Below are 144179 nucleotides of genomic sequence, written 5' to 3' on the forward strand. Positions count from 1 at the left end.
AAAGTATTCATGGGGGCCAGTTGAACAGGCTATAGTATCAGACCAATGGGGGTTTCCAGGAGGTAATGGGAGAACAGCAGCACAGTGGGGAAGGGAGTACCCATCTATGTACTCCGTGCTGTAGAATAGAAGAGTAATTTACTTAATTTTACATCATTAAGGCGAAGAGTATGATGTCGAATTCTGATGGACCAACTTCATTTCCATAATGTAGTCTTTCACTGCACAATTCGAGCCTGGGCAGCGCATGTTAAGCTCTGCAAGGCATGCTGTATTCGGGTATGGACTTGAATCTCCGCCCATTTCCCACCTATCTTTTCAATTGGCTCCTGTTACTGTCCTTTCTAAATTGTTGCTTTTCATCTGTGAATAGTCTTTTAGTCCCTCCTTGGCAATGCCATGTCTGCATTTGTAACCTCCCTTGTGGACTGCACTTTTTACTTGTCTTGTTACACGATATGCTTTATCTAGTCTGGGGGCACTATTTTCTTCAATGATTTGCCCCTATTCCACCCACTATGTGCTTACTTATAAGTAGTACACTGTGTGCTTTTATTTTAATTGGTAATGGCGGTCGGCTTCAAAAATATAGTGGCCGCATTTATTTAATTTGTCAGCGCGGTCCGGCCCCATGCCATGCTTTCAAGTACATAGTGGCCGTTCCCCTTACTTTAGATGCTGCTGCTGTATTCAGGTCCTTCTTCACTAGACGGACAGCTTGAACAGATTCAATCGTTCATTGGTCTAAATATATTCAAGTACGTCGGACTTTCAATTAGGAGGTTACAGATCAACCTTTAGCGGATGTGGAGTTGAAACCCAAGTATCGCTGCAGGATGAGGCCCCAGAGCCCATCTTTGTCCTAAAATTGTTTTCGATTCAAGTTTACATTTTACAATCTACGCCCTTATTTTTCATGCTGCCATTATAGGTTCTCCCCCCACCCCTTCATAATCTTTGGTCCTGATGAAGACCCCAGGATAAGGATCCAATTACCTTTACTGCAATTACGGGTTGAAACATTGACAGCTTTTCACTATTTCTCAAGCTGGGACGACAGAGATTAATCATCTGAGTCTACAACTTGTAATGTTTGTTGTGATTAATTTGAAATCATTAGGCTGGATAGGTGTCAGCTGTGTCTGATGTATATATTGCACATTGCCTCTCCTTTCCTATTACCCTCACTAGCACACAATCCTTCCCGAGCACTCTGTCCCTCCCTCTCTGAGCACCATTTTTAATTCAATGTACTGACAATCTTGTTATCATTGATTACCATATGATGACGAAGAAATTAAACACACATTCATGTGAATCGTACATATGATGTTTGGATAATCTAATATTGTACTTTGTTAAGTTGGTTTCCACTGTGACCACTTTATACTGTACTGTATTCAGGTTACAGCGAGCCACGTCTAAAGAAAGGGGTGTGGCCACCATTAAAGTGAATGCACAGCAAGGGGTGCTTTTACAAAAAGACATATATTTTTATATGCTTTTTGGTAAAAGTGTCCCATGCATACTTTCACTTTAATGGTGATCACACCCCTTTCTTTAGATGTGGCTCCCTGTAACCTGAATAAGGAGAGCAGCGTCTAAATAAAGGGGTTTGGCCACTAAAAAAGTGCCCACATTTGCGAGAGTTTGAACTATTGGCATTAGAAATAACAAAGCCTTTTATATACGAGTTGGTTTTGAAAACACATAAATATAGGCATGGTCATTCACAATGCTAATAGCTTAAACGCTCACGAATGTGAGACCTATTGCATTGAAAATGATTGGGGGCAGATTTACAAGCGCCTTGTGCCACCTTTGCGTCGATTTTCCCATGTTAAAAGTGACACAAAAGTGGCGCAAGGGGTTTGTAAATCTGCCCCTTGGTTTTTAAGACTAGGCAGTGGTCCATAGGACACTGCCTGCTTTAAAAAATATTTGTTTTCTATTCAAAGGGAATAGGTCCGCTAGGTCCTTGTAAATAAGGCTACACCCCTATCGCCACTACAACGTCAGTAAAAGCGACGTTGTGGTGGCGATAGCGGCTTGTACATATGCCCATAAGAGTCCTAGTATACGAAGAACAGGTATCAGTCTTTCCACCACAAACACTTGAGAAAGTTCATACACTTACATGTGTCTGCTGATTTATGTTTATGAGTTAAAGAAGAATACAATGATTTCTTCAGCCTTTGCAAGGAAGAAAATGAAGTTTAATATTATATTAGGACTTTTTCATCCTTGAATTTCACAGAGTCATTGATTCAACTTTTTAGCACAAGATACTATAATCTAAATACGTTAGCAGTGCCAGGAGGGGAAGAAAACCTTCTAGCCTGCATCACTATCATGACAGGATCGATGTCCTATGGAACTGGCGACAGCTGTGCTACAAAAATAGCCATACTTTATATTCACATGTGATGTTATGTGTGATGTTTGACTGTCTTTGCATCTGCACATAACACCATTAGAAACACGTGGAAACAAACGGTTTCAAAATGCATATTTTTTTACATTTTTTTTCAGATGTATTGGACATCGCAACATTAATTGTAAGAGGAAAACAGAAAAGGTGTTAAACTTTGATCTATAGAAAAATGCATATAACATTTAATCACTCTAGCCTTACATCATTCCCAAGACTTTCAATCACAAGAGGCACCACAGAAATAAGTAAGAGCTGTTTATTGACGATCCAGAAAGAGACCGCAGCCCTTGAGGTAATGATTCGAACCCAGCAGAACACCACACCCGATCTCGAATGTCCCAGGAATTAAGTGGTGAACAATCCAGCCAGTGTTCCAGCCATGTTTAGGTCCGAGAGAGGAGTCCCGCGTGATTTCCTCTGTCGCAGTCGGGGTCTTTCCAGCAGCTCTCCCAGTGGCTCAGCAGAGTGAATGTTTAGTCTGCTCTCAGGTGTCACCGACAATGCACATTTCATGTGTCTATCCTTGAGCCTTGAGCAGTGGACATTTCCGGTGACTGTGGACATTTCCGGTGACTGTGGACATTTCCGGTGACTGTACGTGTCTCGGACTGTGACGCTGCAGGTGTCTCGAGCAATGAGTGTTTTATGTGACTCGAAGTCTCTCAGACAGTAAGTATTTCATGTGAATCTACAGGGGTCTCAGAAAAGGACAATTCATGTTTCTCTCCAGGAGCCTTTTACAGAGATGATTTCACCTGACAGTGGCAATGTCATGTGTGTCTGCAAGTGTCTAAAACAAAGGGCATTTCATGTGACTCAATCTAGCTAGGAAGAAGGGGGATCGTTTTCGGCAGAGATGATGGGAGATGTACATGAAAATTATGGATTTGAAGTGCCGCGGGAATACGATTTTGTTGAAAGAAAGTATTCATTGATCAGGATGTTGAGTGAATTTCTGCATGAAGGAAGACGTTCTCTTGCGGCAGTGTCTTCTAGTCGAAGCTGTGTGTTTTTTTCTGGCTGAGATTTTTAGCAGCGTGGGTAAAGATGTTTATTAGCATGGATTGTCTAGGCAGTTTTTTGCTTTCAAGGGCTGTTTTTGGCAGGTATTTGTAGGGAGTATATTGTTTAAGGATGATGATTTTTGGTGGGGATTACAGTATCAGATCTATTTGTTAAAAGGGCTCGTGGAATTTCTGTCTGAATTTTTTTAAAATGTTTTTTGATAGGGGATGTACAGGAAGATGCTTGTCAATGGAAGATGTTTTTGACCTGGATTATACGGTATCTGTTGAAGAAAAAATATTGCTGGTGGGTGTCGTGGATCTATTGTTTTTGATGATGGAAGTTGATTTGTGACAGGAGTTTCTTCTTGATGGAACGTTTTTGTTGATAGGGAACATGTAGAATCAGAGGGTTTCATGCAGACGAACTGCGTTTTTGTTGGAACGGACTTTAACAGGGATTTATTTTTGATGGAATCAGTTTCCCACTGAGTTTTAAAGACGGGGGTTAACTGGCCCTTTCTTGTTAATGAGATGCATGGGTGGTGGCTACTATGAGAGGAGGCTTGTCACAGGAATGTTGGATATGTGTCTATCTTGAGCTTACTTCTTGTGTGATATGTACAGAAGGGTGTGGCTCCCTACATATTGATTGACAGAGGTAAATATGGGTCAGCAGCACTGTGGCTGAAGCCAAGGGAACTAACAAAGGTCCCTCAAACCGGTACATTGCTTACCCTTTTGGACATTTACTTCACAGTCAGCAGTCCTTGATTCAGCAGTCAGCGGACTGAATTTGGTTGGGTACTCTTTAATGGCACGCTAGTGGGCAGCACTAGATATGTTTTATTGTAAGGGGGACACACGCACATCAGCTGAACGGAGTAGCTGTGCACTTTTTGTTTTGTTTTGGCTCCTGGAGAATAGCATAAAAACATGGTCTGTGTGATGTAGTTTTACATATTGGTCTAAGGAATTGAAGTAAATTTAGGCTTTCAATTTATTTAAAAAATCACTTAGTTGAAAAGGGGTCTGTTGTTGTGGACTCAGAGTATGGAGAGTCTGGATAGGTCACTAGTGTTTGTGATTGCTTAGTGACTGTGGTAGTTGTTGTCATTGTCTTTGTGCCATCCTCTAATGGAACTGTGGTTGTCTCTGTAATTGTACTTGATGTGACTGGCGTTTGAACAATAGGTAAAGCAGGCAGGTCCCATCTCTCAACTTTATCATGTAGTGTCTTATTCGACAAATGTGACTGGTCTGATGAATTTCGGGTGTCTACAGTCACAGATGTGTCTATGTTTATGATTGTGGTGAAACAGGACCTGGAGCTGACAGTCGTTGTTCTTGTGACCTGCCTAGTCATTATTGTTATGATGTTGGTAGTTGTAGTGGTCTCCTGTATGGTGATTATAGTGATCAGCTTCCCATTCACATTTCTTGTTTCAGTTGTTGTTATGGTTTTAGTTTCTGTTTCAGTTTGGATTTTTGTAACAGTGGGTCCTGGTATCGTTGTGGTACTTGTGTCTATAGGTGAGTATGTGCCTAACGTTGTTGACCCAGGTGGCTCAGATTTTGGAACTTCAGAAGTTCTTGGCAAGGGAGTTTTAGTCTTGTGTGTGGGAGTCTCTGGTGTTAGAGTCCCAGGGGTGGGAGTCTCCGGTGTGGAAGTCTCTGGTGTGGAAGTCTCGGGTGTGGAAGTCTCGGGTGTTGAAATCTCCGATGTTGTAGTCTGTGGTGTGGGAGCCTCCGGTGTGGAAGTCTCTGGTGTGGTAGTCTTGGGTGTGAAAGTCCCTGGGGTGGAAGTCTGGGGAGTGGTAGTCTCTGGTGTGGAAGTCTCCAGTGTGGTTGTCTCCTGTGTGGTAGTCTCCGGTGTGGTAGTCTCTGGTGTTGGAGTCTTGGATGTAGAAGTCACTGGTGTGGAAGTTTCGGGTGTGGAAGTCCCAGGTGTTGGAGCCTCCGGTGTGGTAGGTTCTGGTGTGGGAGTCTCGGGTGTAGAAGTCTCGGGTGTGGAGGTCTCGGGTGTGGAAATATTGGGTGTGGTAGTCTCTTGTGTGGTAGTCCTATCTGTTGGAGTCCCAGGTGTAGGAGTCTCGGTTGTGAGAGTTGTGGGTGTTGGAGGCTCAGGTGTTGGAGTCTCTGATGTGGGAGACTCTGGTGTTACAGTCTCAGGTGTGGAAGTCTCCAGTGTGGGAGTGTCCGGTGTAGGAGTCTCTGGTGTGGAAGTCTCGGGTGTGGAAGTCTCGGGTGTTGAAATCTCCGATGTTGTAGTCTGTGGTGTGGGAGCCTCCGGTGTGGAAGTCTCTGGTGTGGTAGTCTTGGGTGTGAAAGTCCCTGGGGTGGAAGTCTGGGGAGTGGTAGTCTCTGGTGTGGAAGTCTCCAGTGTGGTTGTCTCCTGTGTGGTAGTCTCCGGTGTGGTAGTCTCTGGTGTTGGAGTCTTGGATGTAGAAGTCACTGGTGTGGAAGTTTTGGGTGTGGAAGTCCCAGGTGTTGGAGCCTCCGGTGTGGTAGGTTCTGGTGTGGGAGTCTCGGGTGTAGAAGTCTCGGGTGTGGAGGTCTCGGGTGTGGAAATATTGGGTGTGGTAGTCTCTTGTGTGGTAGTCCTATCTGTTGGAGTCCCAGGTGTAGGAGTCTCGGTTGTGAGAGTTGTGGGTGTTGGAGGCTCAGGTGTTGGAGTCTCTGATGTGGGAGACTCTGGTGTTACAGTCTCAGGTGTGGAAGTCTCCAGTGTGGGAGTGTCCGGTGTAGGAGTCTCTGGTGTGGAAGTCTCGGGTGTGGAAGTCTCGGGTGTTGAAATCTCCGATGTTGTAGTCTGTGGTGTGGGAGCCTCCGGTGTGGAAGTCTCTGGTGTGGTAGTCTTGGGTGTGAAAGTCCCTGGGGTGGAAGTCTGGGGAGTGGTAGTCTCTGGTGTGGAAGTCTCCAGTGTGGTTGTCTCCTGTGTGGTAGTCTCCGGTGTGGTAGTCTCTGGTGTTGGAGTCTTGGATGTAGAAGTCACTGGTGTGGAAGTTTTGGGTGTGGAAGTCCCAGGTGTTGGAGCCTCCGGTGTGGTAGGTTCTGGTGTGGGAGTCTCGGGTGTAGAAGTCTCGGGTGTGGAGGTCTCGGGTGTGGAAATATTGGGTGTGGTAGTCTCTTGTGTGGTAGTCCTATCTGTTGGAGTCCCAGGTGTAGGAGTCTCGGTTGTGAGAGTTGTGGGTGTTGGAGGCTCAGGTGTTGGAGTCTCTGATGTGGGAGACTCTGGTGTTACAGTCTCAGGTGTGGAAGTCTCCAGTGTGGGAGTGTCCGGTGTAGGAGTCTTGGGTGTAGAAGTCTCTGGTGTGGACGTTTCGGGTGTGGAAGACCCAGGTGTTGGAGCCTCCGGTGTGGTAGTTTCTGGTGTGGGAGTCTCCGGTGTGGAAGTCTCTGGTGTGGAGGTCTCAGGTGTGGAAGTCTTGGGTGTGGTAGTCTCTGGTGTGGGAGTCTCCGGTGTGGTAGTCTCCGGTGTTGGAGTCTCTTGTGTGGTAGTCCTATCTCTTGGAGTCCCAGGTGTAGGAGTCTCGGTTGTGAGAGTTTTGGGTGTTGAAGGCTCAGGTGTTGGAGTCTCCGATGTGGGAGACTCGGGTGTTACAGACTCTGGTGTGGAAGTCTCTGGTGTGGTAGTCTCAGGTGTGGGAAAATCCAGTGAGGAAGTATCGGGTGTGGAAGTCTCAGGTGACAGAGTCTTGGGTGTAGGAGTCTCTGGTGTGGAAGTTTCGGGTGTGGAAGTCCCAGGTGTTGGAGCCTCCGGTGTGGTAGTGTCTTGTGTGGGAGTCTCCAGTGTGGAAGCCTCCGGTGTGGAGGTCTCGTGTGTGGAAGACTTGGGTGTGGTAGTCTCTGGTGTGGGAGTCTCTGATGTGGGAGACTCTGATGTGATAGGCTCTGGTATGGGAGGTTCTGGTGTGGTATTCTTAGGTGTGGGAGTCCCTTGTGTTGTAGTCCTATCTGTTGAAGTCCCAGGTGTAGGAGTCTCGGTTGTGAGAGTTTTGGGTGTTGGAGTCTCCGTTGTGGGAGTCACGCTTATAGGTGTCTCGGATGTGGGAGTCTTAGTTGTGAGAGACTTAAGTGTGGGAGAGGGAGTCTCGGGAGTGGAAGGCTTATGTGTTGATGTTGCTGGTCTATTTGTTGTTGGCGTTTGTATGGTTGTAGTTAGTGGTTTAATGGTTGTTGATAGGGATGTTGGCCTTGTGGTATCTGCTACAGTGGTTGTTTTCGTTTCTGTTGTTGGTATGGTTGGTGATAGTGGTGTAGAGGCAATTATTTTTGTGGTATGTTGTGAAGTGGTCATTGTTGAAGTTGTTGTTATTGGTGTAATGGTAGTTGATGTTGGTGCTAGTGGTGTTGTTGTTGTGGCAGTTGTCATTATGGGTGTGGTTGTTGTCGGTGTGGTAGTTGTTATTGGTGTTGTGGTGCTTGTTGTTGCTGGTGTGGTGATGGTCGTTGTTGGTGTGGTGGTTGTTGTTGCTGGTGTGGTGGTTGTCGTTGTTGTTGGTGTGGTGGTGGTTGTTGGTGTGGTGGTGGTTGTTGTTGGTGTGGTGGTGGTTGTTGTTGGTGCGGTGGTGGTGGTTGTTGTTGTGGTGGTGGTTGTTGTTGTTGTGGTGGTTGTCGGAGTCAGTATTGGAGTTTGTGGAGTAATATCAGGATCTAAAAGAAAAACAGAAGATGAATCATAAACTAATGATGACTGTCCAGCATTTCAGGTAATAAACACATTTAATTTCTCTGCATTCCTCATCATAATCTGGATCAAAAACAATTTTAGATTTTTCTATTTTTTTAAACTATTAACAACACTTCAGTATGAAAATATCAATGACTGTGAGGAACTATAAGACAAAATAAATTTGGAGCAGTGCCTTTAACAGTAAGGGCACTGACCTGCGCCCACTTTTGAGACTGTAATATTGTGGCCACTGACAAACATAGTGAACCAAGTTTTTAAAATTGTGATTAACAATAGCATATGGATAACAGCCTCTACAATTGTGGGCACTGACACATAACTACACAATAGTCTTTAACATACTGTCATTGAACAATGTCTGCATCAGAAGCCTACATTTTCTTGGCACTGAATAACATATTGAACTGGATATTTCATTCCATGAGCATTGATTTCCAAACGGATCAGTTATTGCTATGCCGGGCACAGATGACATACGGAATCAAGACTTTTATATTCTTAACACTGGTAATGTGTAGTCTAGAATCTGTATTGAAATGGGTACAGATGTGCTACTTTATTGTAATCAGTAATATTCTTAAACATGGTTCACATCTATATTACAGTCTGTAATACCTTAAGGTCCGGTTCAAGGCCTGAGGTATTTTGGCACAGGCCCACATCTGAAAGTTTTTGTTGCTCACCAGGCCAGCTTCAATGTTTATTTATGTATTCAGAACTCTGAGAAGATGCAATTACTTGCTAAGTGTACGTTTTCACTATATAATTCAATAGGTCCTTTATTTTGGAATGTCTTCCTTTTCAGGCCCACAAAGATTTGGAATGGAAATGTAGAGAGAAGGGTGGCTGGCAGGCCCAGATTTTCAGATATATGCGTGGGCGTTCCAACTTTCGCACGCCCGAATGCTTCTAAAAAGGCCTACGGATGAGGGTATTGGGAGTATGTTTGTGCTCTATTGAAGGGTGAAGGAATTGGGCAATCTGGCTTTTTGTTTAAATTTGGTGACCCCAAATCTTTTCAAAAGGTGAAATTGAAGGTCCTACAGGGCCTGGCAAGAACTTGGGCTAAGTTGAGCTTTTCAACAAAACTGGGGTATTACTCTAGTTAGTAGATCATCAATATGGGATCTTCCCGCGGCTCCAGGCTGGGTGGGTGACACACTAACAATCCCACTTAGAGAGGCTGGTATAGCAACATGGGGAGATCTGTTTGTAGATGGGACCCTGCTTCCTTGGGAAGATCTATTAAGTAAAGTGGGGCCCAATCTCTCGAGATTTAAATATCTACAAATATCAAGTTGGGCTCAGGCACTAACCACCCAAATTACACGCTGGAATAACTTGCGAATAGGGGGAGGTAGTCATCTTGAGTCTCTTTTGGTAGATAAACCACCTGTAAAAAAAGAGATCTCCCTTTGGTACAACCTAATAATGGATGAAATAGATGGGGAATTTCATCTCCCTGAGCAATTGTAGGGTTCATTGATGCCTGGCCTGAATGTGAACGACCTGTGGCTTATGTCCTGCAAAGTACTATGGGACTTAGTTAAACCTGCCTGGCTTCGAAGGAACCACCTCTTTACTCTGCATAGAGCATATTATTCCCCACAGAGGTTGTCCAAGTTTTCCCCGGGGAGCCTAGTGGCTTGTGCACGGTGCGGTTTTAAAGAGGCCCCGGACTCACATATGTTCTTTGATTGTCCTTGCCTGACACCTTTTTGGGACTCAATAAGCAGCAAGCTCTCGACCTCTTTGGGGTTTTCAATAGTGATTGACCTACGCCTTGTAATCTTTGGAATAGTGGACCAGACTCGTAGTCCTGCCAAAAATCTCTTGTTCTATTCCAGGGGTACTCAAAGTATGGCCCGCGGGCCAGTGGCGGCCCGCCTGGCCTTCCTTGGCGGCCCGCGGACCTTCTTTCCATTATACCGACTTTTTCCCAGTAAGTTAGTAAACCGAGAAAATGGCCGCAGGAGCATACGTAGTGAATACGTATACAATACCTATTCACTACGTTTGCGACTGCGGCCATCGTCTCTGCTTACTGCTTTTCTCTAATTGGCCTGCCTCTGTGACGTCACATGCGGCACCCGGCCTAATTGGCCTGCCTCTGTGACGTCACATGCGGCACCCGGCCGGCGCGAAGCACAGGTCCTTTAAAAGTCAGCTGTAACTAGTGCTTTACAGCTGACTTTTAAAGGACCTTTGGGAAGCTTCCAGTATCCTCGGTGACAACGTCCTTGCAGCCCGCAGCCCCGGAGAATCTTTGCCACTTCACTTGCAGCCCGCAGCCCCGGAGAATCTTTACAGCAGCCTTTTACGCCAGAGTGGTACTTTACCCGCAGGTATGTTCTCCGAGTCTTGCCGCCCTTCTGACCCCGCATCATCTGTCTCCCTCGTCGGTCCCCTTGTTTCCACCTCCACACCCACTGTCATTAGCGGTGTGCTCTGGGTCAGAGGCGTGTTGTGATGGTGCTTGCAGTGCAGCTTTCTGCTTCCGCACAAAGATGGTGGGCTCTGGCTGGTGGAGACCAGCTTTACTTCGGGCCGGTAGTTTACTGTGGCTGGGTTGTAAACGGAGCGGGCGGAGAAGGCTGCACAGCTCTTTGGCGGGTCCTCGGGGAGCTGGAGGCGGTGGTGTGCAAACCTGATTCCGAGTTGGACAAGGCTGATGCGTGGCTGCTGAAGAAGGCCCATGAGACCGGATTTCTTTCCTGGTTTCGAAATGGTTTGCTCACCACCGGAATTGGGGTGATTTCTTTCGTTCAGACTCAGAATGATGTGGGGCAAGAAGCAGCTTATGGATTCTAGGTGGAGTGTGTGTCTCGTATGGAAGTGCTTCCTACCTTGCCAATCTCGTGATGCTACGCCGCACCATGATGCTTTCTGTTTCTGCAGCCATGTTGAGTGGAGCTGCAGTGTTATCTTTGGGGCTGTTTTGGGTCTGTGCCATTAGGGGTTAAGAAAACAAATTGTGAGTATGGAGGCGTCTGTATTGAGGCCCGAGCCAGCCCTCGCCTGTGTGCAAGGTCTTTCTACAGAGGTCGCGAGGGCCTGGCTCGTGCCTCAAAACAGACCCCTCCATGCTCACAATTTGTTTTCCTAACCTGCATGTCTTGCCACCTACATCAGAGAGCAGCCATACCCTACTATTCAAATTATATTTGATGGTTGTAACGTGAATATTAAAATGTTTAATCCAAAACATATGACTGCAGTGTAAATATAGCAGCACACATGCACGATTTATATTGAAAGTTACAAGAGTTTCCATACTCCTAAGTACACCTCTATGTCAGAAAGCAGCCATACCCTACTATTAACATTATATGTGATGGTTATAAATGTAATATTAAAACGTTTAATCCCAAACATATGACTGCATTGTAAATGTAACAGCACACATGCACATATATTGAGATTAACATTTCCCTTCGCACCTCAAGCCTCGCTGGTGCCTCCTACATCCTAGCACAGACATGCTTCAGTTCAAAAGGTCCCTTAGGGCACTAGCTCTTTGGGGAGACAGGCAGACCCTTTTAGGGATTGTTAACCCTTCGTCTGTTTTGAGGCACGAGCCAGCCCTCACCTGTGTGCAAGGTCTTTCTACAGAGGTCACGAGGGCCTGGCTCGTGCCTCAAAATAGACACCTCCATGCTCTCCACACATCTTCAGTATTTCCCTCCTCGGTCCCCTTGTTTTCACCCTACTCACAAGATTTGAAGGAAAAAAAGATCTTTATTTTACCTAGATATAGTTGTTTTTTGTTACATTCTTGCGCTGGAACTGCGTGTATACAATGGGCTCACTAGAATTTGTAGCTCAGTAAATGCCAAATGTTTAGTGCATGTTACACCTTCTGTAAACAATGCAGTCTGTCGAAGGCTGCAACCATTGCCCAACCTGCAACTTTTACTGTTTGTCCTCTGATGAAATGCTATCCAGTTACTATGGGTTGACAACTGATTTCATCAGGGAAACTGTGCAAATTATTTCTATCTCTCATCCCTACCTCTCTCATTTCTCCCTCTGTGGGAGGTGGGTTCTTTTGGCTACAGATGGCTGTTTTTTGGTTACTTTACCCATCTGGGAAAAAGATACTGCACCCTGGACACATGCCTCCTGCACAGGAGGGGGATGTGTTGCTCTGTTTTCCACACGGTCCCGTTGTATTCGTGCTTGCATGAAATTCCGATTGCATTAATGCCTGGCAGTACATTTGTTGTAATGTGTTCCATTGTCAGGCTGTGTTTGGTGACCAGTTGCAGCTTGTTATTTAACATCTCCTCCCTCCCTCTCCCCCTCTCCCTCTTTCCTCCCTCCCTCTCTCCCCCCCAACCCTGTCTCTCCCCCTCTCCCTCCCCAACCCTCTGTCTCTCCATATCCCCCCCTCTTCCTCTCTCTCTCTCTCCTCTCTCCATATCCCTCTCCTCTCTCCTCTCTCCATATTCCTCCCTCTCGCACATCTCTCTCTCTCTCTCCCCCTCTCTCCATATCCCTCTCTCCTCTCTCTATATCCCTCCCTCTCACACATCTCTCTCCCCCTCCCCTCTCTCCATACCCCTCTCCCCTCTCTCACCTCACACCTCTCTCCCCCTCTCTCCATATCCCTCCCTCTCTCACACCTCTCTCTCTCTCTCCTCTCTCCTCTCTCCATATCCCTCCCTCACACCTCTCTCTCACTATATATATATATTTATTTATTTAACATGTCATGTTGGAGAAAAATAAAATTGCACTTTAAAGAACTTACCTTTTGTGCGGTCCGTTCCTGTTTGAGAAGCGCCGGGTGGAGTTTTGCCCTACGTCGTGCTCTCTAAGGACTTGGTTGTTATATATATATATATATATATATATGTGTGTATATATATATATATATATATATATATATATATATATATATATATATATATATATATATATATATATATATATATATATATATATATATATATATATATATACATATATATATATATATATATATATATATATGTGTGTGTGTGTATATATGTGTGTGTGTATATATGTATATATATATGTGTGTGTATATATGTATGTGTGTGTATATATGTATATATATATGTGTGTGTGTATATATGTATATACATATGTGTATGTGTGTGTATATATATATATATATACACACGCACTAAGGTTTCTTATCGCATACCTGTCAGTGATTTCAAAGACAAGAGGTCTAACTCTGTATTATTATTATTTCCCATAATTCACATTAAGCAGCAGATGATGTATTATGTGTCTCACCCATCCCCTCTCTACAGCCTTGACCATGCTATCTGAGCCTTTCAGATTCCTTTAGCTCCTCCCACATGTTTCTACTCTGTATCCTTGTACTGTGTGCACACGGGGTCTGGTGGTTCAGTGGAAAAATGCGTCCACCGCAGGGCCCTGGGTTCTAGCTCATGGTCACAGGTTCAAATCCCGGCAGGTCCTGCCTTTCATCCATCTGAGGTCGATAAAATGAGTTGGGTAGCAATAAAAATCTGTTATTCAGCACTAAGATATCTATGGGTTAACACGCGCTATTGAGTGACACATTTCCTGCATTCCTTTGGTGTTGCTCACAGATCTGTTGCAAGAAGTGTTGTCGGTCCAGCGGTCGTGACGCAGTGTCGGTCCAGCGGTCGTGACGCAGTGTCGGTCCAGCGGTCGTGGTGCGCATCGGTCGTGGGGTGACGTTGGGTGGAAAATCGGATTCCTGGTCCTTGTTACTGATTGCATAGTAACAAACTAGCTGGAGAGCTCCGCAATGGCCAACAGTCCAGTTTCTAAGGCTTGCAAACGACCCAGATCAATACAGAGTGAACACAGAACCTTCCGGGAAGCGTGGGAAGAAGAGTACTTGTTTGTGGAATGCCCAAAAGAAAAAGCCACCTGTTTGCCTTGGAAAGAGAAAGTAAAAGAGGTATAACCTTGAACGGCACTACAGAACACGGCACTCTGGATTCACTGCGAACTTCCCACTGAACTCAAAACTGCGTTCTGCAAAAGTGGCATCATTAAAGCAAGCACTTCTTTCCCAGCAGAAGATCTTCCTTTGCCAGATGAAAGAATCTGAGGCTGTTACAGAAGCGTTTTTCAAAATATGCTACTTGCTTGCCAAACATAAAAAACCTTTCACAGATGCAGAGCTGATGAAGCAATGTTTCCTTTCAGCAGCAGAAATTGTATTCGACAGCTACACTAATAAAGCCAGCATTTTAAAGGAAATTGGTGCATTGCAGCTATCAGATTCAACATGTGCACGCAGAATAGAGGCAATGGGACAAAACATCAAGGAGCAGGTGATTCAATCAGTCAGAGAGTCACCGTTCTCCAGCATTGCCATGGATGAGTCAACAGACATAGGCGATGTGGCCCAGTTATTAGTTTGGGTGAGGTATCTGGACCAATCGCTTCATCCCAAAGAAGAGCTCCTCTGCCTTCTACCACTGCAAGGGCACACAAGAGGAGAAGATGTACTGGACAGTATGTGCAACTACTTCAAAACAAATGACATACCACTGAACACTCTTGTCAGCATAACAACGGATGGGGCTCCTGCCATGGTAGGCCATGACAGAGGCTTCGTATCTATGCTTAAAAAGAAGCTCATAGGACAGACTGTGATAGACTACCACTGCATTATTCACCAGGAAGTGTTGTGTGCAAAATTAAAGCATGGAGAACTGAATAATGTCCTAAAAGGTGCAGTGAAAATTGTTAATTTTATCCGTGCCAAAGCTCTGAACCATAGACTTTTTAAAGCAATGCTGCAGGAATCTGAAGCGGAAAAAACCGACGTCTTGATGCACACCGACGTGCGTTGGCTAAGCAAAGGGAAGGTTCTGGAGCGGTTCATCGCATTGCTTCCTGAAATTGTACTCTTTGTGAACAGTAGAGGCCAATTGTTCCCAGAACTAACAAATGTGAAATGGCTTGTTATGCTCCATTTTCTTTCAGATCTTTTTACACATTTTAATACTCTCAATTTGACCCTGCAAGGTAAACAACAGCTTGTGTGCTCTCTCATGAATGGTATTTATGCGTTTGAAAGTAAGCTTGTGCTATTCAAAGAACAACTGGATGATAGTGACTTCACTCACTTTCCAAAATTGTTGGCTGTAATGCAGAGGTTTCCAGAGGCACAAGAAATTCTGGCAAACCTTGACCCTGGTGCATGTCTTGAGGAAATTTCTGGGGAGATTAAAAGACGATTTTCGCAATTCAGAACCCTCATCCCTCTGTTCAGGCTGGTTGAAAACCCCTGGATGGTGAGTGCACGGAATCTTGATGTTGTTGCCCTTATTGGCATGGAAAGGGCTCAAGCAGAACTAGAGCTCATTGACATGCAGCACAATTCAGCCCTTGAAGCATCTTTTTTGGGGCAAGCACCAGAAGAATTCTGGAAAATTGTGCCCCCTGACAAGTTTCCTCTTCTTGTTACAGTGGCCCAGAAGGTACTTTGTATGTTTGGGTCAACCTATGCTTGCAAATGTTCATTTTCCACAATGGGACTGTTGAAGAGCAAACTTAGAAATAAACTTACAGACATACATCTGGAGCAGCTCTTAAGGCTTGCAGTTTCCAACTTGGTACCAGATTACAGAAAACTAATTGGTGACATGAAATGTAAAATAAGTTCATAGTGTTTGTGTTTAACATATCTATTTTTTGGCTCTGAAGCCTGTGCTGCACTGGACATGTGCTGAATATCCGGTTGCTGCAAATTGCCATTCAATACCACTTAAGATTGCCCTTGTCTGCTAATAAAAAAAATATTATAAACATGTGCTGCATGTAGTTACATCTGCTTTGGAAATACAGCATTGACTAGTAATGTTTTGAAACAGGACCATTTTTTTTACCCCCTCTAGCCCCGCACCCAATGACCCTGCCCCCAAATGACCCCGCCCCCACCGGTGCGGCCCTCGGCCACAAACCACACTGTAAATTCGGCCCCCGAGAGAAAGTTTGTGAGTACCCATGTTCTATTCCATCCTGGCGGCCCGCAGAGAAATTTGTAAGCGATGGAAAGAGGCTACTATTCCTTCCCTTCACGAATGGTTTACATCACTCCTGCAGATTTCAAAACTAGATCTCGTCAGGGCAGGGAAACAAGATAAGAGAGCCTTTTGGCACTTACTTGACTGGTCCTACTGATTGAACTGTTTTTTTTTTCCCAGGTCCGATGATTACGTTGCCATGGTCAATCTCCCTGCTACGCCACTTTGCCAATCTCTCTCTTCTTGTCGGCATATTGGTCGGTGATAGCAATGGGGGCAACCGGCTATTGGTTAGCATCTGCCAACTAGGCAACAAGGTTTTGGATTAGGGTGGATGCAGCCGCTGTTGTTGGGAACAAGTTGCCACGCACTATCCGATTTTCCTGCCAGTCTTGACTGAGGCAGCATGGCTGAACCATCCTACACCTCTTTTTCCTTGTTCAAGTAGTTCAGCAGTTCGAAACCATGGCGGTAAATGAGGATACACAAAAAAAAGGAAATGTTACCTGCTTGATATGTGTTCGTTCTGGCCATCTCTGCAGTGTCACCCCAGATTTTCGCCTTCCGTTGCTGAAACCATCTTTATTGGTTTTTAGGACTGTGCACTTTTTCTCTACTAATCAGTGCTAAAGTGCTTTTGATCTCACTTTAAAAGGATAACATTGGCCTACACCTTAATAATACATTTAATTTACTTGGCTGTGGTACTTATTGTTCCTCAGACTAAAGTAGCTTGTAAAACATCTCAGACCTGCCACTGCAGACTGTAGTGCAGTTTTTGATTGTCATTTCAACCTGGCAAAAACATACCTTCTGCTAGGACCAAACCTTCCTTTTTAATTCTTATAACTCACTTTAAAAAAGTCCCTAAAGGTTCATAGGCTTGAGTACATGGTATTTAAACAGTAGGCCATGTGTATTTGAGTTTTACATGTCCTGTCATTTTTCACTGTTGTCAGGATATCCGTCCCATAGACTAACACAGGTTTGCCTTATTACAATCAATAAATGATATCTTAAGTTTGCGACCAGATAGAGAAATGCTGTTTACACTAAAAATTAATTGTAATTCAAAATAGTCATTAATGGTAAAGTCGAAGTTTAATTTACTATTCTGAAAATTACAATTTTAGAAAGTTGGCATTTTTCTAAGTAAACCAAATGTGCCTTTTTGTGGCACATTTGACTGATGCATCGAATACAGTACTAATGATATAACATTTTCCTTCACAGAATTCACAGTAACCATTGTGAATCGGAGGGTTAATGTCCATGGTTGTTACAGGTTGTACCGTTTCTAACCAGTTTTACTACAATTTGTTTTGGTGATGTTGGTGAATTCTATACTTCACTATTAGGAGTGCAACTATTATACGAGCAGAGGCCCTGACGAATGCCAAGGGATTAAATACCCGTTAGGCAGAAACATGTTGGCCCATATGTAGACAGATAATTGTCACTGTCTTCTTTTGCACTGTTCTATTTTTTAATTAGGAGGCGTGTCCAGTCCGCAGAATAAAGTATTTAGAAGGAGGACATTCCATCCTATTTTAAATCACTTTCTTGTTTGTTGCACTATTTCTTCTTACTTTACCATCAAAAGATCAGTCATCATGGACGGTTTGTGTATTTGGTGGACCAAATCCTGATACAACAATAAGGTGCGGAGCTGAGTGTCCCACTGATCAGGGGACCAGCCTCATTTGCACATGGGTTTGGCCAAATGATAGGACTGATCATTGAGTCTAATTTGATGGAAACCCTTTACAATCTGTTGTGGATTAATCAGCCATTTTACGAATAATCGATCATGTACAGGTCTCCTCTATGCATGTAGTGTTAGCCTTTTTCCTCTTTTTTCCTTGTTAATACGTTATGTGTGTGCGATAAAGATATTTTGAGATCTTGTTGACTCAGTATCGACAGTGTAGCCTCTCAATTTGGCTGTTAGACCCCCTGTGTTTCGTATGTTATACATTCAGTTGGTGCTGGGGATAAAATCAGGTGTGGGTCTTTAAAATACATATCCCTTGGACCCTATTTTAAATGGTTTTGTTTAATCATCCTTTTTGTGAGTGTCCAGAGGTCACATGACTGTGAATGGCTCTCCTGTGGTGTTTTGTGTATTCCTTCCACACATGAGAGCAAGAGGGTCTTGGGTGTGGGGCAAGGTGTTCACCTCCTGAGCTGGATGTAGTGGTGGGTTGTACCCAGCGCTTCTTGCACTTTGAGGATAGCTGCATGGATTGCCCACCCATTCCTGACTTTTAGAGGCTGTCTGTGCTACCACTGACAAATGCAAGTCACACATTGGGCTGCCTATCCTTTGGTGCCCTAGATAGATTGTAGCCAAACCCAGGAAAGGGGGAAGTTTAAACAAAGGGTGCATCCTCTACCCACAGACTGGTACTACGTATAAGAATATCACCTTGGTTACCGCTCATCAGAACACTCCTGAACCTTCGGAAGATTCAGAAGATGAACTGCCCTGCTGTCTGAAGAAGGAAAATAGGACCTACTTGACTTGAACTCAAAGTGTCGGCTGGCTGACCTATTTTAGCTACAGGGACACAACACACTTCGACAGGCCTCCCTGCAACTGCCCAGCTGACCAGCACAAAGTGGACCTGCCTGAGCCCTGCTGCTGGCCTCTGCTGGAGTGAGTGCTGACACCAAGAGATGCCCCCCAGGTCCCGGTCCCTTCACTGACATCAGAGGGTACTCTTTCTGACCACTAGATGAAGACACAGGCCCTTGTCAGCAGGAGGCTGGACTACGGCAACGCACTCTATGCAGGAATCCCGGTCGAACTCCTGAGACAACTACAACGCATTCAAAACGCCTCCGCCTGACTGATCCTCAACATCCCTCGCCACAGCCAAATCACCCCCATCTGAAAGACCTTCACTGGCTTCCCGCCGTCAAGAGGATAACCTTCAAGATCCGCACCCACGCACACAAAGCACTCCACAACACCGGACCAGCCTACCTGAACAGCAGACTCAACTTCTACACCCCAGCCGCCAGCTCGGCTCCGCCGGCCTCGCCCTCGCCGCTGTCTCCCGCATCCTTTGTGCAACTTCCGGAGGTAGATCCCCCTGCTTCCTCGCCGCCAGGACCTAGAACACCCTCCCTACCCATCTACTGTAGACCCAAGACCTGCTCACCTTCAGAAGACTCCTCAAGACCTGGCTCTTCGATCAGTAGCAGCACCCCCTGCCCCCAGCGCCTTGAGACCCTCACGGGTATGTAGTGCGCTTTACAAGTGATTGATTGATTGATTGATATTGATGTTTTGGGATCCCCGTGATTATGAAGTGGCCTCTTCAAACAGAGAAATGACTCCCCGCGAACACCACCAGAGGTGTCAACGGCGACTGTCCGTGATAACCACCAATGAGGTGGTTTCAACAAGACCTGCATGAACCTGGTTCATGTATCTGACCTGCACTGCATCATGGTTGGCCTGAACTTGTGACTTTATCCGGGTCTAGATAACCGCAAGTGTCGCTATGTTCTCCATAGCAGTATTTTCAACAACATTTTTAAAAACTCATATCTCTGGTTCTACTGATTAGATGTTTGTCATTCTGGTGTTATTTTATTCTCTATATGTATTCTATATTTCTAAGTCGGCTTTGGACTTCTCGTGTATTTTCACAATAAATACTTCACACATTGCCTCTGCTAAGCCGGACTACTTTTGTACAGAGGGTTAAGCGCATGTCTATTTAGTGACGATTGTGGTGCACCCTGACATGGATTGTGGTTATTATTTAAATAGGGCTCTGACTCCTCTTAACTGATAACCAAATGTCTTCCAGTATGCAGGATGCACTACTGCCTGAGTGCCTATGCGTGTAATGTGTGTATCCACCACTCCGAGTTTTATTTTGGCCCAGGTACGCTACCATGTGCTCACATGTCCAGGTCTGCCTCGGCTACGTGCAGTCCAGAACCCATTCTAATACTTGGAGTGATGCATCAAGCATACCTTCGTTGTGGACCGAGGACTAGTTTCCCTCTCCTAGGTTCAGTATTTAACACCTTCCATGCTCATGACGAGCTCAGCTCGTCATGCAGTACACTGCTCGTGTGCTCATGGCGAGCTGAGCTCGTCATGAACAATGGAATTCAAGGGAGTGCAGCATCCGGGATGAATTGCTGTAGCATTGAAGGTGTTAAGGTGGAGGTGGCAGCATACTTTTATTTTATAATATCATATAGTGGAAAAGACTTTTTTAATCGATGTCAGGAACAGTATGGCCTAATAGACCCTTGTTAGAACTGGGGTTTCTAGTTGGCAGAGGTATGCACCCTGTCCAAGCAGGAACCACCACTATAGTCAAGGCAAGCTAGAAACACAATGAAACATAACCTGTGGTAGCTTGGCACAGAGCAGGCAAGTTTTTCTAAAGAGGTAATATCTAAAGTATTTGTGCAACTCACACACGGTAACACAGCATAAACACTGCAAAAAGATTCCACACGGGGTTAGAATAGAGAATATTTATCCGAGTAAAGTAAGGCCAAAACAACAAAAATCCAATAAGTAGAAGTCAACATATGAATTTGTAAAGAATAAATCAAAAATAGTGCTTGAAAGTCAATAGCTCTAAAAGGTTACTTGAGGTCGAGCTAGATGGGGTAAATGCAAAATTCAGGCTGCCCACGATGGAGGGCAGACCTGCTACAGGACTCAAACAGGTCCTGCTGACAAAGTGCCATGGATGGAGCAAAGAGCCGTCATCGAGAGTGTGATGCATCGGTTAAGATTCACGAAGTCAGGTCAATGTGTCGAAGTCAAGCCTCCCAGTCAGGACCTCAGATTGGTGCTGAATCGATGTTGAACCTCGCATTCAGGTTCCCCGACTTCATCAAGCCGCTCATGTATGTCTTCGGATCTTCAATGCATAGGCATCGAAGGGCACTGGGCCGGTTCTAATTGGACCAGTAGTGACGATGCATCAATTTTGCAACAAAGCAGCTGCAGAACCCCCTGTTGAGGCCCAGGACTGGAGGGGCACCTCAGGCAAGGGTAGGACTCACAGATGGCAGAGTCCAGCAGCACCAGGAGAATTATAGGAAGTATTTGAAAAAGCAGTCACTAGACCCTCTTTGCCCAGGGAACTATCGGTCCATTTCCGTTCTCCCTACCTTGGCTAAGGTGTGTGAGATTGTTGTAAATAATCAACTTACTTATTTCGTGGAGAGGGAAGCGGTTTTACATCCAGTGCAATCCGGATTTCGCTCATCACACAGCACTGAAACAGTACTGTTTGAGGTGGCAGAGGCTATACGGGACTGTCTGGGCGTAGGCAGGAGGGCGACGCTAATTTTGCTCGACCTCTTGTCCGCGTTTGACACGGTGCCGCACCCATTGCTTCTGTCTCGGCTGGCAGCATTGGTGTATCGGATATGTGTGGGTTTGGATTTGGACTTTTTTAGAAGGGCGATCCAAGCAGATCTGGATTCCACCATCCTCATCCCTTCCTCAACCGGTTACAACGGGCGTCCCGCAGGGTTCCTCCCTTAGTCCCCTCCTTTTTAACATCTATATGACTCCTCTGATATATTTAGCAGAGCAGTTTGGGGCTAAGGTGATATCCAATGCGGAAGATACACAGCTGCTTTTTACCTGGGCCAAAGGGGCGGACTCTGTATCTCAGGCCCAACATTGTCTCATATCAACTTTTAAATGGCTGGCGGATGCACAACTTAAGTGCAATGAAGGGAAATCAAAGATTCTGCTGTTTGGTACATTTCCCTCAAACTTCAGAGAGCAGCTTTGGCCTCCCGAGCACCCCTCCTCAACCTCTATTGGGAAACCAGCTAAAAACCTTGGGGTCTGCTTTGACGAAGAACTCTCCTTTGCAGTACATATCAAAAAGCTGGCCGGCTGCTGCTTTGGCCTGCTCAAATCTTTTAGAAGATTCTTTCCCCTTCGCCCAGCTGCGGCTAGACAAACTATCATATGTGCCCTGATCCTGTCACGGCTGGATTATGGTAATGCCCTCTTTGCTGGCATCCCGGGCTACCTGTTAAGGAAGTTACAGGTGGTCCAGAACACTGCAGACTGTTATCAGGATTGTCCGCCAGATACAGTGTTCATAACCAGCTGAGTTTATATCATTGGCTGCCTTGTAGCCACCAGAGTGAAATTTAAACTACTGATCATGGCACATTGCGCGCTTCATGGAGGTGGCCCACTCTATCTGCAGAGGTGTGTTGTCTCCTATGTTCCTGCACGTCCTCTGCGCTCCTCGTCCTTTTACCTTGCCCAAGTCCCATGTTTCAAGCGTCAGAGGATAGGGGGCAGCTCCTTCTCAGTCAAAGCAAGGGTTGCATGGAATGCTCTTCTTTTGGTCCTGCGTACTTTCAGTATCTAGCGGCTTTAAAAAAAAAAGCTAAAAACATATCTATTCATCTGACTCAAATTGCTATACCCTGATGGTTTCGCGCCGGGACACTCATGAGTAGCCGTGCGTGTAATAAATTCATATAACATAGTATAACATTTGATGATCCTGAGACTTCAGGAAACAGGAGACAAGCCAGCAAGCCCTTGGAGTCACTCTGGGTAAAAGTGAGATGGAGTCAGTCCTTTGTCTTTAGCAGGACAGACATCAATAGACAGCAGGGGCAGCTCAACACTGCAGATGAGCAGTTGCTTAGAACAGTCAGTCAAGCAGAGTGGCAATCCTTGTAACACAGCAGTCCTTACTCCTGTCAGAGTTCTTCACAGGTCCACTAGTGTACTGATTTGGTGGGGTTAGAGCCCCAGTACTTGTACTTATATCCAAATGCAACTTTGAAGTGGGGGTATCTTCAAAGCAGCTCCTTTGCACAGGTCCTCTCTTACCTCAGCCCTGTCTGCCAGTCTATCTGTGTGTTTGTGGGTGTGGAGGGTAATCAGCTCTTTGTGTGGCACACAATACCCTGCCTATTCAGATGTAAGTGGCAGTTCCCAAAGTCCCTCCCTGCCCAGGAAGGCTATCCAATTGCATAGGAATGCAGAAGAGTCATTTTTCACACCCACCCTTCCTGTGTTTGCAGCTGTCTAGAGGAAATGCACAAAGTGTAGCTGTCACCCAGCACAGACATGTATTGGAGACAGGCTGTCACCACACACAACAAAGTTAAGGACAGAGAAATGTCCACTTTCTAAAAGTGAATGTAGAGGGGATGAGATGCACACCCTTTATCCAATTTCTCCAGTAGTTTAAACCAAGATTTGTACTTCAGCCGATTTTGGCGTGCAATACTTTCTACTCGCTTCGTCTCGTTGCGCAGCAACTATAACTCAATCACGAGGGGAACCAATTTTGAAACAACGAGTTTACTTTGTTTCAGTTTACTGCGGGGAAAGTCAGTATTAGGAACGGTTACGCACCGGGTATAAATATTCATGAAAGTGCATTCTGGGATATTGAGTAGCTCTTGTTAAATCACTCAGTACATTGGTTTCTATAGCTTTAACAAATGTGGGTTTACGTCACTTATAGAGAGAACGAAGCACCTGTAGACACTTATTAAGGGTCGTGGTAGATTTAAAACACGGTGTTTAGGAAAGCAGATTACGCTTACAGGCAAACGAAATCAGCATGCGAGGGCATGCGAGGCATGTCATGCAATGGAAACAAGAGGGTACTGTCTTTTTAAAATGACCGAGGGTACGCGGAAAGCGATTTACTGATGCATACGAGTACGCCATGGTAAGTTTAAGATATTCTAGAAGTGGTGGCTTATGTAACTTTTGTTGAAGAATAGCGGTACTCGTAACACAGTTAAGGGATGCCCCCAATTTTTGTAATGGGGAGTTATTCAGTATCATTCGAGAATGTATTAATATAAATGATGGTAAAACACAGGAACGTTAATAGTCATCAGTTTCGAATGTTTGATATATAGATTGTTTACCCTGGTTCTTTCCGATATTCGTGCTATATTATGTGATTATAATACATTCTGTTGGCATAGTTGTACTAAATGAAACACTTTATTTGTACTTTGCAGATGCCCCTGATGAAGGGAGTGATGTTTCCTGAAATGCATTGGGCTTTTTGAAAATAAACCATGGCATGAAATTCACCCCATGTTCTCGAGTTTTTTGAAAATGGATGCCAAAACGGATTGAATAAAATGAATTGAACTGAGAAGAGAATTAGAGAAAACGCATGGATAAAATGGTGAATAAGGATGAAAAAATACATGAACTTAATTCATTTGATTCAAGCTTCTAAGGGCTGTGCAGCTTTGTGGAACCAAAATTGATTCCCCTCATGATTCACTTTCTAAAAGTGGCATTTCTAAAATAGTAATGTTAAATCCAACTTTACCATTAAAGAGGATTTATCATTACCATTCCAAAGATAGGAAACATGATGTAGCTACTCCTTTTTAATCAGGGATTACAGATTAAATGTTTTTAGGAATTCCTAATGCAAGCCAGTGAGAGGAGTAGGTTTCACAGTAGTAAAACATGTGTTGCTTGTAACTATCAGGACATGTAAAACTTAAAAAGTACATGTCCTACCATTTACATACACCGCATCCCGCCCTTAGGACCTTATGGGTGACCTATGTGTAATAAAAGGGGAGTTTAAGGTTTGGCAAGTGGTTTTAAATGTCAAGTCGAAGTGACAGTAGGCTGCCCACACAGTCCCTGCAATGGCAGACCTGAGACAGGTTTGAAAGGCTACTTGTGTGGGAGGCTCAATGAGTGGTGCAGGCCCACTAGTAGCATTTACATTACATGCCCTGGGTATATGGTATACCACTTTACAAGGGACTTAAAAGTAAACTAAATATGCCAAAACAGGTTTAAACCAATTACATCATGTTTAGAGAAGACAGCATGTGCACTTTAGCACTGGTTAGCAGTGGTAAAGTGCTCAGAGTCCTAACACCAACAAAAAGAAAGACAGAAAAATAGGAGGAGGGAGGCAAACAGCTTGGAGTGACCCTTCATAGGGGTATGTTTTCCAAAACCCCTGTTCTATAAAGTTCTACTGTTATTTGAAAAGCAGGACCTTAGGCTGACATCCTATTTCTGTGTCGAGTAAATATTATGTGTATTATGTGTGTAGTTTGGGTTTAGTAGAAGGTCTCTCTGTGGCCTCCCTGTCTATGAGTCGGTGTGCTGAAGTCAGTGGGATCCATTTTGGATGCCCCTGGTTTAGTATAACACAAGATAAAGGATGATACTAGCTTACCCAGAAAGTGGACGCATATTGTTTGCATTTGTGTGTTCGGAGGGTGGAGATACAGACACTGAAGCTTGGAGGGTGGAGACAGGGCTACCATTTGAAACTGCATTAAGATTATATTAGTAAGGTGTTGCTGATTGGTTCTTCCTGAGTACATTTGATTGCAGTTTCTGTTTTTCAAGGTGAGAAAGTTTCTAGACCCAACCTGCTCTTTGCCTGTCACTGATTACTACTTCAGAGAGGCCGAAATAAAGTTATCAAAGTAAGTTTAAAACTTCAGAGAGGCTGATAACAGCCAGGTATGGAAATATCACATTTCATTGTGCTAATATTATCAGACGCTTTAGACACAGCCCAAATGCCTACATCACTTTGCGTGAAAGCGTTGTCTGGAGGGCAGCCTGAAGATACTTTTGAGAAAACAACCCCAAATCATTTCTGAAGCTTCAACGAGTGGATCTCCATACCCAAACTAGAACATGACTATAAAAGTGGGACCCTAACAATCCTACTTTGCTCCAGTTCCCTGTTTTTCATTCCCACAAAAGTGAGTGTTCCACAAGGTACTAAAAGACTGCTGAGTGACCAGGGCTGGTGTCCTGCCCAACAGCTATTCTTCCAGAGGTGAGGTGCCATCACTTGAAGCCTGCACTTTCAGCTGGGGGAGCAGCGATTCTGCCTATTACCTCGAAGCTGCCTGACGTTTGAAAGAGGGAAATAATCTGCCTGCCCTTACAGGTGGAGAGACTTTGTAGGAGAAGCCCATCATGTTTTGGCCTGAGGAACACCCAGAGAAATCATACAGTCTGAAAGAGTGAAACCTGAGGTGAACATTGCTGCAGGTGGGCTTTTGCCTGAGGAACACCCAGACAAATCAGACTGCCTGAAAGAGTGAAGCCTGAAGTGAAAAGAGCTGCAAAGGGGCTTGCAATCCCTCTCTTTAATTCCTGGTAAGAACCACAAAAGACAACATCAATTAGTCCATAGCAGGCTGCATCTGCCTTGCAATGTGTATTGGCACAGTTATGAGTTGCAACTGCCCTGTGTATTGGCTCAGGGAATAGAGGGAGTCTGCAATTGTCTGACTATGTGTACTGCTCCAGAAAGGGCTGCAACTGCCTTGCTGTGTGCATCAGTACAGGTCGGGTAAAAAATGCTTTCCAATATGTCTCTGTGAGCCTGCAAGTAGACTATGACTACCAAGGACACCCACTCAACAGTAGCTGAGCCCACCCGCAAACATCCGATAGTCCAGGACGCCCACGCTTAGTGAAGATGTGAGAAGTGCCCAACCTCACTGCTGAAGCTGTATGTGTTTACATACATACAGGCGATGAAAATGAGCTGAGGTGAGTATGAGGACAGTAGACTGTCTTTCTGCCCACCATGACAACAGTGAGTAAAAAAAGAATGAACAGTACAAGGACTACATATTTGATTTGTTGGGAACCTGAGCCTTAATTATTCATTGCTAGGGGACAAACTTACAAAGGAACATCCAGGTGGGACAAAGGACAGAGAGGAGGGATGGGTTATTGCACCCACTAAGTGCTCATGATCTGGGGTACCACCATTTATTTGCAACTTAACTGTGCAGTGTTGAGTACTAATGTGTAATTAAAAGTACTTTGTTTCATAAACACTTATTCAGGGAGCTTGACATTAAAGTTACTGTATCTGTTGGCCAACTGTTGAGCCTGGAGCCGTGCCACCCACAATACTTCCATATAAAGCTCAGGATTGCACACCGTGCCTCCTTTGACAGTCAAGTGAAGAAAGGGTTGTATCTGTCCCAGTTTGCACAAACAAAGTAGGATGGATCTCAGGACCCCAGTGGCAAACAACCTAAAATGCCACATTTGGGTCTCAGTAGCTCGGTTTGTGCTATGGTTCCTCTAACAGGGTCTGACACATGGTTAGGAGTAGCCCTTTTGGCACTACAACACATTGTTATACCTCTTAAATGAACAGAAAATCTTTAAAGGGCAAGCCCTACTAGGCTGTAGCCTCATGGCTCCTCTGGTTCACATTCCTTAACAGGGAGGGTCAGAACAGGCACAAATTTCATGTCCGATAAATAGTCTGACTAAAAATGTCTCTTACCGAACCTTTGAGAACACCAAAAAGTGATGAGTGGAATGCTTGAACTAATCTCAGCTACTGGTAGTTATTCTGGGCATCATTCCAGTCCACTGTCTTTTTGCACAATGTGCCACATAGACAGTGACCACCCATAAAAGAACAGTCTTAGTCATAGCAAAAACTGGAGAGTTCAGCTAGAACTGCTAGACCATTGTCTGGAGCACAAAGAATCCCAAACATTTTTTGGCTTTGTTGGTCTTCATGAGTGAGAATAGTGAGATGTTGCTTGAGTTCTAAGGCACAAGAAGTATCACAGACAAAATGTCATGGTAAACAATATCGTTCACAAAACTATTGTGGTAAAAATATTATTTGTCACAATATCATGCTCCTATACTTAAAATAGTAAGTACAAAAACTATGTCATTTGAGATACCATCAGTGATGTCATAGAACATGTCATGAGCAATGTCATATGTGAGATCCTAAGCAGTGCATGGCAATGTACAAGTTATATTTAGTGCTGCTAACTGGTGAATTTATGTGTTTTTTTAGTTCAAAGCATTAATGTTGTCAATGAAAAATTCAACTAACTATAGTGTCACTTCAACCAAGTACACCCACCAATAGTAATACAGCTAAAGAGGGGGATGTTAAAGCCCTATGGCGAAAGCTTGAAAAATGTATGAAATCTGAAATTACTAAATGATGGGAACAGAAATCTTTGTCCAAATATATGGAGGCAGGATGAGTGCCACGTGGCTTTGAGGATTTTATCGGCTCTGAGCTATGGAAGCCCCAACCCAAGCATACTAAGGGAATGGGGAGAAAGTAATTTATTGGTGAATTTGGTCAAAATTTTGGTCAAATAGCCGGATATAGATCGGGAAGCTCTGATGTTGGAAATGAACAAATCAATGAAAGCCTAAATAGGCTGGAACCTAACGACTTTATTTCTAAAACAAGAGCAGAAATAAAAGATTGTTTGAGTAAACAGAAAGACAAGATCAAGGCTCGTAAAGCTTACAAATTCGGAAGGGATAAAGCCGAATACGAGCAAGGCCGTATTTTTACATTTGCCCATAAATTTGAAACAGCAAAAAAAGTCAAGTTTAACAGCAAAGGGAAGAAAGTGCAAGAACAAAGTGCACGATATAATTCCAACACTGAAACCAGCGATTTTCCAAGCACTTCAGAGGTGGACTCACTGGCTAGTGAGGTCTTATCAGACGGAGGAAGTGTGGGTAGCCTTGGAGATCAGGCACATGGCAGAGTGTTAGATCTGGGAGAGGAGGTAGATGTTTTAGCGTCAGACCGCCGCCAGACCCTAAGACCAAGATAATCGAAAAAGAAAGAAGGAGGAGAAAACATACGAGAAGAAGGGAGAGGTGCAAAAGGCGGAAATGTGAAAGCACCGAAAAAAACGTACTGGCGCAGAAAGTGAACATGGATGAAAATACCATTTTCAACATGTCCACAATCACTCTCACAGAGGCGGACAAACAGCTATTAGCTTTAGGCTATCATTCTGCCCTATTAGTGATTTTAATTACACTCGCTCCAGAGTTGACATTTTTTACTTCAGTTAAAATTGAAAAAGTTCTTTTCCATCAAGGAAGGGTTGAAAGGATCGCAAACCAATGATAATATCAGCAATGCAAGTGCGGAACTCCAAGCTAAAGATGTTTCCGCACTTCTGACTCTGTACAATCTGAATGAAGAGACTCCCACAAAGTGAAGCGGGCATGAGTCCCTTCAAGCCAAAGTCACACTTTATTCTGATGATGCCCAAGGATGCCATCAACATCTTTCATGAGGTTGTCACTGAGGAGATCAAAAAATTGCATCATCAAATGAAACCTAGAAGATGCAAAAAAGGTAATCAGAAATTGCAGCACTCTAAGTTTATGAAAAAATTTAGTGACAATCATGAAATTGTAATTACCAAATCGGACAAAGGAGGCAACATTGTCATCAGGCCTCAAAAAGAATATAAAGTAGAAGAATGAAGGCATCTCCAGTACCAGTCTGCTATGGAAAAACAGATATGAAAAAATACAACACAGCTGAAAACAACTTAAAAGTCAAGCTGTCACAATGGAAGAGAGATGGATGCATATCATCGGAGGAATACAATTTCCTACGTGTAGAACATCCAATATTGCCCAGGCTTTACTTAATTCCTAAAGTCCACAAATAAACTACCCCAGTCCCTGGCAGACCGATCATCGCAGCCATTGGAAGTGTAGGGGTCTAGGGGAACATGTAACGCAGTACGTGGACTATTTTTTGTGGGACTTGGTAAAACAACTACCTTCTTTCATAAAGGAAACCGGGGATCTATTGGACAAACTGACGGATATACAATAGGCGGAGGATTTGCACTTTATTACGCTAGACATCGAATCCCTGTATACCGGTATAGAACATCAAAACCTGAGCAAAAAAGAAAGACTAGCCGTAGCAGAACTAAGAGACAATGACAACATAGTCATTAAACCAGCGGACAAGGGCGGTGGGGTAGTTATCCTAACCAAAGAAGGATACAATCAGCAATGTCTGGCCTTACTGTCAGATGAGACCTTCTATAAAAAACTGGACAACGACCCCACCGAGAGATTAACCAACACTATCGCAATCATGACACATGAAGCAGAGGTCAATGGTTGGATCTCAAAGAAAGAGGCCGACTTCTTAACACCAAAAGGACCCAAAGTACCCTTTCTCTACTCATTGCCAAAAACCCACAAAAACAAGTCCCCCCTCCGGGATGCCCGATAGTCTCGGGCATTGGATCATTATTAGAGCCACTATCCAAATTTGCCGATGAGTATCTAAAACCTTTAGTCCAGAGCACACCGACCTATTTGAAAGACACTAGAGATCTCCTGATCCAGATTGCGGATCGTGAATTCAATCCCAACACGATGCTAATGGTGGGTCTTGATGTTGAGTCCCTTTACACCAGCCTACCCCAAGAAGACACCCTTAAGATGCTGGAAGACCTGTTTTTCATGAAAGAATGGACACACAAGACTCCACGGCATTTCATCCTTGAATGTTGCCGATTAGCTCTTAAAGAGAACTACTTTGAATATAACAGCCAACTCTTTATACAGTGTCATGGTACCTCCATGGGCAGCGCCTTTGCGCCTTCGGTAGCTGGACTCTACGTGAGCCAGTTTGAACAAGAATTGTCCTCAACAATAACAATCCCTACGTTTCCAGTATAATACACTGGAAACGTTATATTGACGACATTCTACTGATCTGGGACATCAAACTAGATCTCACCACCTTCATGGAATGGCTCAATGGGAGAGACAGGTGGCTAAAATTCACCTTCACCTCGAGTAACCAGCACATTGATTTCTTGGACCTTACGATTTTTTGTGAAAATGGGAAATTGGAGACCAAAACCTTCACCAAACCCACAGCCAAGAACAGCGTACTCTCATATCAGAGCTACCACCCCCGACCTTTGCGGGATAATCTCCCTTACAGTCAGTTTTTAAGACACAAACGTAACTGCAGTAAAGAGAGTGACTACAGAAAACAGGCGCAGGAACTCAGCCGAAAGTTACAATCTAGAGATTATACCCCAGCAGTAATCTCCAAGTGTAAAAAACGGGCAAAACACCAGCCCCGTGAATGCCTTATACAGAACAACCATAAAGAACCCATTAAGGATTTAGTCACATGTGTCACTACCTACTGCCCTGCGACCTATGACGTCCAAAAATTGATAAGGAAAAACTGGCAGATTGTCACTTCAGGCAAATTCAATTAGCCCAAACCAAGATTCGCCAACAGAAGAACCAAGAACATCAAAGATGTCCTCATACATACTAGGCCAAAAAAGAAACCAGTGCAATCAACAATCAGAGACATCACCATGGCCCCAATTACAGGCCACTACCCATGTGGCACCTGTGGAGTCTGCAAGTTCACCAAGACCACGAAGAGCCTACAACTGACAGACACCTTATTGTGGACCCAGAGACAACATACAAATTGTAACTCCACACATGTAATCTATTTAGTGACCTGCCCCTGCCAACGACAATACGTGGGCATGACCTGTAGCAAAATCAAAATCCGCATAGGAGAGCACAGAAGCAATGTAAGACTCAAGAAAAATACCACCAAACTGTGTACTCACTTCGTTGAAGCAGGACATTCATGCGACGACTTGAGATGGACGGTTCTTGAAATGCTACTAGATAAAAACAACAACACCGAGCAGGTCCTATTTGAAAAAGAACAAAGGTGGGTGGACCGTCTCAGAACAGACATTGTGGGGATGAACGATAACATCCCGTGGCACCAATTCTACTGAGTCAAAGTACTACTACAAGTCCCAGTCTCAGTGATAACTATTTTTGTGACGGAATTACCCTCTGTACATACACTACGTTCGTTGTGAACTCTTTTCCACACAACGTCAATCATTTGATCCTGTATCAATACCTAATGGGTACCTTCCTTTTTTACACCGGGAAGCAACCATCTTACATGGAGCTCCTGTGCCCGAATGTAGTCCACTCTTTATGTCTAAGCCCCTTTTTTAAAAAGAAGGGGTAAACAAGACACACCCATAGCCAGGGGCAGAGTCAGCACAGGGGACACAGCGCCGAACCTCGTGGGTAAGAATGGCAGCAGGACCTTCTCTCTACTATCTGGTAAGACTCTTAACCGTTTTAATAACCCAGTGGGCCCGTTTGTACCACAACAGCAAAGACCACAAGCGACTCTCCGACCCCTGTTGAAGCTACCATTGAACTGAATACAGGTAATTATATCGCACCCTGTTGTAGTGTTTTGTAATTATATCTCCAGACTAAGGGTTCTTAAAACTCCGTCCACAATTAGTTCTACCCCCACGGACCTCTGACTCCAGTAGGTCTTGTACATAAAAATAACATCGCACACGTTGCAATCCTGAATGAACTTCCTGTATAAGCCCTTGTTTTTAATCCTTTCCTTTCTCGACACGGTATTAATGCCACTAGCATGGCGTCCGCTCCTAATGAAGAGTTTTGTGCCCCACATGTAACCTCAACATGTCTGCTTGCTCATCCCATGTTTGAAGCCACATATATAATGGATATTGTTGGCTTTTTGTTTCCACAGCACAGGGAATCTAAGTATAAGCTATCTATACTTATCTTCAAAACTACACAAGTGGTGTGAGTGAATATCCTTTTTTACGTTTGTGTTTTGTCCTGACGAAAGCTCTGTAGACCCGGCTGGGCCAAGAGAGCTGAAACATGTTGACACATTTTTCAAGACATGCAGTAATCCAGTAACACGATTACCATCATATCGCAGTTTATTTTAACAATAGTGCCTACCCCTCTTCTTTTAATAAATAAATCCTTAGGTGAGACACTATTTTTATCCAATGTTTTCCTCTTCCAGTATCTCTGGACACTTCTACCTATACCGGAGGTAGCCTCGGGTGAGGCAGGCATCCAGCACGTTAATCGACTACCCTATGAATACGCCATGACTACTGAGGGGGCGGATAAAAGATACACCGCAACGATAAAACCAGGATGTCTATGAGGGTTTTCGAATACAAACCAAAGGTTTTGTAGATACCAGTGTCCATTCTATTTTTGATTATCGTAGAACATGAAACAGACCTGAATGCCTTAAAACAATTTCTGGATACAAGACCTCTGCATTGTTATATCCATAACAAGATGCTTTTAGATTTACCATCATGGTGTCTTTTTAATAACTACTTTTTGCTTGGTAACAAAGTGTAGCAAACGAGGGGTGTGGCGATGGGGACCTTTTTCTCCCCCAGCTATGCATGCTTGCATGCAGGCGGGCAACTAGAGCCAAATTTCGGGGGCTGTAAAATATTTCGGGGGGGCTAATTCTTCCAACCATAGACAGAGTGGCTGTAAGAAGGGGGTAAACATGCAACAAAAGTCTCATTTACAAGTAAATTGTCTTTTAAAGGCCTGTTAAGTACTCGGGTGCGGCTGCAATTAGATGCTCGCCAGCCCGCGAAGCTGTCTCCGCCCGGGCTGACACAACCGACTGGGGGGCTGAAGCCCCGTGAGCCCAATGGGTGTTGCGTGCCTGCTTGCATGTTGGCTGGTGGGAGTAACAGGTCCTGAGGCTCACATTCTATTCTGATTACTGTAACCATGTATTACAATGGTGGCGTTACATTGATGATGTTTTTATCATTTGGAGGGGTGATAAGAAGAGTGCAGTTGATTTCATCAATAGAATTAACATCAATACTGCAAATTTAAGATTTACTTCACAGATCAGCAAGCAACAGGTGGAATTCCTAAATGTTAAAATACACATCAAAATGGGAGCATAGCAACAACTCTCCTTAGGAAGGCCACAGTTGGCAACACAAATCTACATTCCATCAGTGCGCATCCCAAGCATACAATAAAAAGTATCCTGTTTGGGGAGTTAATACGCCGTAAGCGGATCTGTAGCACAGATGAGGACTTCACTATATGCAAACAGGAGGCCCTACAAAGATTTAGAGCAAGGGGATATAGTGAGTTCGTACTAACTGAGGCAGTCAAAAAAATTGATATGAAATCAAGGGATACACTCTTATCCAAAGTGAACCACACAGAAAATCTTGAAAGCACTATGAGTGGACCAAGATTAATTACTGTCATCAGCAAACAGGAGAGGAGAATCAGGTCTATTAATAAGCGTAATTGACCTATTAATATTACAGATGGAGTCTTGGCTCCTATTCTACCTTCTCAACCCACGATCACATACAGGAAGGGCCCTTCCATGACAACACAGATTGTGAAGACTTTCCCCGAACTAGCGGCAGCCAAAAAGTGGTTACAGCTAAGGGAAGGGTTCACTAAGTGCTCCTCTTGCAGAGCATGTAGGTTCGGGACCAATACTACCTCCTACTTGACTCCTTTAAGTCCTTTAGCAGTAGTTTCAATTGCAAAAACGGAGTTTGCAGTTTATGTTCTAACGTGCACCTGTGGCCTTAGATATGTGGGTAGCACCAAGCTACTGGTGCAAGTCAGAATACTGCAGCATTTACTGGCCATTGTAAACAACGATTCTACATACCCGGTGGCCTGGCATTTTAAACTAATGCATAATAATGATCTCAGTTGTTTGCAATATTTTGTCGCGGCAGCCATTCCCAAACCCCGGAGGGAAGATAACAGGGAGAAGATGTTGAGAAATTTACAATCAAAAAGGATTTTAGAGCTGGACAGTAAAACACCCAATGGCCTGAACAACACGGAACACCTGTACCACACTCTGTAATGATTTTTATTCAGCTTTGGACTTATGTATGAATTAGTACTGTCGTTTATGACCTCTTAAATTATGTTTGATTTGAATGCTGCAGGTTTTTAAGGTTTTATCCCTTTTTTTATTTACTTTGTTAAGTAGGGTCACTACCAAATTACCCAGTGGTTTTAGTTGTGATACGTTTAATGAAAAATCATTAACACTAGCACTTTATGAGGGGCTATTTGGATCTTTCAGCACTTTATAGAAATCATGGCACTTTCTTTTGCAATCTCAGCCTTAGAGTCATAATGGGTGCTTCCTAGCATTTAAGCAGGAATTGGAAACAGAATGGGACTTTGAAATATATACACATGAGCAATAATTGAAAATTGTTTACAAAGAATTATTGCGATTTGCACAGCCATCGTTTTTATTATTACAAATATTTCCATGATTTTATCAACTTATTTGATAAATGTAACATGAATTTAATATGTAGTCCATCATGTATAGAATGTGAATTTGGAACGTTTTTTATGGCTAAGGTTTTTAGGAATTCTAATTATTTATTTATAATGTAGAGTTATTACATTTGAATTTAAATGCAATTTCGTTGTTTTACTATTTATGCATGTATGCAGGAATATTACGATTCATGTCAGCAATGGGGACCCATTGAGGGCTGGGACTCGAAATGTTTGGAAAACAGACTCGTTAGTGCAGTTGCATAAGTGTTCCAGTGTGTTTTCTATGTTGTTTGTCACGTGGTGACAGCACTTTACCACAGCAATGTATTTAAAAATGGCGACCAACATTTCTTACTTGACTTTGTGAGCAAGGGTATTAGGTACCAGAAATGCATCAGGTTCCAGGTTCTTTGAATAAAATAACATCTGGCCTCACATCGCTGGGTTCGTGTCTCTGTTTGCCAGGTAAATGTAAGAAGTGCAGAGCTTCAAGAAAATGTATATATATATATATATATATATATATATATATATATATATATATATATATATATATATATATATATATTTATTTATCTATTTACATATCACCAAAAACCCTCCATTTAGGGACCCTCTGACCCTGCAGGGCGGCCTCTTCAAACCGGGCTTGGAGGTTCCCGGCAAATTCCACAACATGAAGCACCAAACAAGAGGCCCATTTCCGTTGTCAGAGAGCATTTAATCGAGCATAAGGCACAGCAATCCTGTAGTCCCAACTAGTTTCAGCACAATTAGCCTTGATCACGGGCAGGAGATAACAGCCATAGTGCCTGTGCCTACAGTTTTATAACGTTTTTTGGTCACCTGACAGATAAGGCATCCAGTTCCCAGAATGCATCATGACATGCAGTTAAGTATTGGAAAGTGCGTCATGTTTGCTGTTGGTAAAATGCACTATTCAGCACCCTGATGCATACGTAGTAATGGGAAATGTTAATCCAAGTGGTAATCATGCAGGGATCCTAATAAAAAGCAAAATGCTGAAATAACGTCCTGCTCGGTTTCTATGCCTCTGTCGTTTGAACGATTGGAAGGGGACTCATCCCCAACGAAATTCCTTCCAGCGCTGCCGTTCATTTTGCACATTGGCTTTTTCTCAGTAGGTCTGGTGGCAGCATGTGGGTCATGCCCCCTTATTTAAATATCACCAAAACACCTCTGTTTCGGGAGCCCCCGACACTGCAGGGTGGCCTAATCAAACCGGGCTTGGAGATTCCAAGCTAATTCCACAACGTGAAGCACCAAAACAATTTGATGTAGGTATTAAGGTTCCCTGGCATCTAGCGAATAATTGAGGTTTTAATTTCTGATTTCTGGATTAGTAATAGAGTGCCTGTATTCTCTCCTCTCCACCAGCATGACGCGTTTCGGCTGTATCACAACAGCCTTGATCACATCATATATATATATATATATATATATCACCAAATAAACTTCAGTTTAGGGAGCCTCCGACCCTGCATGGTGGCCTCTTCAAACTGGGCTTGGAGATTCCCGGCAAATTCCACAACGTGAAGCACCAAACAAGAGGCCCATTTCCGTTGTCAGAGAGTGTTAGAATTGGGGGTCTCTGGTTGGCACAGGTATGTACTTGTGACAAGCAGGGACCCTCTCCTCTAAGTCAGGGCAAAGGACTTACTCTCAGAAATAATCCCTGCTCACCCTTTAGGCGGCATGGCGCGAGCAGACAAGGCTAAACTCCAGAGTACGCGCGGTTAAGCATTTAGTACAACACACACAATAGACCATCAACCCACCACACAGGGACACAAAGCTGGTTGTTTTGTAAAAATATATGCTTTATATATAAACTCTCAAGCAGGCTTGTAAATACAGTCCTTAGGTTTCAAAAACGGTTTCAATTACTTTTAAAAGGATGCCACAGTTGTTAAATGTCAGTTGTCGTATTAAAAACAGTGTCCCTGGTCCTAAAAACGACTTTGCAGTACTTAAAATTGGCCCCACAATAATCAGGGCAATGTATGCAGTGTGCCGACTCAGTTAGTTGGAGCTGGTACTCCTCGTAGCGCTTTAGTAAGTCCCGTATTGCAAGTGGCAGAAGGGCCTCGCTAACCCTCACGCGTCTCACATATCACGCATACGGCGCGGGTGAGGGAACAAGGCGTACGGAGCGTCAAGTGGCTGTGCGGCTCGTACTGCTGCCGTTTGACAGGTTTGAGGAGTCTCACTGGTACCGCGGGCACAGCGTTAGGGCAACAGCAGACACAATGGGTGCGCGCCTTACGGACTCCGTGTCCAGAGCGCGGCGCACCTAACACGCACACAGTACCTTTTTCCTTGTGGGGAGTGTGAGGCGAACAGCTTTGGGGGTCGATCCTCTGACGTCACGGTGCCTTCCCGGGGCGATGAGAGCTGCGGCTCGGGCTCCTGGGTTGGCGATGCGTTGTGGGGGGGTCGATAAGCACGCGGCGCACGCTTCTACCCTGGAGGGGGAGCGGCCAGCTGTGTTACGGAGGTAAAAGCAGTACGCTGATCAGGAGACTTGAGAAAACACAGGCGGAGTCCAACGTTTCTGTGCGAACTACGGCGCGGGCCAGTAGATCGCGGTGCTTAGAGAGACAGGTCTCTGCCGACGTTGCGAGCTACGGCTCGGGTACTGCCACAGACACGGCGCTCGGGCCGGTGGGGGGCTGGTCCTTACGGTGCGAGTGCCACAGAGCTGGGCAGAAGTTGCGCTGTTCAGCGGGAACAGAGGGGCACAGGTTCTCAGTGTGCTCGGTGCAAATTCACTACGGACTTCTCTCCTTGTTGATTAGGGCTGCAGGGATAAGCAGCACAGCTAGCAGTTCTTCCTTCAGGGGGGTTAGCGCCCACTGTACCTGGGGCGCAGTTCAGGGGACAAGTTCACAAGCAAGCCCTTGGAGATTGTCAAGATGCACAAGTTGAATTAAAAGTCTTTCAGTCTTTTCTTCCTCTCTCCTCCTTGCAGCAAGGTACCCACCACAGGCCAGTCTCTCAGGATTAGAGACAGTAGTCCTCCATGCAGCTTTCCCAGGTGCTTCTCTACAGGCAGAGTTTCTTCTTGTCAAAAACAGGATCTAATTTCTTAGGGGCAGGGCTCTTCTTTTATACACCAATTCTTTTGTCTTTACAGGCCAGGGGGCCTGAGCCTGGTTCAGCCCAGTTTTGGAGCACTCTGTTTACAGGAAGCTGCCTTCTTCTTTCAGGGTGCAGGGCAAGGAAATCAGACGCTCCGCAGGAGGTGAAGCCAGCATTGTGGTGGCAGAGCACAACCCTATTCAGAGTCAAGGGGCACTCCTCCCACCTAGCCTGGGGGTAATCCCTCCTTTCACCACCTGGAAGCCCAGACTGTCCCCTGGAATTCCCCAGCCCTGTCACTCACACAAACCAGACAGCAGATACACATCCTGGCAGGGGCGGGCTGAAATGGTCAGGCAAGCAAATGCTAACTTTCTAAAAGTAGCATTTGCAAACACAGGGTATTAAAATAAACTTTACTAAAGGAAGTATTTTATTATTCTGAGTTCAGGCATACTAAACTTGACTTTTTACCATGTTCCCTGAGCCTGCTGGGATTATAGGGTGTAATAATTCCAGCAGCCCATTCTGGCCTATGAGAACAGATAGCCTTACAATAGTGAAAACCGAAAATGGCTGTAATTCACTATTAAGACATGCCACTCACATCAGGGCGTGTCCTACCTTATGCTTACAATGCACCCTGCCCTTGGGCCTACCATAGGGGTGACTAATATGAAGTTAAGGGAAGGTTTAGGGACAGGCAAGTAGGTGTACTTGCGCAGTCAGCATGACAGTACCAGACTGCATGCAGGTTCTGCAATGGCAGACCGTAGACATATTTTAAAAGGCTGCTTCTGTGGGTGGTGCAACCAGCGCTGCCGGCCCACTAGCAGTATTGGTTTTTACAAGCCCTGGCACTCCTGGTGCACTTTACTGGGGACTGACAGTAAATCCAATGAGCCAATCATGGAAATCAATTACAGGTACACTTTACATTGGGAGCACTTGCACTGTGGCACGGATTGGCTGTGGCACAGTGCCCTGAGCAGCAAACACCAGCAAAACATCTGAGGCACATCAGCAAAAAGTGGAAGGGAGACTCACACCAAGGTGCCAGGTCTAACACGTGTCCCCTCCAGCTAAAATGTGGGGAGAACTACCCTACCCCAGGCAGTTCCTCATCACTCAGGCGGAAAAACCTGGATAGACCGTCAGCATTGGCGTGATTTATGCCAGGGCGATGTTCCACCGCGAAGTCCATACCCTGTAGGGAAATGGACCACCTCAACAGTTTTGGGTTCTCTCCCCTCATTTGCATCAACCATCTGAGGGGCCTGTGGTCTGTCTGAACCCAGAAGTGAGACCCAAACAAGTAGGGTCTTAGCTTCTTCAATGCCCAGACCACAGCAAAATCTTCTCGCTCTATTGCACTCAACCTCTGTTCCAGTGGAAGTAACTTCCTACTGATGAAAGCTACAGGTTGGTCCCAGCCTTCCTCAGTCATCTGTGATAGAACAGCCCCTACACCATGTTCTAAAGCGTCTGTTTACACTAGAAAATCCTTGGAGAAATCAGGAGCCAGGAGCACGGGCGCCATACACATAGCAGTTTTCAGGGTGTCAAAAGCCTTCTGACAGGTGCAGTCCAGATCACATTCCTGGGCTGCTTCTTAGAAGTCAGCTCTGTCAAGGGTGCAACAATGCTGCCATGCCCCTTGACTAACCTCCTGTAGTACCCTGTGGGACCCAGGAAGGCTCTCACTGCAGTTTGGGTCTTGGGGGTTTCCCAAGCCAGGATGGTTTCAATCTTGGGTTGTAGGGGCGCCACCTTGCCGCTCCCCACTTGGTGTCCCAAGCACACCACTGAGCCCTGTCCGATCTGACACTTGCTTGCCTTGATCGTGAGGCCTGCCTTGCGCAGTGCCATCAACACTTCCCAGAGGTGTTGCAAGTGTTCTTCCCATGTGCTACTGAACACTGCAATGTCATCCAGGTAGGCGGAGCTGAACTCAGCCAGTCCAGCCAACACCTGGTTGACCAATCTCTGGAAGGTGGCAGGGGCATTCTTCATCCCAAATGGCATAACCCTGAACTGGAAATGCCCATCTGGTATGGAGAATGCTGACCTCTCTTTGGCTCCATCAGTCAAGGCGGTCTGCCAGTACCCAGACATCAAATCAAACGTGCTAAGGAACCAGGGCAGCCACTAACTGATCAATGAGCTCTTCAGCTCTGGGAATGGGGTGCGCGTCAGTCTTGGTGACTGAATTGAGTCCTCTGTAGTCCACACAGAACCGGAGTTCAGGTGTGGCTTCCGGCGCTGCAGCCTTTGGGACCAAGACCACTGGGCTGGCACAAGGACTGCTGGAGGAATCAACCACCCCAAGAGCAAGCATCTTGGAGACCTCCTCTTTGATGCAAGCCCTAACCCTGTCAGTTACTCTGTAAGCTTTGTGCTTTACAGGCAAGCTGTCTCCTGTGTCCACATCATGGATGCACCAATCTGTGACACCAGGAACCAGGGAGAACAGATCAGGAAACTGCCCAGCAAGTGGCGGCAGTCCTCCTGTTGCTCAGGGGTCAGTGTGGGTGAGAGGTTAGCTCCATCCACTGACCCATCTTTCTCTGAGGCCACCAGTAGGTCAGGAAGAGGGTCAGTCTTCTCCTCCATCCCATCATCTGTGGCCAACAGCATGCCCACTTCGGACCTCTCCAAGTGGGGCTTAAGGCGGTTAACATGTAGGACCCTCAAAGGGTTCCTGGGATACTGCATGCCCACCAAGTAGGTGACATCACTCTTGCGCTCCACAACCTCAAATGGACCTGTCCACTTATCCTGAAGTGCACTAGACTCTACTGGGGCCAAGACCCCCACCTTTTGTCCAGGTTGAAGCTCTACCAGAGTGGCATTCTGGTCGTACCGCCGCTTTATCTCTTCCTGGCTGGCTTCCAGGTTTGCCTCAGCAAGTTTCCTGAATCGCCTGGTCTGGTTTCTGAAGGCCAGCATGTAACTGTATACATTCTGGGGAGGTTTCCTGGGGGATTGCTCCCAGCCTTCCTTAACCAGACTCAGAGGTCCTCTCACTGGGTGGCCATACAGAAGCTCAAAGGGGCTGAACCCTAGGGACATCTGTGGCACCTCACGGTATGCAAAAAGAAGGCATGGCAAGAGGACGTCTCACTTACGCCTCATGGGTTCTTCCAGACCCATAATCATACCCTTCAGAGTTCGGTTGAATCTCTCAACCAACCCATTTCCTTGGGGGTGGTAAGGTATGGTAAACTTGTAGGTTACACCACACTCTTGCCAAAAGGATTTCATATACTTGGATATGAAATTGGTGCCCCTGTCAGACACCACCTCTAGAGGGAATCCCACTCTGGAGAAAATTCCCGTCAGTGCTCGTCCCACGACGGGGGCCGTCACTGTCCTCAGAGGGATGGCTTCAGGGTACCGGGTGGCATGGTCCACCAAGACCAGGATGCACCTGTTGCCAATGGCTGTCTTGGGGTCCAGAGGCCCAACAATGTCAATGTCCACTTGTTGGAATTGGGTACTGCCCACAGGGAAGGGCTGGAGAGGAGCGTTCTACTTCCTCCCACTCTTCCTACTTGCCTGGCAAGTCTTACCTGACCTACAATGAGCGTCTGAGCTCCTGTGCATTTGGGGTCAATAAAAGTGGGTGATAAGCCTGTCATAGGTCTTGTCCATCCATAAATGTCCTGCTAAGGGCACATCATGAGCCAGCCCCAGTAGGAAGGCTCTGAACTTCTGGGGTACCACAGTGCACGGGCTGACCCAGGTTCAGCAACCTTAGGCTCTGAATACAGGAGGTCATTGTCCCAGTAGACAAAATGTGCTCCTGACTGAACACCATTGGCCTGGTCTACAGCCTGTTGCCGCATACCCATGAGAGAAGGGCATTCTTTCTGCTCCCTGCAGAATTCCTCCCTGGAGGGGCCTCCTTCCTGCTGCCAATGGGTCCGCTCAGGCAGGTCCCCCAGTTCAGCAATCTGTTCCCCGGTAGGCTCCAGGGCATCCCCCTCAAGGTCTGCTTCTTCCTGGGCCGTGGGAACTTCAGAGGCCGGTTTCCCGCGCCCCCTGCGCCTTCTCACTAAGGCCGGTTCCTGGGCCTCTCCCTCAGGCTCCAGGACCTCTTGAGCACCCCTACTGGCTGCCTTTGACCGGGTGATCATGCACACCCAGTCAGGTAAACCCACCATCCTCAGGTGAGTTGCCTTCGCCACCTTTTCCCAAGGGGAGCTCTCCATGTCATTCCCTAGCAAACAGTCTACAGGCATGGCAGTTCTCACAGCAACCTGAAGAGTACCAGAGACACCCCCACTCAAAGGGAACTTGAGCCATTGGACAACAACTCTCTGTGTTGTCAGCATTTACAACACGGCAATACGCATGGGGTACAACCTGCTCTTGAGACACCAGGTGCAGTCACACTGGCTCCTGTGTCTCTAAGAGCCTCACCTTCTTCCCATTGACGGTCACTACTTGCCCATATTTCTTAGTGTTAGAGGGTAAGTAGTTCTCAGGGACCATCTCACTGTCTCCTAGTGAGACTAGGGTCATCTGAACTGGGTCCTACCCACCTTGGACTTCTCCCTCCTCCCCAAAGGCTACACTAGCCATCTGCCGGGGCGGAGCACCAGTGGGTGCTGGTTCCACATACTGGCAACACTTGGGAACAATGACAAAATGACCCACTTCACCACACTTGTAACATGTTGGGGGCCCCTTTGGAACAGGTTTACCTGTCGGGCCCCGGTCTGCTTCGGGGGTGGGGGAGGCTGAGAACCTTTCCCTTGGTTACCTTGGGGATTACTTTGGGGGCCTTTTTGGAACCCTTTCTGTTTTCCCTTGTCCCCCACTCTTCTGCTGGGGACCCTGCCCACCCTTGGCTGAGTCTCCCACTGGACCCTTGTGGACCTTGGTGCTGAGCTAGCGGTCCGCCTCCTCAGCAAGCTTCCTAGGGTTAGTCAGCTTGCTATCAATCAGGTGTTGGCGTAGCTCAGGAAAACAATTACTGGTGCGCCCATGCAATTAAATCAAAGAGACCTTGAAAATCATCAACTTTGCTACCCTTCACCCAACCATCCAGTGCTCTGCAGAAAAAGATTACATAGTCAACATACGTACTCCCAGGAATCTTTGTACACCCCCTGAACCTCTGCCTATACAATTCAGGAGTTAACCCATATCAGGTCATTAAAGCTTCCTTCATATGGGGATAAGAGTTATAGACTTCAGAGGGCAAATCTAAGAGTGTGTCCCGCCCCTCGCTAAGGAACCGCCCCCACAACCCCAGTCCCCAAACTCTCAGGGACCCTGTGGGAGGACATGGCAACCTCATAGGCCTTGAACCACTGCCCTATGTCATAATTTTTAAAATACTCTTTTACTACATCCTTTGGCATGTACACCCTTGACTCTACCTGCACCGGCGTTGTGCTGCCACCAGAGGGAGGATGCTCCAAACTTTTCTATTTGTAATCCATCTCCCACAATTTCATCTCATGTTACATTTGGATTCTTTGCTCTTCCAGAACCATTCTCTTGCTCTCTAGCTCCAATTCGCCCTTTAACTTCAGCTCTGCCAACTTCATTTCATGATCCCTTGTTGCCTGTCTGTCTGCCAGCTCCTCTGGCGACAGGCCTTTGCCAAAGCTATGTACGCTTTCTGCTCTCTCAACTACAATAAGATCTTCAGGTGACTTCCTTGATTCTATCCAGGCTTTCAGTGCCCTGTGCAGATCTGGCTTGATATTGCATCCCACATGTGTAACCTTGAATTTCTTGCAGAAGAACCTCAGTTTAGGTTTCTTGTAGCTGTCCAGCTTTGCCTCATCCCATTCTCCCTCCAACACTTCAGAATTTTCAGATGCTGCTCTCTCTACTCTGTATGAGCCAGACATGGCTTTAAAAACAAAGGATCTCTCTTTAGCAAAGCAAAGAAATTGAAAAAAATGTCTGTGGGTAAGTTACTGGACTGTAATCACTGTGCAATGGTCAACAATCACTGTATATATAACACCAATGCAAATTCATGATCCTCACCGCTGCCTCAAAATGTTAGAATTGGGGGTCTCTGGTTGGCACAGGTATGTACTTGTGACAAGCTAGGACCCTCTCCTCTAAGTCAGGGCAAAGGAGTTACTCTCAGAAATAACCCCTGGTCACCCTTTAGGCGGCGTGGCGCGAGCAGACAAGGCTAAACTCCAGAGTACGCACGGTTAAGCATTTAGTACAACACACACAATAGACCATCAACCCACCACACAGGGACACAAAGCTGGTTGTTTTGTAAAAATATATGCTTTATATATAAACTCTCAAGCAGGCTTATAAATACAGTCCTTAGGTTTCAAAAACGGTTCCAGTTACTTTTAAAAGGATGCCACAGTTGTTAAATGTCAGTTGTCATATTAAAAACAGTGTCCCTGGTCCTAAAAATGACTTTGCAGTACTTAAAATTGGCCCCACAGTAATCCGGGCAATGTATGCAGCGTGCCGACTCCGTTCGTTGGAGCTGGTACGCCTCGTAGCGCTTTAGTACATCCCGTATTGCAAGTGGCAGAAGGGCCTCACTAACCCTCAGGCGTCGCGCGTATCACGCGTACGGCGCGGGTGAGGGAACGAGGCGTACTGAGCGTCGGGTGGCTGTGCGGCTCCTACTGCAGCCGTTAGACAGGTTTGAGGAGTCTCACTGGTATGGCGCGCACAGCATTAGGGCAACAGCGGACACAATTGGTGCGCGCCTAATGGACTCCGTATCCAGAGCGCGGCGCACCTAAAACGCACACAGTGCCTTTTTCCTTGTGGGGAGTGCGAGGCAAACAGCTGCATGGGTCTATACTCTGACGTCACTGTGCCTTCCTGAGGGCGATGCGAGCTGCGGCTCGGGCTCCTGGGATGGCGGTGCGTTGTGGGAGGGTGGATAAGCATGCGGCGTACGCTTCTACCCTGGAGGGGGAGCGGCCAGCTGTGTTACGGCGGTACAAGCAGTACGCTGATCAGGAGGTTTTAGCGAACACAGGCGGAGTTCAACGTTGCTGTGTGAGCTACAGCGCGGGCCAGTAGATCGCGGTGCTTGGAGGGACAGGTCTCTGCTGATGTTGCGAGCTACGGCTCGGGTCCTGCCACAGACACGGTGCTCGGGCCGGCGTGGGGCTGGTCCTTACAGTGCGAGTGCGGCAGAGCTGGGCAGAAGTTGCGCTGTTCAGCGGGAACAGAGGGGCACAGGTTCCCAGTGTGCGCGGTGCAGATTCACTACGCACTTCACTCCTTGTTGATCAGGGCTGCAGGGATAAGCAGCACAGCTAGCAGTCCTTCCTTCAGGATGGTTAGCGCCCACTGTTCCTGTGGCGCAGTTCAGGGGGCAAGTTCACAAGCAAGCCCTTGGAGATTGTCAAGATGCACAAGTTGAATTAAAAGTATTTCAGTCTTTTCTTTCTCTCTCCTTCTTGCTGCAAGGCACCCACCACAGGCCAGTCTCTCAGGATTAGAGACAGTAGTCCTTCATGCAGCTTTCCCAGGTCCTTCTCTTCAGGCAGAGTTTCTTCTTGGCAAAAACAGGATCTAATTTCTTAGGAGCATGGCTCCTTCTTTTATACACCAATTCTTTTGTCTTTACCGGCCAGGGGGCCTGAGCCTGGTTCAGCCCAGTTTTGGAGCACTCTGTTTACAGTAAGCTGCCTTCTGCAGGGCAGGGCAGGGACATCAGACGCTCCGCAGGAGGTGGAGCCAGCATTGTGGTGGCAGAGCACAACCCTATTCAGAGTCAAGGGGCACTCCTCCCACCTAGCCTGGGGTAATCCCTCCATTCACCACCTGGCAGCCCAGATTGTCCCCTGGAATTCCCCAGCCCTGTCACTCACACAAACCAGACAGCAGATACACATCCTGGCAGGGGCGGGCTGAAATGGTCAGGCAAGCAAATGCTAACTTTCTAAAAGTAGCATTTGCAAACACAGGGTATTCAAATAAACTTTACTAAAAGAAGTATTTTATTATTCTGAGTTCAGGCATACTAAACGTGACTTTCTACCATGTTCCCTGAGCCTGCTGTGATTACAGGGTGTAATAATTCCAGCAGCCCATTCTGGCCTATGAGAACTGGTAGCCTTACAATAGTGAAAAAAGAAAATGGCTGTAATTCACTATTAGGACATGCCACACACATCAGGGCTTGTCCCACCTTATGCTTACAATGCACCCTGCCCTTGGGCCTACCATAGGGGTGACTAATATGAAGTTAAGGGAAGGTTTAGGAACTGGCAAGTAGGTGTACTTGCGCAGTCAGCATGACAGTACCAGACAGCACACAGGTTCTGCAATGGCAGACCCTAGACATATTTTAAAAGGCTGCTTCTGTTGGTGGTGCAATCAGCGCTGCAGGCCCACTAGCAGAATTGGTATTCACAAGCCCTGGCACTCCTGATGCACTTTATTGGGGACTGACAGTAAATCCAATGAGACAATCATGGAAATCAATTACAGGTACACTTTACATTGGGAGCACTTGCACTGTGGCACGGATTGGCCGTGGCGCAGTGCCCTGAGCAGTGAACACCAGCAAAACATCTGAGGGATATCAGCAAAAAGTGGAAGGAAGATTCATGCCAAGGTGCCAGGTCTAACAGAGAGCATTTATTCGAGCATAAGGCACAGCAATCCTGTAGTCCCAACTAGTTTCAACACAATTAGCCTTGATCACGGACAGGAGATAACAGCCATAGTGCCTGTGCCTACAGTTTTTTAACGTTTTTTGGTCACCTGACAGATAAGGCATCCAGCTTCCAGAATGCATCATGACCTGCGGGTAAGTATTGGAAAGTTCGTCATGTTTGCTGTTGGTAAAATGCACTATTCAGCACCCTGATGCATATGGGAAATGTTAATCCAAGTGGTAATCATGCAGGATTCCTAATAAAAAGCAAAATGCTGAAATAACGTCCTGCTCGGTTTCCATGCCTTCATCGTCTGAAAGATTGGAAGGGGACTCATCCCCAACGAAATTCCTTCCAGCGCTGCCGTTCATTTTGCACATTGTCTTTTTCTCAGTAGGTCTGGCGGCATATTGTGGGTCATGCCCCCTTATTTAAACATCACCAAAACACCTCCGTTTAGGGAGCCCCCAACCCTGCAGGGCGGCCTCTTCAAACCGGGCTTGGAGATTCCCGGCAAATTTCACAACGTGAAGCACCAAACAAGAGGCCCATTTTCAGTTGTCAGAGAGCATTTAATTGAGCATAAGGCACAGAAGTCCTGTAGTCCCAAGTAGTTTCGGCAGAATTAGCCTTGATCACGGGCAGGAGATAACAGCCATAGTGCCTGTGCCTACAGTTTTATAAAGTTTTTTGGTCACCTGACAGATAAGGCATCCAGCTTCCAGAATGCATCATGACATGGGGGTAGGTATTGGAAAGTTCGTCATGTTTGCTGTTGGTAAAATGCACTATTCAGCACCCTGATGCATACGTAGTAATGGGAAATGTTAATCCAAGTGGTAATCATGCAGGATTCCTAATAAAAAGCAAAATGCTGAAATAACGTCCTGCTCGGTTTCCATGCCTCCGTCGTCTGAACGATTGGCAGGGGAATCATCCCCAACAAATCCCTTCCAGCGCTGCCGTTCGTTTTGCACATTGGCGTTTCTTCAGTAGGTCTGACGGCAGCGTGTGGTTCATGCTCCCTTATTTAAACATCACCAAAATACCTCCATTTATGGACCACCGACCCTGCAGGACAGCCTGGCGCAGTGCCCTGAGTGCTTCCACAACGTGAAGCACCAAACAAGAGGCCCATTTCAGTTGTCAGAGAGCAATTAATCGAGCATAAGGCACAGCAATCCTGTAGTCCCAACTAGTTTTGACACAATTAGCCTTGATCATGGGCAGGAGATAACAGCCATAGTGTCTGTGCCTACAGTTTTATAACTTTTTTGGTCACCTGACAGATAAGGCATCCAGCTCCCAGAATGCATCATGACCTGCGGGTAAGTATTGGAAAGTTTGTCATGTTTGCTGTTGGTAAAATGCACTATTCAGCACCCTGATGCATACGCAGTAATGGGAAATGTTAATCCAAGTGGTAATCATGCAGGATTCCTAATAAAAAGCAAAATGCTGAAATAACGTCCTGCTCGGTTTCCATGCCTCCGTCATCTGAACGATTGGAAGGGGAATCAACCCCAACCAAATCCCTTTCAGCGCTGCCGTTCGTTTTGCACATTGGCTTTTCCTCAGTAGCGTGTGGGTCATTGTATGCCTGAAAAAAAAAAAATATATATATATATATATATATATATATATATATATATATATATATATATATATATATATATATATATATATATATATACATATTACCTACTGGCGGTCGCCAGTAGGTATATATGGTTAGGACCTAGTTACCATTGGAAATTCCGAACATTCTATTGGGAATAACTTTAGCGCCGATTGAGGGATCAACCTGTAATTTTCCTTAAATTTGCCTCGCTGCACTCCGCTCCTTCCCTGAAAGTTTTGGGGGGATTCATAAAGCGGGGGCCGAGAAAAAAGGGGGGTCCCAAAACGTGTTTTCCTCATGTTAATTTCCATAGGGACATTCTGACAAGGCTACAGCTCGAACGGCTGAACGGAAATACACCAGATATGGCAAAATGGTAGGGACTGGTATGTAGCAGTGCCTTTTGTATGTTTGGTGTGAATCCCTCCAGTCGTTTTTGAGAAAATTGAATTTGAAATTTTTCAAATGACATTTTCTATGGGACCTTTAGACACGGCTACAGCCCGAACGGCTGAACGGAATTACACCAAACTTGGCAAAATGGTAGGGACAGGTATGCAGTTGTGTCTTTTCTATATTTGGTGAAAATCCGTCCAGTAGTTGTTGAGAAAATTGAATTTGAGCAAATTATATATCTATATGCGCTTAACATTCTATTGGGAATAAATTTGGCGCCGATTGAGGAATCTGTGTGTAATTTTCCAGAATTTTGTCCAGCCCCGCTCTGCTCCTTCCCTGAAAGTTTAGGGGGGATTTGTCAAGCGGGGGCCGAAACGGGGTCCCAAAACATGTTTTCCCCATGTTAATTTCCGTAGGGACCTTTAAACACGGCTACAGCCCGAACGGCTGAATGGAATTACACCAAACTTGGCAAAATGGTAGGGCCTGGTATGCAGATGTGCCTTTGCTATGTTTGGTGAAAATCCCTCCAGTAGTTCTTGAGAAAATTGAATTTGAAATTTTTCCAATGGCATTTTCTATGGGACCTTTAGACACGGCTACAGCCCGAACGGCTGAACGGAATTACACCAAACTTGGCAAAATGGTAGGGACACGAATGCAGTAGTGCCTTTTCTATATTTGGTAAAAATCCCTCCAGTAGTTGTTGAGAAAATTGAATTTGAGCTAATTATATATCTACATGTGCTTACCGTCCGCGCACCGTACCCGTGCGGTACGCGTACCGTACGCGCGCAGGGTAGAGACCCCCCAACCCTCTAGCCCTTTTCAGGGGGTCCCAAAAGGACCCCCAAGGGCAAAAAAAAGAAAAGAAATTCCAACAAATCGCGGGGTACGCGCACCGTACGCGTACGGTACGCGTACCGTGCGTATACCCCGCAATTTAACAAAAAAAACTTGCACTTGGTGGTCCTTTTGGGACCCCCTGAGAAGGGCTAGGGGGTCAGGGGGTCTCAACCCTGCCCCCTTTTCGCGTTTTCCACTCTTCTTTTGTGCTCTCTTGTGCCTCACTTCTCCTGAGAAACAAGATGGCTGCTCAGGTGGTCCCAGAAGGATAATTACATATATAAACGTTATCCGCTAATAGAATTATCATTTACAAAACCTTTGAAATTTATTGAAAAAATATATAGGTTTCACGCCTGATATAGTAAGGAATTAGCGTTTAAAAAACCTTGCAAATTCACTTAAAAACCATAGGTTTCAGGCCTTATATAGTTAGGAATTAGCATTTTAAAAACCTTGCAAATTCACTTAAAAAAACCATAGGTTACAGGCCTTATATAGTTAGGAATTAGCATTTAAAAACCTTGCAAACTCAAACCATAGGTTTCAGGCCTTATATAGTTAGGAATTAGCATTTTAAAAACCTTGCAAATTCACTTAAAAAACCATTGGTTTCAGGCCTTATATAGTTAGGAATTAGCATTTAAAAAATCATTGAAATTGCTCCTATACAGTTAGTTGTACTAACTATATTTCGCGCACCCGCAAACCACTGCTGATGATGTCACATATTACATCATTCATGACATGGTCAGTGACATCACTGATGACATCACTGATGACATCTCAAATGACATCACTGATGACATCACTGATGACATCTCATTTGACATCACTGATCACATCACTGATGATATCATTCATGTGATAATACGATGCACCTCCTCACACTCTAATATAACCTTTGATACACTCAGTGTTAAATACAGACTACCATTCTTGAAACCATTGACACACCAATACCAGTTACTACATACGCACTCACTGATTCCTAGGTCTACACACACATTCACTCATTCACCCATAGAATCACTCATACACACAGTCACTCATCAATACAACACTATCATATGCACTCATACACCTATACAGACACTCACACACTGCCACTCATCCATGGAGTTACTCACATACCTAGTAAGTCATGCAAAGACTCAATCACACTTCCATTTTCTCAACTATACAGTTATACACACAACACCTTACTTATTCAAACATATACTAACACATACTTACTCTCTTATACAATCACTGATACAAGTACACAATGATCCATACAGCCACTCGCACATTCACTGGCTCTCATGTATAGTCATTTATATATGCCAACTCTCACATGCACTGTGTTTCACATATGTACTTACTTGGACATGTAGCACTGAGATATGCATTAACTCACCAACACACCCATGCACACAGTCAATCGCCCATATAGCTATTTCCACATGCACTCTTGAACTCATACACCTAGTGAATCAACTGCTCAAACATCTATGCACAGAGTCACACACCTCCCACACACCCACGCACACACTCAGTCTCCCATTCAAATACTTGGGCAACCAATCAATAACCCAAATAGCCACTCATATAGTTACTGATCAACACATGCAGCAGCTTACACAACAACAGACATACCGATGCACACATTCAGACAGCTTATTCACTAACCCATGCATTTAGTAAGACACATTTAATCACTCACTCATACAGTCAGTCACACACCTAATAAATCCTTCATCCAGACACTTATACATCCACTCATTCTTCAATATGTAAAACATATTTAAACTTTACAGAAACACACAGTCACTGGATGATGTCATCAGTGATGTCATCATTTATGTCATTTGAGATGTCATCAGTGATGTCACTGACCATGTCATGAATGATGTAATATGTGACATCCTCAGCAGTGGATTGCGGGTGCGCGAAATATAGTTAGTACAACTAATTATATAAGAGCAATTTCAAATTTCAATGGTTTTTTAAATGCTAATTCCTAACTCTATAAGGCCTGAAACCTATGTTTTTAAGTGAATATATATATATATATATATATATATATATATATATATATATATATATATATATATATATATATATATATATATATATATATATATATTGTTTTTTTTCAGGCATACAGTGACGCATAAATATGCAAAAAAAGAATCAGAGAACTCTGGGTAGTTCTCAAGTGTAGGCGGAAAACAGCTCCAGCATAACTGGGAGAGAAGCTGGCCCCCATGGCAACTCCTCTGGTCTGTTGATACAACTGGTTATTGTACATAAAAATGTTACTGTGCAAACAAAAGCTTATCATATATATGATCATTTGGCTGTGTTGTTTATCTTCATCTGGTCTTTTTGACTAGTAAAATTTGATTGCCTTAATTCCGTCAGAATGTTCAACACTCGTGTAAAGCGATGTTACATCTAATGCCATGAATAAGTATGAATAAGTATTTTGAAGGTTTTATGTAGCACGAACAAGACTTTTATGAGTATCAGAGCGCTTTACAGGCAAGTGTAAGAAAGAAACCAAAACATTTTATAAAAACAAGGGATAGGTTGCAACATGGTACAAAACTTAAACATGCAAAGTCAGTTATCTTGACAGAGCAAATGTCAGCTAGTTGAGGATAAATACATAAATAGGAACAGTAAAACAAAAGGTAGCAGACCGGACAGGATCACGCGAATTGAGCCAAGAGGATTGCTTTCACTTCTTTTTTGAAGGAGGCAGCTGACGGATTCGTTCTTGTTTCCATGGGTAAAGTTTTCCAAATCCTGTGAGCCATACCAGAGAATGAGCGAGAGTACGTTTTTTTTATGGTAAATTGTTGTGGTTTTAGAAGAAGTGTCTTTGCACTCCTGGAGGATCTGCTGGCAGCAGAGAGCTCCAGTTTCTGAGCTAATTAAAGCAGGGAATTGTGGTGAAGGGCTTTGTGAGTCATACAGGTGATTTTAAGATGAATTCTAGCTTCAAATGGTACCCAGTTGAGTGTTCTAAGGTCAGGCGATATGTGCGAGTTTCTCTTTGAGCCAGTGATGAGTCTTGCTGCAGAGTTGATAGTGGCTCTTAATGGGGCTGTCGACTATCTTGGGTGGCCGCATAGGGTTACACCACTGTATCCCACTCTAGGTATTACAAGGGATTGAACAGTTTGTTTGAAATCAGAGGCTGGTGGAATGGGTTTCAATTTTCGCAGGGTCTTCAGGTGGAAGTTGGTTCCTTTAGTGGAGGCACTAATGTGCTTCTGCATCTTTAGATTACTGTCAAGAATTATCCCAAGTGATTTAGCTGAATCAACAATGAGTGGTTGACATTTGAGAGCTGTTAGGTGCTTTAGCCAGTCAAGGATAGTGGGAGATTTGTTAGGGGGGGTGGGGGAGGCAATTAGAAGGAATTCTGTTTTGAGTGAGTTTAGTTTCAAATAATTATCGGCCAGTCAAATTTGGGTTTATTGTAAGGTGGATTTGAGAGATTTGATATCCTCGAGTGAGTGGATCTTGATATAGATTTGGGTGTCGTCAGCATACATATGGAAATGAGTCTTGGTGGAGCTGAGAAGATCAGTAAGAGGTTCCATAAAAAGATTGAAAAGGGTTGGTGAGAGAGAAGAGCCTTGTGGAACACCAAGAGTTACAGGCAAAGAATTGGACAGGGCTTGGTTGACCTTGAATCTTTGGGATCTGTTTTGAAGGAAGGAGGCAAACCAATTATATACAATGTCAGACAGACCCATTCTTTGTTTAAGGAGTTCAAGCAGGTTGTCGTGTTTGATGGTGTCAAAAGAAGACAATAGGTCTAGTAGGATAAGTAGGCAAGCTTTATTTTGGTCCAGGATTTTTAGAGCGTCGTCAATCATGTGAGTCATGGCCGATTCTGTACTGTTACCAGCTCGGAAAATAGATTGAAATTGGTTAAGCAAGTTGAAATTATCAATGTGTTTGTTCAGCTATAGGTTAACACATTTTTCCAAGAGTTTGGCTAACGTAGGAATGTTGGAAATCGGCCGATAGTTATTTAAGTCCAAGGGGTCAGCTGTTATCTTCTTTAGGGTCGGCGAAACCTGACCAGTTTTCAGGATGTCTGGAATGATTCTTTGAAGGAGGGGCGTATTTACTATCTTGGTCCAGAGAGGTAGTAGCAGGGGAATGAAATCTTTTAAGTAGTTAGCCATGAGCGGGTCTGTGAAATGGTTGGAAGGGTTCAGAGAGGTTAGTGTCTTTGGTATAGAGTCTTCACTGTACGTGTTGAAGTGGGACCAATTTGCGTTGTTTTTGAGTTTGAATTTAGGGAGGGTGTTAGTTTGCCTATCAGCTGGGTCGGCATATAGATTCTTATCCGTGTCTGAGATGGATAAGAGGTCCTTGCGTAAATCTGATTTTATGGATTCTGTTTTGGAAGAAAAAAAGGATGCAAATTCTTCACAATTTGGAAGTTTGGGAGAGATGGCACTCTGGAGAATGGGTATGACCTTAGTTTCGGATTTAATAAGGTCGAAGAAGCTTTTTAGGTCTATTCTTAGCTTGGTCAAGTTGCGACCTGAGGAAGTCAGTTTTAGACTCTCTGATTTTCCTTAAATAGGAGTTTCTGGAGAGTCTAAGGAGCTTAAGGTGCTCAGCTGAGGGAGCAGCTCTCCATCGTCGTTCAATTAATCTGAGAGAGCGTCTATCGTCATTTAACCTCCCATCGTACCAGGGTTTTGAGTCTTTTGTGGAGGCTCTTTTCAATAGGAGTGGGGCAATGTTGCCAAGAGGATTAGTCATGGAGGGGAAGAAGTGATTGGTTAGAACTTGGGCATCGTTTAGGTCATACGGGGGGCAAAGAGGGTTAGCGTTAGTTAAGGCTATAGGGATAGAATCGAGGTTTTTCAAGTTTCTCGTCCAGATCTTAGATCTCAGGGGTTGTGTATGGAGATGTTTAACTCCTTCTAAGATTTGGAAAGTGATGATGTGGTGGTCAGACCAATCGCAAGGGATGATCAAGTCAAGTGATGTGAAGTCCGCATTTGAAATTACGAGGTCGAGAACTGCACCTTTGTCGTGAGTAGGGATATTACATATTTGTTTAAGATTGAGGTCAGCAAGAAAGGCTTTGAGACTTTTTACTCCAGTGACGTTCTGATCATCCTAATGGAGGTTGAAGTTTCCCAGGAATATTTGCTTATGTTGATGGTTATTATTTGACGCCAGAATATCCCTGAGTTGCTCAATGAATGTGAGGTTATCTCCTGGAGGGTGATAGAAATTGTGAAAGGAGCAGATTTGTTTGCTATTACGGGCGATGTTTAGGCAGAGGTATTCACAGGAGGACAGTTTGGGGCATTGGAATTGGACACTGTAAGGCTGCTCAGATGTATGCAGGCTATCCCACCACCAGGTCTGTCGGTTCTGTCAAGTCTAGTGATGTCATAATTAGGAGGTAACCAAATGTCCATGATGGGAGTGGAGGTATCATTTAACCAAGTTTCAGTTAGGATCAGAATGTCAGGTTTGTTAGTGAGTAATAAGTCTGCTATCTCGGCTGTATGTCTGGAAGCAGATCTGCAGTTAAGGAGAATACAGTTTAGTCTTGTCTGATGGGTTCTGTTATAGGATCGTAGGTGAGGGGGATTCTAGTGAGAATATTCTCAACTATACCTCTAGGAATGAGTCTGGGGGCTCTGTGTGTGTGGATAGAGATAGGTTGAATTTGTGATTCTGTGAGAACGATGGCAGAGGGAGAAGGAGGAAGCTTGTATGAGTGAAGGAGGGCATCTATCTTTATGATAGAGAGAGGGTTTAGCATTCTGTTGGGACAGGATGAGGCATTGGAGTGTGGGACTGTGCTTCAATGAGGAGAGCCCTGAGCCTGGGAACTTGCAGGTGGATGTTGACTGTGACCATAATTCTTGGATCGGGGTCAAGATCTGTATTCCTGTTTATTGCAAGAGAATTTGGGTTGTTGTAAGATCAGATTGTGTGGGGATCGGATTCCGATTTGATTTGCTGTAGGGCTGATAATATCTGGCCGAGATTGTGGTCCGGCGCGAGAGTTACCACCTTGGAAAGATGGGCTGAGGAGATATGAGGAGTACTAGTATTGTTGGGATCAATTGATGGGTTATCTTGGTCGAGGATAGAACAGGGTGCTCTATCGGGTATTATGTCTATGGAGGGGGGCTGAGAAGGTTAGGGGGAGGGGGATATGAGCAACTGCTGTGTCAAGATCAGATTTGCATATAGCCAGGTTCTGAGCTGGGATGGGGCAGTGAGATAAATAACGGTGATGGATCAAGCCCTGATCTTTGGACTGGGTTAGAGTGGTCTGCTCAATTCAGACACTCTGTTCATCACCACCCCCTTTTGTAAATCGATTTTGGCCACTATAGGTGTGGCAGGGTATACTCAGACATGAGTCCCTTTCTCACTGCTCCATCGGGATTCAAGCAAGCCGGGCCGAAGACGGCTGAAATGCCAGAAACCGGTCCCCGGTAGCTTGTCTCCTTTCTGGTAAAGAATTGGCTTGGTAGTTTAGTCTGCCCTGTTCCCATGATGCACTGGGCCAGGGACAGACTGATTTGCATATAGCCAGGTTCTGAGCTGGGATGGGGCAGTGAGATAAATAACGGTGATGGATCAAGCCCTGATCTTTGGACTGGGTTAGAGTGGTCTGCTCAATTCAGACACTCTGTTCATCACCACCCCCTTTTGTAAATCGATTTTGGCCACTATAGGTGTGGCAGGGTATACTCAGACATGAGTCCCTTTCTCACTGCTCCATCGGGATTCAAGCAAGCCGGGCCGAAGACGGCTGAAATGCCAGAAACCGGTCCCCGGTAGCTTGTCTCCTTTCTGGTAAAGAATTGGCTTGGTAGTTTAGTCTGCCCTGTTCCCATGATGCACTGGGCCAGGGACAGACTGATTTGCATATAGCCAGGTTCTGAGCTGGGATGGGGCAGTGAGATAAATAACGGTGATGGATCAAGCCCTGATCTTTGGACTGGGTTAGAGTGGTCTGCTCAATTCAGACACTCTGTTCATCACCACCCCCTTTTGTAAATCGATTTTGGCCACTATAGGTGTGGCAGGGTATACTCAGACATGAGTCCCTTTCTCACTGCTCCATCGGGATTCAAGCAAGCCGGGCCGAAGACGGCTGAAATGCCAGAAACCGGTCCCCGGTAGCTTGTCTCCTTTCTGGTAAAGAATTGGCTTGGTAGTTTAGTCTGCCCTGTTCCCATGATGCACTGGGCCAGGGACAGACTGATTTGCATATAGCCAGGTTCTGAGCTGGGATGGGGCAGTGAGATAAATAACGGTGATGGATCAAGCCCTGATCTTTGGACTGGGTTAGAGTGGTCTGCTCAATTCAGACACTCTGTTCATCACCACCCCCTTTTGTAAATCGATTTTGGCCACTATAGGTGTGGCAGGGTATACTCAGACATGAGTCCCTTTCTCACTGCTCCATCGGGATTCAAGCAAGCCGGGCCAAAGACGGCTGAAATGCCAGAAACCGGTCCCCGGTAGCTTGTCTCCTTTCTGGTAAAGAATTGGCTTGATAGTTTAGTCTGCCCTGTTCCCATGATGCACTGGGCCAGGGACAGACTGATTTGCATATAGCCAGGTTCTGAGCTGGGATGGGGCAGTGAGATAAATAACGGTGATGGATCAAGCCCTGATCTTTGGACTGGGTTAGAGTGGTCTGCTCAATTCAGACACTCTGTTCATCACCACCCCCTTTTGTAAATCGATTTTGGCCACTATAGGTGTGGCAGGGTATACTCAGACATGAGTCCCTTTCTCACTGCTCCATCGGGATTCAAGCAAGCCGGGCCGAAGACGGCTGAAATGCCAGAAACCGGTCCCCGGTAGCTTGTCTCCTTTCTGGTAAAGAATTGGCTTGGTAGTTTAGTCTGCCCTGTTCCCATGATGCACTGGGCCAGGGACAGACTGATTTGCATATAGCCAGGTTCTGAGCTGGGATGGGGCAGTGAGATAAATAACGGTGATGGATCAAGCCCTGATCTTTGGACTGGGTTAGAGTGGTCTGCTCAATTCAGACACTCTGTTCATCACCACCCCCTTTTGTAAATCGATTTTGGCCACTATAGGTGTGGCAGGGTATACTCAGACATGAGTCCCTTTCTCACTGCTCCATCGGGATTCAAGCAAGCCGGGCCGAAGACGGCTGAAATGCCAGAAACCGGTCCCCGGTAGCTTGTCTCCTTTCTGGTAAAGAATTGGCTTGGTAGTTTAGTCTGCCCTGTTCCCATGATGCACTGGGCCAGGGACAGACTGATTTGCATATAGCCAGGTTCTGAGCTGGGATGGGGCAGTGAGATAAATAACGGTGATGGATCAAGCCCTGATCTTTGGACTGGGTTAGAGTGGTCTGCTCAATTCAGACACTCTGTTCATCACCACCCCCTTTTGTAAATCGAAGATCAGAGGGGTAGCGGTGCTGTTGCTAGTCAGATGGTGGGAGCTAGGGGTAGTCATGGAAGGGGAAGGGAGGGGATCAGTAGGTGTAGGGAGAGATGGCATATAGACGATTAAGTTGGGGACAATAGGGGTAGAGGTGGGGTTAACTGGGTAGAGAGGGGGTAAAGGGACGACTAAGATGGGAACATTAGGAGTGGTGGTGGGGGTAGCAGTGGAGACGGTGGGGTGGAGGGAGGTGCTAGGAGAGACTGTGAGGTGGGAGATTTGGGTAGGGCGGGTAGGGTGGGGAGGTATGAAGAGGATTGTGCTAGGATCTTTGGTGTTGAAGGGGAAGTTAAGGGGCTGAAAGGTGGTGTTAGGTGTAATGGTGTGGGGTGGGTTGGGGGGGAGGCAGGAGTGTAGGGTTAGGTGCCTGAGAGACGTTAGTGGGCTGAAACGAGGTGTAGGGAGAGGTTGTAAGGAGGAAGTGTGGGGGAGGACGAGTAGGGTGGAGGGGCTGGAAGATGTCAATGCTAGGATCTACAGGGGTGAGGTTGAGGGATAGCAAGGAGGTGTTGGGAATAATGTTGTGTGGCGGGGTAGAGGGTGGTAGGGGCTGGAGGATGTCCATGCTATGATCTATGGTGGTGAGGTTGAGATTCTGGGGTTGAAAGGTGGTGTTGGGAGTAGTGGTGGGGGGCGGGGTGGGAGGTGGTAGTGTAGGGTGAGGTGTCTGAGAGACGGATAATCCGTACTTTGAAGGGGTGTAGGTGGAATAGATGTGCTGCAGGGGGTGCATGGAGGGATGGAGGGGGGAGAGAGGGGGAGGAGATAGAGGGAGAGGAGGAGAGAGTGAGTTGGTGGGGTGACGTATGTAAGGTAGGATGGGTTCTTCGGTTGGGAATCGATGAGGACAATCGGTTATAGCCTAGCAGATGGGGATAACTGGGGGTCCTGAGCTGTGCTTGGAAGAGGATGGGAATTGAGAGTTTCAGAATGGTTTGAAGGAGAAGAGGGGTGGCATGACGAGACGTTCTCCAGGATGAGTGGAAATATGTGGTCTTGCATATTAAGGTTACGGTCAGAAGATTGTATGAGGAGGATTCCATTGTGATAGATATTAATGATGGCTGCAGCATTGAAAAATGTGGAAGGTAGGGTAGATAGCGTGAATCCGTGAGCTGTTTAATTCATGGAAGAGACTTTAAATAGGGCAAGAAAGGCTTTTCTCATTTGAGCTATTCTTCTGGTGAAGAAGATGATGTCTTTCTTGATGGGCCCTTTGTTCATAGAGAAGTATGGGTCAGAGACAGGGGTTTCAGGATGGGATTTTAATAAATTATGTTTGTAGCATTTTGCTGCTTTTTTGTGAGACCTGGAGGGTAGGTGATGGAGAAAGTGGCGTTTCTGGTGCGTTCCATAATGTGGGTAAGTATTCGCAAAAAAAAAATGGAAAGAGTAAAGTAAAAAAGCGAATATGCAGTATGCTGCTTACCTTAGGGGTAAAGGGTAGCAGTGTTCTGCATGTAGACTGTCCAAGATGGCTGCAAAGTTAGATAACCATTGCTGTTAGAGTCCTCTTTCCATTCAAAATCGGCAATCTGTCTAAAACAATCACTTGTGTCACGCACATAAATTGGTAACCTTTGGACATATTCTTGAAGGAAATAGTCAATGTAAACAGTGGTATGTTTCAGTAACCCATCCCTGGCAAAGCTGATAGGTCTGCCGGGGGAATTAGTCAGACATTTATGTACCTTCGGGAGGAAATACAGTGAAGGAGTGGTGGGATTTTCTTTCTTTAGATATTTATATTCATCGTCACTGATCAATTTGGCTTGTCTCCAAGTGTGTAGTTTGCCATAATAGTCCTTGTATGAAGCATTGAGGTTAGCCTGACTGCTCCGATTGTAGCAGCTTCTATCATTTAGCTGGCTATATGCTTCTTTGTCATACAATTTCTGCAGCAAGAGGACAATATTATCACCTTTGTCACTATGTCGAATTACGATGCCATTACTGTCTTTAAATTTCTTGATCAAATTGATGTATTGTTGAACCTTGTTTTTAATGGGTTTTTTTCATTGCCACCACTTTGTTGAGCTTTTTTATTTGCATTGTAGTAGACTCATGAAATAGGTCAATGGCATCTCTAATCATGATAAACGTAGACTTAGGTTTGAATGGTTTTTGATGTGTAGTCTTTACGATATCATCCATTTGTCCTCTATCACTTCCAATCTCACTTGTTTTCCCATTCCATAGTTCTTCCATGGTTTGGAGCAATGTTAAATCTCCTTGTGATGTAGATACTCCACTGGGCAAACTTGTGGGATGCTTATCCTTTGGGGCATTGTTATGTTGTTCTTTATTCGTCTTCATTTGTATATGGTATTTTTTTAGTTTCAATTTTCTGACTCCTCTATGGATAACTAATCTAGTTGTTGCATAGTCAACATTGACTTCAGGAGCATATGATAAACCTAAGTCGAGTATGTTAGTTTCTTGTTTCAATAAAGTTACATTGGTCAAATTGATTATTGTATTGTTTGTCGAGGCGGTGGTTTGTTCAGTTTGTTCAGATTGAATTATCATCCCCGTCTGCCTCTTCTCCTGATCCCCCTTGAAATGCCTCTTATTTACCCTGCAACTCTCTCGGGGTTTGTAGTTGACATACCTTCTGTGTTACTCCTTTGTTGTGGTAAACTCAGGCGTAAGGTTTGTCTTCTTTCGTAACTGATAAAATGTAGTTCTTCCCCAGGTGATGGTTTGGGTGTTTGTCTTTCATCCATTGAAATACGCATCTCAGATTCGGACTCACTCTCTCCCATTGAACTTATTGCTGATTGGGATTATCAGTTTGTCCTTTACGCCCTCTGACAGTCTTTGTCTGCCCCTCCACATTTCTGAACTGTTCTAATGGCGTCATAACGCTTCGCAAAAGTAACAATTTGCCCTAATTCATAGTCTTGTTTGTCCCGTATGAATTTGAAAGCTTTACGCTCTTTGATTTTAACCTCATCTTTTTTTATTCTGACCATCATTTCCTTATGCAGCTGCTTTGCTCCTCTTTTGATTCCATTTTATGTAATTCTTTATTTATATCATCAATTTCCTTTAATAATTTAGTTCCGTCTATGTTCGCATATTTGATCAGAATAAGGGTGCGTTTTCTGGACGAATTGAGATTACACTCCTCCCACTCCCTCATGAGGTCTGGATTGGGGTCCTCATAACTGGGGGCTGTGAGAATCCTGAGTCCCCTCTGTATCCTCCCCACATCAATGTACCTCTGTAGGGATCGTGACTCCCACCATTTATGCTGTTCCGCTTTCATTTTTTTCTCCACCAGTCTGTATTTGTCTTTAATACTGTCATTTGTGCTTGTGTTTGCTGTTTTTTTAGCATCTGCTCCCTGAGCCCTGGGAGCCGTGTCGGAAAACATTTCCATTGCAGCCTAACTTTGGTCATAGAAGCGCATGGAGATGTTATGAAGTATAGAATTTCGCAGATTGTTTAACCGGTTAACCAATATTTTAAGAGTTTTGTTAATGTTGATGAGATGAGATGAAATCTTAATACTGCCAGGTTCATTGTTAATAATTGATATTTTATGGAAGAATACGTTTAATACTCTTTTAAAGTGTAAATTGTAACGATTTTAAGTATTTATATACAATAAACTTTGACGAAACATTGCAGCCTTCTCACGTGCGCCTACCATGTCAGCCGACATGTTGGGGTGTCACTATTGCTGATTGAAAGTGGCAGCATCTTTAATATACTGTTCTTCCTGCCGCCCACTCGACTCGAACACCTCTCCTCCCCCCAATAGCCTCTTTTCCTACCTCGGATTCACCGCTGCCACTGGGTCCTCCGACTCAACGCTCACCTGGCAGTGCTTAATTTGTAAAATATGAAGTGCAGGTGCTCAAATCTTTGTCGGAGGCCACACCCACTTTTTTCTGCCCCCACCCACTTCCTTCATTGGCTCCACCCACTTTTTCTATTAGCTCCACCCACTTCCTCAACTGGCACTGCAAAAAGACAGATGAATTTCAGCAAGGGAGCCTTATTCATAGTAAGGTTTGATAGGAGGTTCCCCTATTACTTCTACTTCTAGGTACATCCAGGTTAGTGTCCGGCACTCAATATTTTATCAGCCTCAAATCACACATGCAGTCTGTCTCAAAAAAACATTACTGTCTAGCTGCAGGCAGGTTAGACAAGCACAATGTTCTGATAATACAGCGCTCTAAATGGGATTTATCAGCCACAAGAAACTCACTAAAAGAGATATCACAGAAGTATTCCTCCTTAGTCCTGAAGCAGCACCCAGGCGGTGTAAAATGCACTGAGTGCATTTGGCTCAAGTAATTAACTCTACATCATGAGAAACTGCAGTTAAACATACCTAATGAAGAATTTGCACAAGTCATCCACAGCCACAGCCTGTGCCTGTCCCTCCCTGAGCTGAAGATTCTTAAGATAAGAACCTCTCTCCCAGTACTGCTCTCTCCACAAGCCCAGGCTGTCCCTGAATATTCCTGGCATAGGAGCATCTTTCCATAGCCCCAGTCTGTCGCCTGCTGTCCCTGTTCTAGGAACCTCTCTCCACAGTCCCATGCTGCCTCTTTTGTTGAAGCATTGTCTGCTAAGAGCCTCTCTTCTACTTTAGACCCTCTGGAGCCTTCTGCACCCCTCCGAGGACCCTCCTGCTCGCTGCCAGAAGTTTGAGGCAAACCTCTATGGCCAGGGCCGGTGCCAGCACTTTTTCCCTTGGCCTGCTGCCTGAGTTACCACCAGCTGGGCCACGGGGCTCAGCCTGGTAAGGGCTGGCCTCAGCCGCCATGAATCTTTCAACAGGAGCCTGGGAAGTGGGAACAGACACTGCTGCAGGGAGCGCGTTCTCTCCAACTACCGCTCTCTGACCCCGGAGTCTCTTACTGTCTGTGACTGTGACCTAAGACCCCTCTGTGGCACCTTAGCTGCCCTCACCCACACACTGTGGCTTGGGCGGTCCGGCCGGCCGGCAGGAACACACACCGGCTGGACTGGCTAGCTGTACTGTCTTTGCTCAGTGAACTGGTTTTATAAGATTAGGCAGCCTGGTGCACTGCTGCTGTTTGCTACCACACTCATTGCTGCCAATGTTTCAGATTGATATGTGTGACATTTTCGTAATTTCTGTGCAAATATGAGTGACATTTCAAGGACTATGAGTGACACTTTCTCATGAGCAAAATCAAGCAATGAAGACGAGGGAATCATATAGATAGCAGAAATTACACCCATTTGAGTATAGCTGGTAATGTTTCAGATTGCTTATGTGTGACATTTTCATACATTCATTGGATTTATGAGTCATTCAATGACTAAATGTGTGGCACTTTCTTGCGACCAAGATCATGCAATGAAGTCAATAGAAATAAACAAATATCAGAAATCCCACTCATTTGAGCAACAAGAAATTCGAACTCTGCAGCAGGTGCTTTTAAAACGATTATTTAATTTCTAAAAATCAGCACCCTCCACCACAAACTCTGCTTTAGTTGCGGCTGAACCACATGTAACAAAGGGATCTCTGTGACAAAAGCTGCAACCCACTGAGCTATCCACATATAATACAGTTCAATACAATATGCTAGTAGACTTTCTTTGCAGTAAGCATATTAACCCTCTGTGCTACCTAATGGTTAAAGTAAAAACTGAAACTGCCACTAGATAAAACTCTGACCTCTCTCCAGCAGGAACAACATTAATCACCAGTCTGCCTCATCTCTGACATAGCAAGTCTCTCTGCACTGGGAAAATAAAGGTTGTACCATATGTCATCAGTAGCAGATTACTGTCTCTGCAGTGCAAAGAGCAATTATAGATGAGCTTGCAGCGTTCTCAATAGTATTGTCCGGACACCGATCCTCCTGCAAGGAGAAAGTACTAACTGAAAGTATGAATCCACTACCCTTGCTTGCCCCTGACAACATTTCGATAATGAAAGCAATACATACCATACGCTGCGCACTATAGCAGGCACAATTAATCTCACCAGAAGAGCAGTAATAAGGATCACTATTTTTGAATAGTAGCTGGCTGCTCACTAGTCACGGCATGATGATGCTACTTATTTATGTTGCAGAGCGTGAATTTCTGTAACACTTTAACAGCTTATAGCTGCAGACTCGCTCTAATCGTGCCTGAAGCAAGTCAGTCAGTGAAAAATAATTATTCACACTCTGGCCTGGGCCTTTGCTCCCCACAGGTCTGGCAACGTGAATGAGGCCCTGCTCACCACAGACAGTCAGTAGTGCACCCGAGGACTAGTCGACACAGACTGAGTCCCACGCCGCTTCTGCCTCACCTTCTCTTCTCCGGACGTGACAGCAGCACTAACGATCCGGATTATCCCAGGCCCCCATGGTGTGCTACAAACAGTACTGCTGATGATTGATGCCTATGCCTGCCTGCAGTGCACACAGCGGCAGCTTCAGGGCAGGGCAGGGCACACAGCGCTAGCGACGCGCCTGCGGCTGGCCTCCAGCTTCATCTCCCGCCTGGGCTCCCACCTATCATTCCCAGGCCAATGTTCATGATAACCAACCAATCAACAATGAATTAATTTTTAAAAAACGTAATCCTGTGCCTGCGGCCCCCGCCGCCCCCAGCCAGGCCCTGCCCAGTGCCAGCCCTGCCTGCCTCGCCTCACCTGCCTGCGGAAGCGCAGCTCTTCATGAGGATTATTTATTTCGGCCGGCGCCGGCCTACCCCCAGGGCAGGCCATCTTGTCCAGGCGCTGCTCGTAGCAGTGGTAGGTAGACCAATCAGGATGATTTTAAAAACCTGACTGGCCACCACCAGTAAATTAATTAATCACTGTAAGTCGCGCCTCGCCCTCACCTGCTCCCAACTCCGAGTCCAGCAACTTTGGGCGGCGAATACCAGATACTGGGCGAGGGTCAGGGAGAGGTGCGGGTATGCTGGGGCGGGCAGAGAAAATGCGCGTGCAATGCATTCAATTGCATGCAATCTGCGCACGCGTCGCTTCCTCTGGCGCGCACAGCCCCAACCCCCGCAGCAAAGCCCTGCCCAGTGCCCTGCCCTGGCCCCTGCAACAACACTCAACAGTGTCCCGCCCACTGGGGCCCTGATCCGCGCCGCGGCCGGGAACTCTTGAAGAGAGACATTGAGAGTAAACTGGGAGCAGCAGGCATGTGACGTCACCGACACAGCAGTAAGTACTGCCAGTGCATGCATCATCGAAGTGAATCAACAAGTTTGGCACAACACTGACAGCAGTAGCACAGCAGCGCCACGCTCTCTGTGTGTGCTAGAATCACCAGTAAGTGCGCAGTGACACGCACGAGTCACGACTTTAAAAAAATTAAATTCTAAAGCAGGAGGACAGGTGCACTTAATGCCGTGTGATAGACCCGGCCCCCATAATTAAGTGCCGGTGCTGAGCACCGGCAGGCTCCGGCTCAAATTAAGCCTTAAGGCTTCGAATTTTCAGGCGTGCAGGGGTCTGACGCTTCAATCCTTTACTCTGTTCCATTGTACTTCCTGGCTCCCCTGGAAGCAAAGCTCTCACATTTGCGTCGACCTTCACGAAGACACGATCCACGGATGGCCGGCTGAGAACTGCCGACCAATTCAATCAAAAGAACTCCGCAAACTGGAAATCTATCTTTCACAATGACGGACACGGACCCAGTTCTGTGCTTGAGGTATTTTTATTTCCCTGTCACCATTACGCGTTTCGGCTCCATGGTGCCTTGATCACATGACATAGGTACTAAAGTGAACAGTGAATTTAAAGTGAACAGTGAACACATTCTGGGATACCAGGTGATGATAGAAATAGAATACATTTCATACGTTATTGTCTATTCATAAATGCATCAAAGAAAGTTCAGTTTTGCCATAAACTACAATATCTAGTTTAAAAATAGCAGCAAGGTAACAGTTTGCGACTAAATATCGGTGAAATACCTAAACTGTTTGTAATATCTCTGAGATTACAGAAGCCAATTTTTAGTTGCACCACCAAATATATTTCACACTGTAGTGGCTGCATTTTCAAAATCCTTTCTATCCTGACGTGTTTTTGTGATGAAATGTTGGCGGTGCCTACCAGGCACTGGCGTAGCTAGTACGATGTTCCATCCCCACCAGCCTTTTCATGGTACTTAAGCCGTTTCTTTTGGGGGTGCAACATTTCACTGCACCATTTTGCTGGCACAGCAGCTCCTGACGCAATGTAAAATGTGGCAAGTGCGACTGCCACGGTGGCGGTTGCATACTAATACCCCCTATGGGACCACCGCTTTGTAGGCAGGCGGTCCCACTCCCCAAGACGATGACGGATGGACTGGAGTCCGTCAACCATCATAATCAGCCCTTTAAGGTGGTGGTTGGGTGGTTGGAATGTACCAATTAATTTAAGCCACTGGCAAATGCCCCAGCCATATTCTATTACATTGTTTTCTTGTTCACTGTGAAACTTAAGTACCATTCAGAATCTTGGAATTCAGCTGAGGAGAAGAGCACAGCCTAGTGTTGATTGGGCTGGCAACAGCAAAAAGAACAAACAGTGATAGATGAAATTAAATTGGCCCAAAAAGTTGAACTAGCAAAAACATTGTTGAAATTAAATCAGAAGCTAACTTCCAAGTGGTAACTTTGACGTTGATGGCTTCTGGCTGATTCAATAGTATTAAATAGGTTTAAAAATAATTAGGCAACAAGCATTCCAACAAGCCACACATGCAATCAGTGAATTGTTAAACCGGATCAGCATCACGCTCTAATCCACGAGTCGGAGTATTAATACTCATGACTCTCCACCAAAACTTTGACATTTTACTATCACTTTGGCGGGCAAACTCATGGTCAACTGATCCTGGGCTATATTTACCTCTACCTGGCCATGTATGGCCACCTAATCACTACCCACATCTGGCACTTCTAGGCTAATCCAAAGCCACAGAACCCGCTTTGATTTGCAGACCCAGACCTATGTCAATAACAGATATTGCAGCTGTGAGAGCTGTATGTCCTAGACCCCTCCCTTACCATCCTAGAATCTAGCATATGTTATTTTCAACTCTACCGTTTACAACAAGATCGTAGTGAGGTTCATATTTCAATGTCATAACTGATCTTCATACATGCAATGTTTACCTTCATTCTTCCTTACCTAACTCTGGGGCATATTAACAACGGCCAGCGATAATTATCGCTGGCCGTGCTTACCGATAATTATATTATCGCAGGCTATCTCTGGTATTTATCGCCCTGGTAGCGCGTAATTAACAACGCGTTTCTCCAGGACAATAAAAATTCCTGAGATAGTGAGGTTTTCACCCTTTTGCAGGGAATCTCGCTAGTTTTCCAGCGATGTTCCCTGCAAAAGGGCGATAACCTTGCTGATACAACCCACAGGGTCATATCAGCATAATCCACTCCCTATGTTAGGGATGGCTAAATCAGGATTTAAGCAGATGTTAGATTTTGGCGAAAACAGCAGTTTTCACCAAAATCTAAAGTGTGCTAAAATCATGTGGGCTACCTTGTAAATATTGCGATGTAAACATCAGCGATATTTGCAAGGTAGTCCATCTGGGGTCCGCCCAGTAATGCCCACTTTCCATCTCATTGGAGATGCAAAGGGAGGCGTTGGGAAAAATAGGCTGCTGGTTTTATCTGTGCTTTTTTGGCTTTTTAAGCGGAGATAAAGCCCTTGTAAATATGCCCCTTGTGGTAATCTATCTTATGTAATATATATAGAATTGTATTATGTCATATAGAATGTTGGGGGATGGATTGGGAGAAGGAGGAAGAGTTCAGAGAGATCGGATGTGTCTCGCATTTGTGGTTGTCAAGCTGTTCTTCAATTGAATAAATCCTTATCAGAAACCTACTTCCTCGCAAAGTCGTTTCTACACCCCTCTCATCTTCATTTTCTTCCTCTCCCTCTATGACTCCTCTTTTCCGCTGATTGTTCTCCTCCTCCTTTATGTACACGCCACCATTATCCCCTGTCCACTTACCTATTTATACAGTAACTTTCCCCCTCGTTCTCCTCTTCCACCTCGTTTACCAACTCCAAATCGATGAAAGACATTCAGCCAGATTCATGAACGAAAAATCGGCTCGCAAAGGGCCAGATACTCAGAATCTGGCCCTTTGCGAGCGCAATTTTTGCATTTGGGATTCATCATCCCAAATGCAAAAATCGCTATTTGCGAAATCGCATATTTGCGAGAAATTGCATTTAAGGAATCTCTATTAGAGATTCCTTAAATGCAATTCATTAACCAATTTTAAATTGCGAATTTGCAATATTTGGCCGCTATTTACCACGAACTCTGACTTCGTGGTAAATAGCAAAAAAATAGAAAAAAGCACTTTAGTGCATTTTTCTCAGTTGCATGTTACACACACACATGTCCTTTGGACATGTGTGTGCGCAACACCTGTGGATATTTGCATTTCAGGGGTGCTACAGGGTGTCCTTTGGACACCCCTGGCACCCTTGAAATCGCTATCTTATTTGGGATTAGCAATTTGCTAATCGCAAATAAGGAATGTGTAGGAATCGCAATTTATTTAGCGATTCCTACATGAATCCCGTTTTGCAAGTCCTTAATAGCGATTCCTTAATATTCGCTATTAAGGACTCGCAAAACGGCTCTTTCATGAATCTAGCTGATTGTGTCGCATTATTGTTAATATGTAAAGTTCATTTATGCTTTTGGTGACCACGTGCTATATAAATCAGTTAAATAAATACTCAAATAGCCCACCTGCCTAGGAGGAATGTCTGTTGGCCGCCTGCCTCCGGGTAACTGTGCTATGAACAAAGCTACAGCTGATGCTGCTGCCTGAAAGTTCACTGAGATTGTGCTATGTTTAAAAAACTCATTCAGCAAACGTTTTGGGTTCAAAGCTTCGCTGGTACTGACTAGGCTAAGGCACATTTTTAATTATGCCAGGGTAAACAGCAATTCCGGTAATTCCGTGTTACTCTTGTGGCACAAAATTATTAAAAATTACACACCTATTGATGTTTCCGTAATTTTGAGTAATTTGGGGCAAAATGCTTACCTAAGAGCACTGGAACTGAGAGCGAGTGGCTGCGGCTATTCTTGTTCTATTGCATTAAGCACTATTTTTTTGCGCAAAATGGATCCTGGAGTACATTTTGGATGCAAGGGTGAATTTTGGGCTATGAAAATAACGCTAAAGGCAGGTTGAATTCCTACACTAATTCCTGGTAATTTTGCTCCAATTTCACGCTGCAGCAAATGACGCGAGTGATGCCCATCCCTGGCTCTTGATTCAATTGCACAATGATGAATGTGCTCGCTTTCTCTTCACATTGACACGCATTGCAGGATCAGAGCCAAAGTAATGGATCTGTAAACGTGAACCGCTCTCAAAACCCTCAAGGCGCTCTCTCGCGAAGTAGTATAACTGACTTGCGGATGCCTTGATCGTAAAGTAAACATCTCATCCATTCAGTCTGCTTCACTCGCTCACTAATGGATAAACTAGTCCGTCCATTCTGCACCCCTCTTACCCGTGCAGTAAACCTCAAAGGACAGGAATCGCGAGAACTTGTAGACGTAGAACCCGTTGCTTGAGCTCGTATCCCCGGCTGGCTTCGGGCAGGCCTTGATCAGGATGGAGCTGGCCTCTTTGCAGGTCTTATCGATTTGGTTTGACAGGAGGTTTGCGGTTTTGATCCCAGATCCCAGGAGCGGGTGGCTTCCTTCTTGGAGGGTGAAGGGCTGGCCAGAGCCACACGTCACAGGTGCAGTGCAGCCCTCCTGCAGCCTGACTCCGGCATTTCCGATGTACCGGAACCAGCCGGATAAATACCGGTCAGTGGGGAACGCGCCTCTGGAGTCAGCATTGGAGAGCCGAGCGACTCCAGACAAATTCTGGTAGTTCTGGCAGGGGTCGGCGCACTTGATTTCTGCACCGATCTTCATACAGTCGGTGTAGTCGTCACAGGGAGCTGTAGGACACTGGAGCGCACGGTTCAGGGAGCACAAGTGGTTGGTGGGAACATTTGTGCAGGCTTGAGGGGCGCAACTGTTCAGTGCGGAATCAGCGCATTCATTGACGTCGGAGCACTTCTTCAGTGAGGAGCTCCAGGTGGTGCTTCCCGTGACACAACAACTGGCCGTGGTGCATTTAGAGACAGCGGTGCAGCCGCTGCCTGTGCCACTCCCGGCGAAGCCAGTTTTGCATATGCAGCGCACGAATGTCGGGCCGGGCGTTGTCCCGACAGTGGTAGGCGGTGATGCGTTCGGGGAACAGTCCGTAGAATATCTGGCATCTGTGGAACAAAGAAGCATTGGGAGTATTATTAATATATCGGTCCAGGGTTGACATCTGGGCCTGGCCCGTATTTTATTTTAAGGACATGCAAGTACAAAAACGACAACAAGCTTTGGCAATTGCAATAGGTCTGGTTTATAATAATTGAAGTGCCTTTTCAGTCATTGAACAGCTCAGGCAATTAATAAATGATAAGACATGCACTCCCTCACACATCCATGAAGTCTGACTTCCATTGACTTTCACAATAAAGCCGCACACAAACACAACAAGCATATGCTAGATTATTTATTATTACAATTCAATTCAATTCAAAAAATCTTTATTTCAGTAAATTTTTTTACCATAAAAGACATTTAAAACATACATTTTAAAAACTGTTGTTATATTAAAAAATATACAATATAAAATCAGACTCTAGCACAGTCCCATATTACACTGCCATGTCTTTGATACAATAGGGTCAGTTACCGTCCCTAAGACATTTCCTTCTAATGCTCCAGATAGCACCCAGATATTTGGCCACCGCAAACACAATATAATCAGTCAAATTGGTTTTCAGGACTCTCAGAGCAATCAGGCACTTCACAAATCCCAATTTTTAGCATAGAGGGACTATCCATTGTTTGCGAATCTTTCGATAAGTGGGACAGAAAAAGAAAATGTGAAGTTCAGATTCGTCGGAGGTTCTACATGCTGGACAGGTACTGGTTACATCTTTGCTCCATTTACTTGTAAACGATCGGATAGGGAGCGACCCATGTCTCCACTGCAGGTATAATTTCCTGAGCAAGGGAGGATGCACTTTGTCTAGGGTTGGTTCAAAGTTATAAGTGTCCTTGAAAGATGTAAAGGAATCTGTCAGTGAACCAGGTTTTGATTGGTTGAAAAGTGCCAGTAATTTCCTGTCGTGGTATGCCTTGGCTAGTTCCTTTTTGGGAATGAGTTGGCAGGTAGCCAAAGGATCAGACCACATCTTAGAAAGTCCCAAACCCTCCAGTTCTAGTTTAATGTGTTTGAGCCATTTGATTTTTCCAGCATCCGGCATGGCAAGCACCTCCTGTAGTCCCTGTCTGTAGCTAGCCAGTTCTGGGGTTGCCCACAGTCTACGCCAGAAAGCCAGCGGGCGAAAAGCCAATTCTTCGTCTAGCGGACGCAGCCCCAGGTCCAACCTGAGGGGGACTAAGGGTGTACTAGGAGGGAGTCCTACAAGCCTTTGGATGAATTTATTCTCCTCTTTCAGGAGGTCTGATGTGCCTACATGACCCCAAAGTTCAGATCCATACATTATTACAAAGTTTAATACACTTCGCATCCATAACATAGGCAGTGTCTAACATTGAATACAATTAAAAAACTTGCACAATTCTTACTAAAACCATTAGCTAAAGTCTAAGGGCCATATGTATCAAGCAAATTCGCATTCGCAAAGGCCGAAATTAGCAGAATTTCGGCCTATGCGAATTTGCTAAATGGTATGTATAAAGCAAAATCTGGTGCAAAACAAGGAATCGCAAAATTTACGATTCCTTATTTTGCAATTGCATTTAAGGAATCGCAAATTTTGAGATTCCTTAAATGCAATGTATGAAGCAAAAAAAATTTGCAAAATGTGCAAAATGTCCTTAAGGAATTGCGGATTCCTTGAAAAATTCACATTTTTGCATTTTTCAAAGTGCCATGTGAAGCACATACATGCCCTTAGGGCATGTATGTGCGCAACAAGTGCACCCAGGCATATTTCAGGGGTGCAACAGTATTCCTCTGGACACCCCTGCACCCTTGAAATTATTCTCAATTTGCGATTAGCAAATTGCAGATCGCAAATAGAGAATAACTTCCCATTCATTCCTATGGGCCTCCTGGCCCATAGAAATGAATGGGAAAGTATTCCTTAATTGCGATTCGCAATTTGCTAATCGCAATTAAGGAATTTTAAGAAATCGCAAAAAAATGTGATCTTGTACATACATACCTATTTGCGATTCTCAAATAGCGATTTCTTAAAAATCGCTATTTGAGAATCGCAAATTAGTTTGATGATTCATATGGCCCTAAGTTATAATTCAAATCGCAATTAGTTAACTTAATTACCAAGTTGAATTCAAAATGAAAGCTACAGCTAATTCTATTACAGGACCGGAGGCTTCAGATTATGCTACTTTACTGCATCAACACAGCAGCCAATGAAAATATATTATTTTCACAACAAACAATAAATTACTACATTTCCCATGAACACCATGGTTATAGGCACGCCCCCATAGTCCATAAGAACCCTCTGCGTGCGTTACACATCCTCTTTCTTTGCTGCTCAAGCCAGAGTTAAGTGCACTCTCCTGGGTCCCCTCACTCTGCTTGTGTTTGGGTTGTTCCTTTGGGGTTCATTTGTATTGATTTAATATGTGTTGTATGATTGAGCCTTAGCTCCGTATTGAATTATTTGGTTATTTCTGTTGAAATTATTGTTGCACTTTCTCTGTCAGGTTACGAACCACTTCAGAGCCGTTGACTTTGGACGTCAGTCTTTCGGTCCTCGCGCTTCTAGCGCTCAGGACAACGGTCTTTAACCGGCAAGGGGGCCGCCGCGCTAACGCATACGAGCCCGATACCGGCAGCCGCAAGGCGCGCAGAGGCTTCCCTCGTACGCCCTGACGCTTCTCCGGGTGGCTCTCGGCCGACGCGCGCTACCTTCACGCTTACCAATTTGGGCTAATTGGGCGGTTTTGGTAGCGTTTGGGCGGCGCGCCTCGTTCTGGTCCCTCGGCTTTCTGCGAACGCATTGCACACGCGTTCCACACACCGGCGGGTCCCCTTGTGTGATCGCCAGCGCTCTTGAGCCTGCTGGTTGGAAAATCTGCGAGGCCCAGAGTGCGCACACGCTCCCAGAATCAAGGGCCCAGGTCTTTGACCTTTGACTACAGCTCTGCTGAGGGGGTTTGGGAAAAGTTACCGTCGAACTTGTTCAAGTGTGCCCGGGCTGACCCCCCCCCGTTACCTCCCCTTTGTGCCGGCAGTAGGCCGACGTTCCTTCACGATGGAAGGCTGGGTTCGCTACCCAGATGAGGAACATCAGGATGAGGAGGAGATTGTGGATGGGCAGCGGGAAGCTGTTCTAGAAGACAATATCGTAGAAGCCCTGGATGCCTCGGTCCAGGCTTCGGTTTCGGAAGCTATGGAGACGCAAGTCCCCCAGACGGTGCATCAGGCGCTGGCAGAGGCTCTGCGCCCTATTCGGAAACAGCTCAAGGGTTTTGCCAAACGACATGGCTATGGGAAGAAGAAGAAGCAGAAATCAAAACACGCAGCCACTTCTTCCGAGACGTGCTCAGCGGGTCAGCAGTGGCTGCATGCTCAGTCTCTGGCTTCCCTGCCGGCGAAAGGGCCATCGGACCAAAACTACGTGGGCGGAAAGGCCAAGTCCAAACGCCCGATACCTGTGGATACGGACACGGATGACACGAATACGGACACGGGTGCCGACACCGACACCTCGGAGGAGCGCCCTCCTCCCTTTAAGAAGGCCAGAACCGAACCGAATCCGGCGGAGGAGAAGATCGGGACATTCAATTTTGACCCGGCGGATATCATCCACCCCCGGTCCTCGGATTGGGTCCCTCCCCCGGCGGTCGCTGAATATCTGCACGAGAACCTCCGCAAGCCTTTCAGCAGGGAGGTCCAGAACCGTTTAAGGTCGGAGTGTCCCCGACCTGAGATTCAAGATGGCGTAGCGGACACTCCGGAGATAGACGCGAGCATGCTCACGTTCTTGCGCAAGTTCTCCAAGGACCCGAAGAGGGGGTTGGATAGGGCCTGGCGAGGCTGCCAGGATAAGATGTTGGATGTCGTGGGGCCCCTAGCGAAGATTCTGGAAATGGCACTAAAGGCCAAGGAGGGTCCGGACGCAGTGGACCCGGACATTCTGGCGGGCTGGGCCCAGCGCGCCATTTGCCTCATGGGCAACGCGAACTGCGCCATCTCTTCCGAGAGGCGGAAATCCCTACTCCTTCGGATAGACAGCAACCTCACCGAGCTTGCGGAAGCGGAACCCGGGCCCCTGGCGGGGGGGTTCCTCTTTGGCGACAAGTTCGTAAAGGACGTTACTAAATATGTCGGCACCTTCACCGCTCTTGACAAAGCCCAGAGCGGTATCAAGCGAGCCCTAAGCCAGGGGGTTTTCAACAGGGCCGGATGAGGCGGGGGCCGCTCGTCAGGCCGAGGATTCCAGCAAGGCTCCCAGCGTGGAGACTTTGGCCGTGGCCGTGGAGAGTGGGACTCCACCCGCGGTGGGACTTTCTATCCTTCCAAGCGAAGATTCTCGAAAGGCCGTTTCCAGTCGGGAAACACCAGGGCCAACTTCAAGTACAGCCAGAACTCCGGTGAGTGTTCTAGATATTTCTTTTCTTCCGTTGGGGGACGAACGCAGCATTGCATGGCGCAGTGGCGAGCTTTGACACAGGATGCATGGGTGCTGCAGACGATTCAGGGTTTTCACCTGGAATTTTATTCCCGCCCAGAGCAGGGTTCTCCCCCTCCGCCTCTCCATTTTTCCCTACAAGATCACAATTTTATAAACAAAGAGGTGGAAGAATTGCTGAAGAAAGGGGCGATCGCAAGGGTTCAGAGGGGCCCTCGGTCCTTCTTCAGCAACGTCTTCCTTGTCCAAAAGAAAGGAGGCGGCAACAGGTTGGTTCTCAATCTCAGGGATTTCAACCAATACCTTACCTACAACCATTTCAAAATGGAGGGGATCCACCTCCTGGCAGATTTGCTGCAGGAAAGGGATTGGTTTGTCCGCCTGGACCTCAAGGACGCTTATCTGTCTATTCCGATTTTCCCACCGCATCGCAGGTTTCTGCAATTCATTTGGGGCGGCCAGTGTTACGAATACTTGGCACTTCCCTTCGGTCTCTCCTCTGCTCCATGGTGCTTCACAAAAGTGATGAAACCGGTGGTCGCCTTCCTCAGGGAAAGAGGGGTAAGACTGATGATCTATCTAGACGATATATTAATTATGGCACAGGATCGAACTTGTCTCCTGCGGCATCTGAACATGACCATGTCTTTACTCCAAAGCTTGGGTTTTGTAGTCAACTCAAAGAAATCAGTACTGGTTCCGACGCAGTCGGTGGATTTTCTGGGTTTCACGATAGATTCTCTGTTGGCTCAACTATTCCTCCCGCAAGCCAAATTGCGGGATTTGAAATCAGAGATACGGAAGTTGCTGGACAGTCAGGTAGTGACTCTCAGGACGCTGGCCAGAGTTGTAGGCATTCTGGCATCGTCCATTCAAGCGATCTTTCCAGGGCCCTTACATTACAGAGCCCTTCAAAGACTCAAGATACAACATCTACGGAAGGGCCTCTCCTACACAGACTCGGTACCTCTCTCGGAGGAAGTACGGACGGAATTACAGTGGTGGTTAAGTCACGTGGACGCCTGGAATGGCAGGGCGATTTTCGGGTCACAACCGGAGGTGGTGATCGAGTCCGACGCCAGCAGATGGGGCTGGGGCGCGCGCTGTGGAGAAGTTTCTACAGGCGGCAGATGGTCGGCTCAGGAATTGGAGATGCACATAAATTGTCTGGAACTGTTAGCGGGGTTGTTTGCGATTCGCACTTTGTCCCTGAAACACACGTCTTGTTGCATCCTCCTCCGCTTGGACAATGTGTCGGCGGTGAGGTATATCAACAAGTTGGGCGGCACAAGGTCGTCAATGCTTGTTCAAATAGCCAAAGATTTTTGGCATTATTGTCTCCAGAACCAGATTTCGGTGGTGGCGGAATATATTCCGGGCCAGGCCAATCAGGTAGCGGATTGGAATTCCAGACATCTCAGGGATTACAGCGAGTGGAAGCTGCTCCCGCGTGTCTTTCGGTGGCTTCAGGCCACCTGGGGTCCGTTTCAGACGGACCTGTTTGCCTCCAGGCTCTCGTTTCAGATTCACCGGTTCTTCAGCTGGAGACCGGACCCAATGGCGGCGGCGACGGACGCCTTTCTCCAGGACTGGTCTCAGGGGACGCAGTATGCGTTTCCTCCTTTCCTCATGATTCCCAGGGTGATGACACAGGTAATCAGACAGAAAGCGGAGATAGTCATGGTGACCCCGTGGTGGACGTCCCAGGCTTGGTTCCCCAAGCTCTTGCAGTGGAGCTGCGATTGCCCACGGATGCTTCCGGACTCGAAATGGTTGCTGAAGGGCCCTCAGCGGGAACAGCACCCGTTGCTTCTGGAGGGCAAGCTGTCGCTGATGGCATGGAGGCTTTCCGGGAACAGTGGCAGTTGCCGGGAATTTCGGACGAAACTGCTGAGTTTATCAGACAGGCACGGGCGCCTTCCACCAGGAAACGTTATTCCTCAGCCTGGAAAAACTGGGTGGATTGGTGCGTGGGACGACGTGTGGATCCCGTGGGGGCGGAGTTGTCCCAGGTTCTGAATTTCCTGACGGAGAAGGCCGGATCAGGTTTGGCGTACCGGTCGGTTAATAATTTTCGGTCGACTATTTCAGCGGGGCATGCCCAGATAGACGGGAAACTGGTGGGCATGCACCCGATGGTATGCAAGCTGTTAAAGGGCATCAGGGCTGCCAAGCCGCCCACGCCCAAGCATACAGGTTTGTGGGATGTATCCTTAGTGCTTTCTTTATTCAATACATGGCCGAGTGACGCTCTTCTGTCCAGAAACAGCTATCGGCAAAACTGGATATGTTATTGTGTTTATCGTCTTGCAGACGGACTTCGGATGTGAGAGCGCTCGACGTAACAGGAAGGGGTTTCCTTTCATATTACAGGTCGTGCTAAAACTTTGTCACGTCACATTTCATATAATGCTTTTCCTTCAAATGACAAATTGTGTGTGGTTCATTGCTTGAAAGCTTACGAGGAATGTACTAAGGCTTTGCGGCCGCAGGGTTGTAAACAATTGTTGATTGCCATTCAGAAACCCTTCAAACCTGTGGCTGCGGCCACGATTGCTAGATGGCTTCGTTATGTGATGACCGAAGCTGGTGTAGATACTAGAATATTTGGTGCTCATTCTGTGAGAGGCGCAATGGCGTCTAAATCGTTTGGGTTGGGATCGAGTATCCAAGATATCATGCGTTGTGCAGACTGGTCGTCTGAATCGACTTTTAAAACATTTTACTATAAGCCGGTGGGAGATATTACTTCTGTTGTATTTAATCAAGCGTTAAACCAAGCATAATCTGAAGCCTCCGGTCCTGTAATAGAATCAAAAATTTGCTAGCATTCGCGCCAAGAATTTTCAATTCTATTAAGGACACGGAGGCGAGGATTATCCCACCCGGCTTAATGTCTGTATATCATACGCTTGCCCACCCTGTATTTCAGTGATTACGGTGGTGTTATCCTTTTTTTCAGGAGCTGAGAAAAAGTTGGATTAAGCGACGATGGCCGTCAAGCTGTTGAGCTGAAGTTATATTTCCATGTTGGAGTTCGTGTTGGTTCATGCAATGGACTTTCGCCTCAAAGAAAGAGGATGTGTAACGCACGCAGAGGGTTCTTATGGACTATGGGGGCGTGCCTATAACCATGGTGTTCATGGGAAATGTAGTTATTTATTGTTTGTTGCGAAAATAATATATTTTCATTGGCTGCTGTGTTGATGCAGTAAAGTTTGAGAAGCATAATCCTCGCCTCCGTGTCCTTAATAGAATTGAAAATTCTTGGCGCGAATGCTAGCAAATTTTTGATTCCACTTTCTTTGATTCCCAAACCAACAAATGTTCAAATGTTACGTGCACGAACCGAATTCCAGCTTACTAACAAGTTTGAGATAAATAGAGCACGCTTCGAACGCTAATGGATATTCGAGCATTAAGTGCCCTAAATTGTGTGGAAGTTTCACAATGGCGTCCAAGATGATTTATTCTAATATTTAAGTTATGATTCTGAAATACTATGAGATGAAAAAGTAACAATTGGCGTCATAGCCTTGGATTGATGCCATTTAGTAAATAGCCCACTACTCAAGGTACTAATTTTTAACCTCATAATAGTGGGTCAATGATTTTTAGTATTTATAGAATTCTGTCTACCATAAATGATTTCTTTCGGCTGTTGCCTCAAAGTGATCTTGCTTGCTAGCACCGGGGTACCTGAAATTATTTATTTGCAATCGAAATTCATGCATACGTTTCAAACAATAGTTTTTTTTCTAGCATTTTTTTCCATAGTTGGTGCCACCCTGTATGAAATTTTTGAGACACTCAGTGCCCAACTATGGCTACCTTCACTGGTCAAGAAAGCTATAAATGTTATACATTTAATTTCACTCTTATAATGAACTGAACACAGTCCTATTCATAAACATATAGCTCTGTACTTATGCTGGATGGTAGCCCTAAGATATGGCGTCCCGCCCATCCCCAAAATTTCTTAAATCACAGATGACCTCCAAGGTTAATCCTGGCACCATGAAAGAGAACTGACACCATTTTTGCCCAATGTAACTTTAATAGAGGGTCTATTGTCAGAGCACAATATCTACAATTAGATCGTAGTACAGTCATCATGGCTCCCTTTGCGGTGGCATGTACCTTTGCAAAATGCTCCTCCAACCCCATTTAGTATTAAAAGCAGTGGTTTGATATCTATAGCTTCTACCTCTAATTTCATATTACGTGTGGCCTAAATCTAAGTAGTATCACCCTCACTTGCATAACGTGTGTCTTCTTTATATTAATTGTACAGCAAGAGTCTAAGGAAAGCGACTGGTGTTGGAGACCAGTCAGGGCTTTAAAAAAAAAACAGTGGTCAAAAGACAGTAAAGTATTTGAAGGAGGCCCACCTAGAAGTGGGGGTTAGCTCTCTCAGAATGGAGTGAGGATCATAAACAGAAAAAAATACAGTGGTGCCAATGCACTTATCAGTTTAGTGACTGAGTGATTGCCAGGGGCATAATTTAGTCAATAATGGTAGGGTGGTGTGAGACTTGAGACTTCCTAACAAGCGACAGAGTGTGCCCAACCAAAAAGCAGAGTGGGTGACCTGGGGATTGGTTTGCATAGAGGCTGAGTTAGTGGAATTTGTTTGACATTTGAGAAAGTATGGAACAATCTTGGTAGCATTGATAAAAACCTACAACCTTAAGCTGGCGTACAAATTTAAACCCTAGAATATACTACAAAGACCATTTGAATAATACACAAATGCTTGACCATTGTATAAGTCAAACACATGACACTGCGCCTCCTTTACAAAGAGGCACAATGCAATGCTGCAATCAGATGGAATACACTAGCATGTAGGCACATGAGGCAGAGCACTATGTTGCCTACTTGAGTGAATACATTTTGCATTTTAACTGTCTTCTGGCTGTCTTCTCAAGGATGGTGAAGATCCTCCCAGAGCCTCGAGCCATATACTCTTGAGAAACATGCACTCGTATTTTTGTGACATAGGTTGGCAGATTGTTAGGATGTTGTATACGCTGAGGTTCATGGTTGTTGTAGAAAAGCAGGGTAACTTTTGCAGGTAACCTGGCTTCTTCTTTTGGAAATCAACTGCAGGAACATCAAGATGATGGATGGAAAGCTTAATTCATCTCAGTCACATGCAATTAATTGGGGCTGCATCCTAATCCATCAGTTTTAAACCACCATGCTACCTCAGTTTGGACCCAGCCATCTGCAACTCAGTCTTTATCCTTTTCCAATTGGAGAAGTCCAGCCTGAACCACCAAGCCAGGTCCTCATTTTAGCAGAATACAAACAACCAATGACTGGTTTCACCCTGATAAGAGCTCATCATCCAGGTATAGCTTGATTCCAGTGGTAGAGTGAGCATTGGACCCACGTCTAGGCTTACCCATCGCACTTAGAGCATCAACTGCAACAAAAATGTGATGGATTGTATGCATGCTTGAAATAATTTCAGGCATTGACAATTGCTCAGGACTGCATCTCAATCCATTGTTTTTTGCCCACCATGCCACCTTAGTTTGGACCCAGCCATGTGCAAATCAGTCTTCACCCTGCTCCAATGGGAGCAGTCCAGACGGAACTGCCAAGCCAGGGCATCCTTTAACCTGAATACAAGCAACCTAGGACTGGTTTTGGCCTTGTTATGAGCTCAAACAATGGATGGGATGCGGTCAGAGCGATTGCCAGTGGCTGACATTAATTCAAGCACAGAGCTTGTTCCAAATTAAGGGGGCATTATGTGTCAAATAATGATGGATTGGGATGAGGCCCAAATAATTATCAGTAGCTAAGATTAATTTCATCATTTCGTCCATCACTCCTTGTATACATTATTATGTCTCCATTCCTTTGGAAGGCCGTGTGCCAGGTAGATGAAACGTTGACTTTCCATCTTGCATATTATACCAGTCAGAAATGAAGGGCAAAAGCTTGAAAGTGGTTGTTAGCAGTGCTGGGATATTTACCAGTTCATATTTTTCAAGTGATTGTTTTTTAGTCAAAATATTCTATTCCACTTTGAGTATAGCAGTCACAGTTGGTCAGTTGCTACTGCTATGCACGCCAGTGAAACTTCAGAGCCTGATATATTGAGAACCAGTGATCGGGGATGAAAAGATTATTTTGACTGTGGGGCAGTAGGAACACCCTTCTGGATAGGTTCACTGGTTTTCAAGGCAGGAGAACATGGACTCACAAGAAAGGAACCAAAAATCACTTGTTCATGACTTGCAGGGGGTCCCTAGTGTTGTACTCTCTGCACGTCCTACAGATTTGCAAAACTGTGTGTCTCTTCAGACAGCTTTAGAGTTCACCATGTGCAAGATCTCACTACCTCGGTATGATCCCCAGCATGTTGGAGACAGAGAAGGAGACTTTGAATGTAGGAAGCTATTTAGGAGCAGAAGAACAGAAGAGGTTATTTATAGTCTGGGGATGAGGGCCTGTCTGTCCAAACTTTCCAGGGTATACAGAAATGTAAGCACCCTAAATATGCATTTGCATGCGTCTAAATATGGCGGAAGAGAACTCTCGCTTCCGCCAAACTCAAAATAATCAAAGTTTCTTTTGTTGAAGCAGGAGAGCAAGTTGTCCTGCAGTCTCCACCGTGTAAGGCACAGTGGCAGGCATGTTAGACTAGGATGGTGGAAGAACAGAGCAGGGTTGGTGACCCATCCCATGACTCATTAGATCGGGCTCAGGCAAAAGTCTGACTGTTTTGTTCTGTCTGAGGAACGCTATATTTGTTAGTGGTAGAAGAAACGCCACTAGGCACTTACGTTTTGTCTGTGACTCTTACCATTGTTGACTGAGGTGAATAACACAGGGTCAATGTGACAGGGGCACATCTGTGCACAGCGCCCATTTCAGACTACAGCTGCTCTCTTCCCTGAGCCCTTACATAACGTTGTAAGCTGCAATATTCGAATAGTTAACCTACATATATAAGGCACAAACAGTCAGCCATCTGGGACATGTTACCCGGCTGACAGTAAATATCGGGGCGGGGGGTGTTTTACCCCATGCACCTCCCCTGAAGCTATGCCCCTTGTGGGTGCAGCTTTAAATGGGATCACAAGAGGGAACATGAGGGTCCCCTTAGAAATAAGGGATGGTGATGGCTATGAGAGTGTCACCTGGAGATTATGGTTACTTTCGGCAGCCGGAGTCCTTGGGGAATCTCGTATTTGCAAAAGACAGTGCTTAGTTTGTAAAAATATAAGTGCCGGGCCCTCATGATGAGGCCACCGCAGTTTTGCCCGACACATTGCCACTGCCAGAGCTGCCAATGACAGAACTTACACAACTACTAACCAGTGCACTGCTACAAGTGTGACAATTCAGACTGTTCGAGGCCCCCAAAGGTTTAAGAATTGTTTGTGTGGCAGGTATTAGCAATTTTAAACGTATACTGAACTCATAAACAACTGTTTTTCTGCTCATCTTGAAATTAGCAGCTCTCCTAATTGGCAGTGCCGAACACCATAAACCACTGGCTCAAATTAAACGCTGTGGCAGAGCAGAATTAAAATGGCACGTGTAATAGAGGCTGTCATACCAAATAGTTGCTGCATGTATCTGATTGACTGCCTTTCTCTTTTGTTTTAGAATTAAGTCTGTTTTATGCCTTCAGGGCTGACCTTCATTTCTTATGCTCCTCACCTAGGGCCTTATATCATTGCTTCTATTATAGGTGCTTTAACAAAGAATTAGTTCATCAATTCTCCTCACCCTGTTTATCTTTATTATATTGCCTTTAGTCTATGCTGATTCCTGTAATCTAAGAATTTTTGTAAATTTTATTCGGCTCTGGTTGAATAACACTATATCAAACTCGATAATATTGACCTACAATAATATTTCATCCACTATATTGCCTACCACTACATCTCTAGGTAGGAGTATAATTATTATTTTCCCCATCCAACTAGACTTACCTTGCAATGCATTTGTTATACATGTGTGTGATCTTTGTAGTTAGGTTAAGGTAGTGGAAGTAATAATATTGTTGTGCGATATAATGGGGATAAACCTTCAACTATTAGCTTGATTAAGATGTGTCTACATCTGCTACTCGGCAGGTTGTATCAGTGCTACTATCTCCATTTCACCTTTCACTGTACATGAGGTGCTTAAAGCACAGAGTTCACAAAAACATGCAGAGCACTAAGGCCTGAGAAATACCTACAGTCCTATTCAGGTAAGAACCTTGGCTCAGGGGTCTAGTCTCATGCGTTCCTTTGATGCATTATAGAATCTTGGGTCAATTCCTTCCATCTGGAAAGGTGCAGAGATTATTCCTGGGTGGAGGAAAGTGGATTAGGGTTAAATGGTTATTACCCAATGTCTCTGATTGAGGCGATTGTTCTTAATCATATTCAGGGCTTCCTATATCTCGAAAACATTGTCTCAGATGCCAAGTTGGGTTAAAGGAAGGTGAAGGTATGTAATGCTTTTAGATTTACCGTTCTTGGTAAAAATGAAGTTCCTATCAGGCCGACTGTTTCTTGCATTGAGATTCTGCAAGCTTCATTCTACTCAGTGATTCAATATAGCCGTATAGCATGCTGCCAAGGGCTATAACTGTTGCTAAACGCCCTGAACCCAAGTTATAGGCCTGAGCAGCAGGCAAGGTATAGCTGGGCTTATACCAGCTAATGTAAGCCAAGAGCTACTCCATTGTCTTCAAAGAAGCTTTCAACATTCCTGTGTTGTGCTACAGTCTTATATATTGGCAAAGCCAGCTATACCAGCCTTTAAAGTCCCACTCCAGCATTAAAGGCCTGAGAAAGGGTCTGTAACAAAGGAGTTGGACTTTCATACAGGTATAAGCAACTGTGGAGGGCTATAAGGCTATTAGAACATTCCGCCACTAGAGGGCAGACTGTTCCAACAAATTCAATAAAGTCCTCAAGGAGCTGAGGGGACTTAAATCCCCTCGGGCTCGGTGGGGACTTCACAGCAACATCTGTGAATGGCAGCATTGAAATGTTGGAGTTCCAGGCTTCTACCGGACATTAGAAGCCCGGAGGACTCCATTGTTTTCAATGGAGCTCCCAACATTCCAATGTTCTAATATTTATTGCAGGGTAGTCCATCATGTGCTAGTGGCCAATGTTTAACTGTCTGATTGCTGTTCTTTGCTTAGGTCAGACATAGTTGTGCAGTAGAAAGAATGAAGGCTGGTAGTGCCGGTACACTCCCAACTCCCTGCCCTTGTACTGTATTGCATCCCCATTCCATCCTCTGACCCCTCCACTGCACCAAGTAACCTCTTGTTAACAATCAGCAGGGTTTTAGGCACTGACATTTCATTCAGAAGGTGTTAGAAATGGGGTTTTTGGTTGGCTAGGGTATGCCCCTAGTCCAGGCAGAACTCCCCACTCTAGTCAGGGTAAGGGAATTACACACCCAAGATAACCCCTACACAAGTATTTTGTATATCTGTTCATGTTAGACTACATCACAAGTCCAAATTACAGGGTATGGTACTTCACAGACAAACACCTATATGTCCCTTGGTCCTGACAAAATCCCAAGATCCCTTAGACTATAATAGGCATGAAATATGTTGACCCCCTTCACCGCACATACACTAATTTGAGCTCTAGAGACCGAACCTCCCCCCAGCCTCAAGTTTACAGTCTGCAGTTTTTACTATAGCATAGGGACCCAGCCAATAAAGGAATCCTGTGAGATCCCTTGAGCTATTTTTATCTTGCACATAAGCGGAAGCCTGTTGCGGACCATACCATAAACGTACAGTGGGCTCAGAGCCAGCCCATTGCTCAACTCTGGCTGTCTTTATTGTCACTTTCATCTGCCTGCTTATTGAATGTCTTGGATTCCTCTTATTGTAGTTGCCCCCTTTACCTCCAAAGCACAGCCTCTATAGTAGGCCTATTTTTGGCACATGAAAGAAATACCTTGACATAGAGTTTATTGTTTATTTTCAATGTCATGCTGGACCTGAGATTGTTGTCTGGACCAAGTTCTAAAGTAAACCTTGACTTCTTTACTTGGCGACCATTGAGGAGGCAAGTAAGCAAATGAAGCACCTTAATTATCCAAGTAGAGTACAACGATACTGCACACAGGCTTGAAGCACAAGAGATAAATAGCCATGCCTCTCATGGATAGTGCGTACTAGCCACAGTACCCAAAGAAAAGACCTCTCAGATGGAGTCCTTTTGTGATTTTGTTTTCAATTATTTACTCAAGAATATGTTTTTCTTCTTTCTCCTGGTTACACATAAAGGCATGGCAAGGACAGATCAGTGAGATAAACACTTGATATCGAAATAATACAATTTGTAAGCCATTGCTGTACTTCAAGGAAGGCGAGCTTCAAAATGTTATCCTTCTCAGGTTTCTCAGGCCGATAATATTATGTGGTGGTGTTATATTAAGTTATGTTATTAACAGTGCTACAAGGTTACACATTTGCAGTAACAATCTCTTTATAAAGATAAAGCTGTTATTATATAAAAGGGTTGAGCGTAAAAAGATACTGAAACGCCTTCAAGACATTGAGTCCTTGGGCAATTCTTTGAAAGGAGCAGAGAGAACTTTACGGAATGGGGAAAGAGGGTCCTCTAAATATTTTGTTTGCGCCTCAAAGGGATTGACTGAAAGTAATTTTAATGGCAATGGACATGGGAATTCTAAGAATGTGGTAAATTAAACTCATTAAAATCGAAGACGGAGAATTCCACAGAATGGACAGGACGGAGGCCTACAGAAGAGAGTATACAGGACCTTACTAAGGGGCCGATTATGATGGCGGAAAATCCGCATCCTCCGGGCCGGCGGAAGCCACCGCCGGCCCGGAGTTTGCGGATTATCCGCTGCGGACTGGAAAAAGACCCCCCGCCAGATTAGGATGGCTGGGGGATCTATTTTCCGTCCGCTGCTTTTCCGCCGCGGTCGCCTTCTGACAGCGGCGGAAAAGCTCTAACATGGCTGGCGGTGTCTATCAGACACCACCAGCCATATTAGGATAGCGGTGGTCCTATGCCTTTCCACAGCGGCATTTCCGCAGTGGAAAGGTATACGGTGTTGTCTTCGGGGGCCCGTTGCGGGCCCCCAGGGGTGAAGGGGGGTGCGGGGTGCACATAGGGGGTACCTATGGTACCCCCCTGCCTTTGCGTGCACGAAGCGGCAGGCACCACGCGGTGCCTGCAGCTTCGTGCATGCAAAGGTAAACATGCATTTTTTTAATATTGCGGCATGTGCTGCTTCAAGCAGCACCCGCCGCAATGTTAAAAATAGAGGATGTGACCGCCAGGGTGGTGGTCCCATCCTAATTAGCACGGAGGGACCGCCGCTGCCCCTGCGGACGGTCCCTCCTCCGCTGGGGTAGCGGACGGACGCAGGTACGTCCGCCATCCTAATAGGCCCCTAAATTTGGTGAAAGTAATTCAGATAAAAGGGGCAAATTGATTTGTATAAGAAAGCTAAACTGATTGAGATAAAGGAATGTCAAAGGATAAAAAAAGTGCCGTGAATGTAATGTATGAGACTCAAATGTGCTAAACGGAAATGTAGCAGAAGCCATAAAGAAAACTGTAACCGATTAGTTGACGGGAACTATAGAGAAGTAGTTGAAAGGAACTTTTATAAATGGTGAAAAGTTAGCGTGGAGAATGTATTAGGGGACCTCGATAGAATGCTTTGTAGAGTATGCTCTAGAGAATGATGTAAAGGAAACGCGAGTGAACTGAGATATAAAGAATGGGGCAAAAAGAATTCCAGAGAAATGGATCAAGGAACTTCTTGGTAATTAGGTAACGGGAACATTGTTGAGCCCAGTAATTGGAATTCAAGTACATGAAAATTAGTCAGTGTGGTGAAAGGAAGAATGAGGAATGAGAGTGGTAACATCAAGCACCCTCCTTTTGACAGAATTATGTAAGACAGTGTTACAGAAATATAGTGAATTATGCTACAAAAGTAGCATTGACACTTTATTATATATACGTCAGACTACATCTATATATTGTTATGATTTAGTCTCACTAACATTAAGAAAATTATTAAACTAGAAAACATCTAGAGAAGGTGTAGAGGGCAGGATGAATCAATGAATGCAGATTTTTCTTTTTTTTGTAACCTTGGACTGTTTTGTGGATCAGATGAGAGCAAAATGTACCCAACATTACCCTTTTTCACTTTTGGGCAAACGAACACGCCACCAGCTCTAGTCCAAACTGCACAATCGATATATTATAAAGGAAGAAGCAAAGGTAAGGAAAGCATGACACATTTCCAGGAATAATGGTGGCCCATCCTTGAAGTACTGGTGCATTTTGGCTGACATTCTGACTTTCTGGAACATCATAATGATCTCTAAACAGTCTGCTCATACTATTTGAGATTCTAGCTACCCCTACCATAATAGTGAATTACCTATGCTATATGTAACTATTGTTTGGTGACATCCTGGCTAGTCCAGGCACAATACTGGCTCATCCATGACAGATTACTGCCAATCTTGATAGCATTTGATAGCATTTGGATATTCCTGACATTGAGGTGACCTAGCTTTAATATAGTGCTGCCATTCTTAATGACACTGTGGCAGCCTATGGCGCAATCGTTTCTGATCATTAACATGCTGTGACCATTCTAGGCAATAGTTTTGCTAGACCTGGTGTAATGGTACTTGTCTTACAATGCATTGGACATTTTTGATCTAGCTATCAATTGCATAGTGATGGCGTCGATACAGGTTTGAGAATCCCTGACATATTGAGGCTGTTCTTCACATACTTCTGTCTATTCCTAGAATAATGGGAGTACAATGTGCTGCCTACTGATGGACATCTATAGTACTTAATTCTTATGAGTAGACATGAAATGCAAAATGAATCGGTGCATGTTGGGCATTTGAATACTAGTAAAAATGGCAAGACGAGTTAGGGCCCAAACATGTGTGCACTAAAAATGAAAATATGGTAGATAAGCTTCTGTTTCGGGGACATTGAGCTTATTTATCTAAAATTAACTTTAGTATTTTATTGTTACAATATCTGCATTTTCTGGGTCTGGCTGATGTTTGTTTCAAAATTATTGAATGTCTGAAGTATGTGTAAAGCAAATATTTGATGGCTGATTCATGCAGAGTTTGAGACTTTTTTGCTGACTTTGGCTCCTTGATATCAGGGGAATTACCGCCAGAGCTTTTATTTCATGACTGTTGTGGAGGCATTTAATTGGATATTTTAGGAATCATATTGTATTGGTTTGAAACATTTATATAGCGATTTTTACCACTATGTTGACTGCTGATGTGCTTGCCTAAATAAGTAGCATGCTACACAGTGTAGAGTGTGTAGATGGAATGTTGTCTTTGTTTTGATCCTAGGTGGGAAGTATTTCCATGTCAAGTGTGATGACCACAAAAGTTGTGGTTATTATAATATGGGTCACAGTGCTTAGCAGTGTGGTGGATGCAGAAATATGAAAGAGAGGCCCCCAGTTTATAATTTTCAGTAAACTGGTAGTTCTGACCTGGTCTGCAGGTCCCTTTATGGTATTTATCATGATCATAGTCCAGTTATCTGGCTAATTTTGTTTCACGTTTATAGTCCTGAACAAGTAGGTTTGAGGGGCAGATGGTGTTGAGATCTGCTATGATGTTCATACCTGCTGTCTTAGCCCTTGGCATGTATGATTGGTGCACTGCTGTATGAGCCTGTCTGATGTGTCTACCTCTCAGTATTAGCCCATTTGTATTTGTATTTGTAATTATATTTATAAGGCGCTCAGCTACCCACATGGGGTCTCCCGGCGCCGCTTGAGGTAGCACTAAGGTGAATCGGACAATTATGATTGAGGGAAGAGCCAGGTTTTAAGGTCTCTGCGAAATTTCGTCAAGGAGGGCACGAGTTTCAGCATGACTGGGAGAGAATTCCACAGACTTGGAGCCAAACAAGAGAAGGAGCGTCCGCCAAATTCTCATCAATTTGAAAAGTGGAATCACAAAGTTCCCTTGAGATGAGGATCTGAGAAGGCGAGATGGAGAGTATTGTTGGACAAGAGACTGGAGCCCATGATTGTAAAGTTTATAAAGCGTTTGATTCTTTCTACCCTGTCCTTAAGAAGTAGATTTCCCCCCTAACATAAATCAGTGACTGCAACAGGTAGTATGGAAAAATTAAGGAAAGAATGTTGCTATGTGCATTTTGAGAAATGAAAGGCCTTGTTCAATTCAATTATTCCTTATTTCGGTTCAAGACAAAACTATACAAGATGCATCAACAACACACACATACATATAAAATTCTAAATACAATCAATGGCTCAGCATCGAGGTTGGGGCTAAAAATCCAAATTGTTAGTGTATTTTCCGTACCCAAAAATATTATTAAAATATTTAAATACTTTAAAACCTAGACATAAAAGTTAAAAAAAATTGATACACTTTGTATGAAAGTCATTATTTCATATTCTTATTCTAGACTTGTACGTGATTTTATAAAATTCAATATTTTTTCTACATAGGCACACCAATACAAATATTTTAAAATAGAAAAGTGAATTAGTGGTTTCGTTTTTTAGCGTTTAGGACTTAAAGTGCATGTACATAATCATAATCTTAATTCAACTTTTGTTCTTATAAGACTTACATTTAATAAAAACCTACTGACCATGGAAACGATTTTTTGAGATGTATCTGTTTTCATTATTCTACTCTCCTCTGTACAAATTCTAGTATTCAAGTTATGGCAAATGGGTTTGATCCATTTACTCCTCGGTTTGTCATATGCAGGGCAGAAGAACAAAACATGTAAATCGTTCTCCTTTGGTGCATTTTCACTCAGCCCGCAAGATTCTTTGCTATTTCTATCACTATTAGCTGCCCAATTTGATGTGTTTGCAATAATATTTATCACGCCATACCTGAACTTCATATACAAAGTCTTAGCCAGTGGTGGATAAATCTCATCCATAAAGGATTCAAAACTGACTAGTTCCTTGTAGAGAAGGAACTTGGTTGTTAATGAGCTGTTACTCGCACAGTGTAACACATCATTTTGAATATGCGTCCAGAAAGTGGTTTTTAACAATTTTTTGCTAGACATACTTAACTGTGTCGGGGCTTCCCAGAAATGCTTCAAGCGCAATTTCTCAAACCAAAAGGAAACATGTTTTATCCACGGGGTACCCCATCTCTTGTCAATTTCTAGAATCTCCTGTAGACCATCCTTATAGCTGTTCAATTCAGGGGTTGACCGAAGCCGAACCCAAAATAACAGGGGTCTTAGTACTGCATGGTGATCCATACGTTTGAAGTTTAGGTCCATTAGAATGGGAGTTATAGGTGTTCTCAATGGCAACCCCAGCGCCCGTCTAATACATTTCTTTTCTCCTAATTCAAAACTCCTTTTGCAATGTGGTCCACCAATTTTTAGCGCCATATAACGAAGCTGCTTGTACTTTATGTTTGAAGACCTCCAGAGCATCAATCATTGCCTTCGATATACTGCTCCCATGCATCTTTATTATTGGAAACGAGTTTTGGAGTTAAACAAGCTGCTGCTTCCAGGACAGCTTTGCGTCCAACTTTATACCTAAGTAGTTGAAATAATGTACATACTCTAATTTTTGGCCACTAACTGCTAGGTTAATTTTAAAAGACTTGTGTGGATTTATTGCCATGTACTTTGTTTTGCCAGAATTTATTTTGGGACCCTTTTTCTTACAATACGTGTTGAAAGAATTCAATAAAGATTGTAGACCTTTAGGGGTTTGTGATATCAATATGGTGTCATCAGCAAATAAAAGAGCTGGCATCAGATCCCCACCCAACTTCGTCGAATCATGTGTACACCCAAGTAAACAGTTTGGGATGACGTTAACATAGATCGAAAATATGGTGGGTGCCAGTGCGCACCCCTGACGTACACCCCTTCTTACCACGATACCCTCTGTTAGTTCAACCCTCATGCCTCATCTTACTTTTGCAAAGTTGTCTTCATGCAATCTTAATATTTGTGTCAGGAGCTCAGCAGGGACGCCTTGGTGTTTTAGTTCTTCCAACAGTAAATTTCGGGGTACAAGGTCAAAAGCGGCCTTTAGGTCTACAAAAGCAATGTACAAATGGCCCTTTTTTATATTTATATATTTCCAGCATAAACATAAAAATCTAAAAACCTGATCGTTTGGGCTAGTTTTTATTCTGAATCCAGCCTGGAATTTTGGGATCATATTGTTCTCTTCGAGCCAATCGTTCAGTCTCATCAAAATATGCCTAGAATAAATGTTTTGTAAAATATCAATTAAACTGATCGGCCGGTAGTTTAGAGGATCACTATGATTACCTTTTTTAAAAATTGTAACAATTTCCGCCCCTTTCCATGAGTCCGGTATTGGCAAGCCAGCAGCAATTGCATTGCATACGTGGGTAATATAAGGGCCCAAACACTGCTATCGCGCCTCAGTAGATCCCCCTGTATTTTATCCGGGCCAGGGGCTTTCCCTGGTTTGACAGCTTTTATTACCAATAGAGTTTTCTTCCAAACTCTGCTTCTGGGGATTGTAAATAAAGTTGAACAGTATCTGCAAAAATGTTATATATTTGCGTCATGGATTCGACCTTTCCTACTATATTTGGCTATTTTACGGCACGGTGATTATTGCTCACTATGCTAACATCAGTGGAGGAAATAATTTCTTCTTCATTGTCCCCAATGTTATCAATAAAAGAGTCGGATATTATTGACAAATGTAGGGGTCGGTGATCACTATAAGACATATCATCTACTTTTGAAGTCTAGTATGTCTGGCCATAAATCAAGCGATACTAGTATATAATCAATACTACTCCTATGATTACCTTTGCAGAAGGTTGAAGTGTTTGATTTGATCAAAGGTAACCAGCCATTACCAGCTCTAAGCCCATATCCTGTCGTTAATTTCATAATTTGCGCGGCTTCTATAAAGCAAGGGACTATCGGACTGCTTTTAAGGGCAGGAATCTTGTTCATGATATCCTCATCTTCAAAAAAATTATCAAGCCCCACCACCGGTTTGAACTTGCAATTAAAGTCACCCCCAATAATTATCATTGCTCCTGCATCTATTGAATTCAAAAATAAGTCAAGTTGATTTATTAGTACAGATTCCTTGGTATTTGAACTTGGCCTATTATAAATATTAATTAGGTATAGTATTTTTTAATCCTGTGTCTTTATTCCTCAGATGGTATGTGCAGTGCAATAGATTCTATTTTGAGGGTTATTCTAATCCATATGGTGAGGCCCCCTGAGGGCCTGCCTCTCGAAGATGGATTAGCGTTTACACTAAAGGTCTTATAGCCAACCCTATGGGTGGTGGTCTCCAAAGCCCACGTCTCTTGTAAAAATCGAATATCACTTTGTTCTGTAAATTCCATCCATTCCGTATCTCTAAGATTCCTAATTAATCCTTCTATGTTCCATGATGTGACTCTTATTCCTTTCCCACTTTTTGCTCCAGGAATTGCTAACTTTGGCCTATTAATGCAGCTAACTGTATCAGAGGAAGTATTTGTGGACATAAACAGTGTCCTTTGTTGGACCTCCTCCCTAACAGTTACATGTGGCTTGTATGCATTATGGTGGAACGACTCCCCCTGTCCCTCCTCTTGATGGGATATATAATAATTAGGCATATTTGTTCTCTGCTACTATTTGTTGCATTTTTTACTAGAGGGGGTATTTCGCCATCTATAAGAGTTGATTGTCATTCCACAGCATCCAAAGCAGATAGTACCTGAAAGATATTTGTGGATAGTATTGGAGCATCATCAACAACTGATGTCTTGGGATATGGTTTGTAAAAATACCTCAATGGGATAGCACTGATGCACGTATTCTGGGTGAAAGTTTCCTCTCTAGTATTTAATAGCGATCGAACCATCTGTGGGCGAAGCAAGTTTACTATTATATAATCGCCCTCTATATTCTTGGAGGACTCACCAACCCACCCTACTCTGAGGACCATCAAAATTTCACCAGTACTTCGTGGTCTAAAATGTTTATGTTTTGTCAACTGTTTTATTTCGCAAAGTTGTCCATGATTCCCTTTGCCCGTTTTTTAATGTTGGAACTCCTGCTAACATTTGTACATAGGGGCATGAGGCAGGTGGTAGGCCTAAGATATCGGAATTTAGATTTGATGGTGTGTCTTGTGAGTTTATTTTTCTTTCTGGGCCGAGTCTTTTTTAGATGAATTTGAGGTTTCATTATTATCGTCCAAACCATATGTTCCCCTCATTTTATCATCCCTATTCTGCGGTTTTTCTTATGCGCCCTTTTCGCTGCTGTCTCTTCGAGTTATTTGGTTGGCCACAGTAGTGTCCTTTACCCTACTGTTCATTCCAATAAGGCTCAGTGGCAGGAGTTCCTCTAAATTCCTTGAGTCGCCTCTCCTTTCTGCCATACCAGAATTAGTTCTATCTTGTTTATCTCTCAAACCACCCACAGCAGTATTCAACTGATCAATCTTTTATTCCATGGAGCTAAATGTTTTATCTATTAGACCACTTATCTGAGTTAACATAGATCTGAAAGCTATTTCCAGTATCCCAATAATCACATGCTCAAGAGCCTCATGGCGTTCCTTTTCAGCCTTGATAGTGGAATCAACACCTGCTTCTGTCTGAGTGCTGCATGTTTTTTTCGTTACTACAGTTTGTTCATCTATTTGTTGGTTTGTCCAGGCATTGGACCTGGGACCCCTAGGTTTTTTTATGTTCTGATCCCCCCATAGCACGCTTCTGTTTTGTTCCAGGGACTTTCCCTTTGGCTTTTTCCATTTGTTTTAACCCCTTCGACGCTGATGACGAGCTGGGCTCGTCATCGCGTAGCCTCCTCGCACGTTGATGACGAGCCCAGCTCGTCACGCAAAGTGCGTTTTTAAAAAACCCAGCGTGCGAGTGGAATTCCGCTAGCGCGCATGCGGTTAAAGCTTGGGATCCAGTTCTTATGCTTGGACTATTATCATCATCTATTACTGAATTTGGGGATATCGAAATTGAATTTGGCAGGGCAGATGTTACAGGTTCACTTTGAACTATTATTCTAGGTGTTGGGCGTGTTTGCTTCTCTATACATCAGGAATTGCGTGGGGTCAAGAGACAATCGCCTTTCTGTCAATTGTATCTCATGTGTCAACAGCGATTCTGCTCTGATTAAAAAGGCATCTAAGGTGCCTGCTGCACCTTTACGTTTATGCATACCCCTAGTCTATGTGATTATCTATAATTCAATTATACTTATAAAATAAAAGTAAGAAGCTGCACTAAAGGGGAAGGATAAGAGGAAAGACTCTAATAAAGAAGAAACAAGAAGACCACCAACTTATTATAGCAATCACAGCCCTGACTAAACTTGTTTTCCCGCCAGTGGATTATGCCTAATAATGCCTACTGCATGAGGGGTTCAATAACACTGAATTACAACCTAGTTTTCACCGCCCTAATATTGCTCACGCCTTAATATGCCCCCCCATATCTGTTTAGTATAGATCGCAGTGCAATCCACAGTTCCTGTTGTCTCACAGGTCCAGTTCGCAGTACGGGCAGTACAGGCGTTTGCCAAAAGTCTCAAGGGGGGGCAGTTAATAGCAAATAATATTACAATGGGACTTGGGGATGTTTATTTGACGTCCATCTTACCCGCTTGTACTTTGACATTGTAAATGCGGCATCCAAGGGGGGTGGCCCTGCCCTGCCTCTTCCGGCCACTGACGGGCACGCCCGCGCGAATCCCACGCTACAGGAGACCTAGCCCCTTTTTGAAGCACCTCCTGGCGCCTTGAGCGCGATGCGCGAACCACGTGGAATGCTGGGGGATGTGGTCCCTGGTGGTGAAGCGGCCAGGTCCAGTGGCAGTAGCGGTCCTGCGTCTCCCTCCCGGTGTCACCAGCAAGCAGAATTGCAGGAAAAGTCAGCAAGGTTTTAGTTTTTGTGAGCTCCCGCTCTGCGAGAGCCCTAGCCCCTTTTTGAAGCGCCTCCTGGCACCTTGTGTGTGGTGCGCGGAGTGCACACTGTGTGGAATGCTGGGGATGTGGTCCCCGGTGGTGAAGCGGTCTGGTCTAGTGGCGGTATCGGTCCTACGCCTCCCTACCGGTGTCAACAGCAAGCAGAGTTGCAGCAAAGGCCAGCAAGGTTTTAGTTTTTGTGGGCTACTACGCTGTGGGAGCCCAAGCCTCTTTTTGAAGCGCCTCCTGGCACCTTGAACGCGGTCCGTGGCGTGCACGCCGCGTGGAATACTTGTGGATGTGGTCCCCGGTGGTGAAGCGGTCTGGTCCAGTGGCGGTAGCGGTCCTGCGCCTCCCTCTCCTTGTCACCAGCAAACAGAGTTGCAGCAAAGGTCAGCAAGGTTTTAGTTTTGAGCCCTAGCCCCTTTTTGAAATGCCTCCTGGTGCCTTGAGCGCGGTGCGCGGTGTGCACTCCACGTGGAATGCTGGGGGTGTGGTCCCCAGTGGTAAAGCGGTCTGGGCCAGTGGCGGTAGCGGTCCTGCCCTTCCTCCCGGTGTCACCAGCAAGTAGTGTTGCAGCAAAGGTCAGCAAGGTTTTAGTTTTTGTGTTACATTGTATTGTGTTGCAAAAACCCCCAGTGGCATAGCTAGACCCTTTGCCGCCTGTGACTGTCACTGACTTTGCCGTCCTGATGCCTCCAAAACTTGTGCCGCTTGGGCGGACCACCCCTCACACCACCCTTGCTACGTCACTGAAAAACCCTCATTTGACAGAATGTTCAGCTTTGTTTGAAGGGATGGCGGGGGCGGGGGGGCACCAATAGGGACAGTAGATCTTGACTTGCACACCACAAAAGTAATGAAATATTTTATTAGAGCCTCTATCTAACCTGTTTGATTTTTGAGTTCCAACATGTACCCAGAGGACAAACGTCCCCAAAACCTCAAAAAGGAAGAAAGGCGTGCTTGTGCAGTCCACTTTTAGTTGGTTGTATAAGCCCCACCCCTTCCAATTTCACCTGCCACCACTGGATTGGGTGGGTCATAATGATTCTCTGCCCAGTGGGTCACTTCCTAGACTATGTTTCAGTGATCCAACTTCAGGCATCCGATAGGCAGATTCTGCCTGCACTGTCAGTTCTCAAGTTAGTGTAGTCAGAGGCAATATTTATTAAAGCGTTTTTTACTCACCACCAGAGTCTGTTCTTCCAAAACAGGCGAGCAGCAGCGCCAGTCCCAGGAGCAACTTCATTTCTTTTGCTGGGTTGTCTTTCATTTCATACCTGTGTGAAAACAAAATAAAATATTCCCATATATTTTAGTATTGTTTCATGGGTTTAGGAGCCCTAGCAGCCATATTATTCAAGGTTGTACATTTGCAGATTTCTGCAGAGTGTAACCTAATTTCCAGAGCTGTCGGTTTGAAGCAGGATTTTGGGAGAGTAGTGAGCTCAGTTTCTATTCATGAATTATATCTTCTCCTTAAAGATGTCTTGTATTTCCTTGGGGAGAAGATCCTTCCACCTGCTCATTAGATACGTTTTTGCTGTAAGTAACACCTTCCTGTCACATGATTAGGTTCTATGAACTTGTATTGGGAGAAAACATACATGGGATATGTGATAATTTTAATATTATTCTCCAAATTACCTTTTTCTAGTAAGAGCTCTTGTTGGTTAAAAGGGCTAATCTTAAACATTTAAGTTCACATATAAAAGACACTACTCTTGTATTTACAAAGAGCCTGCTGTTACAGACTACAGCACCTGTCAATCATGCAAGCGAGAGGTTTTTTGCACATGTGACATCAAAGAATTCAAGTCTTTAAAACACTGTATTTCATGAACAGGTGTAAGTGACTTTAATCGAGCACTATTTCAGTCTGTATACACTCCAACCGCAGGTCAAGGCCCGCCCTATACTCCCTCTGGAGATCTTCTTCATAATGTCTCACCCACCAAAATACAAAAATGATAGGTGGAATGCTTGAACTAATCTCAGCCACTGAGGCCACATTTCACTCCATTGTTTTTCTCTCCCTTCAGCACTGATCCTCTAGATCTCACTCATCATCACAGTTCGTGTCCACTCACAGCTGGCGCCCATAGGTGGTGGGCTCTCATTATTTCAGAGGGGGGCGCCCTATAACTGTTTTGGGGTTAGTCTCCTAGAATACAAGGTAGTATATGGGCGAGTAAGGACTAGGGCCATGTTTCACACCAACTTCTCTACTTTGAATATTTCAGGTGTTGTCTGTGGTCTCCCTACCTAAGGTCTCTTCCATCTATAACCCCCACACAATGCTTCACTTCTCCTGCTCTCACCACTTGGTTCTTTATTTATCTTTTGTTCAGAATAATTTTATTAGGTTTTCAAAAAAAAGTGACAGAAATAGACAATACGGAAAAATATATTAAAGAGCAATAAAGGACTGTTGAATGAATAAAAAAAATTACAATCAATCTATCATAAATCCTTGAAATACAATAAGATAATAATCAATGAAAGGAAAAATAAAAACAAGGAATGGAGAAGGGACGAGAAAAGAGGAGGGGGGAAGGGACAGGATATATCATATTACATGAAAAGTAAGGTTACTATTAACATAATAAAATTAATTAGACACAATTTATGTATAATTTATTTGTCTTTTAAAGTTGTATACAGCGTGAACTCAACTAGAAGGTATCAGAGCACTTTACCTGAGCACCAGTTGCATTACAGATGGACACATTGATTTTGTTTAAGTGATTTGCCCAGAATCACAGAATGTTGAGCGTCGATGCTGAGACTCCCCAGCTCTGAGGCCAACCGCTCTAGTCGTTAGGCTACATCCTCTCCCCGGTTCTTGTTTTTATTTTATTTTATTGCAGTGTCCTTTCACTCTAAACCTTTCCCATTCTCACCTTAGTCCATCAGGGTGTATCTATCTTTCACAATCACCTGTTACTACCCTTTCTCCTCTCTTTACTCACCTTATCTTTTCACTGTCTCCAGTCTTTCCTCTTGATCCTCTCTCTTCCTTACCAATATCTCGCTCCTTGATCTCTTTTCACCTATTCCTATACCGCCTATCTTTTCTTACCCCACGCTGTCTCCCCCATGCATTCACCTTAACATCAGGTCTCTCCCCTTATCCATTTCTCCTTTTACCCAGCATTTCTTTTGCATTATCTCTTACTTCTAACACCTACTTTGCTTCTGCCCTTAGATTTGATTCTTGCTCGTTCCCTGTGTCGCTTCCAGACAGTTTCTCTCCTTTTGCAGCCCGTCTCTGTCCATCCGTATGTATTTAGTCTTACCACTCCCTTTTCCCTTTTACATTTCTCCTATTACTCCTTTCTCTTCTATTCTTTATCTCTTTTTTGACTTTCTCTTCTGTTCCTTCTATCTCTTCCATTCCTGCTGTCTTTTTATATACATAACGTACACTTGTCTCTTCAGTTTCCCTCTCATTCCCTTACACCCGTTCCCTTGCTTTACTCATATTCCACGCATAACTCCCCCAAACCTTTCCTCGGTTCGCCCTCTGTCTCTCTCTTAGGTCTCACACAACCCGTCTTTGAAGTCATGACCGTAGAGGCGTGGCAACATGTAGTAATGCCCTCAGAGGAGCACGAGAAGGCTTATCTATGCGGGAATAATGTTGTAACCCTGAATATCTCAAAGGCCTCTACCTATGTTATCTCCAGAAAGGAACTCTTTTTCCAACAGAAAAGGAAGCTTGTAGCAGGCAGATATATTGGATAGGGCCAGGCCCACATAGATGGTGAAACACTGATTTTGCAAAGAAATTCTGAACCTAGTATTTTATAATAATAACAAAACATGGGGGGATGAGGGCAAGCTCTCTTCTAACACTCCTGCTGGAACGCTGCCACATGCCAGGGTTTCCATATACCAGTGCTGCCTACTCTTGATTGCACCACTCTACACTTCCAGTTTCTTCATGCCACTCTTGTAGGTACTTTTCTATCTCTGCTTTTTGCTTTTAACACAATTTTCCTATCTTTCTTTTCATCATTCTTCTATATTGTTGTTGCTTTTCTTTTGCTGTTGTCTTACTCTGGTATGATGACGAAAAGTAAGTCGCAGTCCCCAAAAAAGAGTGCTGGTGCCCAACACCTGCAATCACCAGTACACATCAGGCACTTCCTGAGCCCCATCAAGGTAGAGCTCCTGGAATCACACATATGAGGACTGGTGCTGCTACCCAAGTGGAACAAGAACCCTGTCTTTGATAGGTTCAGTGTCAGGAGCTGCCTGAATATGTAGTGCCTGGTGTACCTTACTGCAAATTTGAACTACCTGATGTTCTGGGAACTTGCCATATACCTGTGCACCAACATTCCCAATGGACAGTAAGGCCCAAGTTAATGCCATGCGGCATGGAATGGAATCTTTCATCCTCACCCTGAGCAACAGGAGGGGAATGGCCAGGAAGAAGAATGTGTCCAGTACTAGCCAACAAACCCAAATAACTTGGATATAAAATGGAAATCCAATTGAAATGTCAAGAATAACAGGCATGCAAGAGACCCTTTTATCTAGCATGCTGAGGGGATCGTCTTAAACACACATAGTGGTGCGCTAGAGCCCACGTGGGTACCTGCGTTGGCATTCTAGCAGTACCAGGTCACTACATCACTTTGCCTAAGCAGGAAAACATAGAGATGGAGCCATAGATGAACAAGGTCAGGATGTGGATAAAGTTCACTTAACAGTGGTGAAACCTGACCTCTTTTAATGCTCTTTCAGGGAGAACACCTTATGTCAGGGTAAGATCAACTGAATGACCCAGGTGGGACAGGTCACCGGAAATCATGCTTGCCCTTTGTCCCCTCTGAGAGTGACAGTCATTGGAGGTTAGGCGTGGCCACACTCACACCACACCCTGCGAGCTCTGCTGCTTTCTCTAAGAAATGAAAGGGCAACCACGAAGAACTGGCCTAACACACCACAGGAATTTAAAAACTGATTTGTATGGTGAACAGAATATCGCTCCTGAAAATTAAAGTAGTTTGGGGAGAATTACTTTGAGGTTTATTTTCCCAGTGCCGCCCCGTGGAGTTTAACTTTTAGCAAACGGGTGGGAGTTTTCTTACCATCTCAGACACAACTCTTTCATTATTATTTGATTTGGTTGTTTATGAACAAAAATGAGTTTAGTTGAATATATATTTGTTATATTGGCCTTCAATGTATTTCTCAGCTGTGAGAACAAGACTCTTAGGGGTGGTTTAGAGGTGGGTGGTAAAGTGAACCGAATGATTTCTAGCAGATGCAGTAAAGTGTTAATTAACATTTGGATAGCACCCAGCAAAACTGCCACCCTTAGAATGACTACCTCCAGGTGGTAGAATGGCAGTGGCAATAGTATCAGAAGTAACCCATCTGATACCGGGTTTATTTCATGTGCCAATCTGATGTTATGGCCCACCTACACCCACGTTAACTTACACACTCCTCCTTGAGCTGCTTGAGGTCTTCATCAAAGGATGATGCTCATCCAGCAGTCTACAGCCTGATTCTGTATTAAGAAGCAACCTGCTCTGACTCTTTGGCTTCACAGGCATTCATTGCCAGGATTACATGAAGACAGAGAGATGTCAATTGTAGCTCAGAGATGGCTGCCTGAAGTGACCCATTGCTACATCTTTGAAGACACTGATGTACAGTTGGAGGGGAATGAAAACTACTGCAATTTCTGAAGGAAGTGCTAAACCCATGGGCGAATCCACAGGCAAAAATCCTAACTAACATGCAATCTCTGAGCTGTAGGAAATTCTGGTCGTGGATTCATCTGCGGACTTGGCACCTTCTACTGAAATCAGAGGACTTTCCGTTGCCGCTAGGGGTGGGTGAAGTTGCAGTGTCTACTTGCAAAGTTGGGAAATGTTGCCCTTTGCAGAGGTGATGACGTCTGTCCAGTTCACAAAGATGGAGTGTATGTTTGTTCTGGCCTACCACAGGCCGAAACCAGAGTACATCCATTTGGTGCAAGAGAATGTCAGATATGAGACCATTTCTGGCATAGAGTGTCCTGCCCAGGACAGGGGGGGGCGCTTCTTGAAGGAGGTAAATGTTTCATGAATGGCTACAGCCATCTAACGTAGGCCCTCATTACGAGTGGCAGCATTGCACCTGAAGCAAAAACTCCAGGTTGAAATCCCACAATGCTAATGCTCGGTGTCCCTCGGACTGAAAATCCAGGGTCTGCAAGCTCGGTCCCCATATTTTCAGACACAAATACAGTAAACCTCTTATGCCAGGAGTGAATGAACACTTGGTGAATCTGCTGAAGGGACAGGGACTAAGAGCAGAACAACTCGTGCCAACACCACAGTACTGCCGCATCACCAGAAGTAAACAGGTAGGCCCTGGGCCTCACCTCTGGATACTGGAACAGGGACAATCCTTGGCCAATGAGAGTCTGGCACGGAGGCCGTCCCCTCGACACTCCTCAGAGGACATACTATGGGAATACACAGCACTCCCCCTGGAGTGCCATTGGCTTGTCCCAACCCCCCCCCCCATTCCCCCCCCAGACCAAACCGGAACTCCCACTGACCTTTTGACCTTTTCAACCCACTCCTAGTAGGTGAAAAAGATCAGCAGATTTGAAAACTAGGAAAACTACGAGATAAAGGACCTAGTATTCCCACGTCTGTGCGGATATTCCCCATTATAGAAAGCATAACGTGTAATTGCCAAAAATGGGTTCAGGTATACTGTCTGGAATGGAAGATTACAGCAGCCTGGTAGCCCTGCACCAAATTCCAGCAAACTCAAAAAGAGTCTTAGCGAAATTCCAGCTGCCAAAAGGTGGTCAACCTTTCTCTTTCTTTTTTATTAACTATGGAGCTTAAACTATACACAGCTGGTGAAATACAAATTTAAAAAATATGCATAGTTGAGAATTGCAAGCCATTAGCTTGTCCCACCCACTCCTCCTCCTCCCCCCCCCCCCCCCCCCCTCAGACCAAACCGGAACTCCCTCTGACCTTTTGACCTTTTGAACCCACTCCTAGTAGGTGAAAAAGATCAGCAGATTTGGAAACTAGGAAATCCACGAGATAAAGGACCTAGTATTCCCACATCTGTGCGGTTATTCCCCATTATGGAAAGCATAACGTGTAATTGCCAAAAATGGGTGCAGGTATACTGTCTGGAATTGAAGATTTCAGCAGCCTGGTAGCCCTGCACCAAATTCCAGCAAACTCATAATGAGAGTCTTAGCGAAATTCCAGCTGCCAAAAGGCGGTCAACTTTTCATTTTCTTTTTTTATTAACTATGCAGCTCGTACTATACAAAGCTGGTGGAATAATAATTTAAAAAACATGCAAAATTGAGAAATTAGCTTTTCAGGCATCTGTTTAGAAACTAAATTTAATTCTGGCCCTAGGAATTTAAAAACGTTCTCACTTAAACTGGTCGTTATCCGGATCAGGACGAACCACACGTGATCGACAAGTGATTCAGCTAATCCACTCGTGCAAAAGTGCCTGACTCGGCCGTTCACAAGGCAGTGATGAGTGAAGACCACACCTGATCTCTTTACCGGAGTATATGAAGGAGATTAGCAGACTGTGCTCCCCTCCAAGTGACGTAGCAAGGGTGCCACGAACGCCCATGCAAACAAGTAAAGAGGGCCCTTTCCCCAAGATTCTATACAACAAAAATTCCAATTTAAGTGCAGTGGGCTCCTCACCCGTTGGGCCCCAAGCCACTGCACCCACAGCGCTTTTGATAGCCTTGCACCTGTCACCATCTACTACCAATGGGCGGATAACTACTGCCCCTTTCACTTCCTATGCCTGCCCACTTGGAAAATAGCTTACTGCCGGATGGATACCCATAAGAGAGCAGGGAGGTGGCTGTTGAGCGCTCAGAGAAAGTGTGCTGCTGGTACGCAGGGCTCTATGTGGAATGTCAGAAAGTTCTGACCGACTGGTTTATCTGGCTCCATGCTGACGTCTGGCTCGCATCTCTCACCCGTTTCAACTAGCGCTGGTCTCTCTCTCCCTTACTCATGTCTGGCTGTAAAATAGCTTTGGTTATTTCGCGAGCCTCATGTCTCCCCCTCCTCCACCCCCAAAAAATAATATTATAAATGACATACATATGTACATACCTAAAGCGGGGTACCCCTCTCTCCATTTGTACCCTGCTATTCCCTTATCCCATTTCCTCCTTATCATGTCCCATACCCTTTCCTTTCCCTTCAGCCGAGGCTCTCTACTTATCACTCCTTCTACCCGTCTCTCCACTCCACATCTCTGTCTTATCCCTTGCTCTGCCTCTCTCCCTATTAGTGTCCTTTTCTTACTTTCAGCCTCTGCCTTGCAAGACCACAGTAGCTTTGCTATCAGCTACTTCACCAGCATCAGAGCTTCTACCTCTGACGCCGTGACTAACCTGGACGCGCCAGTACGAGGGGGGCACCCTCATCCACACCTTCCTATATTGGTGCATCACACGCCACACAGCTGTTTCCTTGACCTTTCCTGTGCCTTTCCCCGCCTCATCTCTGCCTCCGCCTTTCATCCACAGCTCTAGGTAGCCGCTAACAGCACAATCGCTATGTAATATCTGCTGGTCCATAGAATGCCTTTCTTGGGAAAAAAACATCGGAGTCACTGCGAAAACAAGCGCACAATACAAACACCCCTTTGAAACACGTTTCTCTCTCTGCACCCTTTAGCTCTCCTCTTTAACGCTCTCTCTTCTCTCTCGGTGCCCATGCGTATTGTCTTACCTGTCCCGTTCTCTCTCCAGCTCCTCTCTGTGCCTCCGCTACCTGGTGTGTGGTATAAAAGTACAGGTGTCCAGAGTAACGTCTACGGCCAATCGGAACCCCGCCCCTTTTTCCACGCCCCTCCCAGTGGTCATTTTTAAGCAGCCGTGCCCTAGGGAAAGTGTTAAAAGGGAGGTTACCTGTACATTCCGTTAGTTAAGTTTCAAATTACTAATTCCTTACAGTACCGCTTGTCATTCACCTAAAGAGCGTCTCCAGGGCATGTCAAATTTCATTTTGCTGTCAAGCAGCCATACCCAGAAATATCGTTTTTTTCTCTTTAGCAAGGTGACATGCATTCCAACCAAATAAAACTCGAAAGGCAGTGACCACGTGACCCAGAAACAAAGGAAAGCTCGGATCAAGAAGGGATTGTTTTAAGTATCTTTTCAAAACGTGAACCACCCTACTGTTTTTGGTAGAGCTGGGTGGCTTGTTCTGCTCCCAACAGAAGTGGTCGCTCCACACGCTGCTCCCTGCCTCACCTGGTATCGTAGCGATCTCGCCTTGCACTGCTTTAGCCTGTATAATTATTTAATTTAATTCGTAGCGCTAGATTGCCCGCCTGCCTATTATTATTTTTTAAATTGCTGAGGTTAATTAGATCGTAGCGCTTGATTGCCAAGGTGCGCTTGTACGACATCTGAACTTGTGCTGTGCTGCCTGCAGATTTATTTGTGCCTGATTGTGCCGGCGCCACTGCCATTTGCATCGCGCTATTTCCGATTGTGCCCCAGTCCTTTTTCGTTATTCGCTTGCTGCCATTTTGTTGTTGTTGTTGTGCCTCCCTGCCCTGATCTCCACCCTGCTCCCGCCTCCCAGCTGACCCTCCCTCGCCCCTCCCCTTCCACTATTCACATATGACAGATGCTTTTGCGCGCAGCGTTTACGCGCAGTGGACGCGTCCCATGCGCGCCGAAGGTGCGCCAAAGGTAAGCCCATCTACGCCCGTCCGCACCTGGACCGCGCCCAGCGCCAGACCCCCTGGTCCTCGCAAAACCCACTCCACCCGCATAACGTATGACGCCGATACCCTCTTTGCCCTTAACCCCAGACGTACACCACAATGCTGCGAAGCTGCCCCAGGACACACCCATGGACCATTCGCCTGCCACTCCTGCAAGTTCACCTGCATCAGGACCCACACCAAATCCACTTCCTCCAAACACAGCTCCGACTCTAACCACCTGAAGTGCATCCTGCCGAACACCCGCTCGGTCCACAGACACGCCACTGAACTCTGGGACCTACTCGACACTACATCAACGGACCTCGCCTTCCTTACAGAAACCTGGATGAACGCCTCATCAGCGCCCGACATCGCCATAGCCATCCTGGACGCTTACAAGATCATCCGAAAAGACCGCACCAACCAAGCAGGAGGAGGCATCTCCATCGTCCATAAGAACACCATCCGAATCACGACCAGCTTCGACGATAACCTCGCGACCGCCGAACACCTTCACTTCCAGATCCACACCGACCCCAGGACCACACTTAGAGGCACCCTCATCTACAGACCACCAGGAACCCGCACACAATTCAATGAAGACATCACTGACTTCATCAGCCCACATGCCCTCACTTCCGAGAACTACATTCTACTGTGAGACCTCAACTTCCACCTGGAAAAGAAAAACGACAGCAACACCACCACCCTTCTGGACAACCTGGCCAATCTCGGACTCAAACAACTTGTTGACACCCCCACCCACTTAACCGGACACACGCTCGAACCTATCTTCACCTCCAGCAAACACATCTCCTTCGATCACACCACAGCTCTCCATTGGACGGACCACAGCTGCTTTCACTTCAGCTACAAAAAGACCACGACCCACAACCCCTCACAACCTATTCCTCGAAGAAACTGGAACAAAATCACCACGACCAACTCTTCACATCGCTTAACCAGAACCCTCCTGCCATATCATCTGACCCAAACCAAGCTGCCACCAAACTCACACAATGGATCACCCACAGCGCTGACAAATTAGCACCCTTGAAACACCACCAGATCAAACAAGGTAGCAAAAAGGCCCCCTGGTTCAACGATGACCTTAAGAAATCCAAGAAGTTATGTCGTACTCTCGAGAAAACCTGGAGAAAAAACCCAACCACTGATAACCTGACCACCTTCAAGGACGCCACCCGCAAACACCACCAATTGATCCGATCCACCAAGAAATCAGCATTCAAGGATCGACTCGACAACAACGCCCACAACACCAAAAAACTATTCAACATCGTCAAAGAATTTACCAACCCCACCGCCGGCACCAACGACATCACTCCCTCCCAAGACCTCTGCTACTCTTTATCCGCTTTCTTCCACAACAAAATCACCAACATACATAACAGCTTTGAAAACCAGTCCGAAGAACAGACCACTCCACCCACCTCCGAACCAAAACAGCACTCTCACAACCTTTGCGCCTGGAACCCAGTCACTACTGAAGACACCATCCGCCTGATGAACTCCATCCACTCAGGTTCACCAACCGACCCATGTCCCCATCACATCTTCAACAAAGCAGACTCCATCATCGCACCCCATCTCCGCGATGTCATCAACTGTTCCTTCAACTCTGCTACCTTCCCAGAAAGCTGGAAACATGCTGAACTCAGCGCCCTTTTGAAGAAACCCACAGCAGACCCCTCTGAACTTAAGAACTACCGCCCCATCTCACTCCTCCCATTCCCTGCCAAAGTCATTGAGAAAGCCGTCAATAGTGAACTCGCCGCCTTCCTTGAATCCAACAACTCCCTCGACCCCTCACAGTCCGGCTTCCGAGCCAAACACAGCACCAAAACCGCCCTCATCGCTGCTACAGACGACATCCGAACGCTACTGGACAACGGAGAAACAGTTGCCCTCATCCTACTTGACCTCTCCGCCGCCTTCGACACAGTCTGTCATAGCACCCTCATACAACGCCTCAGTAACGTCGGAATACAAGGAAAAGCTTTGGACTCGATCATCTCGTTCCTCGCCAGAAGAACCCAGAGAGTCCGCCTCCCCCCATTCAAATCAGAGGCCACCGAAGTCATCTGCGGCGTACCACAAGGATCATCACTCAGTCCCACCCTCTTCAACGTTTACATGAGTCCCCTCGCATCCATTGCGCGACAACACAACCTCAACATCATCTCCTACGCAGACGACACCCAGCTGATCCTCTCCCTCACCAAAGACCCAAACACCGACAAAACCAATCTACACGAAGGAATGAAAGAAGTAGCTGAATGGATGAAGAACAGCCGTTTAAAACTAAACTCTGACAAAACGGAAGTCCTCATCTTAGGATCATCCCCCTCTGCCTCGGACGACTCATGGTGGCCACCGGCCCTGGGTACAGCACCCATACCTACAGATCACGCACGTAACCTGGGCTTCATCCTAGACTCCTCCCTCTCGATGACCAGACAAGTCAACGCCGTCTCATCTTCATGCTTCAACATCCTACACATGCTCAAAAAAATCTTCCATTGGATCCCCACCGAAACAAGAAAGACAGTCACCCACGCACTGGTCACTAGCCGACTGGATTGTGGAAATACCCTTTACGCAGGAACCACAGCCAAACTACAGAAAAAACTCCAACGCATCCAAAACGCCTCAGCCAGACTCATACTGGACATCCCCCGTCCAGCTCACATTTCCGGTCACCTGAAAGACCTCCACTGGCTCCCCGTCAACAAGAGAATAACGTTCCGTCTCCTCACCTACGCACACAAGGCCCTCTACGACCTAGGACCCGAATGCCTCAACACACGACTGTCCTTCTACTCACCCACCCGCCAACTACGATCATCCAATCAAGCCCTCGCATCCATAGATCCACCATGGGAGGAAGATCCTTCTCCTACTTAGCGGCCAAAACCTGGAATTCTCTCCCCACTCACCTCCGCCTTACACAGAACCCCCTCTCCTTCAGAAGGCAGCTAAAAACCTGGCTTTTCGATAAGTAATGCACCCACCCTCCCTCTAGCGCCTTTGAGACCCTCTGGGTGAGTAGTGCGCTATACAAATTCCTGAACTTGAACTTGTTCTCTAGTCGGAGACGTTTCAAGGCATGGGCTAAGTGGGTTCTGGCCCAGGGCCCCAACTTTTTAGGTGGGGGAGCTCTGTTCTACAGAGTCTTGCCCTGATCACCGTAAAGATTACTGTAAAAAATTCTTAAACAGATAATAGTTTTAAATGCCGTTTTCCTTTATTTTGAATGTGGGGGTGGAGTCTATTACAGACATTTTGCAGAGAAATGTTGTGTTTGTGTTTCATGCAACATCCTTTAAAAAGTTTCTTTCAGATCAAAACAGGACCTCCAAAATCAGAAATGGGAGGGGGCTCATAAAGATTATTTGGATTCATATTTGTGAGCGGAAGGTGTTACAATATTGATTACACACATAACTTTCTCTGAATATTATATGTAAACATATTTAGAATTTGGATGAATGTGCCTGTGCACTGACAGTGACCTGGCCAAAGAGGACATGGAAGAGCCGAAACTGGAAACTGGATCATAAATTTAAAGCTGTCCTGAAGAGAGGCCCCCAAAATATGTTTGGCCCAGGCCCCGAAATTCCAAAAAAAGTCCCTGCTCTAGGTTCTGGAATTTAATACGCTGTTCTATAGTTTTAAGGAGCTCTGTAGCTCGTTTTATAGACTTAAAGTGTCGTGTCAGCTTGTTAGGCAGGTGTAAGGAGCTGGTTAGATTGTTCTAGGTTAATTACTTTTGAACATCACCAAGACTCATGTTTATCAAAGGTAGGCGGGTCACAAAAGTTTGTCGCTCTAAAAAATGGGTTGTGCTTCTAAAAAAGTTTTGGTCGCACTGTTCTACAGGTTTACAGCGTCAAATAGGTTATTCTATAGCCTCAAGGAGCCTGGTGGTCTGTTCTAGAAGATACGTGAATTGAGTTGCGTTTTCAATAGTTTTAGTGAGTTGAGTAGGTTGATCCATAGGATTGGGAAGTTGTGGATCTTGTTTACAAGTCTAGGAATATGGATAGCTTATTTAAAAGGGGCAGGGAGCTGGGTGGGGAGCTCCATGGGTGTATAGAGCTAGACAGATTGTCTAAGACTGTTTATTGAGCTAGGTAGAATTTTCTGTAGATTTAGGAAACTGAGTAACTTGCTGTATAGACTTAGCCAGCAAAGGACGTTTTTTCTATAGGCTTAGGGCGCTTGGTAGCTGGCTCCATAAGTAAAGAGCTGGGGCACAAACTGCTAGAGAAATGTGGCCTGGGTTTCCTTGAGGCACCTACTCACATAATGGGAGAATTGTTGAAGTTGACAGAATGGGCCACTGCGGAAGATATTCAAATTTAACAGGTTTGACGACATGAAACATTAACAGATTATTTGATAATGAGGATGGAAATGATCAGGTTATTGACGGATCCCCAGGCACCAGGTCGCCTTGAGGGACTCAAAACAGCAAAAAGAAAACAGTTGCAAGAAGAGTAGAGGTCTGACCAAGACTACAATAACATTAATGGGACTCCAGTATTATAGTACAGCGATAGTCTACAGCACTGAGTAAATGACGCCCTGGCAGTAGGATATCTCTGATTGGTTGAGAATAAGGGATGGGATGATAATAACATGGAAATGAGGATGTTTGCTAAAGTGAACCGGTTTAGGTTGTTTTCTACTATGTTAAAATTAATTCCGACTGAAATGCAGTGTTCTCTTCATATGCTTGTGCTGTAATATTGTTATCATGAAAACTGTAAAGCTTGGTGTTCTCTGTTTCAGTGTAAATTAATAAAAATACATTTTGAAAAGTATTGGGAGCTGGGTCTATTGTTCTGTAGGTTGTTCTATGGCTGAGGCAAACTTGCCTAGCAGGAACAGGGACATTTGTATCTTATTAAAAAGATGTTGCTTGCCCTTATCCACCCCTCTTTGATCAAAGCAATACACAGAAGTATGCATAATTGATTTTGTTTCACTCTTGGAAGCAAAGGGAATGCTGCATTCATTATAGGGTTTGGCACCTCCATTAAAACCATGATTCCCAGGGCCGGGTGGACTAGATTCTGGAAAAACCCGATTAGGCCGAAGGGGAAGGGGCTCCTTTTAGTAATGGATGCACAGAGGGCACAACGAGTTTTTTTCGACTAGAATATAAAACCCTTTGTTTTGTAACTTATTATAGAATAAAAAATACACATGGGAAAAACAATCCGCACAACGGGTGTACATAGTTGCAAGGTTTTCCCCCTGCAAACAGCGTAGTTTTCTTCAAACATTTTCAGATTAGCAATCTTTACAAAAGTTGCGAAGTTGCAATTGTAATTTTCTTTTCCAAAAGTAAATCAAAAATAAAAAAAATCAGTAACAACGCTTTGAGCACACCGTTCTTTTTCATTTTTTCAGAGACAATTTGTTTGGAAAAAGGGGTTTGCGTTTACAAAAATGCACAATCATTGTGATGTGTTATGATTGTAAACTTTACCAAAATTCTCAGGCAAAAGTAATTTTCCGTCATCCCAATCTCTCCTGGAAACATTCATATTCAAATATGCTTGACGGTAGGGGGAGGCCTTTGACCGAACTCAGCAGATTCATCGGTCGTATAGACCCCTTTCTAGCAAAGCAAGACATTGGCATTGGCATTGTTGCTGCCACATTTCACGAAATCTTGACGTTCTGAGCAGTTGTCTTTAAGGGGCCACTCAGTGCTGAGAGAAAAACACAATTCTCTGTACCTGGTTCTACTGGTCTAACAATTTCAAAAATTATGGAATGCTTCTTTGTGAGATGCGTGATTGATTTTTAGACATGCTGGTACATTATTCACCAGATGAACACTTTAAATCCTTAGTCACTGCAGGTGTCTATGGGTTATTTGCAATGCGAAATTTACTCCCAAGACAGCTGGGGGATATTTTGTTGAACTTAAACATTTGCTAGCAACCTTTTCAAGACAGCACATTTCACCTGAGCAGGAGTCAGAAGAGGATGTTTGCTCCCAACAATCTGCGCAAGGAGTAGCTCAACGCAAATTGCACCTGGCAAGAGAATATCACATTGGTTGTACAGCAAGGTTATTAGCATCAATCAATAAAACGATTAAATCCACTATATTGTCACGGTAAATATGTATTAGGAAGTATAGATTCAAATCTTACCTCCATGTCTACCACCATGACAATATTTGTGCTGTTTTGTGGATTTCATATTTTTGTCGGTCGCTATTTTCGCCAAGATATTATGAGCCCTGATCAAGGAATATCTTACCGAAAATATATCAAATCAGCTGATCAGGGTATGTATATAATGGTGTAAACTGTGTGGTTTTCTAGAAAAAAAAAATGTTGAATACCATTTTTGCGAAACCATTACTGGGACTGTAAGGAGTTGCGAAGTCAATCACAAACATTAGTATTTTTTTGGCAAAGTTCTATATTTTACAAATTGTGACGTTTGAAAATGTGAGCAAAGTAGGGGATACCTATTGTGCATCAGGGCATTGACTGGCGTATCTGATATCTGGATATCTGAGCACATTGTGGCATTGATTGGTGTTGGAGCATGCCCGAAATGATTCATGTCTCTAACTGCCTCATAGTGATATCTTTGACACTTCATGTTATTGATCAGCATCTGGGAAAGACCTGGGACACACCACTGAGTTGCACTGTATTGCAGTTGCATTTATATTGCACTCCATACTCCTGACAAGGCATTGATGGGCTTTCGATGAACGAGAACACACTGTTTCTTGTGCTTGGGTTTATATGTTGGTGGAGCAGACCCTTGGTCAAGAGTCGCTCCCCATTATTGCCACACATGTCCTCTGTTTATAGGATTCGCCTGGCCGTAGCACTGCGCAGCAGTGCTCGCGCAGGCAAAATTTAATGTTATCTCAGTATTGGGGACTTGAACCCGCCCCTTCTTCCATTGTCTAGCTCCATAAATGGAGGCTAGCCATTGGAAGACATCGTTGACAATTACTCTTTCCCCGTCAGGAAGCGATTCGGGGGCGTTTCCGTGTCTTTTTTTAAGTCCCGCCACTTTTCTCGCCGTCATTCGGAGGTAGGCATTTACTCATATCCCCTGACCGCCGCCTCGGGTGAGTGCTTGTTTAATAAAGTTTGCCGTAACAACAATGAGTTCCCCTTTAAGAGAGTGGCACCCGCGAGACGAATGACGTGATAGTCATGTGAGTGCAGGAGGGGAGTCGCCAGGGTTGAAGTAAGTTGCTGGTCTTAATTATCTTTGTGGGGGTACTAAGTGATACGCACCTCTGTTTAGGATAAAACCCTTTTAGTACTTAGAAAAGAAGCGCGTGCATTTACACCGCCACTTATCACCTGAAACGGCAATGGAATTACAATCGGTCGCTCTTTAAATTAAGTTGGCTGACCGAAACGCCGATCTATTTAATACGGAGCAACATGTATATGGCAGAGCCTCATTTTGTGAGAACGGGTCAGACGATGGCAGATGGCAGAGCGTGAGAGGGCCCTGGGGAGAGCACCGAGCTCTGTGCGCTATACCTGTGACCTCTCCTCCGAGACGCTATGGCCAGGCCACCGATGCTGCTGCTGCTGTGTCTACACTCCCTGCTACACGGATGACTGACGCATGGTCACCCCCAGAGGGGCCACAAGGTACAGGCGAGAGAGAGCTCGGTGGGTTCCATAAATGCTGCGAAGTTACCCCGAGTGTTACCGACCCCTTTGAATCAGCCTTTCATGCTTCCGAGGTCAATCACTCAGGTAATCACGAGGCTTGGACCCCAGACCGCAAAAGTCAGATCCGATTGCGGTTAGATCTGTGGTCCGCTTAGACTTCGCATTGTTGAATAGAGGTAGCGCTGCGCTGCTGTGCAGCGGCTTCTAGTCGCGTTACTGACTGCAGTCCGAGTCCGAGCACTGTATTAAGACTAAGGGGGGACTTTCCATGGCTGTCTTTTAAAAACGTTCCTGGAGTTCGCGAAAGTTGGGACGCTATAAGATGGCTCCTTGATTAAAAAAAATGATTAGAGAACTGTTAGGCCTACTAAATCTTGCGTGTGTTGTAAATTGGTTATATAGCGCTTACTATTGCTGACGAGGTGTTGAAGCGCATCGGGGCGAGGAGCACGCTATTCCGGATTCCAAAGCTATATGTAATTCGATAGTAGATTGGTAACGTGGTTCCTTTTCCCTTGTAGGATTACTTGTGGTACATCTGTTAACTTTATTCTCTCCAATTTCACGCATTTACTTCAGTATTTACTCCAGTATTTTGAACGAGGCCACATTAATCCAGGCGGATTAGTGAAGGGGGAAGTGAGCCAATATTAGGAATGGTGGGCACGCGCAGATAGAAGGAGCGAAGAGTTGCGAAGGATTTTCGGGAGATCATTGTAGTTTGAAAGGTTTGGGATGAGTCAGAGCAGAGGCGCAACTAGAGAGCCAAATTTCGGGGGGGGGGCACTACTAAAAATTGCAGGAGGGGGGCTGACTCTTATAGCAATATGCAGAGTGGAGTTGCAGGGGCTTTAGAAGAAGGGGTGAAAATCAACAAAGCCTCGTTGACGCGTAAAAGGTCTTCTAAAGACCTGTGTGAAGTACTCGGGTGCGGCTGTGTGTTTGCTCGGGAAGCTGTCTCAGCTGTATACATTGCATCTATGACTTAAGTAAGTTAATGTGTTATGGTTCAAAGTAGTCTTGGGGTGCGAAATAGTCCCTCTTGGATTGCAGTAGCAAGCACTGGCTATATGGCAGAATATTACACTAAACAGCCGATAGCAGCAGGTGAGCATCAAATACTCTCTTGGCTCAGCCAAAACAACGTGTCAAGAATTGATAGCAATAGGTCTCTTTGACGGCTTCTCTTACCGCAGACCCAATAAATTCTGGGCGATTTATTTTCAGGTTACTGCCTTTGAAAAGCATCCAGAGCTCGGGCAGTCCCTGAAAGGCGGGTAGGGCTGGGAAAGCGCCATTTCCAACATGGCTGTGACAGTGGGGCATTTTGTGGTGAGTTCTTGCAGTGATTCTTGGAAAGGGCACATGGGGCGGAAGATGGATTAACGCTGCACTTAGGCCGAGAAATACCCTGTTCTGTAAACCGCCACCGCTTCCTCAACAATACCTGTTTTCATCACTTTTTCATTTACATCCAATATTGACAGTCCTCCTAACTGTACAGTAAATAAAAAGTTTTGTAGTGGTGCAAAGTCAACTCATGTCAGTAGGCCATCGTGTCAGGGACTCGTCAGGTTGTGGTTGCAATCCTGCGCCAGGGCTCCCTCGGAAAGGGTTTGTAACACTCCCATGCCAGGCCTCCATCAGGACACCTGCAAAACATTCCCACGCCAAGGCTCCCTCGAGAGGGGTTTGTAATATTCCCATGCGCCAAGAGACCTCTGGGTGAACATGCGCTTTACAAATACATGTTAATTTACGTTCATAATCTTCCCATGCCAGGGCTCCCTCGGTATACGCTCATAATCTTTCCATGCCAGGACGGTGTGTGGTGTGTAACTTTCCCCTCTCGCCATGCATTGAAAACGGGCACGTTTCGACCCCTTTCTCCCCCCCCCCGTGCAAGCGTTCACTCCTGCCCACTCTGCATTCGAGCGGAGGAAATGGGCAAGGAGCTGTCATTTATTGCTAGTTTCATGAGCAGCAGGCATGTATTTCTGGGCGAGGGACTGTGAGGAGGGCGTAAAACCAGTCACATTTCTACAACAACATATATAGAAAAAATTGTCATTAACAATGACAAAAGCTCTAACTTTTACAAAGGCGAGACCGTTGCATTTTAAATGCTTGTTTGCTCTTACTGGGGGAGATGAGACTCCCCCCTTATGGGAGGGGGGTAAAAAACCACTAGACACAAGAGAATATGTTTCTCTGTGTGTCTGTGACCTGGAGTTTGGCTGGCGGTGTGCATGTAGTTGTATATGACTAGCTGTGTGTGTGTGGACTGGTGTTTAGCCGGCGTTTGGCTGGTTGTGTGTTTGAACTAGGTGTTTTGCTGGCAGTATGTGTGGACTGGATTCTGGCTTGGGATGTGTGTGGCTGGTGTTTTGGATGGTGGTGTATGTGAACTGGTGCTTGACTTGTGTTTGGCTGGTGGCTAGGGCAAGGGCTAATACCCACTGGGGTGCCAATTTCTGGCCTTTGCTTTGTGTCCCCTTTTGGAGAGGATTAGACATTTGTGATGCTGATTGGCACACAGGGGCAGACATCATAGTGTATTATAATATTAACTGTTTTATTTCTTCTCATAATTTGCATTTGTGATTGTAATGTTTTTTTTCTCCTTTTTATTGTAATGCTAAGCATTTGATTTCCTTGGTGGAGACTCCTGCTTGCGGTTTCAGCACTGATAGACTTTTGCCCTGCTTGAATCTTTTGTTTTATCAGTTGTAGTAATTGTAGTATATTTAGATTTTAATTTTTTATTCATGTTTGTTTTGTGCAAGATTTGTATTTTGTTATCTTGTATGTAATCATATTTTGCTTTTCCTTTTTAATGATATATCTTTGGTGCCCCTGTGTCTGTGCAGAGTATGTGCAGTTGATCCTCAGTCTAGTGGTCCGTGGCAAGTGAGATGTATCTGTTAGATTTGAAGGTCTCTAGTTGGCACAGGTAGGTACTTGTGACAAATAATGTGCAAGAGTGACGTCCTGGAGGTAGTGATTGATTTCCTTCGCTGTAGTGTGTGTTTTTTTGGCATAAAGTTGTGAGTAGTAATTCCTGAAGCAGTTTGATATGGACGTGGTGTCGAATAGCATTCGTTCTGCGTCATCCCTGATCTGTGTTATGTATGACGTCGCGATCGAGGGTCTGATCTTACCCCACAGAGCTCGCCCCAACCTACCACCTTCCCCGTAGTTTTGCGCTGTATATCGTTTTGATTTGTATTTTATCTCGTCCGAGGCATATCTCTGGTAATCGTCCATTTTGTCCCCAATTTGAGCTAATAGGACTGGATTTTGTGTCTGTGTGTGTTCCGCTTCCAGTGTACTGATGTCTTTCTCTATTATATTTAATTGCTGTTGGATATCTTTCAGGATCCCGGCGTATTTGTTGATACAGTGCCCCCAAATCGTTACCTTAAAAGCTTCTCACAATGCCCCCACACTTTCCACTGATCTGACGTTTAACTCAAAATATTCATCTATTGCCTGTCGCAGCTCGGTTTGGAATACTTGGTCTAATAGTGCGCTGCCCAGTAATTTCCATGTAAAATACTGGGGTATATGTGTGGGAAAATCCAATGTGAGGCTAACTGGGGAATGGTCTGATAGTGTCTTGGGCAGGTGTTCAACCGCGCATGTCCATGTACATGCCTCCGCTGTAAGCAACCAGTAGTCTATCCAGGACCACGTGTTGTGTGTTGTAGATGTGCATGTGCCCTCCCTACGGCCCCCACGCCTCATCCTCCAAACATCTGTCATTTCCCATGTTGCCATACCATCCTTTTGAGCTTTGGCTGCTTGTTTACCATATCGTTCATTACCTGTCGATCTGTCTAGTTCAGGATTTAGACAAGTATTAAAGTCTCCTCCCCATATTATTGGTGCACTTGGAAAATCTCTAAGTTTGGCCCATATTTCAGCATAGAAACCAGGGTCATCAATGTGTGGACCATTGAAGGTAATGATTGTTAGTGCAGTTCCCCCAACATTACCCTGCACCATTACATAACGGCCTTGGTCGTCATGCAGTGTGTGGAGCAACTGAAATGGGGTACTCCGTCTAACTAACAGTAATACCCCTCTTGTATACCTTGAGTATGAGGATGCTATGCAGTATGTAGCCCATCTGGCGCCCACCCTCATTTGAGTTGTTGAGGTAAGGTATGTTTCTTGAATACATGCCACATCAATACTGTGTCTGTCAAAATATGCAATCACATTGCGTATTTTCTGCGGGTTTTGCAACACCTGTACATTCCATGTCAGAAATGTCAACTTCTGACTCTTCGTTCTAGTATCTGCCATGTACATATGCTTTTCCTGATCTTGTTGTGATCTCCGTATGCCATATGTATATAACCTCAGCTGTGGGTAGTGTCCCTCTTTCCAACCAGACATTTTCTAATTCCCCCTACCCCCTCCCCCACCCACTCCTCCCTGTCCCTAATTGCGGAGTCATTCCCAGTTCGGTTAACCATGAAAGAACTAAAAATGGAAAAGAAATTCTTACAGTAACATAGTGTGGTATGCACGTGAGGGTGATGGCTGCCAGCCCGTTTCCTGTGGGTAGTCCCCACATGGGCAATGCCCTGCAAAAACATGTTCACCTAGACCAAGCATAGCATATTACGTTAAGATAGGTGTGTCTGGTGAGGCCTGAGTAACAAGGTAATGTCTCCAGAAGGGGAGTTGAATTTAAACAAGTCTAAATTCAATACCCAATATAACAATATACAGGTTTGCTCAAAGTTCAATGGTGTTCAACTTATCTGCCTTTTGTGCCTGTTCCCCCAAGTGCATCCTGTTGCGTTCGCTCAACATTCCAGTTGAACCTTTAAAGCTAGTGTTCAGTTATCCGCCATCTTTCAATCTGTAAAAGTAACATAAGCCCCTCGGCGGTGGTGGCCATTTTTTCCACCCTGGGCTCTGCATAGCTGTCAATGTGGCGTTACTTGACATCTGAGGTGGTACATTGTTCCTCAATTTCCCCTCTGGAGGACTTCCGTCTTGGCCATGTGTGGTGTTTTTGTTGTAGAAATTTTAGCACGTCTTTTGGTTTAGTATATATTTTCACCTTCCCTTCATCTGTTATCCTGAGCCTCGCCGAGTAAAGAATCACATATGGAATATTAGGGTCTCTCAGTTTCTGCTTCACCTGCCCAAACTTCTTTCTTGCCTCCTGTACCGATATCGTGAAATCAGGGTACAGTGATATGTCCATACCCTCATAAGTCAGCTTCCCCAACTCTCTGGCTTTTCGGAGCGCCGCATCTCGGTCTCTGTAGTTTATTATCCGATTTATAATTGGCCTGGGTGGTGAGCCGGTCGGTGGTTTTGGCGCCAAGGACCTGTGTGCTCGTTCAACGATGAAGATCTCAGAGAAGGTGTCCCGTCCCAAGATAGTAATGAGCAGGTTTTCCACGTACCGTTCCATGGGGCCCGTGTTTGTTGTCTCCGATATGCCCGTCAGGCGAATTTTGTTTCTGCGGGATCTCGCTTCCAAATCTTCTGCCTTCGCTGATATAGCTGCCATTTGTTTGTCCATTCTCGACTGCTTTGCATCCATCTGCACCTGAGCATCCTCCGCTTCAGAGATTCTGCGTTCTGCCATGTCCAGCCGTTCGGTATGTTTGTCCAGGCGCTCTGACATTCTGTTGACTTGATATGTAAGAGAGTCAATTTTCCCATCTATATTAGTGAGAGCGGCTTGTATAGTGGTGAACAAGGCTTGCACTTCGACATTTGTAACTCCGCTGGGTGCTCCCGCCTCCTCCTGCTGCTGTGACTGTTCTTCCGTTCCTCGCTCCATTTGTTTTTTAGTGTTCTCGAACGTTATTTTCAGCTGGTTCCTATCTGTTTTACCCATTATCGCAGCTTCTGGTCTGCTCTCGCTCCTGTTTCCTCAGGAGTACGCGATGCAAAATGTGGAAACGTTTTCTGTTTCCCGTTGGTGATACTTTGATTAGTGTTCTTCGTGTGTGAGGTTTCTGCGGGCATCACAGCAGGTGCGTAGTCCAGTAGTCAATGGTGCCTCGTGTAGAGTTGACTATGAGCAACCTCCCATGCGTCCACAAGTGAGTTCCGTACCTCCTTCCACACCGTTCCCTGCTATTACTATTTCACCAGGGTTCTTCCAGGTCGAGGATGCCCATACATGCAAGCGTTGTGTGGGATCTCCTAATGTCGCGCCTGACGCTCAGGATTGTCTGACTTTCAATCATCGACGTGCCATCATTGAAGCAGGTCTGTTGTTGGCAGCACTTGGGAGTCACTACGTGTTACACACTGCATAGTTTTATAGGTCAGGCGTGCCAGTTGGCCAGGGCTGCCAGTATCTTGCTCATGTCCTGGAAAGGGTTTCTTGGTGTTGCAGCTCCTTGTTTTGGAACCCGGTAGAGCCTCCTGTCCCTTAGGTCCTAGGTCCTCAGCTTAAAACAGGGCAGGTGGCACTGCGTTATTTTATTCATAGTGATGCATAATATGTAGGGCAAGGCATTACTTCTGGCTTGCTCCATGTCTGTTAGATGCTCTTTTTCTCTGCTGTGTGGTCTTCTCCACCGGCCAGCTCTGTTATTTCCGGGCTCTGCCGGCTCCCTGAAGAGCAGTATGCCAGAAGGGAGTGCCTCAGACACCGCACTTCCCCGGTGGCAGCAGCTAACAGCGGCCCGACTTCGCCGGTGCTGCTTGCAGTGGGCGGGTATTTATTCCTCCTCCCGCCGCAGATTTCAAGCCGCTCTTGGGCTCGCGCCACTACCTTGCGGGGATCGCCTCCTTAATGTTGGTTTCAGGATCTATTGTGCTGCAAGTCTCTAGCGGCGTTCCGCTCCCCTTCCACAGCAGACCCGAGCAGACTCCAGCCGCGCTCCCCCACCACGTGAGGCGCATTTCATATATTGCGGTCGCAGTCCCATCAGCGCCGCACGTATCATGCTTCTATTTGTTCACCTTCCGCAGCTACTTCTGTTAGTTGATGGTCGCGCATCCCCACAGCGACCAGCTCACCTTGGTAGCGCCTTGGCTGCCGTCCAGTATTCCCGACCCACTATGCAGGTTCCACCCGGCAGGGGTCCCAGTCAGAGCTGTTTTGCGTGCTCTGTGTCGCGGTGCCCGCCACAACTTTAGTCTGCCGCTTCAGTTTCGATTTTACTCGGCAGTGCCTGGGCGTCCCATTCCTCAATTTCATCGGCCAAAGAGGGCAAGCTCGCCGATTAATGGCTGCAACCAGTGCTTGTCGGCTTGCTGGCAACCGGTGCACCTTTTTGTGTCGATAAAGCCTAGGTGTGAAGGATTTTTAAAGGACATTAGCGAGGAGCTCGCCTAAGCTGCGGCCATCTCGTTGCTTGGCTAGCTCCACCCCCCACAGGGTCCCAATACTTATACCCTTATACCCTAAAATCCTTTGTCCTCTGAGGGCAGAGGGGCCTTTGTAGGGTCCAAACCAGTACTGGAGCACTCTGTTTACATGACTCCTTCTTTCCTTTCACAGTGCAGAGCAGAAACATCAGACGCCCTCCAGGAGGTGGAGCCAGCATTGTGAAGGGAAAGCCCAGCCCTGGAGCACTTTGTTGACAGGATTCCTTCTCTTTTTTCACCGTGCATGGCAGAGACATCAGCCACACCGTGGAAGGCAGGCACAGCCCTATTTGTCGGGATCTAGCCCGATGCGCCTACACAAGGAACTACAAGTCCCAACGGACCCGGGCGCGGAACTACAATACCCAGAGTTCCCGGCGGGAGTCCGGGATAACTGCCGGTCGACCAGGAAGTCCGGCGTCAGTGATTCTTCGTTTGTTTCCGAGGACGCGGCTGCTCCTCGATTTCTGCTCCTGTTCTGAGGCTTGGGGTGTCGTCTGACCGGCAGATCTACGAGCAGGTTAGGCGGGTGCCGAACAGCGCGCTGGCTAGCGTGCTGAGCTACGCAGATACTTTGAGTGTTTCTCGTTTTAACGGAAACAGAGTTTGTTGTTTGTGGATTCTAGCCTCGCGGCTGCGAGGAAAACATTGTTGTTGTTGAGCGCTTCGCTCTCCTCGAACAGGCTTATTTGGAGGGAGAGCAGAGTATTACCGTTTACATCCCTTCCAGTGGCGGAGTGCAGGGGGGGATTGAAGGACCTCCGCACTGCCGTCACGAACCCAAGACATAGGGTTCAAGTGTATTTTGCATTCTCAGACAAGGCAAATACCAAAGCGGAGTGTGGTAGTGATGGAACTACACACTGCCGTATTTGGGTAGTTAAAGCATTTATTCCCTTCAAGTAGCGGAGTGCAGGGGGGGATTGTTGGACCTCCGCACTGCCGTTACGAACTCAAGGCATATGGTTCAGTGGCATATACTAACTGTTGACATGGCAAATACCAAAGCGGAGTGTGGTAGTGATTAAACTACACACTGCCGTGTTTGGGTACTCTTTGGTGTTTTGGCATATATTGAAGGAACTTCTACGTTTCAGTTTAAAACAAATAACAGTGTTAAGTTACAGCATTTATTCAAGCACAGGAAGTGACTTTTCATTTCACGTTTTGGGATCCTTGTTCCAAACTCATACGTTATCACAGTGGGGTATGTGTATGTCTGTTATCTTTAGGCTTTACGCTTCCCAATATAGGCTTGATAGTAACTCTGTTCTTTTTGTATTGATCAAGGAGGAAGACGGGAGTTACAGCAAAAGGGAGGTTTAGTGTCAATCATATTCAGGTGAATACATGTTGGTGTGGTGTTAGTAAGAACTTATGAGAGTATGGTTTAGCAATGTATTAACCTGTGTATTTTTGTCTTTCAGTTTCTTTATCCCTGCTGTCCCTTCCTTCTCCTCTTTATTCTTTTGGGTTTTTTCCCCTTTTGGGGTTTTTTCCCTCGCCGTATCGTCTGAACACCCTGTGTTTATACTTCAGGGTGTTCGGAGGGTCCGGAGGTGGAGCATTGTTGCTGCACGTGAATCCTGCGGAGTGCAAAGCCTTACAGAATCACTGACCCAAGAAATACACTCTGCCCGATTCATATGTAGCAACAATGGCGTCCATGGAGGATGTGTTACAAGCCTTGTTGCTGGTACAGCAGGAGCTGGCCTCTTCCAAGGCTGAGACCACAGCCTTGCGCGAAAAGGTGGAGCGTTTGAGTGGTAATCCGTTCAACGCTTCCGCTTCGACTTCTAATGTTCAGGTTACTGTACCCCCACCCATTCCATTGGCTACTCCTGAAAGGTTTTCAGGGGATCCTCGTAAGGTGCATGTGTTTATGACACAGGTTCTCATGCATTTTTCCTGTAAGCCGTCCTCGTTCCCCACAAATCATTCAAGGGTGGCATTTTTGATTTCTTATTTAATTGGGGATGCAGCTGATTGGGTGGTACCATTGGTGAAACGTGATGATGCTCTGTTGTCTAATTGGGCTGAGTTCAAAAAAGAATTTGAGAGGGTCTTTGACCGAAGAGCAACCACTTTCACTGCTGATCGTGAATTGTTGACATTGAGACAAGGTAGAGGAGAATTGATAACATACCTGACTGCTTTCAATAGGCTTGTGGTAGAAGCATCATGGCCAGAGGAGAAAAAACTGTCTTTGTTTTATCAGGGGTTACATGATGATTTAAAGGATGTGGTAGCGCAGGTGGATCCTCAGCCCACTACCTTTGAGGACATGGTAAACCTGGTGTTGAGGTTGGACAGTAGATTAACGGATAGGGGTAGTAACAGGAGACGGTGGGAAAGAGGAGCGTATTTTGGTGAAAGAAACCAGAGGAAGGCATCCGGGGGTACGGACTCTACATCTGAACCGATGGAGATAGGGGCTATCAGAGCACCATTGTCTAGAGAAGAGAGAGAAGCCAGAAGGGTACAGGGCTTGTGCATGTACTGTGGCAAGAAGGGACATTACGTCCGGGAATGTCCTTCTAAACCGAAAACATCAGGGTCTTTTGGTAGGTATAAGAAGGTTGCGGTGTCTAAAACTGTATCAGATAATGAGCAGAAGGAGGACCGCACAGCGGGAGTAGACGGAGCTCAAGCATGGAAACTTACCTCCCTGTCCTCCTCGGGTGATGAGGAAACAGAGCCTCACCTAGTGGTGGTGATGACGCTAGAATATGAGTTAGAAAGATGTCCGGTAATGGTGATGGTGGATTCAGGGGCAACTGGTAATTTTGTAGACGAAGGTCTGGTAAAACGTCTAGAATTGCCTCGAGTTTCTAGGGAGACGCCGGAAGATGTGTTGGCAGTGGATGGGCAGCCTTTAACTTCTGGTCAGATCACGGAGAGGACTGGTGATTTGGGGTTATCAATGGTGACGCAAGGTGATGTGCATTCTGAGGTGTTAACATTGAATATCATAGATGCTCCTCAGTACGAGATTATTTTGGGCATGCCTTGGTTGCATAAACATAACCCTGTGGTGGATTGGCAGTCAAAAACCATTCAGTTTGAACATGAGATCTGTAAGGACCACTTAACTCCTTGTATGTCTGCTAATGTCACCGTGTTAGCTACACCGTTTTTGGCAGCCACTGCTGCGGAAAAGGATGTCAAGCTACCTGTCGTATACGCATCCTACAGGGATGTGTTCAGTGAGGTGAAGGCAGAAACACTGCCCCCGCATAGGGAATATGACTGTCGAATTGATTTAGTGGAGGGGGCATCATTACCAACATGCAGAGTGTATGCTTTGTCTGTGCCGGAAACCTCCCATTTGAAGCAGTACATTGACCATTATTCTCGATTGGGATTTATACGCCCCTCTCGCTCTCCCGCAGCTTCCCCTCTTTTTTTTATATCAAAGGCCAACGGGGATTTGAGAGCATGTGTGGACTACAGAGCTTTGAATAAGAACACCATTCGCAATCGATACCCTCTTCCGCTCATTTCAGTCTTGCTCGATCAGGTGAGAGAGGCCAGGATTTACACCCGTTTAGACTTACGAGGGGCATATCACCTGGTTAGAGTAAGAGAAGGGGATGAGTGGAAGACGGCGTTCAAGACACGGTTTGGTTTATATGAATACCTAGTGATGCCGTTTGGGCTTTGTAACGCCCCTGCTGCATTTCAGTATTTTATAAACGATGTGCTGAAGGAATATGTGGACCAATTCGTGGTGATGTATATTGATGACATCTTGATATACTCTCAGGACGTTTCATGCCATACGAACCATGTATGCAAAGTCCTGGATTAATTGAGAGAACACCATCTATATGTAAAGCTGAGTAAATGTGAGTTCGGGGTGCATGAGGTAGAATTTTTGGGTGTGAATCTTAGTCCTGAAGGCTTACAGATGTCAGAGAGGAAGGTACAGGCGGTGAGGGATTGGCCAGTCCCTAAGAATGTGAAAGAGGTACAGAGCTTTTTGGGGTTTGCCAATTACTACCGCAGGTTCATTGATCATTTCTCCCAAATCGCAGTCCCTATCACTAGGCTGTTAAGAAAAGGGAGGTCATTCGAGTGGACGGTGGAGGCTGAGCAAGCTTTCCAGGCACTGAAAAAGGCCTTTACTACCGCTCCAGTGTTGGCGCATCCTGTTTTGGAACATCCATTCATCGTTGAAGCTGACGCTTCAGATGAAGCCATAGGTGCAATCCTGTCTCAGAGAGATGTACATACTGGTCAGCTGCATCCTGTTGCCTATTTGTCGAAAAAACTGAGTTCTGCTGAGGTCAACTATTCCATCGCGGAAAAAGAACTTTTGGCAATAAAAAAGGCTTTCCAGGAGTGGAGACCGTATCTGTGGGGAGCAAGTCAGGCAGTAACTGTGTACACAGATCACAGGAATCTCCAGTACATGTCCGCTGCTAGGCACCTGACACAAAGGCAGATGCGTTGGATGCTGTTCTTTTCCGAGTACAACTTTGTTGTAACATTTCGTCCCGGCTCGGAGAACAGAAAAGCGGATGCTCTTTCTAGGCAGGGAATCCCAGCCAAACAGAGTGCAGAGGAACAGTCAATACTCCCTTCCGCGAAGGTGGTTTGTGTACTAAGAGCTGAGAAGTTTCTGGAGGACATCAAAGACTCTAGGTCCATGGAATATTGGGTTCGTTGGGCTGCTGCCAAACCAGACAGGAAGATTAGGCAGGGCTTACCCTTCTATGGAGAGTGCTTGTTTCTGCCAAATGTGGAGATTAGAAAGAAGGCATTCAGTTGGTGTCATGAAGCTCCGGCGGCTGGACATCCAGGGATCACAAAAACTGTGGATTTGCTTAGAAGGCACTTTTGGTGGGAAACCCTGGGGAAGGACACCACACAATGGGTGGGCAGTTGCGAAGTCTGTGCTAGAAGCAAGGGAGAAACATCAAAAAAGAAGGGGTTGTTAATGCCAATGCCCACGCCTGATCGCCCATGGTCAAACATTAGTCTGGATTTCATCACGGGCCTCCCAAAAGATCAGGGGAACACCGCTGCGCTAGTGGTGGTGGATAATTTGACTAAAATGGGCCATTTCGTACCTTGTGTGAACCTCCCCACAGCTAGCCAAACAGCACAGATAATGGCATCACAAGTTTTGCGTTTGCATGGCATTCCAAGAGTCATTGTGTCCGACAGGGGGCCACAATTTATTGCGCGTTTTTGGAGAGTATGGTGTAGAGCCTTGGGCATAGAATCAGCATTGTCGACTAGCTTCCATCCACAAACTGATGGCCAGACAGAACGTCTAAATCAGACTCTAAAGAAGTACTTGCGATGTTACTCGAAGGAGGCTCATGGGTCTTGGGTGGAGCTGTTGTGGATGGCGGAGATGGCCTACAACAACGCTTGGCACAGCTCCATAGGTATGTCCCCTTTCAAAGCTAATTATGGGTATGATGTACGTACCTTACCGATACTTATACCGGAAGAGGTAAACAATCAACCCTCGGTAAAGGAGAGGTTGCTGCTACTAAGGAAAATACATAACGCAGTGCAAAAACACCTGCTAAAGGCCAAAGAAACATACAAACGGTGGGAGGACAGACATAGGACACCTGGTCCTCAGTTTGAGGTAGGAGATATGGTTTGGCTCTCAACCAAATATATTTGGTTCAAACTCCGAAGTGTGTTTCATCCGCGCTTCATTGGGCCATATCCTGTGGTGCGCCGCATCAATCCTGTGACGTACAAATTGAAGTTGCCTAACACGTTACGTATCCACCCTGTGTTTCATGTTCAGTTGCTGAAAAAGGCTCTTACTTCACGCAGAACTGCACCTCCGGTGTTGGCCAGGGATGGGAATCTGGAGTATGAGGTGAGGTCCATCAAAGACTCCAAGCTCCGCAGGGGTGTCCTGTGGTACTTGGTATCTTGGAAAGGCTACGGGGAGGAGGAGGACTCATGGGAACCAGTTCACAATGTTCATGCTCCTAGAGCTGTGCGAACCTTCCATGTCAGATACCCCGCAAAGCCTGGGCCTAGGAGGCGCCGGGGAGGAGGGCGTACTGTCGGGATCTAGCCCGATGCGCCTACACAAGGAACTACAAGTCCCGACGGACCCGGGCGCGGAACTACAATACCCAGAGTTCCCGGCGGGAGTCCGGGATAACTGCCGGTCGACCAGGAAGTCCGGCGTCAGTGATTCTTCGTTTGTTTCCGAGGACGCGGCTGCTCCTCGATTTCTGCTCCTGTTCTGAGGCTTGGGGTGTCGTCTGACCGGCAGATCTACGAGCAGGTTAGGCGGGTGCCGAACAGCGCGCTGGCTAGCGTGCTGAGCTACGCAGATACTTTGAGTGTTTCTCGATTTAACGGAAACAGAGTTTGTTGTTTGTGGATTCTAGCCTCGCGGCTGCGAGGAAAACATTGTTGTTGTTGAGCGCTTTGCTCTCCTCGAACAGGCTTATTTGGAGGGAGAGCAGAGTATTACCGTTTACATCCCTTCCAGTGGCGGAATGCAGGGGGGGATTGAAGGACCTCCGCACTGCCGTCACGAACCCAAGACATAGGGTTCAAGTGTATTTTGCATTCTCAGACAAGGCAAATACCAAAGCGGAGTGTGGTAGTGATGGAACTACACACTGCCGTATTTGGGTAGTTAAAGCATTTATTCCCTTCAAGTAGCGGAGTGCAGGGGGGGATTGTTGGACCTCCGCACTGCCGTTACGAACTCAAGGCATATGGTTCAGTGGCATATAGTAACTGTTGACATGGCAAATACCAAAGCGGAGTGTGGTAGTGATTAAACTACACACTGCCGTGTTTGGGTACTCTTTGGTGTTTTGGCATATATTGAAGGAACTTCTACGTTTCAGTTTAAAACAAATAACAGTGTTAAGTTACAGCATTTATTCAAGCACAGGAAGTGACTTTTCATTTCACGTTTTGGGATCCTTGTTCCAAACTCATACGTTATCACAGTGGGGTATGTGTATGTCAGTTATCTTTAGGCTTTACGCTTCCCAATATAGGCTTGATAGTAACTCTGTTCTTTTTGTATTGATCAAGGAGGAAGACGGGAGTTACAGCAAAAGGGAGGTTTAGTGTCAATCATATTCAGGTGAATACATGTTGGTGTGGTGTTAGTAAGAACTTATGGTTTAGCAATGTATTAACCTGTGTATTTTTGTCTTTCAGTTTCTTTATCCCTGCTGTCCCTTCCTTCTCCTCTTTATTCTTTTGGGTTTTTTCCCCTTTTGGGGTTTTTTCCCTCGCCGTATCGTCTGAACACCCTGTGTTTATACTTCAATGTGTTCGGAGGGTCCGGAGGTGGAGCATTGTTGCTGCACATGAATCCTGCGGAGTGCAAAGCCTTACACTATTGAAGGTTCAGGCGCAACTCCTCCCTCCCATCTAAATGCAGATCTCTCTATTCACCACTGGGATGACCCATTCTGTCTCCTGGAATCTCCCAGCCCTGTCACTCACAAACTCCAGACAAGGAATACACAACCTAGCAGAGGCAGGCTTGGAAGGTTAGACAAGTAAATACATACTTTCTAAAAGTGGTATTTTCAAACACAGAAAGTTAAAACCAACTTTACTAAAAGATGTATTTTATCATTCTGAGTTCAAGCATATTAAACTCGAATTCCTACCATGCTCCCTGAGTCAGTTAGTATTATAAAAATGTAATAATCTAACTGCCCATCCTAGCCTATCGAGAACAGGTAGCCTTGCAATAGTGAAAAACGAAAATGGCTGTAATTCACCATTAGGACATGCCACACACACCAGGGCATGTCCTACATTTTAATTACAATGCACCCTGCCCATGGGCCTACAATAGGGGTGTCTGATATGAAGAAAAGGAAAGGTGTAGGGACTGGCAAGGGGGTGCACTTGCCCAGTCAGCATGACAGTACCAGACTGCACACAGGCTCTGCAATTGAAGGCCTTAGACACATTTTTACAAGCTGCTTTAGTGGGTGGCACAACCAGTGCTGCAGGCCCACCAGCAGTATTTGGTTTACAAGCCCTGGTGCACTGTACTAGAGTCTGACAGGTAAAGCAAACCAGCCAATCATGGAACCACTGATCAACACATTCATTTACAGTAGGGAGCACTTGCACTGTGGCACTGGACAGCAGTGGCACAGTGCCTAAACAATCTAACACCAGCGAAAACACATGAGGCAACAGCAAAAATGGAAGGGACACCCACGTCAATGGTGCCATGTCTAACAGTATCCTTTTGGAGTATCAAATTAATTGTATTGATTTTATGGAATTTTAGTTACTCTTTGATACAGCTGAGTTTGTTGAGTTCTAATTTTAAACTGTGTTGTTTATTGTTGTCTTGTTTGTTGTGCTTTTCAGTGTTTGTTGCTCTTCTTTCCACTGATTCCCTCTTAACTTTGCTCTTCTTTCCACAGAATCCTCTCCAAACGGTGCTTGTTTTTCCACAGATTCCTTCTTAACTTTGCTCATTTTTCCACAGATTCCTCTCTTAACTTTACTCCTTTTTCCATAGATTCTCTCTTAACTTTGCTCTTCTTTCTAGAGATTCATCTCCTAACTGTGCTAATTTTTAGCATGATTCCCTTTTAACTTTGCTAGTTTTTCCACTGATTCCTCTCTTAACTTTAATTGTTTTTCCACACATTCCCTCCTAACTTTGCTTCTTTTTCCACTGATTCCTTTCACAACCTTAATTGTTTTTCCACAAATTCCCTCTTAACTTTGATCTTCTTTTCCACAGATTCCTCTCCTAATCATTGTTAGTTTTTCCATAGATTCCCTCTTGATGATGCTCTTTTTGCACAGATTCCCTCACAGATTCCTCTTCCCCACACCTGCTTTTCATTGCACCCTCGCCTTCCCACACCTAGGCTAAACCACCCTTTTCTTACTCAGCCATTCCCTCGACAGCTTCCCGCCTCCCCCCACCCTGCCCAATGCCCCGCCCCCACTGAGGTAACCTATTTAATGGAGGCCTCAGCATGGCCCCAATGAGCAGGTCCCCAGGCCAGCTCGCCCCTGTTGGTCGTACCACCCAGCCGGTTATTCCAATAACTTAGTTCCTTCCCACAGATTCTTCTATTAACTTAGCTCATTTTTCCACAGATTCCTGCTTAACTTTGATCCTCTTTCCACAGTTTCCTCTCATAACGTTACTTGTTTTTCCACAGATTCCTCTCTTTACGTCACCCATTTTTCCACAGATTCCCTCTTAACTTTGCTCATTTTCCCAAAGATTCCCTTTTAACTTGGCTCTTCTTTCCACAGATTCATCTCCTAATCGCTGTTCATTTTTCCACGGATTCACTCTTAACTTAGCTCTTTTTCTACAGATTTTCTCATAAGACTCCTCTTCCCCAATTCCACTTTTCCTCACACCCACCCCGGCTGCCCTTCCCCCGGGCTAAACCGCTCTTTTCCTGCTCAGCCGTTCCCTTTCCCATTTCCTGCCTCCTGCCCAGCACCCCACCCTCCTCCTGGGTAACCTATTTAATGAAGGCCACAGTGCGGCTCCAGTGAGCAGGTCCCTGGGCCAGCTCTCCCTTGCCACTCAGACCACCCAGTAGGTTCTCCCAATAACTTCTTCTTTCCCACAGATTCCTCTATTAACTTTGTTAATTTTTCCACAGATTTCATCTTAAAATAGCGTTTCTTTCTACAGTTTCCTCCCCTAACGTTGCTCGTTTTTCAACAGATTCCTCTTTTAACTTCACTCTTTTTTCCTCAGATTCCCTCTTAAACTTGTTTTTCGTCATAGTCAATGTAACTTTGCACTTTTTTCACAGATTCCCTCATAAATTCTTCTCCCCACACCTGCTTTTCCTTGAACCCTTGCCCTCCCTCTCCTGGGCTTGCCCATTCATTTCCTGCTCAGTCGTTCCCTCGCCTGGTACTCACCTTCCATCCAACCTGCCCAGTGCCCCACCCCCTCCAAGGTAAGCCATTTATTGGAGGCTGCATTATGAGCCCAATGATCAGGATGTACACGGGTAGGGATTCTTGACTTGACCCAAATTGTTGCCCTCCCACTTTTAGAGTAATTGATAAAATTGTGTGGGAATTTGCCAGAGGACTTGATAAATGTCACCATTTATACGTGGACAATTTCTACATAGGTGTACATTTATTTAAGGACTTGTACGAGGTGGATACTGTGGCATGTGCCACAATCCGCTGTTACTGTAAAGGTTAACCAAAAGACTTCATATGGGACATAGGAGTGCTTTGCATATTAATTAACTTCATACTTTGAAATGTACATATAGTAGAGATGTCCACATTCTCACAACTATTTATGATGAAAGCATTTCACCTTTACTTTTTGGGGTCAGGTAGCAGACATGTGCAAGGCTGTGTGCATTTAGATGATAACAAGCACATGGCAGATGTAGATAGAATAGATTAAAGGTTGGAGCCTTACAATGCTGCTTGAAAGTCCTATATATGGTGTAAAAAGATGGCTGTGCATTTGTTTCATTTGGTGTTCTTTAATGCATAGATTGTTTTAAAAGACTGTACTCCAGATTCCAAGATGAGGTTTTTACAGCTTCAGCAGTCTGTAATAGGCAGGCTTCTTGACGCTGATCAGGCAAGTGTTCCTAGAGTCGGAGTGATGGAGGATGTGACTAGATTGAAAGTCTATGTCTGAAGAGGAATACAAAAGGAAAGTTGTATGTACTGTCCGAGGGTCCTTCTAATTCTAGCTTATGTGTACCCACATGATTTAAATTGGACCATACACAACTCAAGTATCTGGAGCAACCATGATAGTAAAAGGGAAACCACTGTTGTCTGTATTGCTATATATTTTCTGTTTAGATACCTGGTTGGCAGTAGTTTGAAGTGCATAGTTACAACTGTTGAGTATGCAGTCACAGTGGGAATTTCATATTCTGCCAATTGGTTGGTTCTTTGTATTTTAAAAAAATATGCTGCTTTTAGTTGGATGTTTTATTTTTTCCCTGTCTGTACTTTGTGTGTGAAATATGTTCATTGTGACAGAGGTTTAGAAATTAAAGCTTCCTGTGTGGAGCTTCAAGGTGAAGTCCGAGGTACATTTAGCTGGCGGTATGTGTGTGGCAGGCGTCTGGCTGGTGGTGTGTGTTGACTGGCATTTGCCTACCAGTTTGTGTGTAGTCACTAGCAATTAGTCACTACACACACACCGTCATGGAAATGCCAGTCCTCACATTCTACCAGCTGCTAGGTGGTACAATTGCTGTGTCTGACCTGGCTTTGGATGGTGGTGTGTATAGCAACTTGCTGCTGCATTGGTTTAGTATTCAGAACTTTCAATCATCTTATTAACAGTGATTTTTATTTGTGTGAAATCTTTTGTTTATAAAATGTATATTTTGAACTTTTTCCTCACCCTCTTGCCTTATCCAGCCAGTATGTGTGCATACTTGAGTAGTAGATGGCGGTGCAGTGTTGTTTGTCTTTTCTGTCTTTCTGAGCCAGGGTGTACATTGTGTCTAGGGGAAATGTATCAACCCCAGATAAGTGCATAAGCTAGACATCAGGGGGACTACAGTTTAGTGTATCTTGAGTGGATCCAACAAGCTTTTCTGACCCAGAAGCCCTTGCAATCCTCAAACATAGGCTAAAAACACACCCTTTCTTGATATTTCTGTTAATCAAAGAATTGGAATCTGCAGGAGCCGCAAATTTGCTGCCACCAAGCATTCCCACATGTCTCCCAATACAAATGGCCCTTCACCTGTGTGGGTGGGCCTAGAGCCCACAAAAGGGCAGAATCCATGACTCAATGTGTCAATATTAACCAAAGGGGTACCTGCAGTTTTTGGGGCTTGGCTCGGCTGTCACCCAGGGTAACCTATGAAACCCAGGAATTTCTGAAAAAAAGACAACCAAGGAGGACAGGGTGGTGTGCCTCTCATGGATACCACACATTTTTCTTACGCACAATGCCCTACTAACCACAATTTGTCATCAAACACACTTTTTTGACTGCATTTCTGTGACAGTTTTTTCAGAATCAGACGAAATCCATAAGATTCCTACCATCCAGCATACCCCCACTTGTCCCAATAAAATGCTTCCCCTGTAGTCTGGCCGGGCCTAGTGCCCATGACATAACAAATCAAACTAAGGTCAATAGATTCCTGGCAAAGTGACACTCATTGGCCTTGGATTGATCGTTTTCTGTTGTGGTCACTAGGCCCAGCCACACAAGTGAGGAACTGTTTGTATTGAGTGGCTTGGGAAAGTAGTAGGTGCTGGGAAATGTGTTGCTCAATGCAGATTCCAGAAATTTCCTTCACAGAAATGTGAGATACATGTGTGAATTTTTAGTCAAACTCTGTAAGGGCTTCTGGGTATGAAAAGCTAGTGAGAACCACACAAGTCACCCAACCCTGGATTTCCCCAGGTGTCTAGTTTTCAAAAATGTGCAGATTTGCTGGCATCTCTAGGTGCCAGCTGAGCTAAGGCCCAACATCCATAGCAAGCCACATCGCTAAAAAGGGTCAGTTTTCAATGGAAAAATGTGATTTGTCCATGTTGTGTTTTGGTGCCTTCCTGTCACTGCCACTAGCCCTACCCACACATGTGTTGTACCATTGCTATCTGGGAATTTGGGGGAATGGAAGTTGGTAGGGAATTTGTTGTTCACTGCAGATTCCAGAACTTTCCATCACAGAAATGTGAGGAAAAAATGTTTTTTAGTCAGTGTTTGAGGTTTGCAAGGCTTCTGGGTAAGAAAAACTGGAGAGCCGTGCAAGTCACCCCACCCTAAATTCTCCTGGGTGGCTAGTTTTAAAAAATGTGCAGGTTTGCTTGGTGTCCCCAAATTATGGCTGAGATAGGTCCCAAACTCCACAGCAAACCACACTTCAAACAAAGGTCTGTTTTAAGTGGAAAAATGTGATGGGTCTATTTTGAGTTGTGATGCCTTTCCTGTTGCAGCTACAAGCTGTACCCAAACAATTGTTTTGGCATTTTTATCTGGAAACTTTGGGTAAAGTTGTGTGCTGGGAAATTGTTGCTACCTACAAATTCAGACGTAATGAAATATTGCTTTTGTAAGTTGATCATCGTGACAAGAAGTTACAAATGAAAACGTCACAAATTGACGTCTTTCCCTACAGATTTTAAAGTTGTTTTATTTCAACCAATAGTGTCTTTGGGAAAACCTTAAAGGATCTACACGAATGACCCCTTGCTGAATTCAGAATTGTGTCTGCTTTTTATAAATCCATAGCTCTCTGGGATCACCCAGCGGTTTCACTGCAGTTTCCAACGCAAACTGGAAGTAGGTTAAAAGCACAACCATTAGGAAAAATAGTATACCACTTTGAAAACTGCCAAAACTGTGGTGAAAAAATAGGTTTCTTGATTCAGTTCTGCATTTACCAGATAGCTGGGAAAATGGTGACTTTAGCACAGCAAACCTTTTGTTGATGCCATGTTTAGTAAAAAAAACAGACACTTTTTTTGAAAAACCCTTTTTTCTATTTTTCCCCCAAAACTAAAAATGTAGCTATATGTTGCCAATTTTCTCAGTTCCCTCCTGGGGAATACAGAAACCCTGGGTACCTTTGGCGTCCCTAGGATGATGAAAAACATTTGGTGTTGATACCCTATTTATACTAATATAATAAAGAGAGAGCCCAAACCTTTGAGGTGGGTAATCTCAGTAACCACAGCACCAATCACAACACTCAATACAGTGTTGGAAAGGGCAGTTGCAGCAGAAGGACATAGGCTATGCAGATGCCCACCATATAAATTTAAAAGGTAAAAAAAACGTGCCAGCAAAGTAGTCCCTTGTGGGCGTGTCTGCGTTGTCCTGTGGGCGTGTGCTGGGGCGTGACAAATGCTGGGGGTGTGTGGTACGTTCCGACCTTTATGCCATGTCTCATATCGTGTGCTAATCCCACCCTGCTCGCTTTAAATACCCCTGCACCCCATAATCATAACCCACCTTTACTCCTTAAAATACCCCAACACCCTTAAACACTAACCCATCTTAACCCTATAAATATACCCTGTACCCCAAAACCCCAACCTATACCTAAACCCTAAAAATACCCCTGTACCCCAAAACCCAAACCATAGCCCTAAACCCTGTAAGTACCCTTGTACCTCAAAACCCAAACCTACCCCTGAACCCTAAAAATACTCCTGTACCCCAAAACCCAAACCTATCCCTGAACCCTAAAAATACCACTGTACCCCAAAACACAAACCTACCCCTGAACCCTAAAATACCCCCGTACCCCAAACCTCAAACCTAGCCCTGAACCCTTAAAATACCCCTGTACCCCAAAACCCAAACCTACCCCTGAACCCTAAAAATACCCCTGTACCCCAAATCCCAAACCAAGCCCTGAACCCTAAAAATAACCATGTACCCCAAAACCCAAACCTACCCCTGAACCCTAAAATACCCCTGTACCCCAAAAGCCAAACCTAGCTCTGAACCCTAAAAATACCCCTTACCCCAAAACCCAAACCTAGCCCTGAAGCCTTAAAATACCCCTGTACCCCAAAACCCAAACCTACCCATGAACCCTAAAAATACCATAATACCCCAAAACCCAAACCTAGCCTTGAACCCTAAAAATACCCCTGTACCCCAAAACCCATACCTATCCCTAAACCCTAAAACTACCCCTGTACCCCATAACCCAAAACTATATCTGAACCCTTAAAATACCCAAACACCCCAAAACATATTCCTCAGTACCCCAAAACATATACCCCTATACCCATACTTACCTTATCCAAATTTTTTTTAAAAGCATGCTTTTACCATTCATGCATTTACATCGAATTTCGTTGTAAATGTATGCGTGGTAAAGGCATATAAAATGTAATGCCATCCGTTATAATGGCATTGCGGAGTCATCGTACTTTCGTAATGAAAGTATGCGGAGTGATGGTATGCGGAAAGAAAGTTGCGGAATAATGGGTGTTTACCCTCCCCCGGTAAGTACATTGGTGGCACGGCGGCCCACATCTCCAGCAACATACTCATATTTTTTCACCACCCATTTGAAAAATGCACAGGTCTCTCTCATTGATGGCCAGCACCGAAATACACTTTTAGACACACCTCCCGCCACAAGTTCTAGAATTGCGAACTTTAGAGCTGGGGAGCTACTTTCGAATCTCGGCATTAGCTTAACATCCTGTGATTCCAGGCAAATCGCTTTGTCTCCCTGTGCCTACCACAAATGAATGTGTTCTTCTGTAATGTAAATTGTGCTCATGGCATGTTGTTGAGTTTGCGCTATATAATATTGCAAGGAAAAATAAAGTAGGGAAACTTGAGTTAACACACTACTGAACGCGCACTCTTAAGTGCATCAGCAGTGCACTGTGAATCGGAGCGTTTCACAGGCCTGTCACAGATAAGAAATGCTATCAAAACGAAATCCTACAAAACATTATACTACTGGCCGGCAGCAATTCATACCCGGACATCGTCGGGACGGGCTGCTAGTGTGGAATAAAATTATGGATGTCTAAGCTCAATTATCCCATATATCCAAAAAAGGGCTTAGCTTTCTAGGGGAAAAGGTTCAGCTGCCAAGGGGTTCAAACCAGCTTCATGAGTATTAATTACATTTCTTTCTGATTAGAACTGCTGACTCCTTCTGACTTGAAACATATCAAATGTGCCTTTCTCTGTTTTCACTCGACACTCTTTGAAAACAGGGGCATGCTAAATTTGCCAGAATCTACATGGCCAGCTTGTGAATGATTTATGACTCATAAATGTGCACTGGTTTCAGGCTGAACTCCACAGCTCTCAGTCGTGGCCCATTCACAACCTAAACTCCCACAACGAAATAGGGGTGATTATTTTCATGCGAAGCACCACTGGCCAGATGTACAAAGTATTTTTGTGGTCACAAATGGGCCGATCAGCAGAATCGACCGTCTGCAATCGCAAAAATGCTTTTTAAAATGTACAAAGCCTTATTTGTGATTCAGTAAACTATTACCTAATTGCAAATTGGGTTTGCGATTTAGTATTAGGGAGGGGCATTTTTAGGGCGTCAGTTTCTAATGCCCAATCGCAGGGTATTTGTGAATGTTTCGCGACTGAAATACGGTCGCAAAACATTTGCATTTTACTGCAGGCAGTGGTCCTACTGATTACTGTCCACTCTCAAAAAAATGAAACAAAAACTTCTCTTTTTTAAGTGCATCCCGTTTTCCTTCTAGGGTTGCATTGAAAAAAATTGCATTATTAAAAAGCAATAACTAACATTGCCCAGCAGGCCACCATCGGTGTGATTATAGCGAGTCCCAATGAGTCGCAACCGGAGACCTACCTCATTTGAGTAGGAGTGGCTTTGCAGCCTGACATGGCGGAAGCGTGAGCCTGCAGCTCCGCACCGGCCCATACATATCCTGTTACCCTGGCGGCAGACTGGATCCCAGAACTCCCCCAGGGGCTGCTTTGAGGGTCAGAGACACACAGGAGGAGATTGAAGATCCCTGTGCTGCTCGGGGACATTGACAGGCTTGGAAACTGCACACTAGTGCTGCTAACCCTCAAAGATCAAATTGGCGGCATAGATCTTTGGTGATGGACGGGAGACAAAGCCCCAAGACAATGTGGGGCTACTGCAGAGCGGAGAAGTGGAGCAGGGGCCCCCCGGTAGCAGACTGCGAGTCTCGGTTTGCTGTTGTGAGCCCAAACGAGAGAGCTACAATTTCGTGATGACGAGACTCTGCGCCGGAATGCCTGGATCAGCGCCCGACAGAGGAGTGGTGAGGCCCGATGGCTGCAGGGATTGCGGGACAGCGGGGACCCACGCCGGGCGCTGGAAGCTGTCTTGGGGGTTCGCTGAGGTGACCTGGGAGCCGCTTTGTGCTCGTGTGAATTGGGGGGAAACCCCTGGGCAGTCTGAGGCCCGAACTGTAGAGCTGTCTTTAGTGGCCCCAGAAATGACTCGCCTGCCGACCGAGGAGGCCTCAGAGGAATCCTAGGTGCGGAAACTCCAGGCTTTGGGTGATGGCCTGAGAGTGCTGCTGTGGTAGCCACTGACTAGACTGAAGACTCCAGGACCCCTGCATATCTTGTTGAACTGGTGTGGGGCCTTGGGAGGTGCGAGGCCTGTGTAGTACACCCCTGAATTGGTGGTTCAACCCCTCGCCTGCTGCAAGACTCAGTTGGCCCTGAGGTGGATCCCTGGGGCAGGTAGCTGGAGGCTACAGATCTGAGCCACTTGGTATGTGGTCACATCCCTGAGAGCCTTGTTGTGCTGTTCGATGGCCGTGCTGATAACTGCGTCATACCAGCGATGCTGCCACAGAATGTCCTCAGACGGGGAGGAGTATTGCGACCCAGGAACTAGGGTACTACTAGACTACCTGAAAGTACCTTAATGGGGCCCTGCGGTGGACTAAGAGTTATTCATGGGAACCCACAAGTGGTGCAGTTGATTGGAAGAATTCATGGAAATGCTCTCTACATTCTGAAGAAGCTGGAAATGTACACCGAACGTAGGAATAAATCTACAGGTACTAGGATACAAATGACAAAAGAAGCTAGTAAGAGCGCTCATCGAAGCTTCTGAGAGAGGAACAACTGCAGGAATATGAACGGAGACTGCTCCGGAGTATGTAGCGGAGGAGCACACTGAAGTGCCCAGGGTCCCCCTACCACTGGGACCATGCTCAAATGCCCCACACTCACCACTGCTGCTGGGAATGGGTAAGATATGCGGAATTTGGAACTGTCCGTTCCACCTCTCCTCTCTCCGATCTTTACCTGGGGCGAGCTGGACACTGAGGCTGATGGCGTTTCCCAGCAACACTGTGACCGGTGCTCTTGATGGAACTTTGATGATGCCCCCAGGGCGGAAACCATAACTGTCTGTACTTACCGCGGTGCCTGAGCAACCTTGGTTGATGCCCGGTTGAGCTGTCATATGCAGCTGCAGAGGAGTTTGGCTCTGGTTCACCCCTCAGCCGGCACCTACCCAGCCAGACATCGGACATTGTTCTCCTCACCTCCCTGTTGTGTTTCTTACCTCTATTCCCCTGTTTACCATTCCCCCTCTACTTTTTCACTCCCCATAAGACGTATTTACGTGCTAATAACTCACATTATTGTGTAATTCTCATGGTCTAATTGTCTATACCTGTCTATGTAATTATTGAACCTGTTACTCACTGATTCTCATGTAAAGTGATCTCTGGGTTCTAGCAAGCGCTATATAAAACTTTGCAAATAAATTAATATTCATGAGTTAGGTCGATAAGCGAACCACTAGGAATCACAAAATGTGTAGAACACACATTTGTACATTAGTGTTTGTGGTTACCAAATAGCGAATTGCAAAAATTCGCTATTTAGTAATTGCAAATGATTACCTTTGTACATGTGGCTACATATGTGAGTAATATGATGCTATAGCAAACTAAGGAAACACATCCTTCAGAAAACAATAAATACCCTTCAGGCATGCAAAAGTGAAAGATGAACAGCTTTAACATCTCTGTTCCCACTGTCTGTTTTTGCTAGCAATCACCGATGCTGAGGTAGTGGGGGCAGGAGGGGTTGGCAACACATTTGCAACTGGAGAACGGTCCCTACCCCTACTCAGTGACACCACTCTTCAACCAAATTGGCAGACAATCTCACCTTTTGAAGATTCCTTCAGTGAGATGACCAGCACATAAGTAGCAGCACCCACTGGTCTGGCCTTTGGTAAAACCTAATTTAGCACAAACCTCACATCTTTACTGAAAAAATATCCCACCTACCCTGAGGTGCTAACAGTTTTATACAACTTCCTTACTATTCAAACTTTTCGTGTCTAAAAGGGTAGATTTACTGTTGGATATCACTTCTTTTACTATCCCACCACATTTTAAGTACCATTAATTTGAAATGTCCAAAGCGTTTTCCATCTGTTCTACATGGCACAACCGGGAGAGCTTTACATAAGCATCAATAATGCTCAAAGTCACAAAATTATTATTTTTTCTGCACGGGGAGATTAAGGGTCTGATTTAGATTTCAGCAGACAGGTTACTCCGTCACAACGGTGATGGATATCCACCCCATCCGCCGAAATATAAATCCTTTAGGATATTATAGGATTTCTATTTCGGGGGACAAGACATCCATCACCGCTGTGACGAAGTAACCCTTCTGCCGAAATCCCAATCAGGCCCTAAGTAATTTGACTCATTTTTTTCCGATTCAGGGAGATTAAGGGATTTGCCCTGAATCAGAGAATCAAAATTGAGCCAACACTGAGACTTGAACCTGGTTCACCAGTTCCAAAGTCAGAAATTCTGGACGTAATGCTACATCCTTTCCCGATGCATCCTCAATTTAACTGCAAGGGGAACAGCATTTCTTACATTTATTTGCACCCGCTTATCTTCTCTTTTTTTGTTCCAAGATGTAAGGCTGTGAAGTGTGTTATAAAATAGCAAAGGGAGTGCAAGAGAGGATAGACTAAAGGGCATGTTGTTGCATGAGGCTTCTGTCGACAGCAATATTGCAATCCTTATAGTGGCCTACTCAACCCTATGCATCCCAGCGTTTACAGTCTGCAGCATTGAGTGCAGAGTAGCAAACCCATACCCATGTGCGTGTGTCCGCAGAGGGCTGAAACAGTGAGAAGTCGTGTCAACTGGCAATGAGACGGAGCCCAACCGACGTGCTGTGTGTGTCATGCCTGATACGCAAGTCTTCCCCGTTCATCTTACCTTGAGCAGCGTGCCGAATGGAGACTCGCTGCTATCTTGCAGGAGGTGGCAGTCTGTTGTGCAGCCTCCTGTGCACATTCCTGCTGGGCCACCTCCCACATGAGCCTACCTGCAAACGTCGGTGGCCGTGCCTCTGCAGTTTGGGACCTTGGTGCCTTCTGCCATCTTCGTCAGAGTGGGTCTGCTCTGTGCTGCACTACCTGCTGCCAGCAGGTTGTTACTATAACTTTGGAACTCTTGTTGGTGGCGAGCTTTCTGTTGCCTACAGGTGGTGTCACTGAGGAGGGCTGACGTCAGCTGCTCCTTCTATGTCACTGCACCTACATGTGGGACCCACCGGCAAGGACCGCTCCTCTGGCTCGGGCTTTCATCTCCACAAGCCCCTGCATCTGGGTGTGGTCTCAACCAGGTGCATTGGGGACTGGGATACTAGTGCAAAGCCTGCCCTGGCCCTCTTCTTGTTCGTGCCCGCAGATGTCCTTGTAGACCCGGTCTGTGCAGAGTCTTGCACACTCCCATCAACGATGACAGTGCAACCTTCTCATGGCCTATGATCAGTGGCTGAACCCCAGGACCCACACACACCCTTGCCTTTCTGTCTATGCAGCACTAGAAGTCCTGCAGCCGCTCAGTAAGTTAATTGACCTGGCTATGGCAGCATCAAATGGAAGATGTGTGTTAGCAGTCTCAACAATTATTTTCACACTACATGTGCGACAGACGGCACAGTGAAGCGGTCCCTGCTGCTTTACTTCAAAGATATACATGTTGTTTCAGAACCTTCCTAATACTGAGGATGATAGGACTGTAACACAGAAGTGGCAGCACCGAATGCCCAAATTGATCCCCACCTTAATCTTGACTATGAACACTTTAAGCTGCACCAAGCCAGCCAGCGCTATACGGCTTTCATGGGCACCTCAGGACCCAGGCTTCTACCAGTGCCGATGATGAGCAACACAAGGAAGTTTGTGTGCAGATCATCCAAAGTTGTCACTCCTCTGTCTTGTACCATCACATTCTCTGACAGCCAGTGATCAAGTTGGAGGATATTTTGATCCTTGTACGCTCACACAAACTGTCCAACCGTCAGGCGAAGGAGATGAAACATGCGCTGGGCCAACACCCCACCACCTGCTGGCAAGCAAGGCTCTGAAAGTCAAGGAAGAGCAGAAACCACCAGCAAAAGTGCCAGACAAATGCAGCAACTGTGTCCATGACCAAGAGGCCAACGGCACGTGCCTAGCACAATGCCGCTCAAGCTCCAAATGTGGTAAGCCCACCCACTTTGTAACGGTCTGTCACAGTGGTGGCAAGTGGCGAAAGAACACAGCACGGTCCTAGCCCACATCTTCCCTGAGAAAACTGTCGCTAGACGATGATCCAGGTGGCACTCACCACTCAGTGCTTCACGTGCCAGAGGAGTAACTCACCAGCAACGAGGAAGAGAAGTTTATGATCTCATATGATTGGGCAGTGCAGAAGGATGTGCGCCCTCTGCCGATATGCAAAATCCTAGTTGCGGGGTGTAAAGTCAGTGCCATGATAGACACCTGGGGGTTATTTAATGTTATGGACTTGCATCAATACACATTGCTGGCACCAACGCTACCACTGTCGCCCAGTTCAATGAAAATCTATGCAAACAGGGGGCAGAAGCCGCTGATGCTGGTAGTGCTTTCCAAGTGGAAGTGGCCAACGGAGTGTCAGGTAGATAACCAAGCTGCATATAACAAAGGAAGGAAGAGGTACAATGCTAGGCTTCCACGTGGCAGAGGAACTTGGAGTTAGTGTTCTTTGCCAGAGGCATCCATGAGGCATAAGCCCACAAAATCCTTCCACAGCTATTCCAAGGACTTGAGTGCCTCATGGGCACCAAGGTGAAGCTCCACATTGATCAGACAGATAGATCAACAGTCCTGTGTCATAATAGTGCTGTTTCACCTCCACCTGCTGGTAGAAGACGTAATGAGTATGCTGGATCAACAACGAGTCATCAAGAAAGTATTGGGGCCAACACCATTGGTAGCTGCACCCAAGGTGTTACAGCCAGGGGCCATCAGGCTGTGTGGACATGAGGCTACCCAATAAGGTGAACGATATATTGCGAGAGTGCCATTTTTTGTCCAATATGGATGATGTAATCACCGAACTCACTAGTGCCCACTGGTTCTCCAAGCTTGACCTAAATGCCAGATACCACTAGCAGGATCTGGATTGGAAAAGCAGGTATATCATGACCTTCTCCACACAGGTTGGACTGTGAAGGTATAGGCACCTTAATTTTGGTATCTCCTCAGAGGTGGAGGTTTTTCAAAATCCATTTGTGAGGCACTGTCAGGACTTGAGGTTGTACTCAACATAAGAAATGGCATCCTTATCTACTCCACTATCTCTGCAGAGCATCACAGCAGGCTCCAGGCAACACTCCAGAGACTGGATGAGTAGGGATTGACCCTGCATTGACCCTGTATAAAAGCAAATGCTCCTTCTTCAAGTCCACCATTGAGTTTTTTGGGTTTGACTTTCAAAGGGAAATTGCAATTGCAATTGTATTTATATAGCCCTTCCTACCTCTGACGAAGCATCTCAGTGCTTTTTCAGTGAGAAGCATGCTACTCCGGCACCGACACAGAATTAATGATAAATTAGTATAGGAAAATATGGGATTAATTATCTGTTAGCTGGATTGAAAGGATAGGGAAGGTGTTGCATTTAATAGCACTTGATACCCCTGATGAGGTGGTGAGGCACTTTTTGGTAAATAGCACGCTACTCCAGAATGCAAACAGGATTAGAGGGAAATTAGTATTGGGAAATATGAAATTCATTTGAATGGTGGACATGTTAGTCTGTTAGTTGAGTTGAAAGGATAGTGGAGGAATAGAAGAGGGAAGGTTTAGTATTTATATAGCACTTGCTACCTGTGATGAGTTGTTAAGGCACTTTTCGATGGGTGGCACGCTACTCTGGAATCCAAACAGGATTAGTGGAGAACTAGTAAAGGGAAATGTGAAATTAATTTGATTGGTGGACTTAATAGTCTGTTAGTTGGATTGAGAGGATAGTGAAGGATCCACATCAAGCTGATGCCATCCAGCACTCCACAGACCTCAGATGCCAACAGAAGGTGTGGAACTACCTAGTGATGGTGACATACTTTGGAAGGTTCATGCCAAACCTTGCAGCCATATCTGTGTATCTTTGAGTGTCGACAAAAGCTGAATCTGTGCTGATGTGCACTGAAGGGGCTGAAAGGGCCTTTGAAGAAGTGCAGAGAGTGTTTCTCAGGGATACAATCATGTGCTACTTTAATCCAAGACATCACAGAGGGTTAATTGTGGATGCCAGACCTGTAGTTCTCAGGACAGTACTTACCCTTGAGCAAAGCCCAGGAAAGTGGCTACCGATTGCATCCTCCAGATTGGTGTTGATGGTGAACGAGCCAAGTATGCCCAAATTGAGCATGAGGCCCTTACCACCAGGTAGGGGGTGGGGGGTGTAAGCACTTCCACTTGTACATGTGTGGGCGAGGATTCCATGTGGTGACTGAGCACAAGCCGCTGGTGACCCTATTTGCAGGCACAACTAGAAACCCTTCCCCACAAATTGAGTTGTGGGCAGTACAGCTGTAACCTTATGACTTTTCCAGTGCTCTACTGACCTGGCCCCAGCAACCTCATGGATTACCTTTCCAGACACTCTCCACCCAAACAGGCAGTAAGTGATCAGGATGCCACAGCTGCAGAACAATTTGTTAGCATGGCCCAGCAGGCAACCGGCCCTAAAGCCCTGTCCATAGAGGAAATCAAGAAAGCCACATGCCAAAGACAGCTGTCTGCAAAATGTAGCCAACCCTTTCAGAAGTATCAATTGAGAAGATTCCTAGGGAGAGCCAAACACCGGAGCTCGGAGGACCAGATGGAAATGTCACAAATCTGGAGGATAAGGGATTACCTCAGCCCCATAACTGAGGTTGTCATCTTGTGGGGGCGGATCATCATTGTGCTCTGAGCATTCAGGGAAAGGTTGGTAGACCTAACTCATGAAGTCAAATAAGGAGCAGCAAAGAAAAAAGCCAGGCCGGTTTCCTGGAATGGATATGAGGGTACAGGACAAGGTTGTAGCATGTCACACATGCCATATCACTGGCCCACCACCGGCCCCGGGCTAGGATTCAGATGGGAGAGGCCAACACAGATCCATGGAGTGTGCTGAGCATAGACTTCGGCAGTTTCTCAGATGGGCGCGACAAGGTGATGATCAGAAACAGCTATTCAAAGTACCCAGTGGTCGAGGTGACCGCTTTTTCTACCCTCCAGCCTATACTGGAAAAGGCATTTGTCACTTTTGGGTTGTTGCACATCATTAAGACTGAAACAGCCTCCCCTTTCCAAAGCCAAGAACTCAAGGATTATCTTCAGTCCCTCAAGGTGATCCACTGGTGATCCACCAGTGACAAACGTCTGAGGGGCCCCAAGCCAAAGTTGAGGCGAACGATTAATGAGGACCTTGAAGAAATCTCTTCAGATTGGAGTGTCCCAACAGGGGGAGCTGGAATGGTGTCTGCACAATTTCTGAAAAGGTACCACAGTGCGCCTCATAGCAGAACATCCAAGTCACCTATAGATAGTATTCCAGTTGGGCCAGTTGGAGGCTCAAATCCATGGATGCTGCCACTGTGAAAAGCCACCAAAGACCAGGCCAGTGAGGCCAGGTGGGCTTCAGATGCTTTCCTGCA

At 45.4% G+C, this 144179-nt stretch overlaps 1 protein-coding gene across 2 annotated transcripts; it reads right to left on the reverse strand.

The window, feature by feature from the left end:
* Nucleotides 1-2194: 2194 nt before the first annotated feature.
* Nucleotides 2195-103732, reverse strand: LOC147733095 (uncharacterized). 2 transcript variants are annotated; one of them, XM_086957644.1, is made up of 5 exons: nucleotides 103688-103732; nucleotides 96120-96211; nucleotides 69753-70517; nucleotides 8025-8094; nucleotides 2195-7985 (listed from the first exon to the last, which is right to left on the reverse strand). In XM_086957644.1, exons 2-5 carry the CDS (start codon nucleotides 96202-96204, stop codon nucleotides 4451-4453), a joined length of 4455 nt encoding a protein of 1484 aa, XP_086813770.1. In that variant the 5' UTR covers nucleotides 96205-96211; nucleotides 103688-103732; the 3' UTR covers nucleotides 2195-4450. The 2 variants fall into 2 exon arrangements, with proteins under 2 accessions (XP_086813770.1, XP_086813769.1); XM_086957643.1 differs by having other exon boundaries at nucleotides 2195-8094.
* Between the last annotated feature and the right edge of the window lie 40447 nt (nucleotides 103733-144179).

The sequence above is a fragment of the Lissotriton vulgaris genome, chromosome 2_1 (assembly GCF_964263255.1).
Source record: "Lissotriton vulgaris chromosome 2_1, aLisVul1.2, whole genome shotgun sequence".
In the NCBI taxonomy this organism is placed as follows: Eukaryota; Metazoa; Chordata; class Amphibia; order Caudata; family Salamandridae; genus Lissotriton; species Lissotriton vulgaris.

What these genes read in the sequence shown, in the direction of transcription:
- LOC147733095 (XM_086957643.1), bottom strand. Translation starts at nt 96,204, where the DNA reads ATGAAAGACAACCCAGCAAAAGAAATGAAGTTGCTCCTGGGACTGGCG. An exon ending in TGGAAGAACAGACTCTGGTG is followed by an intron (nt 70,518 to 96,119) that starts GTGAGTAAAAAA and finishes TTTGTTCCACAG; the next exon opens with ATGCCAGATATTCTACGGAC. An exon ending in CTTTGAGGTTTACTGCACGG is followed by an intron (nt 8,095 to 69,752) that starts GTAAGAGGGGTG and finishes TTTTTCTTTTAG; the next exon opens with ATCCTGATATTACTCCACAA.